Raw genomic sequence first — 139,351 nt, 5'->3', positions numbered from 1 at the left:
CTCTAACCTGGATAAGAGAGTAGAGGAGAAAAAATCAAGAGAAGGCTTCACTGAGAAAGTATTGCTTAAGCTGAATATTAAGGCATAGTTGATTGAAGGATGGCAGCGCTGGAACAATCCAGACAAAGTAGTGTGTGCAAAAGCCCTAAGCTAGAAATGTTGTATGTCAACACAAACTAAATCAGTATGGCCGAAGGTTAGTTAAGAGAAAGGGGGGCTGGAGAGGTGGCCCAGCGGTTAAGAGCACTGGCTGCTCTTCCAGAGGACCCGGGTTCAATTCCCAGCACCCACATAGCAATTCACAACTGACTGTAATTCCTGATACCTTCACACCAATGCACATAAAGTTTAAAAAAAAAAAAATTCTTTAAAAAAAAAAAAAAGAGATACAGAAAAGACAAAGGAAGAGGTCAGAAGATGAAGCTAACGAAGTAGGCAAGAACCAGGTTATGGAGAATCTCCCCCACCACCGCCCCCCCACCCAGCCTAGGCTGGTGTCTCTGAGGAGGACCTTGAGTTCCTGATTCTCCTGTCTCTGCCAGTTTTATATGATGCTGGAGCTCAAACCCAGGAAGTCATCATCCTAGGCAAGCATTTCAGCAACTGAACCATATCCCCAGAACAGGATTTTAAATTTTATCTTAAAGTAATAAGCACCTTAGCAATGGGAAAGTCACAGAAGGATTTCAAGCAAAGAAATTATATGTTATTTTTGAATGAATGGAGAAGCATAGAAAACAAGAGAAAAAACACAAACAACAAAAACAAACAAAAAAACCAGGAAGATCAGATAGGAAAGTAGTGATGTTTAACTCATAATTACAATATCAATTAATTCTTACTTGTAAGTTTTTGTGTGTCAATGCTTTACCAAGTTTATAGCACTCATAACATTTCACTAAGGTGAGAACTCTTATTACTATTTTACAGGTGAGAATAGGAACCAGAGAGATCAAGTCCACATGAAAAAGAACTGTGGTTTGAACTAGAAAAGTAAAAGTGAAGATGGTCAGAAAGAGATGCAAGACATATACAGGAAGTAAAACAGGACTTGGAGAGGATATGAACACACAGGATGAAGAAATCAAAAATGCCTCTGAAGCTTCTACCCAGTGTAACTGAACAAACAGACATGTCACATGAAAGTGGACATGCCACTTATGGAAACAGACATGGAAAGGTGAGAATTTGAGTACAGAGAAAAAGATCGAGACTCTGGTTTTAGCCCACGCCTTTAATCCCAGCACTCGGGAGGCAGAGTCAGGAGGATCTCTGTGAGTTTGAGGCTGGCCTGGTCTACAGTGCTAGTTCCAGGACAGCTAGGGCGACACAGAGAAACTGTCTCCAAAAACAAAACAAACAAACAAACAAACAAACAAACCAAAAACCCTCTAGTTTTAGAGGTGTTATATTTGAAATTCCTAAGGGGGGGCGGAAATCAAGTTGAGATGTTATGCAGACAGCCGTCTATTTGAATATGGAGCTGAAATTAAAAATTCACACGTTATCATCATATAGTGGAATTTAAACCTTAGAGAGGAATGGAAGGGCAACTGAAGAGAACCCCAGCCCGAAACCAAATCATTACACCCTGCCAAAATTTCTCACCAAGACAACTGATTCTGTCTGTCACTGAGTTTTTCAGTGCCTCAGTTACCTTTGTCAGAACGCAACGCCATTTTTTCATCTCTTTAGCCCCTTCGTCCGCCATTAAACGTGAAGCATCTCAATGCCACCGACGCACCCTTTTCTAGCACTGTACTTTAGGCAATGTCATGCATTTGCATGGTTCCAAATTTTAACAATGCAAATGACACACATAACATACAAACACACATGCATCTATAGGTCTGGCCCAGGATCCTCCTCTAATTTCTAACCCATTAAACCCAAATGCCTCCTCAACATTCTCTTAGATTATCTCTTTCAGCTAGAGACTCATCAGGTACTGTGACTCGCCAAAAGAATACCCCCAAACCACTACAGTACAACTCTCCAAAGACATGGAACTTTATTACCAGTTGCCGGTTTTTTTTCACCAGATCTCGATTTAAAATTGGTAAACTGGACATCGTCGGTGTGACGAGATACGGGAAGCAATCAAATGCACGGCAAGAATTACACTCCCTGACTTCTGGTGAGCACTCTTTAAGAGGAGGAGGAAAGTAAAGAATGGCCAAGAGGGCCAATGACCATGGCATCCAAAGTCTGAAGGGTATGTGGCAACGGAAGTCACCTGGAAAGACAGCAGGCCTTGCTAGGAGGCAAGCCGAGACCACCACAACCCTAGTGCACAGGGGCCAGGTTGAGGATGCGGAAAGCGAGTGACAATACGGACCGCGTCGAAGGAGAGGGAAAGTGGAGGGCAAACACTCGAACGGGGGCACCTGTAAAGCTCAGGAAGCGTCCAGGGACCCGGGGCAGGCTGAGTAGCAGCCGGGCGAACTCCGGAGTGGCCGCCGAGTGGGCGGACCGCACCGAGGGGGGGGGTGAAGCTGGGGAAAACGGCTCATTTCAGAAGCTGTCCCGGCCCGCCTTACCTGTGCCGGAGGGTCCCAGCCCCGGACGAGCCTGCCGGAAGCACAGAGTTGCCGCGGAGGGGGAGGAGCCGAGGGGCTCCGCAGGAAGGGGCTCCCCTGGCCCTACACAGCGAGGCCGTGCTCTCTCCTACACACCTAAACCCGCTGATGGCGGGAACTGTGACTACACGCAAACACGTACGCACGCACGCACTCTCGACGCAGCCAGTCCGGGAGCGTGCGCGTCAGCGCTCAAGCCCCGCCCCCCAGGCATTCGACCCGCCCCTCACCAAGCCCGGCCCCTAACCCGGGCGGTCCGGCCCCTGCCGTGACGGGACTGTAGTACACATGCGCACTCTCCATTTTACCGACTTTGGCCCTCCCACCATTTTCCGCTCGCTCAGCCTGGTGGAGCATGCGCAGTTCGTGTCCTTCCAACACCGCCGGCCTTTTCCCGCCCTTCTCTGGCCTTAGGAGGAAAAGTCAGAGTTCACGCTCCTCTGGGGATATACCTGCGATGCCAGGGGAATACGAGGACCAGTAGGCTGCAGACGTCATTTTGATCCTGAATCGGAAGTGTCAAAGAATATACTCTGGGACTTCTAGCTAGGCCGAGGGCCAGGAGGCGGGAAAGGGCTGTGTGGGTGGAGGGTCAGAGGTGAGAGGTCAGAGGGCTAGCGAAGGGGGAGGAGCGAGCCGGAGGCGGATGGCGGCTCTTCATCGCGGGCTGCACAGCCGCTGAAGCTGGGACGCGGGTCCGGCGCGTCCGGCGGAAGGAGGAGAGCGGCGGCCGCTCCCAACATGCACAGCCTGGCGACGGCAGCGGTGAGTGGTTGCGCCCGGATGCCAAGTCTCAGCCTGCGGCCGAGCTCCCAGAGCCGGGCCCCGAGTCCGGCTGCTTCTGCCCCGAGCCGCGAGGTCCGGGAGGCTCCTCCACGCCGCGCTGTGACCGTGGCGGAGTCGGGACCCCCAGCTATCCCCGCCGTCTCCCGTCTCCCCTCCCGGCCTCGCGCGCGGCCTCTCGCGTTCTCTTCCGGAGCCGAGGCCTGGTCCCGTGGCCCCGCGCGGCCCCAGCGGGCCATTCATTTGATTCGTTGGAGCTCAGCGTCAGTTTCTGGACGCCGGTTGTGTGCTGGGCGTCGGCGGGGAGGAGGATAATAATTCCACGGCCACTCGCTCTGGTCCCGTGCTCCTGGAACTCCTTGCCTAGGCACAGCTCAGTGGGAAGGAAATGGCTTCTAGCTCAGTCCACTTGCTTTGCATGTAGAAGGCCAGAGACCCGAAGTTCAGGATGATTGCATCTGATTTTAGAGTTCTCTGCGTTTAAAGCCTTCCTCGCACATCTCGTTTTATCTCTTAACAAGCAAAGCTGATTATTATTATTATAATACGTTTTATACCTCCCTGAAGTCATATTATGGCTTTCGGTTACGTTTAGAGAAAGTAGACTCCGTGGCCTGTAAGCCTTGTATGATGTGGTCCATAGTCACGTTTATGGGCTTGGTTTCCGTCACTTGCTCCTTAAGCTCCGGCCAAAAGTACATGCCCTTTTCCGCTGCAAGACGCAGTCTCTATTTTCTTAACCTGTTGTTGTCCTTAGGACTGCCTCCATACATATACACAAATCTGCCTTAGAGTATCTTTTTCTGACCATGTTCACAGTAGCTTGTATCTATCTGGTGAATCCCGTTTACTTGGTTTCCCCCCTACTAGGACATTACTACTGTAAGATAAGCACTTGACTAATGCTGACTGAATGGCCCATTTGCAACCATATATGGGAAGCAGGATAGTTTAAAAACAGTTCGGACAGCGGTGGTGGCGCACGCCTTTAATCTCAGCACTCAGAGGCAGAGGCAGGCGGATCTCTGTGAGTTCAAGGCCAGCCTGGTCTACAGAGTGAGATCCAGGACAGGCGCAAAGCTACACAGAGAACCCTGTCTCAAAAAACCAAACAAAAAAAAGAACACTTTCAAGCTGGGCGGTGGTAGTACACGCCTTTAATCCCAGCACTTGGGAAGCAGGCGAATCTGAGTTTGAGGCCAGCCTGGTCTACATAGCAAATTCAGGACAGCCATAGCTACACAGAGAAACCCTCTCTCGAAAAACCAAAAAGAAAAGAAAAGTTCTCAATATGTATTTCTTCAGTTTACAGTGCTGTACATAAATTTAAAAACTTGAACATTTGTTATGCTATTTGACCCAAATGGCAGCTCGGACAAGTTTTGTACCACTCATCCTTTAGGATGTTTGGTTAGTGACGAGACTGAAGCATAAAACTTTGAGCCAATTCCTTCACAATCCCTTATTCCCATAATCCAACCTGCTTGTGTTATTTTGATCTGTGGAAAAAAAAAATTTACTAGAAATTGAAAGGAAGAGTACATGCAGCAATACCCACAATAACTTAAGTCTTTTGAAGAGACACTTGGTTTTTTTTCTTAATAATGAAATCTTATGTGTATGTGTTCGTATTGTGGGTGTGCATGTGTGGAGACCAGAGTCAGCTTTGGAAGTTCCTCTGGGGGAGATAGGGTCTATCTCTTTTTTAATATATAGCAAGGAAACCATCCCTTTGGTTAGGGAGATAGGAAGTACTATTAAAGGACAATGAATGCCGCTGTTATTTGCTAGAGAGACAGTAACAAAAGATACTGAGGTAGTTGAAATATAGTGTGCTCTTGTCATTATGGAATATATTCTTATGTCTTCATTCTCAAAACAAAATTTGTTTTTTCTATTTATTGTGGACAGAAACAGTGAAGGGTTATTTGCAAAATTAGTAAATGTAAAGGGATAAAGGGAGATGGATGGCTGAGCGGGTAAGAGCACTTCCTGCTCAAGAGTGAGACCCTGAGGTCAAATCCCCAGCACTCACATAAAAAGCCAGCTATGACTTCATGTCTGCAATCCCAGAACTCTGGGTCCCCCAGAGACAGAAGACTCACTAGGGGTTGCTGACTACCAGCCTAGCACCAGGTTCAGTAAAAGACCCTGCCTAAAAGGAATATGGCCAAGAATGACTTAAGGAGGTCTCTGTGCACACCTCTGCCATACATGTGTATATATAACACACACACACACACACAAAAAAAAAAAATGTAAAAAGTAGAACACTAATGATGTGAGAAAAATAGCTAGTAAGATCGGTTGGTGGGTGAGAAGATAAAGATGCTTTGCCTCCAAGCCTAATTACCTGAGTTTGTCTCCAGAACCCCTGTGGTTGGAAAAGAGGAAAACTCCCACACATTGTTCTCTCCCTTTCACGCATGCACCATGGCACATACACACACTAAATAAGTGAATGGAAAAAACTAAGTAGTTGGTCATTGGCTGGGTTCATATACTAGCTAAATGACTTCTTTCTGTTTTAATAAAGTAATGTTACTTTTCTATAGACCCCAGGGGTTACTTAGATTAGTGGAAGTATGACATTAAGTCTTCTGTAATTGCTATTTGGTCATGAAACAGCCAAAGTAAACTTTGGGAGAGGCATTAGATACACCTTTAATATAAGGTCGTCACTGATTTCTACTGACAATTTTAGCATCTCGGAACACTTGAATTACTGTGTGTGTGTGTGTGTGTGTGTTCATATGCACATGAGTTGCCTATTGATGCATGTGCGGTGGCCAGAGTTCAGTGTCAGATGTCTTTCTCTGTGATTCTCCACTTTTTCAATTTTAATTATTGTCTTTTATGTATCATCTGTTCAAGGTGTGTGGGTACAAGTGCAGGTGTCTGTCTAGGCCTGAAATTGACATCAGATATTTTCTTGGTCACTCTACACTTTGGCCTCTCTCTTGAACCTTGTGACTCCATTTGGACTGGTTTCCCCCTGGGATTCTTTGTCTCTGCTTCCTGGGTGCTAGGATTTTGGGCAACCACACTTGCAGGGCTTTTTATGTGGGTCTTGGAGACAAGTGCTGTACTGACTGAGCCATTTTCCCTGACACCACCTTGTGTCTCTTTTTCTTTTCCTTTTTTTAGATTTTATTTTAAGTGTGTGAATGTTTTGACTGCGTGTATGTAACTGGAATTACAAATGATTGTGAGTTACCATGTAGGTTCTTGAACCCAGGTCCTCTATAAGAGCAACAAGTGCTCTTAACTGCTGAGCCATCTTTCCAGCCCCCTTGTTTCTTTTTGAGAGAGGGTCTCTCACTGAACCTGAAGCTTCCCATTTCAGTTAGACTAGCTGACCGACAAACCTTTCACCTGTGAGTTCTGGGGTTCTAAGGTGGTGTCTTCATGTCTACCTAGCTTTTGTATGGATGCTGGGGATCCAAACTCGGGTCCTCATGACGAGCTGTAGACACATACTGAGCCATTTTCCCAGCCCATTTTATTATCTTTGTGTTTACACTGGTTGACTTTCAGATGCCCTACTCTTTGGCAGGAATGTACTCAATAAAATTGGTTCACTGCTGCCAAACCTCCTATTTAAACTTAGGGCAAAGAATCTAGCTTCTCTTTACTGGTTCACTTTCGTTTATTTGTTTAGTTGTGAGAGAAAGACAGACAGATAGGCAGAGAGAGAGAGAGAGAGAGAGAGAGAGAGAGAGAGAGAGAGACTGAGACTTGTAGAAGTCAGTTCTATCCTACCATGTTGAGTCTCAGGCTTGATGGCAAGCACCCTTAACCAGCTGAGTTACCTCACTGGGCCTACTTTGAATTTTTTTAAAGTCACTTTGAAGCTGACACAAACCTGTAACCCCAAGACTTGGGAGACAGATCAAGAAAGATCACCACAAATTCCAGGCCAATCTGGTCTATATAATGAAACCCTAACTTACAAACAAAAATTTTAAAAATGGAGTCCTCATAAGGACAGTTACTACTTTCAGTGTGATTTTAAAGTTTTTTAAATCATATTTCTTTATGTTAATACTCAAAGGTACATGTTGTCAAGTGTAGTCAGCCTATAATCCTAGCATACAAGAGGATGAGGCAGAAGGATTGCTGTGAGTTCAAGGCAAGCGTGGCCTGCACAGGCAGTTAAATGAAAGCCCCATGTTGAGCCACCTCAGTTTGAGAGGTAATCTGTTCAGTCTAACCCCATTCTTTCCTTCACTCACTGTCGTATCAGGAAGACAGTGAGCTGTGCTGGCCCTTAAACATGAAGCTGTTTTCTCTTAAAGAAACTCAACACCACATTTTCAGTTCACCAGAAGAGGAAAATGACTTTTACAGTTTACACATAAATGTTTATTTAAAATAATTTATAAGCCCAGCAGTAGTGGCGCGTGCCTTTAATCCCAGCACTCGGGAAGCAGAGCCAGGCGGATCTCTGAGTTCGAGGCCAGCCTGGTCTACAGAGTGAGTTCCAAGACATGCATCAAAACTACACAGTCTCGGGGGGGGGGGGGGGGGGATGTTTATTAAGTGCTATGTAATTTCATAACTAGGGAATTTTTCCTAACATCAATGACATTCTTGATACTAAGTTTTCTTTGGGATCTGTTGAACTAAGCATAATAATGTTTGTTTGAAACTTTTACATATTAATTATATGTCTAAATCCATGCTTTATTAAAAGTCATCTTCAGGCTGTGTGCTGATGGCATACACCTGTAACTCTAAAAAAGAAAGAACATTGTTTTTAATCAGATCTGACTTTCAGGCAGGTAAGAAGCAGCATTAGCAAAGAAGTCTGAGCAGCTCTGTTGCCAGGCTACTTGTGTTACAGTTGTTTTGAGATAGTCTCTTTACATAATTCTAGGTAGCCTGGAACCTGCTGCATAGACCAGGCACCTCAAATTCACAGAGATCTATCTACCTGTTTCTGCCTCCAGAGTGTTGAAATTATAGGCATGAGCCTATTGCCATCTGAATTTAAATAACTTCTCTATGCCTTAGCTGTCTTGTCTGTGAAATGAAGTTGAGAAGTCTAAAGAAATGCTTCAGCAACTGCAAATTTGTACTGTTCTTACAGAGGACTGGAGTTTGATTCCCATCATTCACATTGGGTGGCTCAAACTGCCTGTAATCCCAGCTCTGAAGGATGCCCTTTCCGGCCTCTGGACACCTACATACACATAAGTAAAATAAGATAAAATTTTTAAATGATAAGAATAGATAGTATAAAGTAGTGCCTAACAATAAGACTGTGGGGACTAGGGAGATGGCTCAGCAGTTAAGAGCATTTTCTGCTCTTCCAGGGACCCAGGTTCAGTTCCCAACACTAGCATGGCAGCTCACAACCATTTGTAACTCCAGTTCCAGGGGATCTTGCTGCCCTCTGTGTTGCTTAGACACACATACCCTTCTGTTGCTAGAATGGCTGTGGAACTGAAGCTCGTGCCTGGGAGGGTCTCATTTCCACCCATTTGAAGAGGTTCTGGAGCAGAGTTACGTGGAAACTGCAACCTCCACCGCTGACTGTGGAGGTGTTGCTAGAGGAGGTGGCCGAGTCTTTTGAGGCATTGGTCTTAAGGGTGCCTAGGGCACTGGCCGAGGCACTCTCTGCTGGCACCACATCAACTCTGGGAAGGGGATATATGAGGGCAGGACTTGGTACACAAGTGTGATAACATGCTATATGGTGACTTCCAGGCAGGTTGAGGTACAGTGGTGCTGAATACAAGGCTTGTATTCTTAGTGCAAGAGGAGGAGCAGGTCCTGGAGTTTACTGTGGTGACGAATGTATGACAAGATTTGGGAGAAAGCTGACTGGAAGGAGTATTAACCAGGATAGATACTATATTGCTGATCTAGTTCTTATGAGTCTTTTAGTTATTGTTATAGGACTTTTTCTATGAGAACTAGGCAAAGAATTTAAAGCTAAAATGTACCCTGTGTTTCCACCATTATTAGTTTTTTTTTTTTTTTAAGGTGATCTAATGACCTAAACATGTATCCTTTCTTTTTGCAGCAATGTGGTTTGCATACTTTTATTTTTTATGTAATATGGTCCGTATCGAGCTATGTCTTTTTATAAAGGGCTACATAATATTCCAATATAAAGATGCACCAAGATATATTTAAGTCATCTCTTATTGATAGCTGTTAGTTTTCTGCCTTAAAACATCATGATAGTAAGCATACTGATATATTTTCAGTACAGCCCAAATACACCTATAACAAAAACTCCTAAACATGGGCTCATTAACTGTCAAACAGGTTGAGTTACTTTGCATCAAATATTGTGTTTAGTAAAGCTCCTATTATTTAAATACATTTTTCTAAAGCACTACTGCAGGATAAGCCTTGGTTTAATTGTAATAAGTTGACACATGTTTTCTTGTTCTCCCCTGAAGCCTGTGCCTACTGCACTGGCACAAGTGGACAGAGAGAAGATCTATCAGTGGATCAATGAACTGTCCAGTCCTGAGACGAGGGAAAATGCTTTGCTAGAGCTAAGCAAGAAGCGAGAGTCTGTCCCTGACCTTGCACCCATGCTGTGGCATTCATTTGGTACTATTGCAGCACTTTTACAGGTGGGTGTGTGTCCGCAAGTAGGAATTTACTCATGTTTGTCACACTTGCGTGGTTTTCTCTTCTTGGCTCAAACGAGTTTTGAAGACTTTAGAAGAATGATTGTTTAAATATCTGTTTTGTTTTTATTTGTTTGTTTGTTGAGACAGAGTTTCTCTTTGTAGCCCTGGCTGTCCTGGAACTTGCTCTGTAGACCAGGCTGGCCTCAAACTCACAGAGCTCTGCCAGCCTCTGCCTCCTGAGTACTAGGATTAAAGGCATGCACTATCACTGCCTGGCAAGAATCAGTTTTTTAAAAGTTGGAGGTATTTGTTAAAATGTATTATTTTGAGCTCTGCCAGCCTCTGCCTCCTGAGTACTAGGATTAAAGGCATGCACTATCACTGCCTGGCAAGAATCAGTTTTTTAAAAGTTGGAGGTATTTGTTAAAATGTATTATTTTGGAGGTTGAATTTAGTTGGTCTGAGAGGTAGGCTTTAAAATCTGTGTTTAACAGGTGAATCTAAGAACTGTGTTGAGAAACAGCCTTTAGAAGTACAACAGGATAGATCTGTATAGCAGGGAAGAACTTAGAGATAGTATAAGGACCATAGATATGGTCTAAGGAAAGAAAATGTTGAGATAAAGGTGTAGCAGCTATCGAATTAAAGGTGGGTATCTGTGTTTTTAAAAATAAACAGATGCATCTGGTAAGGTGACTTATTGGGTAAAGGCAATCGGATGCTGCCAAGCCTGACAACCTGAGTTTGATCCCTGGGACCAACACGGGACAAGGAAGATCTGGATCCTGCAGGTTGTCCTCTGACTTCCACACATGTGCTATGATGTGCACACACACCACACAAACAAATGAGTAAGACCAAGAATAAATAACTAAAATTTGCCGGGCGGTAGTGGCGCACGCCTTTAATCCCAGCACTCAGGAGGCAGAGCCAGGCGGATCTCTGTGAGTTCAAGGCCAGCCTGGGCTACCAAGTGAGTTCCAGGAAAAGGCGCAAAGCTACACAGAGAAACCCTGTCTCGAAAAACCAAAAAAAAAAACAAAAACAAACAAACAAACAAAAAAAACTAAAATTTGAGTCAGGCCAGAGTGATAGGTGGAACACAAATTTAAAGGGAACAATCCCAAAGTACCAAGGTAGTAGAATAATCATCCTATAAAGTTCCTCCCCAAATTACTAATAATCTTTCAAATTTATTCAGTAAATTCATATGCCGTTCCTGACACATATAGCCGAGAATCTGTGTTATGGAAGGATTTGCAGCTAAAGTAAACAGAATTGTAGTCCACATAGGTCTCATCATTATAGAGTAGAATACAACTCTAAAAGTTATGTAAGGGTCCCTCAATTGAAAGACTGCTACAGGGACTGGAGAGATGGCTCAGTGGTAAAGAACACTGGCTGCTCTTCCAAAGGTCCTGGATTTGATCCCTAGCACCTGCATTTTGACTTGGAACCAGCTATAACTCCAGTTCTAGGGGATCTGACACCCTCTTTCTGATCTCTGTGGGCACTGTATACACATGAGGCACAGACATACATGCAGACAAAACACCAACACACATAAAATACAATAAAATAAGGATTAGCTGCAAAATCTAGGAGGAAGTGTAGGAGACCCAGTTGTTTTCATAGCAGTATTCCCAGGGTCATATGGGGAAAGGTCTTGCCTAGTTAGTCCAGTATGCTTGTGATGAAAGGATAATTCCATTTCTGCAGGAATTAAAGTGGTCTTTTAAACTTACTGTGCTGTGACATTGTGGTAATAATTGTGTGGTTAATTGCTCTCTGGGATTCTTGGAATTTTTCAGGAAATTGTAAATATTTATCCATCTATCAACCCTCCAACTTTGACAGCACACCAGTCCAACAGAGTTTGCAATGCTTTAGCATTGCTGCAATGTGTGGCCTCCCACCCAGAGACCAGGTAAGTGTTGTGCGCGTGTTGATAAGTTAATGGGGGTGGATGAGTGTTTCATAGGAGCTTAGATACCCTTGCTGAGTGATCAGAGAAAGGCATGCAGGGTGGTGTGTGGATAGGAGTCTTCAGAACTCTTTCTCTTTTTTAAATTTATCAGTTGGTTTTGGAGTTCCATGTGGGTATTTGTGGTTAGGGTTGTTTGTTTTTGCTTTTGTTTTTATGTCTGAGACTGGCCTCCAACTCCTAATCCTACTGTCTCTGTCTGTCAAGTGCTGGGATTGTGGTTGTATACCACCATACCCACCGTTCTCTTGTTTTTCTTTGACAGTTGACATACATATTTCTATGCCGTTAAGTTTGGTAACTATTTTTAGTTTCTGGTTTAATTACAGATTTGAAGGAAGTGTAATGTTTTAAAATAAAGTAGAATACAATTCCATACTTTCAGCATCATAGAAACAGTTTTCAAAATAGCAAGAAACATAAGCAAATCAACTAATTTAGTGACTTGCTGTGACCTAAGAGGAAAGATTTTGCTTAGTTACCTTAAAAATATTTTCTGACAGTGATTCAATCCCAAATATGAATCCAGAGCTTTAAGCTTGACGTGATGATTCATAGCTGTAATCCAGCACCCAGGAGGCTAAGACAAGAGGCTTGCTACAGAGTGAGGCCCTGTTCCAAAAAACCAAAATTAAGTAATTATTTTATGTTCATTTAAATCAGAATCTTACATCAGTGAAGTTTTATCTAAAAGGATCTCTCTTTTTTTCTTTTTTTGAAACAGTTTCTCTGTATAACAGTCCTGGCTGTCCTTGAACTCAAAGAGATCCCACCTGTCTCTACCTCTCAAGTTCTAGAATTAAAGATATGTACCACCACACCTGGCATCAGCATGCTGTGTGTGCGCGCATGCTAGAGGGCAAACACGTACCTGCCTACCACTCTTGTTTGGGTGCTTACAGAGACTAAAAAACATCAGATCCCCCTGCAACTGTAGTTACCAGAAGCAGTTGTAAAATAACCAAAATAGATGTTGGAAACTGAACTCAGGTCCCAACAAATACTCTTCACCACCGAGAGCCATCTTTCCAGGCTCCTGAAAGAATCTCTTCACTGCCTCTTCTCTCTTCTCTCTTCTCTTCTCTTCTCTTCTCTTCTCTTCTCTTCTCTTCTTTCTCTTCTCTTCTCTTCTCTTCTCTTCTCTTCTCTTCTCTTCTCTTCTCTTCTCTTCTGGAGACAGTATCTCCAGGCTGGCCCCAAACTCATGACTCTCCTAATTTAGGCAGGCCCCTGAGTGCTAGGATTCTATCTCTATGTGCAACGGCACATTGGCTTTATTATTTATGACGTGCTCTTTTAAACTATCGTATTTTGGGGTTAATGAGTTTTTAAGGTATTTAGTGGGGACTGGAGGTGTTGTGTTGCTTTAATCACCCTAGCCTGAATGGATGTTACACATTGACACCCAGAGCTGAGTATGTCTGATGCGTGGATGAGGGCAAGAGGGTACTCTTCTAAACAGTAGACATCTCTGGCCTCTGTGACTGTATGCTAAGTAGCCCTCAACATTTCTTTTTTTTGTTTTGTTTTGTTTTTGTTTTTCGAGACAGGATTTCTATGTGTAGTTTTGGCGCCTGTCCTGGATCTCACTCTGTAGACCAGGCTGACCTCAAACTCATAGAGATCCCTCTGCCTCTGCCTCCTGAGTGCTTGGATTAAAGGCATGCGCCACCACTGCCCGGCCCCTCAACATTTATTATTTCTGACAAATATATCTCTAAACATTGACACATGTCTCCTAGGGTACAAAATTACACATTTCAGAACGCTGATCAAGACTAAAAGCCAATAAAATTCTTTTCTAAAGCTTGCCTTACTCTGTCATAGGTATTGTTTCAGGCTTAGAAATTTGATGTTTAGAAATCCACTCTGCTCCAAAGTGTTGAGTTCAGTTCAGGGCAGCTTCCCTGTTCTGTTAATTAAACTTTGGGACATTGAAATTGACTTGGGGGAATGACTGAATAGAGAGTATTACTCTATTCATATACTCTTAGTCTACACAAATAAAATTTTTAAAAAGTAAAAAAAAGAAATCCACTCTGGGTTCTAAATGTGGTTGTTTTTTCTTTCAGGTCAGCTTTTCTTGCAGCACACATCCCACTTTTTTTGTACCCCTTTTTGCACACAGTCAGCAAAACTCGTCCCTTTGAATATCTTCGGCTCACCAGCCTCGGAGTTATTGGTAAGGTTTTTGGGTTTTTTGTTTGTTTGTTTGTTTTTGTGACGGTCTCATGTACCATAGGCTAGCTTAAGGCTCACTATCTAGCTGAAGATACTCTAGAATTTTTTAATTTTTGATCCTCTAATCTCCACCTCCAAATGCTGGGATTATAGGCGTACGTCACCATTCTTAGTGCGCTGCTGGGGACTGAACCCAGGTTTTTGTGCATGTTAGGCAGGCACTCTACCAACTGAAGTGCACCGACAGCCTAGGTAAGTGACTAGGGACATTTTGTAAGCCTGAAATTCTTACAGGCAGTAGTGGTCTAAGTTGTGTGCTTTGTTCAGCTTCTTACAGCTTACTCATTTTTTGTCTTTTACATCATCTGATTTACTATAAGTGCATGCAGACTTACCAAGCACCGTTCTCAGTGTTGCTAGTAACAACTGTGAAGATCAATAATCAAGGTCTGATTTTAGCATCAAATTATAGAGGGAGTAAAGAATAACTTGATTTTAACTAAGTTGAATGATCTTAGTTAAATAAATCAGAGCCTTGTACTGGGCTAGTGTTTTTAACACTGAGCACTTTCCCCACTTGCTTTATTTTTATTTTTTAAATTTTGACACAACATCTCAGGCTGGCCTTGAACTCAACATCTTCCTGCCTTAGCCTTCCTAATATTGGGATTACACGGGTGACTCTCTGCAGCTGACTGTTGTTTTTTGTTCAGATTGATATAGAACTGATTGCCTAACACAGAAACTACCGTCTGTGTATCGAATTACTTCAATTCTTTAACTTGTTTTGATGAACAGTGTAGAGTAAATGTGATTAGAATTTGTTCCTCTAAAATAATTTTGTTTGTCCATATTTTCTTTAGGGGCCTTGGTTAAAACAGACGAACAAGAAGTAATCAACTTTTTATTGACAACAGAAATCATCCCTTTGTGTTTGCGCATTATGGAATCTGGAAGTGAACTTTCTAAAACGGTACATGATTTTAAGTGAGAGTCAACATTGTTTTGGCTCTGGAGCTGCTGCTTTGTGGCTCAAGACTCATTTTCTGCCTCCCCAGATTTTTTACCTTCAAAAATGTCTTTTCTCTTAAAATGTATTTATTTGTGTGAGTGTGAGTGACTGTGCCATGGCACACGTGGAGATAAAGGACAACTTTGGGGAGTTGGTTCTCACTTTCTACCTTGTTGGGCAAGGGCCTCTCTTGTTTCTACTGCTGTGAGCTGGTCCACCAGCTTCTGGACAGTTCTCCTGTCTCTGTTTCCCATCTCAATATAAGAGTGCCGGGATTATGGATGCTTGCCACCAAATCTGGCTTTTTACGTGGGTTCTGGGAGTCAAACTTGGGTCATCAGGCTTACATGGTATCTTAGTTAAAGTTTCTATTGCTGTGATGATATACTATGACAGAAAGCAGCTTGGGGGTAAAAGGGTTTATTTCATTTTACAGCTTGTAGTCCAGTATCCAGGGAAGTTAGAGCGGAAAGTCAAGCAAGCACTGATGCAGAAGTCATGGAGGGGTGCTGCTTATGGGCTTGCTCCATGTAGCTTGTTCAACTTGCTCTCTTAAAGCACCCAAGACCACCAGTCCTCTTATGGCCTCAAAAGACACGTGTACACATAGAGTGCACATAAATTCATACACACACACACTCTTTCTTCCCTTATCCCCTCCACTCCAACCCCAGAAAAGAAAGGAAAATGATTGTAAGCATAAGAAAAAAAGATGGATATGGTGATATGGGCCCTCCCACATCAATCACTAATTAAGAAAATGTTCTACAGGTTTACCAACCCAATCTTATGGAAGCACTTTTTCAGTTAAGTTTCCCTCCTCTCAGATGACTCTAGCTTGTGTCAAGTTGACATAAAACTAGTCAGTACACACACTACTGCTTTTGTTGGCTGAGCAGTCTCTGGGGTCCCTGTATTTTTTCCTCTTTCATATAAAAATTATTATTAGATCATCATTAAAAACCACAAACCATGGAAGCTGAGGCAGAAAGATTACAAGTTCAAGACCAGACTGAGCTGATAACAAGACACTGTCTCAAAAGACAGACATAAAAGCTCCAGACCTTTCAGAGAATATCTGATTGATAGTTAATTCCTTTGTATGTGTGCTTGCCTGAAGATCTCCATGTGGAGGCTAATGATCACGGTCAGATGTCTTCATTACTTTCTCCACCAGTCTTTGAGACAGAAACATAGAGCTCATTGTTTCTGCTAGACGGGCTACCAGCCAGTCTAGGGTTGCAGATACGATGTCACATCAGCTTTTACTTGGGTGATGGGGAACCAAACTTGGGTCTTTTGTTTGTTATTTGTTCATTTTGTTTTGGTTTTTGAGACAGGATTTCTCTGGGTAACAGCCCTACCTGTCCTGGAACTCAGTCTGTAGCCCAGGCTGGCCTTGAACTCAGTTGCCTGCCTCTGCCTCCTGAGTGCTGGGATTAAAGGCATGTGCCACCACCACCCGGCCAGACTTGGGTCCTTATAAGCTGATACAGCAAAATTTGGCCCACTGAGGCATCTTCATGCCAAATCTATGCCTCTGGTTTTCTGTCATATGAAGTGAGGGGCGTGTACTTGAACTTCAGCAAGAGCACGACTGTATAAAATTCTTACCTCGTTTTTCCTTCTGAAAATTCTGTTGCCAAAACCCTTTTGTATTTTGACATTGAATGTTGTAGTAAAGTTAAAGTCTCTTTCCTTTTGTAGGTGGCTTGCTTTTTATATTGTTCTTTTTATTGTTCTAGCCTCTTGTTTCACCAACTTCAGTTATACTATATTATCTATCTTTTTATGTCTATTTTTTCTTATAATCATTTTCTGAGTTTTTTTAGGGATGAGAGTTGAGATAGTGTGTGTGTGTGTGTCTTTGTGTCCCTGCATACATCTTTCTGTGTGTACTGCATGTGTGCAGATGCCCTTGGAGGTCAGAACTGAGTAGTAGGTGCACACTGAAATAAAGGTTCTTGGTCAAGCCTATTATGAATGATATAATAACCTGGGAAGTATTTTTAAAATACAGAGGTGGGGCTGGAGAGATGGGTCAATGGTTAAGAGCACTGGCTATTTTTGCAGAGGACTCAGGTTCAATACCCATTACCCATAGTAGCTCACACAACCACCTTTAACTTCGGTCCCAGTGGGTCTGATGCCCTCTTCTGTCCTCTGTGAGCACTGCATGCACATGTTGTAAGACATAGATGAAGGCAAAATACCCATACATATAAAATAGACAAATCTTTTTTTTAATATGGGGCTGGAGAAATAGCTTAGTAGTTGAGAGCACTTGCTGCACAATCATGTTCAAATTCCAATGCCCATATATCAAGCTGGACATCCTGTGCACACTTATACCCCAGCTCTGAGCAAATAGAGATAGGAGAATCATGAGGGCTTGCTGGCTTCCAGCCTAGAGGAAAACACAAGCCCCAGGTTCAGGTAGAGACCCTGCCTGGAAAGAATAAGCCAAGAGTGACAGAGAGCATATGACACTCTCTTTGGCTTCTGCACAGACTTGCACCCGTACAGGGACATATACAGACAAATATACACATAAATAAAAAAGTAATGCCTATAGATGTGCAGGCTTAATTCTAGACCTATTACTGAGTGCTTTTCCAGGGTGGTAAAATTTAGTCAAGTAGATGGGTTAGTTGATTAGTTGGTTCGTTAATGTTTTTATTTGTGTGTATGTGCGCATGCCACAGCACACATGTGAAGGTTAGAGAACAACTTGTGGGAATTGCTTCTCCTTCCAACATGTTGATTTTGGGTTTTAAACTCAGGCGCTTGGGCTTGGTGGCAAGTGTCCTTACCCACAGGGTCATCTCACTGGCCCCTGGTTGTTTGGTTGGTTGTTTTAAATACTGCTAGGTAAATATATAACGAAACTATTTAGGAACTAGGCATTATGCACTAAACTAGACATAAGCTGCTTTATAACTATTGGTGCCTTGGAGTACTGGTTTACTGACTACCTCTAAAGGACGGATATTACCTGGGAAAGATAGAAGGCAATGCTAAAATTCTGAGTTGCTGGAAATGTTCTGTGTTTTAAGCTGTTGTGGTTTGCAGATATGGTATACAGGCTAAAAACTCACCAAGTGACACTCTGTTAGTGAATTTGCTCTTTGCTATGTGTGTTTGTGTTAGTTTCCTATTGCTGCCATGACAAATTAGCAAAATGAAATGGTGGCTTAATTCATAAATTTATTCTTAGTTCTAGAAGCCACAAATTAGTTTCAATAAGCTGAAATCAAGCCATGTAGTGCAGAGCCTTGATTCCTCTAGAGACTGTAGAGGAAAGTCCCTTTACATGCCCCCCCCCTTTTTTTTTTGTTTGTTTGTTTCTAGAATTGCATTCCTTGTGTTTCATTACACATGGTTCTCTTCTCTATACAGAGCAAGCAGTGGAACTTGTTCACATCTCATTGTCTTGTATTTCCTTCTCCTTTGTGGTTAAATCTTTCTATCTCTTAGAATGATGCTAGTGATTCTTAGGACCTGTGTGGGTATATCTCTAGCTCAAGATCTCTAATTATGCCAGGCGGCCATGGTGCATGCCTTTAATCCCAGCACTGGGGATGCAGAGCCAGGTGGATCTCTGAGTTCGAGGCCAGTCTGGTCTATAGAGCGAGATCCAGGACAGGTACCAAAACTACACAGAGAAACCCTGTCTTGAAAACAAACAAACAAAAAGATCCCTAATTATATCTGCAAAGACCATTTTTTACATACGAGACAAAACTCTCTGGGTGTGACAATTAAGACTTGGCTACCTTTGAGGCATATTATTTGGCCCATCACAGGGATATACCTCAGTAAAACAATAATACTTCTAATGGCACCAAAGAAAGATAGTCATCATCTTAATTATCTGTAAGCAAACATTGTGCTCTTGCCTAAGGCAAGGGCATTGCTATGAGTTTGAAGCTAGGTAGCCATGGCTACAGAGTAAGACCTTGTCTCAAACCTGTTCCCCAAAATGATTATCTTGTTTAAATTAGGAGGTTTAGGGAGGAATCATTGGTTTTTGTGGGTTTTTTGTTTTAAGATCGTTTCAAGCTGGTTTGTGGTACTCACTAAGTACCCCAGGCTGTCCTCAAATTTTATGCAGTCCTCTTGATAATTATCTAGGGTTTTCCCTTTTACGTAAAATGAGAATAATGGTATATACTTAATGAGTTCAATAAGAAAAATAAGGCCTTTAAATACCCTTTAGAAAAAAAATCCTGACGTACAGTAATTGTTCAGTTCGGTAGTATTTGCTCTTTTTACTCCAGGTTGCCACATTTATCCTCCAGAAGATCCTCTTGGATGACACTGGTTTGGCCTATATTTGTCAGACATATGAACGTTTTTCCCATGTTGCCATGATCTTGGTAAGTTCTTTACTTTACTGTCTCTGCAACTTACTTCTGATCACATAACGTAGTCTCTTTGTAAGTGGCTGAAAACAGCCTTCTAACTAGAAATAACTGTTGTGGCCATGGTGGTACATGTGTCATCCCAGGATTTATAAGGCAGAGAGAGGTAAGAGGATCACTGCAGGCTTGAGGCCAGCATGAGTTCCACACCAGCCAGGTGAAGAAGTAATGCCCTGTCTCAAAAATGTTAGCTGGCATAATAGTGAGTGAGTACCTTTAATCCCAGACTCCAGAGGCAGAGGTAGGCGGACCTCTGTGAGTTTGAGTCCATCCTCATCTATATAGTGAGTGCTAGGTTAGCCAAGGCCACATAGACCCTGTCTCAAAAAGGAAAAAAAATAATACAAATATTGGAAAATTCTATAATGGTTCTTAGATGATCTGATCTTTGGTGTTAATTAGAATTATTTTGTGTTTTCTCCCCCACTCTTGTTTTGGGTAAAACAGGGTAAAATGGTCCTGCAGCTATCCAAAGAACCGTCTGCCCGTCTACTGAAGCATGTAGTAAGATGTTACCTTCGACTCTCAGATAATCCCAGGTAAAGATTTACAGGACTTAGGAATTTAGGAAAATAGTCTTATAAGTGGATTCCAGTCTCGTGACTTGGGTCCTGTGTCTTGAGGATTAGAAAGGATGTAACTCTAGTTCATCTAAGACAATCCTAAGTTCCTATTAAAATCTAAAGTTCTAACTTTAAATACCCACTAGTTAGATCTTCCCATTGTAACTCTGTCCTACCCTGAAATTCCAGAAAGCCCAGACAGTTTCAAGGGAGGCCATATCATGGCTTTCTATGACTGCTCCAAATAATCAGAAAGATAAGTAACTTCCAGAGATCTCTTGGAAAGTTCCGTAGCCCAGAGGCTCTTTACTTAGGCTTGTAGTTCTCTGCTTCCTGTAAGGCATTGAGCTTATTACTTTTTCTTGTTGTGTTCAAGATCTCTGCCAGAATCATGCACTTTGTAGATGTAATGCACTTCAGAAATGTTTGACCTTTTGTCCTGTTAATCCATAATTTATGCTGAAAGCTACATGCTCAGATTCTGCCAAGCCACATAATGGAATACTTTGAGTTCCTAGGGATCAGGGAGCTTGATTAATGTGAACTCAGTCTCCAGCCACTGGGGTTATTCAAGCACTAGCTAGTCTTTGATCATTTTGTCCTAGTTTTTAGTGATTCCTGTTTTCCCCCAAGTTTACAATATACTTAATAGAAATTCTACCTGTGTGAGTATAAGAGCTGTAACTGTTCAGAACAGCCTTCTGTGCAGTTGGCATTTGCCTTTTTCAGGTTTCTAGATATTAATGCTACCATAGTTTTTATTATTCATCTCTTTGTAAGGTTTTCAAATACAAAGCTGAAGCATTTCTCTTAAAGATATAACTGATGTTAGTATAGATTTAAAATCTATTGATTTACCATACAAATGAGGCCATGTCTGCTGTCAGTGTAGAGATTTTAAAATAATTTCATTTACCATAAGCTATGTCTAATGGCATTTTGATAGTACTTATTATAATAAATCTGAACAAAATTTGGACTGAAGTAAACTTGCACCATTTCATTCCGTTTTCCTTTTGCATGAAATTCTCCATTGGAATATGCTGGAAATATTTGTAGACTACACATTCTAGGTGTTTCTGAACCTATGCATAACACCTGCTTTAAGGAATTCTAGTAGATTCTTGATTAACTTGACAAAGCATAGATTCCTACCTAGAGAGTTGTGTATTTATATCTAAGAAAGGGGCTCTTCTAAGCCCCAAAATGTGGGTTTATTTGTTGTCTCCCTGGTTGGTTTGTTTGTTTCTGATGTAGGGCACGTGAAGCACTCAGACAATGCCTCCCTGACCAGCTGAAGGACACAACCTTTGCCCAGGTGCTAAAAGATGACACCACCACGAAACGCTGGCTTGCACAGCTGGTGAAGAACCTGCAAGAGGGCCAGGTCACCGATCCCCGGGGAATCCCCCTGCCTCCTCAGTGATCCTCCCTTTCCCTCCCACTGCTCCCCTAAGTTGGGGAGCAGGGGTGGAACCTGTGAGGAAAACAGCTCAGGTTTTATTGCCGACTGGGAATAGACAACCTCAATGCTGAACTGCACTGGAGAAAAGGGGCAAGGTACCCCGCTGAGGTGTGTGGGCTGACTGGAGGTCCTGGATCCCCCTGCTGCTCCCAGGAATTGTGCTCCTGACACAGCAGTCTGCCGCCACAGCCCCAGGAGGGTGTCAACACCAGCAAATGCTGTATTTGCAGCATGCCCAAGATGACCCTGCTCCTGAACCTCTACCTAGCCACTGGTGGAGGTGACATGGTCATAGGAGTAACGCTCTAGGCATGGTGAGCGCCTGGGACCAAGCCTTGTGGCTTTTTTTTACTTTGCCTTCCTGGAAGACTCAAGATGTGTCTCTTAATTCTCTCTCTCTCAGTATTTGTTTACTTTGGGTTTTTGTTTTTAATCTCAAGAGAGAGGTGTGTTTAATGGACACAAGCTGTAGTTTTCAGCAAAACTTTGTCAATTGGCACTGTTTACAAGTCTGTTAGCTGCATAAGCTCAATAAAAAGTTGGTCTGGGCATTGTATCCCCTCTGGCAGACAGATAGCTGCATCAGGCTGTTGGGCGGAATGGGAGGCAGGGGAAGAGGAAAGCCAAGGATAAGCAGGAGCTCTCCGCCTGTTGCCCTCTGCTCCCGTCCTTTCACTTCCAAGCCTGGCTGCCGTGAGGACCTTAACCTTGGTTTTGGCTCTAGCTGCTAGCTTTCCAAACTCAGTGTTTCTTTCCCTTTCTTTTAACCACTTAAACTTAAAGCGGATGTCTTAATTTACCCAGCTTTCCTGGAAGAGTATCGTACTGGGGCAGGAGGGATGGCAGTCTTCAGATCAGGTCTTCAGAGATGATTTCCGGGTGTCTTCTCAAGGGAGGCAAGCACCTGGATCCCGGTCGTAGGCTCTGTGATCTCATTCTCCCGGTGTGAGTTTCAACAGCGCCATCTCTCCTTGTGATTATACTTGAAACAGTATTAGCTGAATGAGTTTCTTCAGATTTAAGATGAATGGCTGGACTCTGCTGGCTCAGTCTCCTCTCCCCCTTTAACAGATTTTCTTTGGGCTATGGAAACTACAGGGTTGCCACTAACTGTTGTTTACTTGTTGATAATGTGTCGGAGTTCCCTTCCGTCTCCATGGGCTTGAATCTGTAATCGATTGTCAACTGCCTTTCTTTCTGTGATCATTCCCATGTCAGCGCTTGCTCTTGCTCTCTCCTCCTCATCTCCAAAGATGGGATATTGATCCAACTCGAGAGAGAGATGAAGTCTTCAGCCATGTCTCACACACTTGAAGATGTCTGTAACAAGTTTGAGGAAGTTCTATAAAGGGATGGATGCTCAAAGAAACCTTTGTAGAGGCAGTTGAGCCAACCCAAGGGCTCTTCAAGCCGACTTTCACTAAGGGAGCCGGCCTTGTTAGTTGGCTTCTGTCTCTAGAGCCAAGAAAGTAGGAATTAAGTTGCCTAGACTTAGGAAGGATAGAATAAGCACTTATTCTCCTGCCTTCCCAATTGAAGAGGAGAACCTGGCCTCAGGCCTGAAGAGGAAAGACACTTTAGAGAAAGCAGAAACAACATCAACTTAATAGATGTTTTGACTCACTCCAGTTTGTGATCTGAAAAGTTTCACTAGGGTACCCTGATTTTTGAAATCTGCCTTCCTGCTGAGCCAAAGTTTTGCATTCCTCTCCACTGGGGGGAGCAGCTGAGGCCTGGGGCCTTGCTCCCTGGGACATTCTCTCCATCTTTTGGTGCATTGGCCATGTTACTGTGCCAATTGTGTCTTAATTCACATCCCATCTGTCCTCAGCTGGCCTTGGAACCTGCATAGGAGTTGGATGGGGAGGGGTGTAATGGGTCTCATTCCCTGTGGTTGGTCCTGATGTTGTATGTATTATATAGACACCCCTCCCCTTATTATGTGTTTTCCATCTCTCTCCCTCAACAGGATTAAAATAAAACATACTCTGTTTTTTTAAATTTTTTTTCTTTTAATTGGGGGATTTATTCTGTCAGCATAGAGATATCTAAGCACTTTAATCTGATGATTGTTGTTGGACCTACCTCTACCCTGTCTGCTTACACACACAGACTGCCCTGCTAAGAGAGGACAATGGTGGTTCCTTTGTAGTCAGATTTTTAGGTGGCCAGAAGGCAACAGCTGATCATAAAAGCTGTTTGGAGGTCTAGGATGGTAGCCCTAGTGTCTCTTGCACAGGCAGAACCTCATTCCTGGCTTCCATGCCTGAGTAGGAAAGATTTCTATAAGTAAAGAGGTAGTGCTTACATTTACTATGGGCTTTAAATGTCATCTATGGAGTTCGGGGCTTAGAGGACATCTTTAGAGTTGATCTTGCACCTGGTTTAGTAGAACACAACCCATTTCCAACTTCTTTTTTCAAGGGTTTTAGAGAGCTGTATCGTTCTAGTGGGACAGGGTGGAGAGGTATCTGCAAGCTTCAGAGAAGGACTTTCTGTGTATATAGAATTTCCCTACTTGCTATTGCTGCTGCTCAAAAGGCAGGAAAAAGAGGACAAAGCTGTTACCAGAAACCCATGGAGGGGAGATGCTCGTTGGTTAAAGTGCTTGCCTTGCAAGCATGGGCACCTGAAGATGAAGCCAGGCATGGTAGTGCACTTAGGAGGCAGAGGCAGGTAAATCTGTTGTTTAGTACAGATAGTCACATAAAGAGTTCTAGGCCAGCCACAATACATAGCAACCCTATCTTTAAAAAAAAAAGCGGAAAGAAATAGAAGATACCCAGTGTTGCTGATAGTAGTGGCGGACATCTTTAATCCCAGCATTTGGGAGGCAGGCCAAGGGGATCTCTTGATTTTTATGCCAGCCTAATCTACATAGTTCCAGGACAGTCAGAGCTACATAGTGAGACCCTGTCTTGGGAAAAACAAAAAAAAACAAAAAACCCAAAAACATAATGGGCAAGTAAAAAGCTCACTGGAGGAAGCTTGTCACCAAGCCTAATGGCTTCAATCCCTAGGACCCACATAATGGGAGAGAACTGACTCCAGCAAGTAATGCTTTGACCTCAACTGAAGTACTGGTCTGTACCTGCCCACACATGCAGACAGACAGATAATGTAATGAAATTAATATATAACCTCAGTTCACATGTCACAGGTGAAAATCTGAAAATCACTGACTTTGGGGCTGGAGAGATGGCTCAGAGGTTAAGAGCACTGGCTGCTCTTCCAGAGGTCCTGAGTTCAATTCCCAGCAACCACATGGTGGCTCATAACCATCTGTAGTGAAATCTGGTGCCCTCTTCTGGCTTGTAGACATACATGCAGACAGAATACTGTATACATGATAAATTAATCTGGGCTGGAGAGATGGCTCAGAGGTTAAGAACACTGGCTGCTCTTTCGGAGGTTCTGAGTTCAATTCCCAGCACCCATATGGTGGCTCACAACCATCTGTAATGAGATCTGATGCCCTCTTATAAATAAATATATAAATTTTTTTTTTTTTAAATCAATGACTTCAGCTGGGCAGTGGTGTCTCAGGCCTTTAATCCCAGCACTCTTGAGGCAGAGACAGGTGGATCTCTCTGAGTTCAAGGCCAGCCTGGCCTACAGAGTGAATTCCAAGCCGGCCAAGACTGCACAAAGAGACTGTCTTGAAAACAAAAAATGAAAATCACTGACTTCATGTTAATACAGAGACCGGCAAACTATAAGAATAAAAGCAAAAGTCAGTTAAAGATGGGGGTGGGGGCCGCTACAAACTAAAATCTACTTTGGAAACATCAGTGAACTTAACCTCTAACAAACTGATGAGAATTTTTCAATATATGATTTTAGGTATGGGATGAAAGTTTGCACTGGGGGCTGGGAGATGGCTCAGTAGATAAAGTGCTTTCTCTGTCTTGTTTGGTTTCTATTATGATAAGACCATGACCAAAAGCAACTTGGGAAGAAAGGGCTTTATTTCCCCTTGCAGATCATAGTCTGTCATCAAGGTAAGGAACCTGGAGTCAGGAACTGAAGCAGAAGCTGTGGAAGAACATTAACTGGCTTGCCCAACCTTTTTTTTTTTTTTTTTTTATACCATCCAATACCATGTACTCAGCCAAAACACTACACAAACCTAGTGACCCAAACCTAGACACACATGAAAGCCCTTGTCAGTGTGTGTGTGTAACTCCAGCACTAGGGAGTCAGAGACAGGTGGATTCTGGGGGCTTCCTGCTTAGCTAGTTTAGCCAAAATACTGAACTCCAGGTTCAGTGACAGAATCTTAAAGAGTAAGCTGGAGCTGGTGAGATGGCCCTAGTTTGATCCCCAGAATCCATGTAAAGATAGAAGAAAAGAACACAGTTTTGTCTTGTGGGCTTCACACATGGATCATGGCATATGTACCCACACAAACAACGCAGTATTTTTAAAAGGAGAGCACAAACACCCAACGTCGGCCTACACGTGTTCACAAGGGCAAGTGCAGGTGTACACACAAGCAGCTACCACACACTGCACTGTTCATATCTTAAAAATCACCAATGGGGTAAATTTTATGAACAGAACAAAGGAATAGATTTCAATTCATTTTGAAGTAGCAGCACCAAAATCTCAAGAACATTCCAAGGAATACTAGGGACCAACTTCTGCCATGAATGTAGACATAAAATTCAAAGGATCATGTGTAGCTCAGTCTAGTCCTCATTTGTGGTTCTCCTGCCCCAGCTTCCCAAATTCTGGAATGATAGGCATGTGCTACTGTACCCAGTCATGAGGGCCAATGTCTTAGAATGCCAATTGAGAGCTGAGGCGATGAATGCTGTGAGTTCAAGGTCAGCCATGTCTTCATAGCTTCTAGATTGTTTTGGCTACAGACTAAGACCCTGTCTCAAAAACTGAATAAGGCTGGAGAGATGGCTCGGTGGTTAAGAGCACTGGTTGCTTTTTCATGGACATGGATTTGATTCCCAACACACACATAGCAGCTCTGAACTGTTCGTATGTAGTTCCATTTCCAGGGGGTCTGACACCCACTTCTGGCCTCTGCGGGCAGTCATGCAACTCGTGCACAGACATACATGCAAGCAAATCACCCGTATACATAACAATAAATGTGGTTTTTTAACTGAAAAATACGGAAGCAGGGGGTAGATCTCAGTGGTAAAGCACATACTTGAGACCTTAAATTTCAAATATGGCACCACAGGGAAGAAATTGCCCTACAAATAATCAAATCTTGCATAAAAATAATGTATCAGATTAACCAGTTCATTGAAAAATATCAGGTTGATTCAATCTGTGAGAGCTGGTCAGTGTAGTTCACAACAGGAGAAAAACAATCATCTAGATGAAAAAACATCTAACACCTATCCATGCTTTTTTTTTTAATTATATGGTAGGTAGTACATGCCTTTAATCTCAGCACTCAGGAGGCAGAGGCAGCCAGATCCTTGAGTTCAAAGCCAGCCTGAGCTATATAATGACACCCTATCTCAAAAATAATGTATTTTAAAGTAACAGAGTGGCACACATCTATAATCTTAACATTCAGACAATGGTGGCCAGAGGTTCAGAAGTTGAGGGTCATCCTTAGTACAGAGTTTGAGGTTAGCTAGGGCTATAGCTCAGTAGTAGAGCACGTGCTCTCGTAAGGGTTTGAGTTCTGTCCCCACCCAGCACAAAGAAGAGGAGTCGAAGAAAGAAGAACTAATTTAGAAAACCTGGATTCTAAAGGCCAATCCTTAATCTAATTAAAAAGTATCAACAAAAATCCTATATCAGGCCAGGCGGTGGTGGCGCACGCCTTTAATCCCAGCACTCGGGAGGCAGAGCCAGACGGATCTCTGTGAGTTCGAGGCCAGCCTGGGCTACCAAGTGAGTTCCAGGAAAGACACCAAAGCTACACTGAGAAACCCTGTCTCGAAAAACAAAACAAGGGGTTGGGGATTTAGCTCAGTGGTAGAGCGCTTGCCTAGCAAGCGCAAGGCCCTGGGTTCGGTCCTCAGCTCTGGAAAAAAAAAAAAAAAATCCTATATCAAACCTCTCAAGAAAATATTGAAAGCATTTTCCATAAACCAAGCACACACCTATGATCCCAACCCAATCCTCTGTTACATGAGACCGTGTCTAAAAAGAAAGAAAGTCATTTCCCCGGAGATGAAGAAGCAAGGATGTCCAGTTCCTAGCCAATATGGTTTTTAAAAAAAGTGTGTGTGTGTGGGGGGGGTGTGCAAAGGAGAAGAACCTCTATATATGTTGACAAAACAATGATGGATATTAATAAACGAAAAGGAACTCTACAAGTGCTCACAATCATGTGAATTTAGCAGGTCATTGAAAGCAAGGTCAATAAAAACAAGTTGTGTTTTCTCATAATATAGACAAAATGAAACTTTAAAAATATGTGTTTAGGGCTGGAGAGATGGCTCAGCGGTTAAGAGCATCTGGCTGCTCTTCCAGAGGTCCTAAGTTCAATTCCCGGCAACTACATGGTGGCTCACAACCATCTGTAATGAGATCTGGCACCCTCTTCTGGTCTGCAGGCGTTATGCAGACAGAACACTGTATACATAATAAATAAATTAAATCTTTAAAAACAAAACAAAACATTTAACGCCGGGCAGTGGTGGCGCACACCTTTAATCCCAGCACTCTGGGAGGCAGAGCCAGGTGAATCTCTGTGAGTTCCAGGCCAGCCTGGTCTACAGAGTGAGTTCCAGGACAACTAGAGCTGTTAACAGAGAAATTGTCTGGAAAAATCAAAACATTATATTATGGCTTTGGAGAGATGACTCAGTAGTTAAGAGCCCCGACTACTCTTCCAGAGGACTTGGGTTCAGTTCCTAGCAATGAACATGGTCACTCACAACTGCTCATAACTCCATTCCAGGATATATGATGCCCTCTTCTGACCTCCTAGGACACAGGCATGCACATGTTGGAACTACATACATGCAGACAGAACATTCACATGCATGAAATGAAATTTTTTGTTTAGAAAAGGAATTGTGGCTACAAAAATTATACGTCCAATAAGCTGGACGTGGTAGCACATGCCTGTAATCTAAGTATACAAGGAGTAGCGGCAGGAGAATCAGAAGTTCCAAGTCATTCTTGGCTACATAAGTAGTTTGAGGCCACCCTCAAATATGAGCTACCATATCTCCAAAGTAAATAAATGATGCTAGAAAGACGGCTCAGCAGTTAAAAGCACGTGTTGCAGGATGGAGAGATGGCTCGGAAGTTAAGAGCACCGGTTGATCTTCCGAAGGACCTGGATTTGGTTCCCAGCACTCATGAATGTGGTGTCCCACAACCATCTGTAACTCCAGTGCCAGGAGAACTGACATCCTGGGGCACCAAGCACACACATGGTACACAGACATACATGCAGGCAACTCATACCCATAAAATTAAAATCAGAGAGAGACAGAGACAGAGAGAGGTTTTCCGAGACAGGGTTTCTCTGTGTATCCCTGGATGTCCTAGAACTTGATTTGTAGACCAGGCTGGCCTCAATTTCAGAGACATATACATACAAGCAGTTGACCTGCTTGCTGGTTCAACTCAATTCTAAGAAAAATCACACCAGGGTTATTGTGAAAACTGATAAGCTGATGCTAAAAATTTTTCCAAACAGCCAAGGTAATCTTGACTAAAAATGAAATTAGCCTTTTTTACTTCTAGGTTTCTTTAACCTTTTTTGTAGACAGGACTCTCATAAAAATAGCATGCACATATCTTATTTTAATGGCCTTTTCTGAAGTTTTGAATCAGTTTGGAATATTATATCACATACTGCGTATTTTACCAACTATCATCTGGTTCTCTGGGATTTTTTTATTTTTTATACCTCCTGTCAGCTTCCCACCCTCCACTTAATAAAATCATGGTACTGAGATATAATTTTGCTGGAATAGAGGAGTAGTTATAGGTTCTCTTGTCTTCTGAAGTTGTGTATACTGGCTTTTACAGGTAGTCTTTACAGTGATTTCTCAGATGGAATCTCAATCTCCACCCCCCCAGTGTGTGTGTGTGTGTGTGTGTGTGTGTCTGTGTGTGTGTGTGTGTGTGTGAATACACCCACTTGTATATTAGACATGCATGCTCATATTTGCTTGTGTCTGTGGGAGCCAGAGGTCAATATTAGATGTCTTCCTCAAGCACTGTCTACTGTATTTTTAGAGAATTATACATGTGTGTCTGTGTGAGAATGTTCATGGGCACATGTGACCATGGTGGACATTGATTCTCTCCTTCTACTGTGTGGGTTCCTAGGTACCGAACTCACCATCAGTCTTGGCAGCAAATGCCATCTTGCGAGTTGTACCCTGTCTTTGGAGACAGACTTTCACTAAATCTGTAGCTCATCCTTTCAGCTAGATTAGTTGAACAGTGAGTTACTAGAATCTTCCCTGCCTCTGCTTTGACAGCTGTAGGATGACAAATGTGAGCTAGCATGCCTGCCTTTTCCATGGGTGCTAGAGAATCTGGATGAAGGTCCTCATGGATGCCTGCAGGTCAAGCGCTTTACTGATGGTACCACTTCCCAACCCAAACCCTTTGTGTGTGTGTGTGTGTGTGTGTGTGTGTGTGTGTGTGTGTGTGTGTGCGCGCGCGCGCGCGCGCGCGCGCGCACGGATGCATATTCATGTGTGTGAGTATAAGCACAGGTGTGAAGGTGAGAGAACCTCTCGTGTCCATTCTCACTATCCACCTTGTTTAAGAGACCTTTGGTGTTTGCTCCTGTGTACACCAGGCTAGCTGGCCCATGAGCTTCTTCGGAGTCTCTCTCCACCTCCCATCTCACCGTTGAAGCGCTAGAATTCAATCCTGAGCACCTTCCCAAATTATACATGAGTTCTGGGGGTTCAAACTCAGGTCACCAGGCTTTTGAGGCAAGTGCTTTACCTTAGGGCCATCTCCCAGAACCCACCTTCTTTTTTAGGATAAGCTATCTCTCTCTCTCTCTCTCAGGCTGGAGAGATGGCTCAGAGGTTAAGAGCACTGGTTGCTCTTCCAGGGGTCCTGAGTTCAATTCCCAGCAACCACGTGGTGGCTCACAGCCATCTGTAGTGAGATCTGGTGCCCTCTTCTGGTACACAGGCAGAATACTGTATACATAATAAATAAATCTTTAAAAAAAAAAAAAAAAAAAGATATCTCTCTCTCGCTCACTGATACTAGAGCTCATTGATTGGGATAAACTAGCTCTCCAGCAAGCCCCAGAGATCACCCTGTCTCCGCCTCCCCAGCACTGGGATTGCAGGTCTGTTCCTCAGGACCGGGCTTTTTTGGTAAATTCTGAGGATCTGAAGTCAGGTCCTCGCACTTGCTCAGCAAGTGTCTTGCTGACTGAGCCATCTCCCCAGCCCTGCAGTCTAAAATCTTGAGTTACCTTTGGAGTGCAAGAAGATGCTTTATTTTAGAAATGTGAGTTCAGTTGAGCAGGTTGGGGAAGGGCACTCAAATTCCCCAGCCTGAATGTCCCAAACAGTAGAAGTGTTTAGGTATGGAAGTCTTGGCCCCGAGTGCCAAGAGGGGAGTCCAGGCAGACATGGGTGGAAGACTAAGAGTATGTATGGTGTTTGGGTCTCCCGCTGCCAGCTGCTTCATTTCAATTTAGGCCTTTCCTGGGCATGGTTCCCAGAAAGTCCCTCTGCAGCTGCCCTGATCAGGTTTCTGGATCTGTTAATAATAGACAAGTGTGGGGGAAGGGCCAGCATCTTTGCCGACATAGGAATTACCAAAGTAGATGGACAGTTCCTGTGCCAAAGCCCCGTCTGCTACCTCTCTGGATGTGTTCGAAGTCCTACGTTCTCTCCAAGAGCTACCATCCAAGAACTCTTTTTATTTATTTATTTTACATTTGTCCAGTGTGTGTGTGTGTGTGTGTGTGTGTGTGTGTGTGTGTGTCTGAAGTCAACTTTAGAAGTTAATTCTCACCTACCACCATGTGGGTCTTGGGTATCAAACCCAGGTGGTCAGGCTTGGCGGCAGCGAGTCAGTTTCTCCACTGAGCCATCTCTCACCAAGCCCCTTCCCAAGCATTCTTGGGAGGTAACCTAATCTTGTGAAATCTCTCACCTACTCATCCCCCAAATCAGAACACGGAGGCTGAGGAGTAGTGGTGTGTTGATGAGAACCCAGAAGCAGAATGTTTGAAACCCTCTGTCTCCCAGAAACTCTGGATGTGATAGCACCCTCTTTCCTACATCACCCAGGAGCTTGGATAACACTGAGCTGACGAGAAAGTGGCCAAAGGTGTTTATATAGACCTGGGCTAACGAGAGGAATTATGAGGAAGAGGGGGATTGTAAAGGAGAAGATTCTAATGGCAGGCAAGTGGGATGGGCGAGCAGGACAAGTGTGTGACACTGAGCTGGCACCTCTGCTAAGTCAAATGTCAACTCTGAAATCAGTGGTTTATATATTTTGTTGCCGATACTCTTCCTACTCCCCAGGAACAGCTTCCCTTTTAATGTCTACCTTCCCTTTAGACTAGGCTTTCTGCTACCAAAGCCTGTTCTCAAACGAGGAGAGTGGTGCGTGCCAGTCGTCCAAGCACTTGGGGGTGGAAGCAGGAGGTTCTGGAGTTCAAAGTCATCCCCAGCTACATATTAAGTTCAAGGACAGCCTTGACTACACTGCAATCAGTCCTATCTTTAAAAAAGAAAAGAAGAGAGAGAGAGAGAGAGAAAAGAAAGAAAGAAAGAAAGAAAGAAAGAAAGAAAGAAAGAAAGAAAGAAAGAAAGAAAGAAAGAAAGAAAGAAAGGTCAGGCTGGTGGTGGTGCACACCTTTAATCCCAGCATTCAGGAGGCAGAGGCAGGTGGATCTCTGTGAGTTCAAGGCCAGCCTGGTCTACAAAGTGAGTTCCAGAATAGCCAGGGCTACACAGAGAAACCCTGTCTCAAAAAAGAAAAAGAAAAGAAAAAATGGCAACAAACAAGTCTTCCTGCTGTCAGTAAAATAAATAGATAATAGTCAATTCATTATCTGGATAAATCAAGTAAAACTACTAAAGCTTCAGAAATTGCAAGCAGGCATAGTGATTCACATGTTCTTAGTCCTAGCTTTCGTGAAGGGTGAGATGAGAGGTGAGGGAGGCCTACTTGAGGCCACAAGTTCAAGGCCAGCCCGAGCAACATAAGGAGATTCCCATCTCACAAAAAAGAAATTAATTGCAGAAGTTTAAATCTCTTTCATTGTAAAATATAACAGAAGCAATAGAGAACTACAAAAAGAAAATATATGACTTAGTGAATTATTTTAAAATGAAGACCCCTGCTAGTAGCACTTGGAACTAAAAATAGACCTTGCCCAGCTACGCACCCTTTCTACCACAACTCATCCTAAAGTAATCGACATCCTGGCTTTTGTAGTCATCGCTTCGAAGGATTTTATTTTAATGGAACTTAAAATTTAGCTATAAATAACCACTAATGGCAGACTATTAGGCAGTTGAGAGGTATTTGAGGGAAGTCTGAGAGGCAGCCAGAACCCCACACAATAAAAATCACGTCATCTCACAAAGCTAGTTCCCTCTGTGCCTGTGACTAAAAGACACCGCTGGAAAGAACCTCATAGGAGTTCCATATATGTGTCCTGTGCCCATAACTGCCTTAACTGTCACCCACTGGTTCAGAAAACCACATCTCACCGTCTTCCCAAGGCAAAGCAAAAGCTGTGGTGTTTGGCAATGTGCGAGGGCGGGGGGTTGTCTTTAGCGTGTCAACACGTAGTCTAGAAACTTCCAGGACCTGAGTTTCTATTTGTGGAGTAGGGGGGCATAATACCACCCTTTCCTGTTCCTTCTTCCTCACCTAATTTGGCTCCCTGTTCTCCATCTTGATTTCTGTGCCGGCTAGCTATTTATTTATCTTTGGAAGGAGCTTCCTCCTTTAGGAGTGGCCTTCCAGCTGCACTTGGCTGTTTTTTGTTTTGTTTAGCAACATTGGAATTTATTAAGAGATGTTTTTAACATTGATTTTTAAGTACAAGACAGAAAGGTTTTCAGGAAGATAGATAGATACATAGGAACATGGATGTAGGCTTCCCTACAAGAGTCTCCTGATCTGAATGCCTTGCTTCATCTTGGTACCTTTGTTATGTGTGGCTGGGCCTGGTGGTACTCGCCTGTGATCCCGTCACTCAGGACAATGAGACAGAGAGTTGTGAGTTCAAGGCAACCTGGGCTATATAGCAAGACTCGAATCTCAAAAATAAATAAATATCCTGGCATTGAATAAATGATTACGAGAGGAAAGGAGGCCGCTGAGGTGGGGATCTGAGAAGTGCTCGCACATTACACGTGAAAACCTGGCTTTCATCCTTGTTACCACCTAAACTGGACATAGTGGTACATACCTGAATCTCAGCACTCAAGAGGTGAGGACAGAAGGATCTGGAGCCCCAGGTCATCCCCAGCTACATATCAAGTTCAAGGTTAGTTTGGGCCATAAGAGACCCTGTCTCAAAAAAAAAAAAAAAAAAAAAAGCCTACACAAAGGAAACAAATAACTAACTATCCATCATACATATGAGCTGTTTAACAAGTGCGTAGCTACTGTCCCCTCAGTCTGTCCCCTCAGTCTCTGATCTCTTCCCTTCTCTTGCTCTTTTCCTGTATTTTTACACACTTAGATTGATTGCCCTGCAAGGCAGGATGCAGAAACACAGGAGCAAGCTGGTGGAAAGAGACACCCTGGAAAGCGGCCAGCTTAAATGAGGGCAAAAACAGTGGTATTCCACACAGACACTGACCAGAATGAAAAGCAGTGATTCACAAAGCTGCAATACACAGGCCTTGGGTTTCACTTTGAGAGCAATTGCAGGATTGGGGTCAGGAAGGGGTAAGGGTAGGGAGGCATCAAGATAAAAGGCAGCCAGGCTCCTTCTCCCTGGAGATGTGTGGCCTGTCAACCTCAATCCGTTCCCTTAATCCTTTCCTGCCACCCCACCCCCACAACTCCTCATGATGACCGGTGTCCTGGGCCTTTAAGAGTTAGCGAGGCTGGACTGAGGAGAGCGCTCCCACCTCTCCCCACCCTGCTCCTTCTCCCTGGCTGTAACTCTGCCAGCTGCAGCAGTAAACTGCAGTCCTGGAAGACGGTGGAAGCAGTCAAGTGCAAAGGAGAAAAAGGAGCCAGGCTGAGTCTTCTCGGTGGAGAGCTTTGCAGAGCTCCGGAGGCGTCGCTCACAGACGGGATTCCTATCTTACCCACCACGGTAAGGGTCCTGGAGCTCTAACCAACCTCTACCCAAGCCTGCCTGAGTCCTAACTCAACCCTACAGATTGTTTCCTATCCTGAATAGGTTAAACTAGGCTCCTTTTTCCACCCTGTGGCTCCACTGGACTCCCTCCCTCCTCCTGGTTCTCTTCAGTTTATCCTCTGACTCAGTTTTGTTTATTTGTTTGTTTGTTTTGGTTTTTCGAGACAGGGTTTCTCTGAGCAGCCCTGGCTGTCCTAGAACTTGTTCTGTAGAGCAGGCTGGCCTCGAACTCAGAGATCCGCCTCCCTCTGTCTCCTGAGTGCTGGGGTTAAAGGCTTGTGCTGCCACCACCGCCAGGCTTAACCACCTTTCTTTCTGGCTGTGTCAATCACCCTTTTATAGAGAAAACTCTTAGCTGTCCAGGACCATGAGTGCTGACCCTAACCCCTTCTCAGAGGTTACCACCCTAATAGGAGAAGAGGTAGAATTAGAGCAGATACTCATCAATGAAGATGCATTAATGGACTGTTGGAGTTAACAAATGAGAGTTGTCCAAAACCCATGCGGTATCGGAACTCCTTAGAGAGATTATTTGAAGACATTCTTGGAAAGAGTCAGGGTTTGAGTTTTGTTCCTTGCCTGTTTAATAAGCCAGGGCAAGGTCTTGGTATGCCAGCATGCTGTATGCCATGGGATTTTAGACTGCTGATAGCCTCTTCATCTGTAATAGGGGAATTTAGGGCTTCCCAGACTTGCCTTTGTACCAGGAGTGCTTGTTAGGATGCCCACAAATATTCTCATCCTTCATCCTTAGAAATTTTGATCTGGGGGGCTGGAGAGATGGCTCAGCGGTTAAGAGCACTGCCTGTTCTTCCAGAGGTCCTGAGTTCAATTCCCAGCAACCACATGGTGGCTCACTACCATCCGTAATGAAATCTGGTGCCCTCTTCTGGCCTGCAGGTGTATATGCAGACAGAACACTGTATACATAATAAATAAAAATAAATCTTTAAAAAAAAAAAAAAAAAAAAAAAAAAAAAAAAAAAAAAAAGAAATTTTGATCTGGCAAATTCTATGACACTCTTCTGGAGATATTGATCTAGCCTCAAGTCTGTAGAACCCCATCTGTAGGTGATATAAGCCACCTGGAGGTAGAGGACCAAACCTTGCTTGCTCTGTAATACTGGGCCACTAGTCCTTGGAAAGTTTGTGTCTATATTACAGAGGTTACTATCGAATCCTCAAAGATTCCAAACAGATGTATATGTGTTAATCTCTCTCTCCCTCTTTCTCTCTGAACCCTCAAACTTCTTACATAGTCAAGGATGACCTTGAACACCTGATCCTTCTGCTTCTCCCTCCCAAGTGCTAAGATTCCCCTTGTGCCTGGCTGACCCAGTCTCTCTTACTTTGAGATTTACTCCTCTGTGTACACTCTTGCCAGTGCCCCTCTCCCAGACCCTTTGTTTCTTCTCCCCCCACTGCACCTGCATCCGTCGTAACCAGCCTTCCTTTTGGACACCAGCAGAAACACCGAGCCCTAGAACATGTAGGTTCTAACACATTCTTTGGGCACTTTGTTTCGTCAGTCTCCTAGGATACAGGGAAAAGTGAGGCTGAGAGGAGGGGCATGTTCCCGAGCGTTCAAACCAAAGTGCCCTCTCTCCTGGACTATAGCCTCAAAATCCATAAAGGGGCTGAGACTCAGAGCTACTGGGGATTAGTGGAGATAAGGGAGGGGAATGGCAGGAAAAGGTGATGGGGAAAAAGGATGAGGAGAAGGATAAGAAGAGATCATAAAAAGCATGACGAGTGAACAGAGAGGATTGTGAGAGAGAAAAGAGTGAGCTAGGAAGAAAGGAAATGAAAGAGGTTAGGCATGGGATGGGGAAGGCAAGACGATGGGAAGAAAAGAAACTTGTTTGGTGGGATATAGGGGGCTCAGAAGATGATGGAGAGGAGAGAGAGAGCATCAGTGTCCCTCACTGATTCCTGGCCTTCCTTCAACCTGCCTGCTGGAGGAGGCCCTTTCTAAGGGAAGAGCTGGTGAGCTCAGCCCCGGTTGTAGATAGACCTGCGTTCTATTGCAGTCCTGTCACTAAACGACTCTGGCAGGACAGCCGGGCTTCCTGCTCCTCAGTCTCCTCCGTGAAGCTCAGTTCTCGGATGCTGTGGCTTCCTGGGGTGCTGCTGGCATTCTCTTGACCATACATCACATAGCTACAAGTTAAAACCATTGCTCTGGAATGGGGACAGGTTAGATGGGGGGTGGGGAGGGCGGGATGGCAAAGTGGTTTTCCAAGGCTGGTTTGGGAAATTGTTCTGGCTCCTGGGCTCTGTTCTCAGGCTTCCCATGTTCCAGGACATGTAAGGCTCCTGGACACAGGAACAGAGAAGGTAATTCTGTCTTCTTCCAAGCCCAAGTCCCACTAGAGAGTCCTGTGCCCACAAGGTGGAAGCTGAAATTTAGAGGGGACTGAAGGCGAGATTTTGGCCTGGGATAGGCTTCAAGCTCAGGTCACCCTCACCCTACTGTGCTCTGAGTACCTGTGGAATTTCAGAGTGACACATTACTGTCTTCTCCAGTCTTCATACAGCAGTTTGAAGCTGTGTGACGATTCCAAAGAGTGCATCCACACCTAGGAAAGGAGGTGCTTTCTGCCTCTGAAGGCACACGTTCAGTCCCTCCTTCCATTTAGAGGGGTCTTCTCGTCTCAGCCAGGAGCACATACTCAGCCTCGGCCAATAAAACTTTCTTCCTGAACCTGCCACAGCTGTTTCTCTCCCAAAAGACTGTTCCCCTTCTTTCGCCCCTCACTCCTCTACCCCTTTAGAGAGCCCTCTCCAGGTCTTTAAGTCAGGGAAGTCATATTTTCAGTGACTCTTACACTCTCCTTAGAGTCACTTAAGCCGGGCGGTGGTGGCGCACATCTTTAATCCCAGCACTCGGGAGGCAGAGGCAGGCGGATCTCTGTGAGTTCGAGGCCAGCCTGGTCTACAGAGTGAATTCTGGAATAGCCAGGGCTACACAAAGAAACGCTTGTCTTGAAAAACAACAACAACAACAAAATGTTGAATGTGATGCTGGCTGTAGTGGCTCACATCTGTGACCCTAGCACTCCGTAGGTGGGAACAAGAGGATCAGGAGTTCAAGGCCAGTCTTGGCTACATGAGACTGCTCAAAGAAAGAAAGAAAAAAGATTCTGCCCCAGCTCTTTAGGAATTGGACAAAGTGTACATGACAGTCTAGACAGGGCTCCAGGAAGAAAAAGGCTGGAATGATCCTACCTGGAGGAGAGACAGCTAGGGTGTAGACAGAGTCTAGGCCCTGATAAGTATTGGCTGCAAGATGGTAGACCCTAATAATGAGGACATGGGGAATGAGCAAGGTGTGGAGCAATGTTACCTCCTGAGTGTAGGTAGCAAGAGAGTGTTTGGAACATACCCTGCTTTAGCCATCCCTGGAGAGAGCCATGGAAACTAGCTAACAAAGATACATCTATGTATCTTAGTTTAAATTCTAATCTGTGCATGAATTGAGACAGTTAAGGCTCAGAGTCAGCAAACTCAGAAGTGCCCGAAGCTACAGACTAGATGAAGTACCTGATGCATGCCACTCAGGAAACCCTGCGTTTCCTTCTCTTGTTCTCCTAAACTCACCCAAAGCCCTCTGCTCCCCCTCATTCCTTTAGGGGACTCTGGCACCAGCTGGTGGAGCAGTGGGTGATGGCATCTCAGATTCAAGACCGTGAGTACCCCTGCAGGGGAAGAGGTCTGGGGGGAAAGCCCGGGGAGTAAAGGAGGTTAGACCCTGGTTACGGAGCTCCTCTGGGCCCTCCAGCCTCCCCACAACAAGTCCCTGCTCTTCCTGGCTCAGGACTGACCACTGATCAGGACCTGCTGCTGATGCAAGAAGGCACCATGATGCGCAAGGTGAGGACCAAAACCTGGAAGAAGCTAAGGTTCTTCAGACTTCAGAATGACGGCATGACAGTCTGGCATGCACGGCAGGCCGACGGCATAGCCAAGCCCACTTGTGAGTGACCGTGACACCTATGGGTGGGTATATGGGCGGACAGGTCTCTGAGGGATCCAGAAGTTGGAGGGCAGGGGAGGAACCATGATCCTGTAAGAGTGGTCTCTTGAGCAGGCCCACTTATGTGGCCCTATACAAGACGACAAGCCAGCCTTTGCCTTTGTAAGACTGTAATGAGGATTAATTTAGTCATTACACATAGGAAGTTTAGAAAAGCCTTGGCACAGGATGAGTCTCCATAAATAAGAGGTTATTTATTATGGTTACTATGACTGTGATCTGTCCCGATTAAAACTGGCTCTGCCACTTTCTGGGTGAGTAGCTTTGGACAAACTACTTAACTGAACTGAGGTTTCTCATCTGCAAAATGGGGTTAACCTGCACCTACCTGTAAATTGTAGAGACTGGTGAGTTAATGTGTGAAACACCTAGCATGAGATCTGAAACCTGGACAGATTTCCCAAATGTTAGACATTACAATACTTCAGAGCATAAAATGCATCCCCAATAATGTTCATCCTGTTGGTCAAACTCTTTACAATACATTTAAACACTTGACCACAGAATAGACAGAGTCTGCTTTAGAGACATAAGCCATACTCATGAACCACACTACCCCGAGCTGAGGTAGGGAATGGAAGAATTTCTCTGGCTCTCTTCCCTGTAACTTGAAAGCAGAGACCTGCAAGCCTGAAACACAGGCATACACTATACTCTTTTGGTGTGTCTATTCTACAGATGTATTTATCATCCCCACTAGTTCTCCTATGAGAACCACTGGGACCTTCCATGAATGGGGACCATCCACTCCTTAAGATGTGAACACTGAGGGGTTAAGCTGGGGTCTCCACACTGCCAGCTGGTGGCTGGGAGTCAGGTCTTGCCAGATCTAGGGGAACCTCCTTGCCATGCGGGCTCCTGTGAACTCCTGAACCACTGGGACTCTTATCACCCTGCCCAGTGTCCTGTGGGATCCAGCCTGCAGAAGCTCAGGTTCCTTCTCTCTGTGTCTTCCTGGAGACAGGAGTTCTGGCCACCGTCCCCTGTCCTCGGCGCTCTCACCTGTCTCTTGTCTGGCAGTTTCCATCTCTGATGTGGAGACAATCCGGAAGGGCCATGATTCTGAGCTGCTGCGCTATCTGGTAGAAGAGTTCCCCCTGGAGCAAGGCTTCACCATTGTCTTCCACGGTCGCCGCCCTAACCTGGACCTAGTGGCCAACAGTGTTGAAGAGGCCCAGATGTGGATGCGAGGGCTCCAGCTGTTGGTGGATCTTGTGGCCAGCATGAACTACCAGGAGCAACTGGACCAGTATCAACCAGATGGAGTTAGGGTGTGGATGGGTTACTGAAGGGGCCGGATGCTACAGAACCAGGGAAGGTGGGGAGCGTGCAGAAATAGAAAAGCCAAATGATCCAGGTGGTGTGGAGAGACACGGAGGCTAGAACAGAGCTGAGGAGTCTGAAGGAGAAATGGAGGTTTGCCAGTTAGAGTCTGGGAATGAGAATCGGAACCCAGGCTAGGAGGAAGGGCCAGAGAGAGGAGGAAGAAGAGCAAGCACGGGGCTGCTCCTGAGAACCAAACAGGCATCCCAGTAGCGTTCACTACCCAGGTGTGGGAAGCAGCTCCTAGAGGGTGCAGTGGCGTAGACTCACTTAACGATTCCTCGACTGGAGTCAGCGAGATGATCCCAGCAGGGAAGGTGCTTGCCACCAAGTGCTGACAACCTGAATCCAATCCCTGGAGCCCATATGGTGGGAGAACTGACTCCCCCCAACACACAGTAGCTTGCAGACCCTCCAGTAAGTGTAAAAGAAGTTCCTAGATTGTATATTACTTCGTGCATGTTCACATTCATTCAGCACCGATCAGCCAGACTCTCCACCATTATGCTTAGCTTTAGGGACATCAAGATTAACGAGGCCACATATAATACTTTACTTAGTGGAGAGAACCAATTTGTGTAAATAATTTAAGTGCCAAATTAGAGGAATACTTGATTCTACCTAAGAGTGTTCTGATGCTGGGCGGTGGTGATGCACGCCTTTAATCCCTGCACCCAGGAGGCAGAGCCAGGCGGATCTCTGTGAGTTCGAGGCCAGCCTGGTCTACAGAGTGAGATTCGGGACAGGCACCAAAACCACACAGAGTCTTGAAAAACAAAGACAAAAACAAACAAACAAACAAAAAAATTGGTGCTCTGAGAAAGTGCCAGAGAAGAAATAGCATGTGAGTTGGGTCCTTAAATTTTGGACTAGAGTAGGCTGGGCGGTGGTGGTGCACACCTTTAATCCCAGTACTTGGGAGGCAAAGGCATGCAGATCTCAGTGAGTTCGAGGCCAGCCTGGTCTACAAAGTGAGTTCCAGGACAACCAGGACTGTTATACAGAGAAACCCTGTCTTGAAACCCTGCCCCCCCCACCTTTTTTTTTGGACTGGAAATGTTGCTCTGTTGGTAGGATGCTTGCCTAGCATGCAAGAAGCCCTGGGTTCGATCCCAACACTGCATAAACCGGCCATGGTAATGCATGCCTGAAATCCCAGTACCCCAGCGGCAGAAGCTGGAGGATCAGAAGGTCAAAGTCATCCTTGGCTACATGGCAAGTTTGAGGCTAGCCTTGACTATATGTAACCTTATCAAAGAAAGAAAGAAAAGTAGTATAGATTAACCTGAAGAAAGAGGATGGCAAAGGCACTCCTGTCTGGGAGGATAGCATGATTAAGGTCTGGGGAGAGGAGACTGAAGGCAGCAGGTCGGGGATGGTGTTCAGAGGGGCTGCTGAGACTGGCGGAGGTGCAAAGACAGACACATTGAGAAGGCTGGGCTGGGCCTGGTGATCTGCAGGGTAAGGGCATCTTAACGACTATGTCAGAATTTAGGTTGCTTTCTGTAGACAGTAGGGAGGTGGCTCCCTTCAGGCACCTGAGCCATACAATGACAAGAAAGGTTTATGTTCGGGAGAGAATATTCTAGAAGCTATGTAGAGGATGGGTTGGCTCGGGAGAGAGACTGGCAACAGAGACAGGAGCGGTGTCAGTGGATGAACACACGCCACTGCACACATGGTGCTTTTGCCTTGACTCAGAGCCGGATGGGTGAGGGAATGGTTCCAACGAGGAGACAGAAACCAGGACGGCAGGATGAGTTTCCAAGAAGCGCGACGGCTGCTGCTTCTGATGAATGTGGAAATGGATCAAGAATATGCCCTCAGTCTCTTTCAGGTAGGTTCGCCGGGGAGGGTTTGCAGGAGCCAGCCAGACCATGTCTTCACTCGGCCGGAAGGCCTCTGACCCCACTCGGCAGCATCCATTTGTTGAATCCTTACTGTGTACTCCAGTACCACTCCAGTAGGGCTGGTGTAGGGAATGATTCTGGCCCCTCAGTCTTGTTGGGAGGATGACTCATAATCCCTACAAAAAGAAAATAACAACATGTTATTATATTGGAGCCGAGCGGTGACACACGCCTTCAATCCCAGCACTTGGGAGGCAGAGGCATTTGGATCTCTGTAAATTCAAGGGCAGCCTGGTCCACATAGTGAGTTCCAGGACAGCCAGGGCTACACAGAGACCCTATCTCAAAAAAAAAAAAATAAAACAAAAGACCCAATATGTCATTATGTTGGACCTTCCTGTTCACAGCCAGAGTGTCATAGGTGCCCATTACAAAATTCCATCTGCAATGTGACTAAAGAGAAGGGGGCAGATTCTGGCTAGTTGGTTGTTTGTTTTGAGCTGGGATCAAATGTAGCCCAAACTGACCTCAAACTCACTATGTAGCTGAGGATGACCTTGAACTCCTGACCCTAAATTGGGATTAAAGGCATGTACTATTGCTTCCATTTCCCTTCTAACCATTTACAGACTTCTGAGAGATATAATCTTTTGTGTTAAAACATTTCCCTCTAGCAAGCGATAGGGCTAAAACTTTGCCTTTTATTTCCTGGAGTGACTTCTATGCCTATGAAATGTCAGGAGTTCTGTGAGAGTTTTATACACATGTGCTAAGATGCCCCTTACAGGGCCTGGGAGGATGACTGTTAGTAAAGTACTTGCCAAGTAAGAACAGGACTCAAGTTCTACCCTGGCATCTGTGTAAAAGGGGTGTGTGTGTGTGTGTGTGTGTGTGTGTGTGTGTGTGTGTGTTTCAGGGGGTACCCCCAGTACTAGGGGAGAGAGAGAGATTCCTGAAGCTTGATGGCCATACAACCCCACAGGACAAAAGATCATACCCTTTCCCACTGTTCGTCCATTCCCTGCTAACTCTTCTCTTGCAGGAAGCAGATGTGTCCCATTCTGATACTCTGGAAGGAGAAGAATTTGTCCAGTTCTATAAGGCACTGATTAAGCGTACTGAGGTTGAGGAACTATTCGAGCACTTTTCGTCAGATGGACAGAAGCTGACCCTGCTAGAGTTTGTGGATTTCCTTAGAGAGGAACAGAAAGAAAAAGACCACGCCCCCGACCTTGCTCTGGAATTCATTGACCGCTATGAGCCTTCAGAGAGTGGTAAGGACAACTGGGTGTAATAGATGCTAGACATAAGGGATGGGGAGGGACTAAAAAAACAAAGACCCAGAGATAAGAGTCTTCTCCTAATGTAGGGAAGTCTGAGTCCTCCCCTCCCCTGGCCTCCTTTCCAATCATCTCACTGAACCATGTCAGCGGTCAGATAAGACAGAAATAGATTTTCATCTCTTAGGAGGAGGAGGAGAGTCGGAGGTCCCTTTCCTTCCCTGTGCTCACATTTCACATCGTTTACCTCCGGGGAATCCTTCGCCATACCAACTTTGGAAGAAGAAAACACTCGCTCTCTCTCACGCTTGCCTCCTCCCATGATGATTCTTCTGCCCCAAGTTCCACGGTCACTGTTCGTTTCGATGGTGGTTAGATTCCTGATCATTCCTGGACATTCTCTAAGGTCATCTGAGTCCTTAAGCCCCTGAATCAGGAATCCAGTCAGCATAGGCCTGAGGCAGTGATGAGGCCATGTGTCTGGCATTTGACAAGTATAGCTAAAATATGCCCTCTTTATCATTAAACTCTCCTCTACTTTGCCCTTTAATGGACTCACTTCCACCCCTCCGTCCCCTTCAGAGTGTGAGGAGTTTATATCAATAGTGAATTATTTACAAAGCACGTCCACATTCTTCACTTAATTTAGTCCTCACTGCAACTTTGTAAAACGGAAAATAATCAATCCATTGGGATTTCACTGAGTAACGTTCCCACACTGTGCTAACATCTCTACACTCTTTTCTTGTCTTAGCCTTCCTGATAAAATGGGCTCTATTATTAAGACCGTTTTAGAAATAGGAAAACAGGGGTTTTTAAATCTTCAAATACCAAATGGGGAGCTGGAGAGGTAGTTCAAGAGGTAAGCGTGCTTACTGCGCAAGCGACCTGAGTTCAGATCCCAGCCCCCATGTAAAAGGCCAGACATGGTTAGAGGTGTGCCTGCACCCTCAGTGCTGTGGATGGAGGCCAGAGATGGGGGTTACCTGGGTTTGCTAGCTGTCAGCCCAGTTTCAGGTTCAGTGAGAGACCTATCTCAATGGTAGAGGGGCACTAGACTTCCTTCTCTGGCTTCTACACACACACTTATATACATATGCACTTACACCACACTCATACACAAACACAATAAAATAAAAATAAGAGAGATTAAACAACTGTCTGGAAGCCAGGAGCGAATGAGAATGGAACTGGAATCCAAACCTAGGTCATCCCTCAAGTAGTGTCTCTCATGAAATAAAGTAGGATGATTGGGATGGACAAATGATCCAGATTTGCTGGGTCTCAACTTTCACCCCCATTCATTCATTCATTCACCCCTTCAGCAAGTTCCTTTTTTGTTTGTTTTTTGAGACAGGGTTTTTCTGTATAGCCCTGGCTGTCCTGGGACTTGCTCTGTAGACCAGGCTGGCCTTGAACTCAGAGATCTGCCTGCCTCTGCTTCCCTGAGTACTGGGATTAAAAGCATATGCCACCACCACCTAGAGAGGAATTCTTTTTTTTTTTTTTTTGGAGCTGAGGATGAACCCAGGGCCTTGAGCTTGCTAGGCAAGCGCTCTACCGCTAAGCTAAATCCCCAACCCCCAGAGAGGAATTCTTATTGAGTATAATGTGTCAGGACCTACGCCAAGCACCACAGAGACAATGATGCCTAAGCCAGACAAGAACACTGCCCTCCTAGAACTCAGAGTCAAACAATGTGTTAGAGTTATCAGTGATTCCTGATTTGTGGATGTACTCAGAGAAGAATAAGAACTCTAAAGCAATAATTTTGGAAAACAACATCTTTTCTTAAATTTGAAATAAGATCTCAAGCTGAGTATGAAGGCACATGTCTTTTTTAATCTCAGCACTTGGGAGGCACTGGCAGGCAGATCTCTGAGTTCAAAGCTAGTCTGATCAACAGAGTAAGTTCCAGGACAGCCAGGGTTACAAAGTGAAACCCTGTCTCAAAAAAACAAAACAAAAACAAGCATGTACAGCCATGCTAGTCAGAAAACAATAGTAAAGAAGTCTGAAGTAAAAAATGGGATCCTCTGTTCCAGAGAAGGATCAAATCCATCAATCCCGTCTGTCATGGCTTGAATGTGCCCCCTAATGTACACATGTTAGGAACTGAATCCCAGTGCATCGTGTTGAGAAGTGAGGCCTTCAACTGAAACCTCCTACCCAAATTCCTGCCATTCTTCACTCCATGATGTATCAAACCTAGATCTAGGAAGCTGGTCATGAGCATCACCTTGTCCTACCTTCCAAACCAAGCCTCTCTGTAGCTAAATCACCCTCAATGAGACTTCACAGCCCAGCAGTGCAAGGCATGGCCCTGACATCTGACTGCTTGGGTTCAAATCCCAGCTCCTTCACGTAAAATAGCCGTGTGACTTAGGGTAAGCTATCTAAACTTGTCATAGGAGCTGTATTACAATACTGACCTCACTGTGCTAGTGAGCTGCAGTACATACTGTCCTTGTATGGAGTAAGTGCCCAATAACTGCTAGTCACTGTTGTTACTGTATGAAGTCCATACTGAGAACAGTGAGGACTGTAGAAGGAATCAAAGGGCCATTTCCTCAGCAAGAGTATAGTCTAAGGAGATACTGACAAATGTCCCCCCAAACACCACATGTCACAGCATAGGTCATATAGCTGCACAGCCCAGAGAAGAAATCACAGGCACTTTGGCCAGGTTACTGATAACTTTTTTAGCTATATCCTTAGGCCTCAGATCTGGATTCTGTGCTGTCTTTTATAATAACTGTGAGCTCCAAGAACTATGTACATTTAAAGGGACCCAAATCAACTAAAATTACAAAATGACTTCCTCAGGCACACAAGCCCTATTTCAAGGTTCATAGATACATGTATCTAGGGGTTGCTGTGTCCTACAATGCAGAATAGAGCATTCTCATGGTTGTGTACCATTCTGTTGGATAACACTGGAATAGAATGTTCGGTCTGTTAGTTTTTTAAGATAGGACCTCATGATGTGGCCAAAGCTAGCATTGAACCCAAAGTCAAGATCCCATGACCTCCGCCTCACAAGTGATTATAGGTGTGTACCACGATCCTGCCAAAATGATTTTTTAAAATTTATTTTTATTTTTTATGTGCATTGGTATTTTGTCTACGTTCATGTCTGTGTGAGGGTGTTGGGTCCCCTGGAACTGGGGTTACAGACAGTTGGAAGCTGCCTTGTGTGTGTGCCGGGAATTGAACCCAGGTCCTCTGGAAGTGCAGCCAGTGCTCTTAACCACTGAGCCATCTCTCCAGCCCCTGATTTTTTTACTAATAGAAATAGAGATAATTTATTTTAAAAAGATAAGCACTCAGAAGAATTAAGATGGGAACTGGCAATGTGACTCAGTGGGCAAGGTGCTTGCTGCCAAGCCTTATGACTTGAGTTTAAGCCTGTGGACCCACATGGTGGAAGAAGAGAACTGATTCTTGCCAGTTGTCCCCTGACCTTCACAAATGTGCCATAACAATGCACCCCCTGCACACACATACACAAACACAAAGTGAATAACAAATATGAGAGAGAGAGAGAGAGAGAGAGAGAGAGAGAGAGAGAGAGAGAGAGAGAAGAGAGAGAGGAGAGAGAGAGAGAGAGAGAGAGAGAGAGAGAGAGAGAGAGAGAGAGAGAGAGAGCGAGAGCATGAGAGCATGAGAGCATGCAAGTGAGGACAAGAGAGCATATACCAGGAATTGTGGCACATTCATTTAATTCAAGCACACAGGATGCAGAAGAACCTCTGTGTGATTGGTTTTTGTTTTGTTTTGTTTCCAAGACAGTATGTAACTCTTGACTATCCTGAAACTCACTATGTAGACCAGGCTAGCCTAAAACTCAGAGATCCTCCTGCCTCTGTCTCCTAAGTGCTGAAATTAAAGGTGTGTGCCATCACCCCTGCATCTCTGTGCATTTGAGGCAAGCCTAGACCACATAGAGAGTACCAGGCCAGCTAGGGCTACATAGTGAGATCGTGTTTTTACAAAAAGAAAGAAAGAAAGGAAGGAAGGAAGGAAGGAAGAGAGAAAGAGAAAGGAAGAAGGAAGGAAAGAAAGAAAAAAGAAAGAGAGAGAGAAAGGAAAAAGGGCTAGACAGGTGGGAAAGGTCTGTTCTCAGTGGCAAGTACAACACGTGGCAAACTGGGGACCTGCAGACTGGGTAGGTGTCTACGGGGAGAGGACTAGAGAAGAGGCTTATGGGTGTGCCGGGTCTCTCACTCAGAGCTTCTCACTTTTGTGGTTCCCCACTCCACACTCTAGGCAGATTGCTGCATGTGCTGAGCAAGGATGGCTTCCTCAGCTACCTCTGCTCGAAGGATGGAAACATCTTCAACCAAAACTGCCTCCCTGTCTACCAGGATATGACTCAGCCTCTGAATCATTACTACATCAACTCCTCTCATAACACTTACCTGCTGAGGGACCAGCTCTGCGGCCAGAGCAGCGTGGAGGGATACATACGGTACAGTGCTGGTTCGAGGGGGGCCAGCTCATGAGATGGACTATCTGTGGGAAACTAAGGGGCAGATAACAGGGCCTGAAACAGAGAGCTTAGGAACCTCAGATTCCTGCGTACCTGAGAGTCTTGGAGAACATCTTAGCTATTAGCAGAACGGTAATCTCAACCTTCCTAATGCTGTGACACTTTAATACAGTTCCTCATGTTGGGGGTGACCCCCAACCATACCATTACTTTCGCTACTTTATAACTGTAATTTTGCTACTGCCATGAATACTAGTATAAACATTTTTGGAGATAGAGGTTTGCCAAAGGGGTCAAGGCCCACAAGTTGAGAACCACTGCTTTAAATGAAAGGCAATGGGATGTAGAGTTAAAAAACAAACAAACAAACAAAAAACATAGGCTCCAGAGTCAGTCCACTTTGGGTCAAATTCTAGTTCTCTTGGTGTTCTGGGGGCTAATTAACCTCTCTCTCTCTCTGTGAAATAGAGATAATCACACTGCCCATTCTGTCAGGTTCTTGTGAAGACCACACGTTATGAGTCAGTAGCTGAGAAGTGGTGGTTGCCATTGTCGTGATTGATCAAGACAAGATTGAATAGTCAGGACAGCATTGTAGCATTGGCAAATGACCGACAGGGTAGCCTGAAGGAAACAAGGAATTGTAGCTCAGTGGTAAAGCATATGTATGAGTTGAATCCTATTGGAAAGAGAGGCACATGCCTGCAATTCCAGCATAAACAAAAGTTCTAAGTTCCAGGCTGTCTGACAAAAGACCCTGTTTCAAACATCAATGGGGGTGGGGGTGGATTTACCAGACATTCGAATGACCCAGGTGCTGTATTGGGGTATACATCCAGAATAGTGGAAATATTGTGAGGCAATGTGTGTCACGGCTTGCTAGGGAGGATGATGAGCTAGCTGGGGCTAGGTGAAGATAGATGTGAGTTGCAGTCATGGCCCAGTGGACGGAGATGCCTCCATGGAGATTTTTTTACTTGAAGTGGTCTGGATAGGCAAGTGCTGGCGAGCACTGTTCTTTCCAGAGCAGGGAGAGGTTATCTCCTCAGGTCGATCACACCTTGACCTCTCCTGCCTCTGGGGGTTTGGGGTTCTTGCAGGGCCTTGAAGCGGGGGTGCCGCTGTGTGGAGGTGGATGTATGGGATGGACCTGGCGGGGAGCCCATTGTTTACCACGGACATACCCTGACCTCCCGTATCCTGTTCAAGGATGTCGTGGCGACACTAGCACAATACGCCTTCCAGGTAGTAGCCCCAGGTTGGGAACAGCACTGAAAAAGGCAAGAAGGTCTGAAGGAGACTAGACTGGCTTGTCTGCTGAGGGTGGAAGGGCAAGTGATGTGTACAGACAAAAGAAGGTTTTATTGTTTTGTTTCACTTTTTTAAATTATTTTATTTTTCAAGACAGTATTTTACTGGGTAGCCCCAACTGTCCCGGAACTCACTTTGTAGACCAGGCTGGCCTCAAACTCATAGAGATCTGCTTGCCTCTGCCTCCAGAGGCTGGGATTAAAGGCGTGTGCCACCACTGCCCAGCCAATAAAAGAAGTTGTTTTTTTTTTTTTTTAACTCTAAAGCATCAGACAAATATTAGAGAATTACTATGATTAAGTGTTGGACATGTTACTAGTAAATAGTATTCATGCAGGTAACCACTAGTTCCTAGTAACTACTTCTAAAAATTTCTGTTACCTGTATTGGAGAGGTTGGGTAGGGGAACAGACAGTGGTGAGCTGGGCTGGGGACAATAGGAATCTAGATATGAGAGTGTCATGTGAGCTCATAACTAGGGGAATAGCCTGTCATCTACACTGAGACTGAAAACTCACAAGGCCTCAGAAGGACTTGGATCAGATTTGGTATTGATACAAGATTTGAGGTCTCAAGAGTGACCCTTAGATGTGGATATGTCCCAAGGAGTGGGCCTGAGATCTATCAAGTTCTCACAGAGCCTTATGATGGGGTTAGGGGAGTTTAGCAATCAGTATTCATTAGAGTTCATAAATGGGGCCTAGGAACACAGGATTTTAGAATTCTGAATGCATCACCCTCTCCCCTCTGCCAGTCAACAGACTACCCACTCATCTTGTCTCTGGAGAATCACTGTACCTGGGAGCAGCAGCGGACCATGGCACAACACCTGACTGAGATCTTGGGAGAGCAGCTGCTGAGCACCACCATAGACGGACTGCTGATGGATACGCTGCCCTCGCCAGAGGTAGGGACCCCATGGCCCAGCCAGGCCTTACTGTGGCTTTCACAGTCCCTCACTATGGCTCCCTCTTCTACAGTCCTGTTCTGTCTTCAGAAGAACCATCTTGCTTTTTAATATACCTAGAGATGAGTTTTTGTTTTGTTTCGAAACAAGACCTCGTGAAGCCAAGGCTGGCTTTGAACTCCTAACCCTCCTTTCTTCAACTCCCAAGTACTGTGATTATAGGCACGGACTACCGTGCCTGGTTTCTGTGGTTCGAGGGATCAAGCCCAGGGCATTGTGCATGATAGGAAAACATTGTACTAAGCTCCATCCCTAGCCCTTAATAGTTCTTGATAGTTCATAATTCATACAGACTTTACAAGCAATATAGAGAAAGAGGAATTCTCCCCCATCATGATCCCAAACACTTTCATAGCGGGATATAATGAATAGATTTTTAAACATATTTCATTTATTCATTTGTTTGTTTTGAGCAGAAGGGGGCGGTGGTGCATGTGCCATGGCAAACACGAGTGTGGAGGCCAATAGGAGTTGGTTCTCTCCGTCTCCCATGTAGGTCCTGGAGATCAAACTCACATTACCAGGCTTTCGGCAAGTGCCTCTCCTCGCTGAGCCATCTTGCTGGCCCCAGTGGATTTATTTTCACCATTCCCTGAACTTCACTCCTGCTAAGCACATGCTGTCCTACCAGCTACTTTCAGCTGCCACCACCACCACGTCCTCCTCTTCCTCCTCTTCCTCTTCCTCCTCCTCCTTGAGACAGGTTCTCATGAAGCCCCGGCTGGTCTCAGAATTGTGATATGTAGCCAAGCATGACCTTTCCTTGAACCGCTGTTCCTCCTGCCTCCACTTCCCAAGTACCAGTATTACAGGCATGTGCCATGACAGTCCACTTATGATATGGTGGAGCTCAAACCCAGAGCTTCGTACATGCTGAGGGAGCACTCTGCCACATTTTCAGCACCATCAATAGATTTTTAAGCTTAAACATATATATATACATATACATATTAGAAAAACTATGAGTGGGGTTACTGTCCATATTTTCTTATTTCATATCATAAGTATATTTTCATGAATATCTTTTCCTCTTTTTTATTTGTTTGTTTGTTTGTTTGTTTGTTTTTGGTTTTTTGAGACAGGGTTTCTCTGTAGCTTTGGAGCCTGTCCTGGACTAGCTCTGTAGACCAGGCTGGCCTCGAACTCACAGAGATCCACCTGCCTCTGCCTCCTGAATGCTGGGATTACAGGCGTGTGCCACCACCGCCTGGCTCTTTTTTGTTTTTTTGAGGCAGGGTTTCTTAGCATAGTCTGGCTGTCCTGGACCTCGACTCCGTAGATCAGACTCGCCTCAAACTCAGAGATCTGCCTGATTCTGCCTCCCAAGTACTGGGATTAAAAGTGTGAGAGACTACCACTCAGCTTTTTCTGTCTCTCTCTCTTCTCTTTCTTTTTTTGAGACAGGGTCCCATGTAGCCCAGGCTGCCTTTGAACCCGTGATCCTCCTTGCCTCTACCTCCTGAGTGCTGGGATGATGACTGGTGTGTACCACCACACCAGGTTTAGGTAGTACCCACTAAATTACATCCCCAGCCACATATCTTTTCCTATTTTCCTTTTTTTTTTTTTTTGAGACAGGGTTTCTCTGTGTAGCCTTGATGGTCCTGGAACCAATTGTGTAGACCAGGCTGGCCTCAAGCTCAGAGACATGCCTGCCTCTGCCTCTCGAGGGCTGGGATTAAAGGTGTGTGCCACCATTACCCAGCAGGTATAAGAACTTTTTTCTTTACTTTTCCTCTTTTTTTTTTTTTTTTTTTTTTTTTTTTTTTTGGAGCTGAGGACCAAACCCAGGGCCTTGCGCTTGCTAGGCAAGCGCTCTACCACTGAGCTAAATCCCCAACCCCATCGTTTCCTTTTTTTTTTTTGGTTTTTCGAGACAGGGTTTCTCTGTGTAGCTTTGTGCCTGTCCTGGAACTCACTTGGTAGTCCAGGCTGGCCTCGAACTCACAGAGATCCGCCTGGCTCTGCCTCCCGAGTGCTGGGATTAAAGGCATGCGCCACCACTGCCCGGCCGTTTCCTCTTAATAGCTCTTCAGTGTGCTGTTTTATGCCAGTGCCGTGTAGGGCTCTAATTTATTCAGTTACACATTTAGGAGACAGTTAGGTTGTTCATTTTCATCCTGTCCATGCACTTTGTCTATTTATTCTTTCTTTGAATTTCTGAGTTAAAGCATTTGTATTCTAGGTACACTGGTGGTGGTATTGTGGTGTACACAACTGCCAGCCAAAGAGTTTACATTCTAGCCAGAGGTGGTGATTCCCAAACTCAGGAGTGGAAGCAGCAGGGTCAGGAGTTCAAGGCCAGTCTCTAGTACATTGTGAGCTGGGAGTCAGCCTATGCTACATGAGACCCTTTCTCAAAACACACACACACACACACACACACACACACACACACACACACACAGAGAGAGAGAGAGAGAGAGAGAGAGAGAGAGAGAGAGAGAGAGATTGCATTTTGACAATTTTGATTATTTTTGCCGAGTTGCTCTCCAGAAAAAAATACCAAATTATACTCCGACCAACAGAACAGAATAACCGCAAGCAACTCCATAGTAAGATGATTCATAATGGCAAACATTGGAAAGAAGGGCTTGTTTTTGTTGTTGCTCTGAGGTTTTTTTTTTTCCCAGAGACGGGCGTTTCTCTGTGTAGCTTTGTGCCTTTCCTCAAACTTGCTTTGGAGACCAGGCTGGCCTCGAACTCACAGAGATCCGCCTGCCTCTGCCTCCCGAATGCTGGGATTAAAGGCGTGAGCCACCACCACCCGGCACTCTGAGTTTTTTGAGTGCTGGGATTACAGCATGCACTACATGCTTGACGCATCTTAGCATCTAGTCCTGCCTGCCTCCTTTCAGAGTGCTGGAACTACAGGCTTGAGCCACCCTACTCCCAGTTCAAATCCTTTCTAAAGGCTCTTCCATGATAAGACTTCAAAAACATTCTCTCTCTTCATACTCCTATGTGCTTTATATATGCCAGCCTTTAACCGAAGGGAGTTTTCAGTGTGTAAAATGTGAGTGAGGACCTATTGATTGTTTTTTCATATGGATAGAAACATTGTAAGTTTGTTTGAGAATAAGTGACTCGCTACCATATGTACTGAGGAATCAAACCCTCTGGGAATCTTCTGGTGGCCCACTCTCTTCTGCCTGTGAGATGGTGAGACGTCTGCTATCTTCAGGAGGGGCTTGAGCAGACAAGTAGACAGGTCTCTTTATTTTTGTTCCCTAGCAGCTTCGAGGGAAGATCTTGGTGAAAGGAAGGAAGTTAAGAACAATTGAGGAGGTCGAGGTTGAGGAAGAAGAGGAAGAACTAGACAAAGATGACAGGTCAGAGCTGGATCCAGACCCCTACCCTGTGTTGGACACTGAGGTTCAGCCCGAGTCCCAGGAGCTGGCCTCTGGAAACAAGGACAGTAAGGTGAGTCAGGACTCATTGTTTTGTAATGACATTTGGTCAGCATGCATCACAAGGTGAGGGCCAGTTTCTGAAGAGTCTAGATCCAGCCAGGGTGGCGAGCCAAGGAGAAAAATGGTCTTTCCTCTCAATGAAAGAGGCCTAAGAGTGCATCTCCAGCATCACCATGCATTATCCCATCTCCAGCATCACCATGCATTATCCTGTCTCCAGCATCACTATGCATTATCCCATCATCTACAGCATCACCATGCATTATCCCATCTCCAGCATCACTATGCATTATCCCATCTCCAGCATCACTATGCATTATCCCATCTCCAGCATCACTATGCATTATCCCATCATCTCCAGCATCACTATGCATTATCCCATCTCCAGCATCACTATGCATTATCCCATCATCTACAGCATCACTATGCATTATCCCATCTCCAGCATCACCATGCATTATCCTGTCTCCAGCATCACTATGCATTATCCTGTCTCCAGCATCACTATGCATTACCCCATCTACAGCATCACTATGCATTATCCCGTCTCCAGCATCACTATGCATTATCCCGTCTCCAGCATCACTATGCATTATCCCATCATCTACAGCATCACTATGCATTATCCCATCTCCAGCATCACTATGCATTATCCCATCATCTACAGCATCACTATGCATTACACATGGCCATCTACACATCTATTGCAATGGGTTTCCAACTTGTTGGATCATGAAATCTTGGACAAAGCTTCTTATTCAGAATGGATAAATATCGAACCATTCTAGCTGAAGCCCTCACCTGACTCTTTCCTGGGTCTAAGTGACATGGGGTGGGTGGTTCAGGCCTGATGGGTACGTAGTAAGTTCAAGAAAGAAGACAAGGAAGGCAGGAGACAAAGGAGCTAAGTGACTCTGGGCACAACTTTGTCCTTCACAAAGTCCTTAAAGGCAAATCTGAAGGCTGCTGGTCTCTCCCTCTGTCTCTGTCTCTCTGTCTCTCTCTGTCTCTGTCTGTCTCTCTCTGTCTCTCTCTGTCTCTCTCTGTCTGTCTCTGTGTGTGTGTATGTGTGTGTAGCTATGTTATTGGCTGAATAAGAAGTTACTGGACCACTGATAGCTGTGACCTCAGTCTCAGCTATAATGGGATAAGTTAGAGAAAGTGTTTTGGAAAGGATGCAGTTTGAGGAGGAGCCAGAAGTATCCAGATATAGGGAGGCCAAGTGAGAAAACGTACCATTGGTGGGACCACAGAGATCCAGGTGTGAAGTCTGCATTTCTGTCTCTTGGGTGCTTACATGGCTTACTCAGCTGATTTATTATTATCCTGTGCTGAAGCCATGGTGTTTAAACCTGTTGTCATTTTTAGGGATGGAAATCAGGAGATAAATCCAAAGAAAATGCTCTGGGGTCCTCACATCCTTACAGGTGTGGATTTGGGGACCACCTGCATACTTTGACATAATCTGACTGCATTCATGTACTTTTTGTTTGGTTGTTTTTTGAGACAGTCTTGATATGTATCCCTGGGTGACCTGAAACTCATTATCTAGACCAACCTAGGCTCAAACTCATAGAGATCCACCTGCTTCTGTCTCTTGAGTGCTGGGATTAAAGGTGTGTACCATCATGCAAGGATCATGTATACATTTTGACCAAAGGTTACTGTTCATTTGTTTTTAAGAGAGGTAGGGTGGCTGATGCCTCTCTGTTTAAAAATAATAAAGACTGGTTACCCAAGATGTAGCATAGAGAGGGCCTTCCAAACCCAGACCTGAAACTGATCTGAGCAGTACAGGCAGACTGCCTTTATTCCCATCCTCACCCCCAGGTTTTGACGTGTCCGATGGCTTGTCTGCTTATCTGTGGTCACATTTTGGTCCATGCTCCTAGTTCCATTCCTGTGTCCTTTTTCTTGTCCAACCAGGTGAGGCAGGAGGGAGAGTACAGTGGGGAGGCTCTGGGCAGAGGCTTCGGTTGGACGGCCTCGAGCTGCTTCTCTCCAGATCACTCCAAACTCAGTCCCCTCTTGCTGTCCACTTTCTCCTCCAGGACTGCACGACCATCTTATGCCCAGACCTGTCTGCCCTGGTTGTCTACTTGAGGGCTGTCCCTTTCTGCAGCTTCACTCATTCCAAAGAAAATTACCACATCTGCGACATTTCATCCTTCTCTGAGACCAAGGCCAAGAGCCTTATCAAGGAGGCAGGTCAGGAGGGAAGAGGGCTGGGTAGCTTCAGGCCTGGCAGGCAGGCAGGTGAGTCCCAAGAAACAGAACAAGGGAGCACTGGAGAGATGAGGGAGTTGAGAAACTTCTTAGAGCAGGCAAGGAGAAAAGTGGTTTTGTTTTCAAGATAAACGCCCAGAGCCCAGTCTGACCTCAAACTTGCTCTGTAATTGAGGATCGCCTTGAACTTCTGATCCTCTTGGCTCTGCCTCCTAAGTTCTGGGATCGCCCCATACACCACCATTTCCAGTTTGTGCAGTGCTGGGGTGCAAATCCGGGGCTTTATACCTGCTAGGCAAGCGCTTGACTAAGTTACATTCCCAACCCATGAGGGAAAAGATTTGTGAATAGTGGGCACAAGGCTCTAGGGAGAAGAAAACTGGGGGGAGGTGGTCACCTTTCTGGACCTCAGATTTCAAGAGTGAAGTAAGTAGAAAGGGTCCTTGGACCCGGGGAATCGGGAGGACCTACCTCAGGGACAGAACTTCCATCTCCTTCCATGTCCCTTTTTACAGGCAACGAGTTTGTACAGCACAATGCCAGGCAGTTATGCCGTGTGTACCCCAGTCGTCTGAGGACAGACTCATCCAACTTCCACCCCCAGGAACTCTGGAATGCAGGCTGCCAGATGGGTGAGGAGGGCAGCAGAGACAGGGAGGAAGGGAGTGGAGGATCAGCTGATGGGAGGTAAATTCCCTAGTGGAAATAGGGCCGGGGAATGTTTTAAAAGAGTGCTAGGGTAAGAAAAGTTGAGAAATGGTGCTCTCTATTGGAATGCTTCCAGCAGGCACTGAGTGAGGATCATGCTCTGTTCTCTGGCCTAAGCTGGTTTCCAGCTGTCTTCCTTCCTCAGTCTTCCAAGTGTGTTACCCAGCTCCAGCAGGCGTCCTTCCCCGTAATGCTGTCTTCTAATTCCCCACAAAGAGGGGCTAGAAGGCCAAGGAGGATGTATGTGCATACATGTAATACACACACGCCTAGGTGTTTATGTATGTATAAGAGAGAATTGTGTGTGTGTGTGTGTGTGTGTGTGTGTGTGTGTGTGTAAGAGAGAAAGAGTGGAGAGGGGAAGAGAGGGAGAAAGGAGGAGCAGGGGAAGGGGAAGGGAGAAATAGGGTATATAGCCCTGGTTGGCCTAGAACTTGCTGTGGAGACTAGGATGGTGTTGAAGTTATAGGAGTCCTCCTGCCTCTGCCTCCTGAGTGCTGACTTTACATGTACCATCACACCCAGTTCCCAAGGTGACCTTTTCTTTCTTTCCTGGGATTCTCAGTGGCGATGAATATGCAGACTGCAGGGAGTGCCATGGACATCTGTGATGGGTTCTTCCGCCAGAATGGTGGCTCTGGCTATGTGCTGAAGCCAGAATTCCTGTGTGACATCCAGAGTACCTTCAATCCTGAGAAGCCCATCAGTCCTTATAAGGCCAAGACCCTCTTAGTCCAGGTATGACAGAAACTGTTGGGAAGAACCCGGAATAGCTGGAATAGAAGTGTGCCTGAGAGACACAGAGAGAGAGGGAGGGAGGGAGGGAGAGACACATAGACAGACGGCGGGTGGTGCTGTCTCAACCTGACAGGACTGTAATTGGTTGAAAATTCTCTGCCAGGAGTGGTAGCTCACACCGTTAATCCCAGGCTAGAGCTACACAGTGAGCCAGTCTCAAATCAATGAATAAATAACTGTATAAAATAATTTCTTTCAGAAGAGGGAGGACAGCCTGATTCAGTTGCAGACTTTGGAGCCAACTGCCTAGTTTCAAATCACTTTTTAGTTGTGAATCATTAGTCAAACTGTCACCCCAGGAAACTCACCTGCAAGACAGGGGTAATGCTACATAACCTGCTTCACAGGCTTGTGAGGACCATCTGTTAAAAGTGCTTACCACCCCTGGGGCCCAGTAGGTACTATAGAAAAGGCTGTCGTTATTGGTGTGCCTACTTCCAAGCCTTTGGATTCGTTTAAACTTTCAGGTTGGAAACTAGAATACGCCATCTCACCTGCAGGATTAGTTCTGCAGTCTATGGAGCTACAGTGCAAGCCCCGTTTTCTCCAGGGTGTGAGGCTGGCTGAGGGAGGGCTGGGCTGAGCAGGGACTCATGAAGTTCTAGTACCCTGGTTGCAGGTGATCAGTGGTCAACGGCTCCCCAAAGTGGACGACACCAAAGAGAGGTCCGTTGTGGACCCACTGGTGAAAGTGGAGCTCTTTGGTGTTCCTGAAGACACCAGGCAGCAAGAGACCGACTATGTGGACAACAATGGTGAGAGACTGGCCATCGCTTCCTATGCTGTCCTCCAGTTGGTGCGGTCCATGTTTCTGTGCACCCCCATGGGAGGCAAAGTGACACAGTCCAGGAAATCCTGGACCTCCTTTATAGACTTGTGAACTGGGAAACTTCCTTATGCTTTTTATTTTGAAAGTTGTTTTTTTTGTTTTGTTTTTTGTTTTTTAATCTTAGTGTGCGTACCACCTTTATGTGCCCACAGAGGCCAAGTGGCATCAGATCCCTGCACTGGGTTATAGGCAGCTGTGATCCATCAGATGTGGGTTCTTGGAACTGAACTCAGGTCCTCTGGGAAAGGAGCAAGTGCTATTAGCTTCTGGGCCATTTCTCTAGCCCCTGCCTCTGCACGTTACAGCAGTCCTCACTTGTAAAATGCTGACTGGCAATCTAGATTAAATGAGAATTCTGGGAAAGCAACTGAGTATGGCCTAATGAAGATGGTCAGTGTGTTCCTTTATTCCCCTCTCCACTTCAGGTATTAATCCCTACTGGGGGCAGACATTCTGTTTCCGGGTCCGGGTGCCTGAACTTGCTATACTGCGTTTTGTGGTAAAGGATTATAACTGGAAATCCCGGAATAGCTTTATTGGTCAATACACCCTGCCCTGGACCTGCGTGAAACAAGGTAAGGTAGTCCTTGGACTCCTGGCCAATATCCCAACTCTGGCTCCTGTCCTAATAAAGATCTTCTGCCCATTTCCAGGTTACCGACACATATCCTTGCTCTCCAGAGATGGTACTAGCCTCCACCCAGCTTCCATCTTTGTGTATATCTGCATGCGGGAAGACTTGGAGATGGATGAATCCTGAGGTGGGTATTCCATAGCAAGAGTAGATTCATAGGCAGGCTTTAGATATCAAGGCACAAAATTGCCTCCCCCCTCCTTTCCCCTAAGATAGGGTCTCACTATGTAGCTCTGGCTGACCTGGAACTCCCTATTGTAGCAGACTGGCCTCCAGTGCTGAGATTAAAGGCATGAGCTACTAAGCCCAGTGTACCTTGCCCCGCCCCCCTTTTTTTTTTTTTTTAAGATTTTATTATTTATTGTGTATAGTGTTCTGCCTGCCAGAAGAGGGAGCCAGATCTCATCACAAATGGTTGTGAGTCACCATGTGGTTGCTGGGAATTGAACTCAGGACCTCTGGAAGAACAGCCAGTGCTCTTAACCGCTGAGCCATCTCTCCAGCCCTACCTTGCCCTTCTTAAACAAATCTATGACTTGATCTTTTTATGTGCATTGGTGGTTTTTGCCATAGGCGTTTGGTCTACTGGAACTGGAGTCACAGTTGTAAGCTGCCATGTGGGTGCTGGGATTTGAACCCATGTCCTCTGGAAGAGCAGTCAGTGTTCTTAGCTGCAGAGCTCTCTCCAGCCCCCTGGGAGCTGATCTTTCATCTAGTCTTTCCTACCCTTTCCTGTTGTGCGCCCTGTGCTGGAGTTCCCTCCTTATTCTTGCCCTAAACTTAGTCCCATCCTCAGATCTTCTGTTAATCTCTCCCATCATCTCTGACTAGAAACACAGGAAGGGACTCGAAGCAGAGAAATCTACAGAAGCATTATCCCCTCCAACCTACAAGTCCCTCAAAATCCAGAGCCAACGAAAGGATCAATCAAGGATCAAGGCTCCCAGGCAAAGGTTGGGGAAGGATGCCTGACCCCAGAACTACAACTGTCTAAGAGAACAATGAACAGCCCTGAGTCCCCACTGGACTGCTGCTCCTTAGCTGGTCTAAATAGAGCTTCTCTGTCCAATTTGGCTCCCGTATGGTCTGTCATTATGAGGCAAGAAGGAGATGTATGGGGCGGTGGGGGGCAGCATTTGAGTAGTCAGGTGGATGTATGGGCTGTCACTGTTGGGCAAGAAGGGGAAATATGTGTGTGGGGAAGCATGCAGAGAAACAAGGTTTCCAAGGGCTCTCCTCCATGTGCTGCACAGAAAGGGCACAGGAGAGAGGCTCATAGGGATGGGGCAAAGGGACAGGGTGTGTGGCCTTCCCAGTTGGGCCTTTACACTGCCTAGATGCTTGTACTCCTTGATGCAGCTGCTGGACCAGTCTTCTGACTGATTAAAGCTGCTTCTGGGAGGAAGCGGAATGGGTGGCAATCCTCTTCTGACAAAAAGAGCTTGAAACAGGGAGCAAGGGAAGAGCCACAACAGGTAATCTGGTCTGTTTCAGAACCTCTTTGAGGTAGAAGAGACCAAGGACAGAGGCCTGGGAGGAGACAGGGCAAACCCAGACGACAACCTAGGAATGATAGGACAGGGATCCAGACACATCCGTTAACTGGTAATCTTCTCTTTCACATGCTTACAGAGCACTAGGCACAGGAACACATGCAATTAGATATAACTGTTTAGAAAATGGTGAAAAAAAAAAAAACCCCAGGACTTGAAGCAGTAAGAAGGAAGAGGTAATGGAGTGAATAAAACAAAACCCTTACAGCCAGGGACAACGATGCAATAATGGTAAACACAGGCGATTCAGTCACAAGTTAAAACCACAGTGCTACTCAAGAAGAAATCAAGGTGTTAGTCCAAGCCTATCTTTTACATAGCTGTTCATTTCAAAGGCCAGAGTCCCAAGGGTGGGGAGTGTGTTCCAGCCACACAGACATCCCAAAGCCAGCCTTCCTTCATAAGCTCCTCAGGCTAGCTACAGTCCCAGTTTGCATATCTTGGACTATATGTTCTTCCTAAGCCAGAGGTGGGGTAGGGGCTCAGCCTTCAGGTCCAGTCGGGGGAGCAGGAGGAGCAGGAGGGCTGGGATCTTCCAGCTTCACATCATGTAGGTGCACTGTGGGAGTGGTGGGGTCTTTGCCCACACCCTGGTTGGGGTCGGCCTGGTCAGGGTGGTGCCTGCGCACATGCTTGACCACCTGGAACTTCTGCTTGGCTTTGTAGCTGCAGAGGCGGCAGAAGAATGGGTGGCGGTCGGTATGGGTGAGGGCATGATGTCGCAGGCCAGCAGCCCAGCGGAAAGCACGGTGGCAAACATTGCACACGTAGGGCTTGGCCTCACTGTGCTTGCGCAGGTGGGTGCGCAACAGGAAGCGTGTCTTGAATGCCTTGCCACACTGCTCACACATGAAAGCCCGTGCCTCTCGGTGTCGTGTCTCCCGGTGTACACGCAGCGCATCAGCCCGGTTGGTACAGTACTCACACTCGGGACATTGGTATGGCTTCAGTCCTACAGGACAAGCACAAACCACCACGGAAGAGGGAAGAACAAGGGTCAGTGAGTCATAAAAAGTCAGCATGATCCTCGGATATAAAGAACACAGCACAAGCTAAGGACCATACTTTTCTGTCCCAGTCACACCTGACATTCTGGTGCCTTTCTCCACTCAGTCCTTGTATACACACAGGTCCCAGTGGATGCTGATGACTAACTGGAATTCTAACCTACTAGTCTACCTGAGAGTAAAGAATACTCAACTATGACAAGGTTATTAAATGGGAAACTCCAACACTTCTTTGGTCATGTGATACTATAGAACTTAAAGACTCCATTTAGACACACTTTCTTTCTTTCTTTTTTTAGAGACAGGGTTTCTCTGTGTAGTTTTGGTGCCTGTCCTGGATCTCGCTCTGTAGACCAGGCTGGCCTCGAACTCACAGACCTCCACCTGCCTCTGCCTCCTAAGTGCTGGGGTTAAAGGTGTGCAGCACTATCACCCGGCTTTAGACACACTTTCTTATCAAACTAAAAAAAATAAGAGAAACTGCTGCAGGCCGCAGGAACATATCATAAGAACTCAGCTGGTTATGGCAAAGTCACTACCTGGAGGGATCAGGGAATTCCTCCAGAGGAAGCCAAATTCCAAGGAGTTCTTGGTGTTATTTGGCTTGTTATATATCAGCTGTCTTCTGTTATGAAAATCATGTGTGCCTTCATAGTTTTCCCAATTGACTTTTCCCTAAGAAGGGCTAACAGTGTGGACTGATCACTCTCTGGACATACACATTCCAGGTATTTGGAGAACAGCCTCAGGAAAGGCTTTCTCTGGAATCAGATATCTCCCTTGGCCACTTTCAAGGACTAGCAGTAGTAACAGTCCACATGCAAGTCTCCTGATATAAGAAATTCCACAAGGAGACACCGCCTAGGTCAGGTGGATGTTAAGTAATAGCTTTACACAATTTAGCTCGGACCCTCCTTTCTTATAGCCTTACTAACTTTATAGACCTCTAACTCCTTACCTAACCACTTCTAGGAATATTTAGATAACCTTCTGCGCTGACAGCTATGCTCAGGCAGAACCCCAGTTCAAGCCTCCTTGTAATTATCATCATTGGCAGCATCCGGCCAGGTCCATCCCCAGATGGAGGAAAGTACTTTATCAGAGATACCTCTGTATTCTCTAAGAACAGACTTAACCATCCAGGCTACCTGTTTGAGAAGGCCTGGCGGATGTGCCAATTAAGCCTTACTTCCTCCTTTCCCAAACCTTACCTCCAGTTCCAGATCTCCCTTTAACTATCACCAGAGGCATCTAGCTGTACACAGGTTGACTAGCGACTGAGCACACTTTCCCCACCCTGCAGAAAAATGGCAGATAGCTTGGACAGATATGAGCCACAGGAAAAAAGAGGACAGTTTTATTTTCTCCCATTGACCTAGCAACTTATAGATTCTTAACATTTTCTACCAATCACGTTTAAGATTATAGTTGAGCACATAAGAGCCCTCTTCTTAGATATTACCCGAATTTAGCCTTTAGTTAATTCATTCCCCAATTGGTCACTTCCCTTTGGGGTTGCAAATGATAATTAACGGTTATTGCCTCCCTATGTGATTCTTATCACCCCTCCGTTTGACTCTGGAAGCCTGGCTTTGCACTGCTAAGGGAATACTGCTTGTAAGTGTATATATACCAGGACTCCCAGGATACGGGAGGATGGAAAAGAGAAAAGAGAATGGATGAACTAGATGGGTAAGAACTTGAGAGGAACAAACTGAGATGGGAGAGGAGAAGGAGATGGGAGAGGGGATGATATGGGAAAGAACAAGATGGATGAGAACCTAGAAGGGGCAGAACTAAGATGAAGGAATTAAGATAGAACCTATAGGGGACCACAGACAAGTGTAGAGAGAAATCAGGCAAGAAAGGAGCTAAATATGAGAGCAGAATATAATAAGCTTGTGCCGGGCGGTGGTGGCGCACGCCTTTAATCTCAGCACTCGGGAGGCAGAGCCAGGCGGATCTCTGTGAGTTCGAGGCCAGCCTGGGCTACCAAGTGAGTTCCAGGAAAGGTGCAAAGCTACACAGAGAAACCCTGTCTCGACAAATCAAAAAAAAAAAAAAAAAAAAAGAATATAAGCTTGTAACTGACACAGAATAATAAAGTATATGGACTAAGGAGTTTCGTGTACATAGATTTATTTCTTTATATCAAGGATTAATTATCAGCTGGTTGTAGATTCTTCCCGGACCCTGGGAGGGAACTATCGAGGGGCTGGACCCCCATAGTCCACGATAAGACACTAACTAGGCGGTGGTGGCACATAATCCCAGCACTTGGGAGGCAGAGGCAGGCTGATATGTGAGTTCGAGGACAGGCAGGGCCACACAGAGAAAGCCTGTCTTGAAAAACAAAACACAACAAAAACAAAAACAAAAAAAGAGAAAATGTTAAAAAAAAAAAAGATAAAGATATTCCTCCACATATGGGGGAAATCACATGCCATAATCAAAGGTACCCCATCATTAACCCTTTACAGAGAACCCATGGTTTGTGGATTCCATACCCTAGAGAAGAAGAAAAAAATAGGGAACTCAGGGCTAGAAAGATGGCTCAGCAGTTAAGAGCACTGGCTGCTCTTCCAGAGGACCTGAGTTCAATTCCCAGCACCCACATGCAGCTCACAACTAACTATCTGTAACTCCTGTTCCAGAGGATCTGGCATCCTCACGGAGAAATACATACAGGCAAAACACCAATGCACATTAGAAAAAAAGAGCGGGGGTGGGGGTGGTGGGGGTGGTGGGGGTGGTGGGGGTGGTGGGGGGTGGGTGGGTAGGGGTGGGTAGGGGTGGATATTTTCACTTTTCTCCTCACTTACAATCATTCTACCACATTTACACGGAAACCACGTATCTCTCAGTGGTTACTCAAAATTGATCTGGAGGGTCTGTGTGTGTGTGTGTGTGTGTGTGTGTGTGTGTGTGTGTGTGTGTGTGTGTGAGAGAGAGAGAGAGAGAGAGAGAGAGAGAGAGAGAGAGAGAGAGAGAGAGGGAGTGAGAGTGTGTGTGTGTGTGGTCTTGGATCATAATAATACACTTGCCCAGCTTTCAGGTTTATCCACTCTTTGATGTCTAACACATTTCAATGGACTGGCAAACCATTTCTGGTGTGTTCTTCCTGTGTAGCCCCTATTCCCAGGGTGAAAACTGATGTAGTCTCTGAGTCTGAGTGAGGATATCCAACATCTCAGGGAGGTCAAGTTTGCTAGAGAACAGGGAAACCCTTTGAGCAAGACAGTCAATTCCCACCCTTCCTTACCTGTGTGCTTGGTCATGTGGTATTTGAGTTGGTTGACCCACTTGCACTTGTATCCACACTCAGGGCACAGGTACTTCCGTTCCTCCTTATGGATCCGCATGTGGTACTAGAAGGAAGATCCAATGCAGAATGTTTACTCCCCGTGCAGCAGGGGCTCCCTCGGGTCTCAGCTGTTTCTTACTAGTTATGTTGTAGGATAAGCTAACTCCTAATTCTGGTTAATAATCTGTAACACAGTGTCTATCTCTGTGTGCATGTGGTGATGTGGGGACTAAACTCAAGGTCTTGTGTATATTAGGCAAGCAAGCATTACCATCACTAAGTCCCTACCCACTGACCCACCTCGTATTTTCAAATGATTAAAATTGAGTACTAAAATTGGGCGGTGGTGGTGCATGCCTTTAATCCCAGCACTCAGGAGGCAGAGCCAGGCAGATCTCTGTGAGTTCCAGGCCAGCCTGGTCTACAAAGAGAGATCCAGGATAGACACCAAAACTACACAGAGAAACTTTGTCTCGAAAAACCAAAAGAAAAAAAAAAATTGAGTACTAGGCATTAATAAAGTAAGTGCTCAATAAATGTTAGCTGTTACTACCCAGATTACTCTTAAGGTATTAAATGCTTTTATCACATAGCAAACAGTTATGGAATTTATCTTTACAAAGCTCATGAAATTGTATCATCCCATTTACAGATGAGGAATCTCTCTCTTTTTTTTTTTTTTATTTTCTGGAGCTGAGGACCAAACCCAGGGCCTTGTGCTTGCTAGGCAAGTGCTCTACCACTGAGCTAAATCCCCAACCTGAGGAATCTCTTAAGTTTTGAGAAGTTAAGGAATCTATCCAGAGTCACAAGCGAATATGTGTAATTGTTAAGGTTATAGAATCCAGGAGACTGGAGAGATGACTCAGCAATTAAGAGCACTGGCTGCTCTTCCAGAGGACCAGGGTTTAGTTTCTAGCCCCCACATGGGCAGCTCACAACTGTCCGTAACTCCAGTTCTAGAGGATCCAACACCTCTTCTGGCTCTGCAGGCACCAGGCTCACATGTAATACACAAACATACACACCAAAAAAAAAAAAAAAAAAAGAAGTTAGAGAATTCAGAGCCTACATTCTTTGCATTTCTTACCTTGAGGCGAGAAGGGTCAGCACAGGCATAGGAGCAGAGGTGACATCGGTAAGGCTTTTCCCCAGTGTGAATTCGGCTGTGCCAGGTGATCTTCTGCCGATTTTTAGTGGTATAGGCACAGTCCGTACACTTGTAGAGCCGGGTGCCTCCATGTCCCTTTACATGGTGATCCAGTACCAACTGATGGCGACATGCGAAGTCACAGAAAGGGCAGCAAAGGGAGGGCTGGCCAGCACCGCCGTCCCCTCCTGAGGGGGCTGTGGACGTCTCCTCGTGCTGCTCCAGGTAGTGCTTCACCAGGCCTACCCGCTCCCGGGCAGCAAAGCTGCAGAGCTGGCAGCGGTGGCTGAAATGGTGTTGCCTCCGATGCTCATCCAGTGCTGGCCGGCTAGGGAAGGCCTCCTGGCAGGCCCCGCACTCCAGCCTCGGGTGCTGTTTACGAGTGTGTCCTCGGAGGCTGGCAGGACTGGGGCAGAGCAGGCCACAGTGGGAACAGTGCAAGGGGCCCTCCGTGGCCTCTCCAGGGCAGCCAGGGGATGGGGGTGTAGGTTCTGGGTGTCGGCGCAGAGCATGCTGCTTCAGTGCCGTTTCTGAGCTAAACTGGGCCTCACACTGGGAGCAGGAAAAGGACGGGGTGCCTTGGTGGCAGCTGTTGACGTGGCGAGTGATGTCATGACGAAGATAACCACTATAGTCACAGAGTGGACAGAAATGGGTGGGTGTTTTGTCATGTACTCGTAGTCGGTGCAAGCGCAGTTTTGAGTTGGTACCAAAGGTCTGCGGGCAGGAGCTGCAAGGGATGCGGCCAACACCTGTGTGTCGAGACTGGTGGGCCTCCAACCGGTACCGTCTAGTAGTAGAAAAATCACAGAAAGGGCACTGATGCGGCTTCACGCCCTCGTGTTTGAGTCGCCGGTGCTGCTGGAGGCATCGGCTTTGCTTGCAGGTGAAGCCACAGTCCCCACACTGCAGAAGGGGCCGGGGGCCAGAGGCTGGGGCTCCAGTGGGGTGCCTCCGCTTCTGATGGAGCCTCAGAGCAGCGGCAGCAGGAGCAACGAATGGGCACAGAGCACAGTGCAGGTCTCCGGACTCCAGGGGGCAGCCCTGGGTCTGGTGAGTCCTCAGGGTCCGTTCCTGCTGACAGCTAAAGGGACATGTGGGGCAGGAGAAGAGGGCACCCTTCTGTTTCTGAGCCACAGCAGGGTCCCTATCACCAGGGCTGGACTCTGTACTCCCACTATTCAAGAGAGCAGAGTCCCCATTGTTTAGGGGAAGAACAACAGGATGAGTCTGGGGGCGCCCACGCTTTCTTCCCCGGCTACGCTCCCCCCGGCAGCCTTCGGTCACATGAGAGGTGATAGAGGAGAGCCGAGAACAAAGGAATGTGCACGAGCTGCAGTGAAACTTGCCTTGCTCAAAGTGGAACTTCTCAGAGGTCCCTGTGGGGAAGGACTTCCCTGCAAGAGAGGCTGAGAGGTCAGAGGGTATGGGAAGAGCTTCCTCTACTCCTGGCTCCCCAGGGAGCTCAGAAGGAACATCTTTTGGAAGCAAGAGCTCCACCTTTGATGGTAAAAGTGGGGGCTTCCCACGTTCAGCATCCTGTGAGGCTTGGCTACCTGGAAGCTGAGGATGTAGAGTGGGAGAGACAGGTCTGGGCAAAGCCTTGTTCTTTCTGAGAAGAACAGGGCACTTCTTCATCATATGGGTGCTGAGGCCACGTTGTTGCTTAAAGCTAGCTCCACACTCGGGGCATAGCAGGGGCTCTCGGCGGCTGTGGCACCCCGATTTGGAGTGCAGAGTCAGGGCTTTCTCCCGGCGGGTGATAAAAGGACAGTGTGGGCAGCGGAAGGCTCTTCCTTCTCCCTGGATCACTACCATCTGTACCCGGCCCTCCAGCACCAATGCTTCTGCTTGTTCCTTGTCCTGTCTCCTCAGGGCCTTAAGCAGTGACTCTGACTCAGGAAACGGTGGCAACGGTGCAGTCTCAGCAGACACAGTCGCCTTGAATGTGTTAGGGGTCTCCTCAGAGATTAGAGGATTTCTGGGGGGCTCAGAGACTAGCTTCTCCAGAATGGGCTCTTCAGCAACCAAGCCAGGAGTCCCAACACTTTCAAAGCTGGACAGTTCCGGCTCTTCCAGTCCAGCTGGTCTTTCCATTCCCAGTGGCCCTGGGGGATCAAGAGGCCTGAACTCCACAGGGGCTGTTTCCGTGAGCTCCTCAAGGGGTGGTGGCTCTGCCACAGGTTCTAGGTCTACCCTCAGGGCCTCCAAGTGTAGTGTGCAGCCACCCTCCTCCACCTCCCCTGGGCTGGGGCTGCCAACCAGGTTATCCCCTTGGGGAGCCTCAATACCATCCTGTCTTTTGGTGCTGACCTCATCACTTGTATCTGGCAGGGCCTGGTCCACACTGGAGTCCGCCACAATCCCATCTTCATGGTCTTGTCTCTCAGGCTGGGCTGACAGCTGGCTTGAAGGTCCTAAGTCTGATGGAGGTGCCAGGCACTGCCTGGCCCCCTCCAACTCCTGGCTGGCACTGCAGAACTGCCAAACCTGGTCCCCTGGCATGTAGCCATGGACCTTCCGCTTGTGGAAGAAGAGTGTGGTGTTGCTGAAGGTACGGTAGTCACAGAGGGCACAGTGAAACTCCCGGAGATGGGTGTGCTTGCAGTTCTCATGGCTCAGCAGGGCCTGCTTGTGGCGGCTCTGGTAGCTGCAGTAGCGGCAGGGGTAGAGTGGGGCAGGTGTGCCAGGGTGGTGCTGGGAAGCCATGTGCTTCTGAAGCTCATACTTCCGCTTGCATGCAAAGGCACACACCTCACACATGAGGGACTTTCCCTGGTGGCGCAGTTTGTGGCTGCTCAGCTGATCAGCCCGATGGCAGCGGTAAGAGCACTGGTTGCATTGGTATCTGGGAAGAAGGACAAAGAGGGGTCAATCACAATACATCGTAACAGTTGACAGTCACTGACTAAATACTATAGGCCTGGGTCTGCGCTCTGTGCTGCACGTGAACCATCTGATTTAACTTGCCTTCTACCATCCTGTGAGGTAGGTATTTCTACTTTATAGATGAGGCCAAGGCACTGAAGTTAGGTGTCTGCCCAAAGGAAGTGATGGGCAGACAGCCTAGCTTCAGAGCTGGAACTCTTATTCTCTACTGCATATGCATGTGGCGTGTTGTGTGCCGGCCCCGTCCCCCCACCTCCTGGTCTTGAGATGCTGAGGACTGAACTCAGGCAGGGTTTTATGCATGCTAGAAAAGTGTTCTGCCAGAGTCCCTAACTACTTCCTATAGGAAAGTAATCATGAGTAAAGTGGGGCAGGTATGCCAGGGTGGCAGTACCCACCTGACTTCTAAGGAACTGGAACCCCACGGAGCAGGTTTCTGTGTGCTGTTCTATTCCCCAGTGGAGGTATAAAGGCTACAGACCAAGCCCCTAGGCAGATGTGCCCACAGGTTAGAGAATTTGTCCAGATGTTACTGGATCTTAAAGTGGCCATTTGGTGCCAGTAAGTGTAGATCCATTTTCCTGAGACCAAATTCTGGGAACTAACTACCACTTTAAATGTGGGCTCTAAGGACTGAACTCCTCAGACCTCCATGACTGCAGCAAGCACTTTACTGACTGGGCCACCTCCTCCTCAGCCCCTCAGGTGACACTTTAACCTCTCTTTTCCTTCGCCTGGCCCAGAATGCTCTCACCATGCAGAACGGGCCTCAGACACAGGCTCAACTGTAGGTGCCGGAGCTAAGAGAGCAGGAGCGGAGACCAGTGTTACAAACGAGAAAGAAAGCAATGGGCCCAAGATGGAAGCGTGTGTGCTCCTACCTGAGATCCCCTGCATGTTTCCGCATGTGCACACTCAGGTAGTGCTTCCACTTGGTGACGTAGCCACATTCAGTACACATGTAATCCTTGGTATTAGAGTGGGTCAGCATGTGCTTGGATAGGTAGCTCACATCCCGGCACGTGAAGTCACACAGCTCACACTTGTGAGGTTTCTCTCCTTATAGTGTGTTAGGAGAAAAAAACACAGGTCAGATATAGATTTGAGTGAGTGGCCATATCATCTCTTCCAGCAAGTCTGCTATGATGCCAGGCAGGAGCAAAAGCTTTATGTGCTACCAGGTATGTGGCACACTTCACAAGAAAGAAGGGAACATTACAGCTGTCTCTGACATTTCCTCCAACTCCTATACCAATGAAGAGGGGGAAATTAAAAGTCTACCTTTGATTTTTTTGCTTGTTTTTTTTTTTGAGACAGGGTTTCTCTGTGTACCCCTGGCTGTCCTAGAACTCACTCTGTAGACTAGACTGGCCTCGAACTCAGAGATCCACCTGCCTATGCCTCCCCAGTGCTGGTGTGCACCAAGCTTACCTTTGATTTTTAGAAAAAGGTAGTTGGTACCTGTAACTCAATTCTTTCTCATTTCCTAAGTAGAGATTAGAACAGGAGAAGAAATAGAACTGAAACTCTAGATTCCATCAGAGCAATGCATATGAACAGCGAGCATTTATACAATGCTCACTATGTGCCTGAGCTCTGCATAAAGTGCCTCCTCTCAATGAGTCTTCGTAGCAACACTATAAGGTGCTATTATTATCTCTGTTTTAGAGGTGCGAAAATCAAGGCACAGAGAAATCACAAAGCCATTTTATTAAACGGTGGACCACATGGCCTTGGGCAGCCTGTTTTCCTTGTTTCCAGAAAGGGAACAACAAAATAGAGACCTCACCTGGTTGGTGTGAGTATTAAATGAAACATACCAAAGCTGTCAGTGGTGCACAGTAAGAACTCAAGGATGAGCTGTCCCAGCACTTGCTCAATTCCTGGCACTAAGAGGCTGGTGGCTATGTTCCTCCCTTCCTCCCCATCCAGCCACCTCTGTGTGGTAAAGGGCACACAATATAGCTCTCTGTGATCCTACTGTACATCTAAGTTGAACTTCTCAATTCATTTTTTGTCTCTGATCTTTACCTGCCTTGCTTACAAGACTGTCGAGGATGAAACAGGATAATACATATAAAAGAATGTTTTAAACTATTAACTCTACACAGACACAGATTTTAGGAAAAGGCCTTGGAAACTACAGTCTGTGACTAAACTGTGTACAGAAAAGAACTGTTATATGGGAATAGCAATAGCTTTGACCAAACTGTCTAAAAATTATTTTTCTAACCAGTTTTCTGTGGAATTGGCTTAATGGTTCACCAGTGCATAGATGTTTGCAGAGAATCAAAAAATCAGAGAAGATACCATCGTAGGAAGCCTGATTTAGTTGCCATCTATGGCTTCAGTAATGCAAACAACCTAAGGAATCCAATATAAAACAAGTCAGTTTTCAAGTCACCAGAGGCGATCTTGTTCAGTTCTAAGGAAAGCCACAATATATGGATGGCTGACTACTTTTCCTTCTCCTGTTCCTACAGACTCCCCACACTTGAATTATAAAGGAAGCTCTCTGCCCTGGTCTGCAAGTCTGCACTATAAAAGGCTGAACATTACCCATCTGCACTTGACTAGGGGTGGGTGGAACTGGATCAGTGCTGACGGGTAAGGAATGAGAGTCCAGTGTTAGAACACGGGTTCTGAAATCAAAGTGCAAGGATTCAGACATGACTTGACTACTTTATTTGTTGAATGACATCAACTTATGCCTTATATCCTTGTAAACTTGGGATACTAGAGTTTTATGCCCATAAACTTGAGGTCAAGTGAAACAATGTATGCAATGCCCTTTGTGTGATGCTTGGTACACAGCCAAAGCTCGTGCCAGCCATCACCTTCACCAATGTTATTACATCACCAGAAGGATGGAAGCCATCTCACCAGTATGCAGCAGCATGTGTCGGATAAGCACCCTCTTGTGGGCAGTGGCAAAGTTGCACTCAGAGCACTGGTGGATCTTCTCATGAGCGTGCATCTTGCCAACGTGGTCCTGGTAGGCGACTGGGTTGAAGGTGGCAAAGGGGCAGAAGGTGCACCGTAGCTCTTCACTGCCTGGGTGGCCTTGTTTCTTATGTTTGCGGAACAGGTGCTTATTGGAGCAGGCAAAGTCACAGTGGGGACAGTGGAAAGCGTAATGGCTCTTGTGGTGGGCTTCCATGGCTTCAGCTGTGGCAAAGAGCATGGGACATGAGTGATGGCGGCACTCCACAGCGCGTACTCCATGGGTCTCCTTTAGGTGCTTTACAAAGGCCTTCCGGTCGGGGGCTACGTAAGTGCAGCCCTCCTGAAAGCAGTGCAGGGGTAAGGGCTCGGCGGCAGCTGCTGCCGTGTGGCTCTTGAGGTGCTCTTTGAGCGCCTGGCTGAGGCGGAACTCCTCTCGGCAGACAGGACAGGCATAGGTGTCCGAGTAGAAGTTGGAAATGTCCTCGTGCATGCTGGCCATGTGGCGGTTAAGTGCGTTCCTCTCCACGGCACTGTAGTGGCACAGAGGACATCGGTGGGCCTTCTCACCCAGCTCCCGTAGCAGATGGGTCTTGAGTTTGCTCTTGCTGGTGAAGAACTTCTGGCAGTTAGGACACTGGAGGCTCGGGTCTGGAAAGTGGAGATGTAGGTGCTCTACCAGATGGGTCCGCTTCTTAAAGCACCGTTTGCATTCTGGGCACATGTGTGTCTTGAAGAGGGACTCAGTGCTGGAAGCCACATGCCCTGTGAAAGAGAATGCAGAGGGTTAAGAGCCAGGTTCTCTAGTAGTTCAGTGGCTAGCTAGACAACAGAAGCTACAGCTTGTACAGACACAAATACCACAAGCATCTCTTTTCATAAAAACCAAAAACACCAGAGTCTCAAATGTTGTCTCAAAGAAGAGGTGAGAAACTCCACTATTAAGAGAAAAAGAACTACAAGGACTACTCATACTACTCCCCCCTTTTTTTTTGTTAACTTGCCTTTTTAAAATTATTAATTTTTAATTTTCAATTTATCTATTTTATATCCTGACTGCACTTTCCCTTCCCTCCCAGTCTTTCCTGCCACCACTCCGCTGCCCACTCCACTTCTCCGTTTCTATTCAGAAAAGGGCAGTCCTCCTATGGATATCAACAAAACATGGCATATCAAGTTGCAGTAAGACTGAGCACCACCCTTTGTATTAAGGCTGGGCAAGGCAATCCAGAATAAGGAGTAGGGTCCCAAAAGCCAGCAAAGGTGTTAGAGACAGTTCCTGCTCCCAGTGTTAGGAGTCCCACAAGAAGACCAAACTACACAACTATCCCATATATGCAGAGGGCCGAGGTCAGTCCCGTGCAGGCTCCCTGGTTGTTGGTTCAGTCTCTATGAGCTCTATGAGCCCAGGTTAGTTGATTCTATGGGTATTCTTGTGACGTTCCTGACCCCTCTGGCTCCTACAATCCTTCCTCCCTCTCTTCAGCAGGATTCCTGGCTTGGCCTAATGCTTGCCTGTGGGTCTCTTCATGTTTCCATCAGCTACTGGATGAAGCCTCTCTGATGACAATTGGGCTAGGCACCAATCTATACTAAGACCTTCTTGTGGCCTGTTTCAAGTGTTTTCCCAAGTCACCCACTATTCCTAACCTCTGTTTGGAGCTGTCCAAGAAAATATGGATGGAGCCTTTTTATTCTTGTTGCCCCTGCTTTACACTGACATGCAGAAAGATCAGCAGGGCAGATGCAAAAGAGTCTCAAAATGAGTGAACAGAAAGAAAGGTATAGTACCCTCAACTTCCAAATACTGGTTCACTGAGCTTTAAATAATTGAGAGCTGGTAATAAATACAATCAGATTCTTTTAAATATTCTCCCTGTGGGATGAATCTCAAGTGTTTCTATTGAGTTTGAAACTGGAAACAAAGATTCAGAAAAAAAATCTTAGGTAGCTAGACAAAACAGGTTGATCATCAATAACCTGTGATAACTATACTATGAACAGAATCCCTTTTCCCTGCTAAAGAGGGCTACGGCTGTACTGGATAGTTTTATGTCAACTTGACACAAGCTAAAGTCATCAGAGAGGAGAGAACCACAACTGGAAAATACTTCCATAAGACTGAGCTGTGGGCAAGCCTGTAAGGCATTTTCTTAATTAGAGATTGATGGGTGAAGGCCCAGCCCATTGTGGGTGGTACCATCCCTAGGCTGGTGGTCCCACGTTCTTTAAGAAAGGAGGCTGAACAAGCCATGGGGAAGAAGCCAGTAAAGAACACCCCTCCATGGCCTCTGCATCAGTTGCTGCCTCCCGGTGCCCTGTTTCAGTTCCTGTCCTGACTTCCTCCAATGATGAACAGTGATATGGAAGTATAAGCCCAATAAATCCTTTCCTCCCCAACTTGCTTTATTATGGTCACGGTGTTTCATTGCACAACAGAAACCCTAAGACACTGGCTGAAGAAACCCTGCCTAGGAGAACAAATTGTATTGTACCACTGCCCCGTGTTACCAGATTATTTGACCTATTTGTCACTGCGTACTAGACTCTGCTGTTGGTTTTAAGTCCTTGAGATTAAGCCTAAGGACTGACAAAGGCTAAGGGAATACTCTATTGTTGAGTTATTTCCCTAGCCTAGATCTTGACTTCTGAGTTAAGTAGAACATGGATCTGAACTAAAGCCCAGAAAACCAAAACCTAAGGCCTAAACGTCAGGCTCCCCACTCTCCACTCCTGTCTACCATGAAGAGCTTCAACCTCAGTGATGTTTTTACCTTCCAACTGCTGAGCTCCTTGGCTTTTATCCAAGACTTTCTGGGAGTCCTTTTGGGGGCCACTCTCCTCTTCCTCTACATCCTCTTCGGCTGACTCCTGCCCAGGCAATGGTGCACCTGCTTCCTCAGAAGGTACTCTCTCTCCTGGAGGCAGTTTGGGAGCTGGGGGCACATAAAACTTCAAGTCCACAAGGGCCAATGACAGTACCGAATGCTGGTACTATACTTACTGGCAGGCAGAATTATCCTTCTCTCCTTTTAGCAGAAAAGGATCTTGGATTCTAAGTAAATTTATATATTCTTATTCAAGACAGGGATCTGAAGACCAAGAGTAAAAACCTAGTCTAAAAACCTATGATAATAACAGACAAACCCCTTGAAGCTCAGAACTTTGAAGTCACTGGAAAGGGGGCAGGAGCTAAGAGGTAGGTAAGTGTAGAATGTACTTCCTTGGCCTAGGTCTCCAGAGCCAAAGGGTGGATGTTCAAGGCAGAGACAATACTCTGACTGTTCACTGTTCTACTGAGGAGTCTAATTGGTACTTCAGGCTCATACCTTGCCTCCAAAAGTTTCACTTTAGACGTAAGAACAAGAAAGAGGCTCGGCAAGTCAAGTTCTCAGTCTGTCCTCTCCTGGACTATTTTTCTCTACTTCCTGCTCCTCCACTTACCTCACGCTGCTTTTGTTAGTTTTGAGACTAAAGGGAGAAATTGATAAAGTACCTCCCTTCCTGAGATTTCTTTCTTTTTTTTGTTTTTTTTCAAGACAGAGTTTCTCTGTGTAGTTCTGACTATCCTAGAACTTACTATGTACACCAGGCTGGCTTTGAACTCACAGAGGTCTGGCTGCCTCTGCCTCCTGACTGCTGGGATTAAAGGTGTGAGCCACCACTGCCCAGCAAGATTTCTTTTTTTTTTTTTTTTTAACAACCCTATTCCTCTCTGCCCACTCTTACAATTTATTTGTTTATGTTTTTGGAGACATGACCTCATATAGTCCAAGTTGGCCTGGAACTTGCTATATAGCTAAAGATGACCCTGAATTTCTAACCCTCTCAAGTGCTCAGATTACAGGCATGCACTATTTCATCCAGCTCCAATCTCATTCATTCTAAAGGCAATCAATAAACATTCTACTAGTAGCAACAGTCACCGACAGGCACTTTCGCCCTGAGATAGCATGGTCTGAAACAGATCAACAGAGGATACTGTTAAAATATCTTCAGATTACATGTTGCATAAATCAATTTTACTCACAGACAAAGGCTTCCTTTGGTCCCATGTATTCTGATTGGTTCAAGTTTTCTAGAGCCTTTCCCATATCACCCAGCATTTTTTTTTTCCCTGCGTGGCCCTGGCCAGCCTGGAACTTGCTCTGTAGACCAGGCTGGTCTCTAATTCACAGAAATCACCTGCCTCTGCCTCCCAAGTGCTGGGATTAAAGGCCTGTGCCACCATAGCCTGGCTGAAATCTCATCCTCTTGAGCCATGGTCTACATTCTGTCATACTCATGGAACAGTCATACTGGAAACAAATGTCACAGGAGACCAACTGGAGATACACTCTACGCAGGAGACTAGTTGGTCCCTGGCCCCTACCTGGCAGCAGCTCCTGGGATGGAAGGCCCTGAACAGCAGAAAGTTCTCCCCGTGAGCTGGCTCCATGGCTCCGCTGATGCTGCCGGAAGAGTTTGACGTTGGAGCCCATGAAGCTGCAATGGCTGCAGTGGAAAGGGTAATGGGCCTGCCGATGCAGCTCCATTCCCTGCTGGCTCCCGAAAAGCAGGGAGCAGCCCCGGAATGAACAGGGCACAGGAACTGCCTTGTGGGTCTGTCTCAGGTGATGCTGCAGACCCTTGCGATCTTCAGCAGAGAACACACAGCCAGACTCTGGGCAGGAGAATGTGTTGGGAGTGACCCGGTGAATCTTGAAGTGGCTCTTCAAGGCCTGGGGTTGGACAAACTCTTGTCTACATACAGGGCATGGCAGGGGGCTATCTGGCAGGCTGGGGTCCTGCAGTGGGCCATTGAGGGTGAGGTTGCTGGGGGGCAGCTCTACAGAGCACGGGGGGCTAGAGAGGTCCTGCACAGCCTGAATATGGGTCCCAGTGCACTGGTGCAGGGAGAGCAGAGTAGGCTCTGCAAAGCTCTGTTCACAGCGCTCACAGAAGTATACCTCCACCACCTTTACCAGGACACCTGCAGGCAGAGGACCGACAGAGAAAGGCACAGAATCAGACGGAACAAGACTTGAAAGAGTTAGTCACTAGTAGAAATGTAAGTGAATCTTTTTATAGTCATGGAGTGCAGACAGACTTCAAGTTAGGCTTTGCACCTGAACTATAAGCCCATAGGTCAGGGTAGCCTGTCTGGAATGTGTGTTTGGATTTCTAGTGTCTAGTAAAATACTTGGCAAAGATGCGTGCTTAGTGTATTATGAATCAACAAACAATAAAATCCAGAAAGCATTAAGAAAAAGCAAATTTGGGCTAAGCAAAGTGCCTGCCATGTAAGCATCAGGACTTGAATTCAGATCCCCAGCACTGACAAGTCAAAGACAGGCAGATTTCTGGAGCTTATTGGCTGGCTAGCATAGCCAAACCAAGCTCGTGAGCTCCAGGTTCAGTAAGAGACCCTTTCTGAAAAGGCTCTGTGGGTAAAGGCCTTTGCCACCAAACTTGATGACCTGAGTTTAATCCCCAGAACCCACATGGTAGGAGAGAACTGAAGCCCACAAATTGTTTGCACAGGCACCCATATCCACACACACCACAGATAAAATAAGATGTAAAAGAAAGAAATAAAATGTAGGAAGCAATTGAGGAAGATCCCTGACTCTGACATCTACACGAGCATAGATGTGCACACACACATGCTGCTACATACTGGTGAGATGGCTTCCATCCTTATGATGATGTAATAATGGTGGTGAAAGTGAAGGCTGGCACGAGCTTTTGCTGTGTACCAAGCATCACACAAAGGGCACTGCCTACACTGTTTCACTTGACCTCGAGTTTATGGACTGATTCTCCTGTCTGCACCTCCCATCTCACAAAGGAGTGTTGGCTTAGAGACCCAAGCTACCTCATCTGTATGAGCTTTTCAACATGGTTCTAAGGATGAAAGTCAGGTTGTCAGGGTTGCATGGCAAGCACTTTTATCTACTGAGCATCTCATGAACCCATGAGAGAGGGTCTTGACATGTAACCCAGGCTGGCTTATGCAGTTTAGTCTAGTCTGCCTCAGTTTCCTGAGTACTAAGATTAAAGGAATGCTGGGATTACTGACACATACCAGCACACTCACCTATCAATGTTATTTTTGTGTGTGACTACATATTCAATCTACCTTATCTTTTTAGCAGTTCATGGTATGAAATCAAAATGAAATTATGCCCTGATGGACCACAGAGATGTTCCTAACAACAACCAAGTTGCCTTACACACCTCATCCTTGCATGCATGTATGTCTTCCTTTAAGAAAGGTTCCTAGAGTGGAATTACTATGTCAGAGTGTGCATTATTGTAAAATTTGCAATGTAGCTAAACTGACCTTCAAAAGCTTAATTTACATTGCAGATGCAGCTGGGTGATAGTATAACAATTAGCTACCATGTACAAGAACCTGGGTTCTATGCCCCAGCACTAAAAAATATATATATTTTATATCTTCCCAAAGTTGCAAGATAGTAGTAGCTAGGCATAGTGGCATATGCCTTTAATTCCAAAACCTAGGAGGCAGAGGCAGACAGATCTCTGTGAGTTCTAGGCCAGCCTAGTCTATATAGTAAATTCCAGGACAGCCACAGCTACATAGTAAGATCATATCAAAAACAAATAAACAATTAAAAAAAAAAAACCCCAAAGTTGCAAGATACTATATATCCTTATACAGCATCTTCTCAACTCTCGCAGTTTGTGTGTGTGTGTGTGTGTGTGTGTGTGTGTGTGTGTGTGTGTGGTGGAAACAGGGTTTCAGCCTCGTATAGCCCAGGCTGTCCTGGAGCTTGCTCTGTAGAACAGGTTGGCCTCAAACTCGCCTGCTTTTGCCTCCTGAGTGCTGGAATGAAAGGTGTGCATCACCAACACCCGGCCAATTCTAGAAATTTAAAATACTTAGTTATGGCCAAAATTGAGAGACCAAAATAGCATTTCTATGAAATTAAGCATTTTCCCATAGGGCTATTGTTTATATTATTTCTTCTTTGTGAACTGCATGTAGAGTCATTCATATCCATTCATTTACTCTCTCTCTCCCCTCAAGATAACATCCTGCTGTGTAGGCCTGGCTGGCCTGGGATTCACTATGTAGACCTCTGGCTCAGAACATTCAGCAATCCTCCTCAGCCCTGGAATTAAAGGTGTGTACCACCATATCTAGCTTTCTTTAAAAAACAAAAAACAATGAACTCTAAAATTTAAAGATATTGTTTTTAGTTTTTACTTTTTAAAAACACTCATTCATATGAAATGTGTCCATATGTGCAGGCACATGCTTGTAGGTCAGAGGACAACTTGTAGGAGTTGGTTTTCTCCTTTCACCATGTGGATCCTGGGGGTTGAATTCAGGTCATCAAGCTTAGTGGTAAATGCCTTTACACACTGAGCATCTTGCCAGACCCCTTAACCAGAGACAGGGTCTCACTATGTAGCAATGGCTGGTCTTGAACTCACACAGATCAACCACCCTCTGTCTCTCAAGTATTGAGATTAAAAGTGTGCACCAACACACAGTCCATTCATGCTCTCTCTTTTCTTTGTTCCCCCAGAGAAAAGCTTATGATTTTGTTTGTTTGTTTGTTTTGTTTTTCGAGACAGGGTTTCTCTGTGTTGCCCTGCCTGTCCTGGAACTCTCTCTGTAGACTAGGCTGGCCTTGAACTCACAGAGACCTTCCTGCTTCTGTGTCCAGAGTGCTTGGATTAAAGGCATGCACCACCAATGACTGGCTCAGTTTAGAATTCTTACATGGTCAAATTACCTAATATTTCCCAGAATCCTTTGCTATTATCCTACACTGTCAGAAGACAAAGTTTACAATTGTAACTGAAAGGTAACAGTGAAAGAATAGGAAGTTTCTTAAAAATGAATGTTTTACACGTAGAAAGAATAAAGAGAAACTTCCCTCTGAGATAAACAGCATGCCCTGGGTAAGTACAGCATGTTACACACAGGAAACTAGGGTAAGGAAATACCAGTTACTTCTGGAAAGCCCTGCCAAACTCAGGCTGGTTGATCAGGCTGGGCCTCTGGCCTAATGACTGGCTGATTTAGGGTCAGTATGGAAGAAAGGCTCCCCAAGGACTGTCAGAGTAAGGACAAGCCAGAATGGGCAGAAGTGTCAGAACTGTTTTCTGTTCTTGATTACTGCCTAGCAGACATGAAGCTCTCAGAGGGAAAACTTTGCCAAAAGTTTGTTACAAGGCTGTATGCTACCCTGCCAGCCTTCCATCAACATGCATCAACTGCAAACCAAATGATAACATCTCTAGGTATAAAAATAGCATGCTGCCTTGTGTTCTCATCACATTCAAGAGAAAGACCAACAACAGCCCAGACAAAACACTCAAGGCTATGTCCCACAGGCCTGGCAGCAACTATGCTTGTACCTGACGTCTCTCCAGATGCTCCTGGGGTCAGGGCTCCAGCTACCGCTTCCACAATAATCTCCATGTTCCCTGGACCCTCTTCAGTAGCTGTGGCCTCTACCAGGAGGCAGCCTGGGTCAGCAGGCAAAGGGGCAGGCTCCCCGGAAGCACATGTGTTCTGGACAGGGCCCAGGATTCCATGGTTTGAGAGAGGTGGGGGAATCAACAACAGCTCAGAGCAGAGTCCATCCATCTCTCCAGTGCCGTTAGCCAGCTGGGATGCCAACACGGGGTCTGTCATTATCATTGACTGATGTGCTGTGGCCTCCTAAATGCTGACAAATAACCAGAAAAAAACCAACATATAAATACATACACACACATACAGTTAGAACTCTTAATTTCTCTGAAGCTGGCCCACCCATTTAGGCATTTCCTTTCATGACAACATGCCATACATTATTATCCTAAATATTTTCAAAGCAACATTCAGCACAAAGAGTATAAAATGAGAATGATGTCAGTATTAGCAGAGAACAAGTTGCGGCCAACGTTAAAGAGTGCAGGTTATGTTTCTCGCCAGCTAAGTGACCACTGCCACTAAGTGGGGCCAGAGGCTCTGTCTCTTACTACCTGACGATCTCATTATTCTCAGTGCAGATATAAAACCATCCCTTCACTTATGGTCCTCCCTGACCTGCCTCTCCAGACAACCTTCCCTCCCCGCCCTCCTAAGCAGAGGACTTGCCATTTTCTGACTGTTACATTCTTTTTTTGCTTGTAGACCTTTCCACTTTCTTGCCACTCCCATCCAATCCATCTCAGTCTCTCGTCTAGCTAATCCAATATACAGACTCCTTAAGAAAATAAGTATCATCTCTGCTGTGAATGCTTCCTGACATTCTTAATTTTCTCTCTCTTGGGTCCTGAGTCCAGGTGTACACAACACCAGCTGTTTTTAAGACTTTATTTTTTAATTATGTGTGTTGATATGTATATATGAGTGCAGGTGCCTACAGAGTCCAGAAGAGGGGGTTGGATCCCCTGAAGCTGCAGTGGTTGTCAGACATCTGAAATGGATGCTCAGGTCCTCAGAAAGAGCAGCATTCACTCTTAACCAGTGAACCAATTCTCTAACTCACATCTCCCCCCCAAAAAAATGTGGTGCTGGGGATCATACCCAGAGCTTTGTGCATGCCAAGCAAGTACTCTACAAATGAGTTATTATATATTCCCAACACTGGATGTGGAGCTTTGAGTAGTATATTGACATTTTTCACTTCAATGAACACAAAGCACCAACAAGCTACACAAGTCAGACATGAAAATTCTAGTGACCAGCTAACTTGACGTAAACCCAGGTATCTTACACCTAGGTGTCAAACCAGTGGTTCCTCAAACACAAGGTGGCTTTGGAACTCACCAACTTCCCAAGGCCTCCAGAACCTAACACAACCGAGAAACGAATTAAACTACACGCCCTGTTAAGATACGGCTGAAATAAGGGAGATAATTTAAATTTATGGTACTCAAGAGGCAGAGGCAGGTGGAACTCTGTGAGTTCGAGGCCTGCCTGAGTTCCAGGACAGCCAAGGCTCTTAACACAGAGAAAACCCTGTTTCAAAACACCAAAAACACAAAAACCAAAACCCCAAAATGACAATAATTACTTGATGAAATCGGGTCACCGAGGTTGAAGAAGGGCCAGGTGAGAGCCGCTATTCCTCATTCTGCAGAATCCCTCCACTCAAAACCAGCAAGAGCAGACAGAAATTCACAAGGTGGCATGGAAGAGCACTTCCGTGGTCAGAGAGGCTCTTTGGAAACTACAGCTTCCCCCGACTACTTATAATTGCTGCTCTGGCCAATCTTCCAGCTCCATCACGCGCGGCCTCAGGAAGATGCGGAGCTCGAGGCAGGAGTGCGCCAGAGAGAAGTACCGTGCTTTCTTGGAGACTGGAGAACCAAGGGACACGAAAGCCTGGGGAGCAAGGCGCCCCGGACTACCTCGGTTCCCACGCGCCTCTGGGCTTTGACTCACCCTGAACTAGAAGCGCCCGCCTCGCTTCTCCGGGACTCAGCTTTCCGATCTGTAAAGTGGAGGCGGCGACAGCGTCTACACTCTCCGGGCGACAGCCAAGTCACGAGATCCAGCGAAGGAGAAAGGCGTTTCGGAACCTGCAAGGCGTCGAATGATGCATCGTCACGATTATGGTCCTGAGGAGAGGCAGCGGATACCCGGGCGGGGCCCAGAGCAGTGACGCGAAGATGCGCCCGGGTCCCTGGGGTCGGCTTGCTGCCCTCAGCACCTCCCCTCCTACGGGGTCCCACCTCCCCAGGCCCACTCATGCTGGGGCTAGGAAAAACTTTTACCTCCGGCTCGCAGCACCCGCACTTCCCCCACGTTCCTGCCGCCAGCCGCTCTCTCACCTTCTACCCCAGGGCGGCTGGGAGCAGCATCTCTATGGTCTGACAGAGACCGGAGCGACTGGAGCCTTTGCTGCGGCCGCGCCCGGCCCACGCGCCTCTGGGAATCCGACGTGTAGCGGTCACTCTGTCTCTCTCCGCGGCCGGTGCTACTCTATGGTTTCCCACCCCCCGCCCCCGCCTCTATGTCCTTGAGTACCCTAGCTCTGAAGCCCCAAGCGGAACCATCGAGAGTTGCAGGGCAGAGTGACACGGACTTTGTGGTGGGTGTGGCGGGAAGTAGATGTAGCGCTCGGGGGGGGCGTGGCCTAGCGGCGCTACCTCCGATTGCGGCCTGGTTTTACCATCGAGTCTGAGGGCCAGAGAGTCAATGGCGGTAAGGGGGCGGAGTGACAGGTTTATCCCGACCACGTTCCTGCAAGCGCGAGCTGTGTTGTGTAGGGTGTCCCGGAGTCAGCTGCGGCGTGTCAGGCTCGGGAACCGGGAGCCGGAAGAGCTTCGTCAGTGGCTTTCTATGCAAAGTTGTTCTGGAATCCCCGATCCCAGCTCCAAGCCTTAGTGGAGGTCACCGCTGTCAATTCACCAGTGGCCCGGCGTGCCAGGCGGAGGACTAAGTGGCGGTGTTGGAGTGTCACAGGAGAGGTGTGCTGGAAATAATTCGTCCTTTTCCCCTTGGGAATTGTCTACAGTTAGGCCTAGTCACATCTTATTGGGTTGAATTTGGAAAAGGCTCCGTGGAGGAAATAGCCTGTGAGATCTCAATAACAATGCCGGGAATAAAGAAGGGGGTATTCGGAACCAACAGAACTGAGTGGGCCAGAGGTAGGTAGTGATTTGCATATTTGTTGAACAGCTAGTAAAGGTAGATGTCCTAATGTGGGCGTCCCTGCGTATCCGGTTGTGTTTGAACTCAATGGAAAAAAGTCACCGAGGGTGCTGGAGTAAAAAGTGACAGAATTGGATAGGGTCCGGGTGTGGTGGCTGGATGATGCAAGCGCCGGAGGGCCATTCAAATGCCACTTCAAGAAATAATATTTAACTTGCATAAAATAGTTTAAGTGGGAAGAAATGACGGTCTGAACAGGCCATTAGGAACTGGGTGTCAGGCTGGGCGGTGGTGGCGCACGCCTTCAATCCCAGTATTTGGGAGGCAGAGGCAGGCGGATCTCTGTGAGTTTGAGGCCAGCCTGGGCTACATACAGAGTGAGTTCCAAGCTACACAGAGAAACCCTGTCTCGAAAAAAACCAAAACCAAAACCAAAAAAGAAAGAAAGAAAGAAAGAAAGAAAGAAAGAAAGAAAGAAAGAAAGAAAGAAAGAAAGAAAGAAAGAAAGAAAGAAAGAAAAGGAAAGGAGCTGGGTGAAAGAGAAAGGATATTGAAGGGCATGTCTAATGGTAAGGCATGTGGTTACTGATAGATCAATGGAAAAATCACCTTTGGTGACTCCGCCCAATGGGGACCCTTTTTGTCTCAGCTCTTGCCAGGGACCAAAGTCTTGCCTTTCTCTTCTCCTGATGTGAAGCTAGTTACATTGCTTTTTGAAGTTGAGAAAATCTCCAAACATGGTCTTCTGGCCAAAGGTTTTCTGTTTGAAGATCAAAATGGATTGGAGAACCTGGAGTGCTCTGGCATTCCAACACCATACCTACTCCACCAAAGGATACTGAAGTGCTGACCTTACCTCTTGCCTCTGTGGGGGGAAAGTGGGGCAAATTTGATGAGTCTGGTTTCTAAACTCGTCTTATGCTTTCTCCCAGCTCTGCTGCTCTCCACCCCTAGGTTTTGACATTGCCTCGGGGCCTGTAAGCATCTGTGGTTTTTTTTTCCCCCTTTCAAGATGCCATTTACAGACTTCATTCTGGCCCTGAAAGACAATCCCTACTTTGGGGCTGGATTTGGGCTGGTAGGTGTGGGCACAGCTCTGGCTGTAGCCCGGAAAGGAGCCCAACTGGGTCTAGTTGCATTCCGGCGCCATTACATGATCACACTGGAAGTCCCTGCTAGAGACAGAAGCTATGCCTGGTTGCTTAGCTGGCTTACCCGACACAGTACCCGCACTCAGCACCTCAGTGTTGAAACCTCATACCTTCAGCATGAAAGTGGCCGAATCTCCACCAAGTTCGAATTTATCCCCAGCCCTGGAAACCACTTCATTTGGTAAGATTGGAAGCTAGGAAGGGCTCTGAGGATAGGACCGATTGATGGAGGAAATTGGGTCACTTTGACAATTTTATTCAGGTATCAGGGGAAATGGATCCGGGTAGAACGAAATCGAGAAATGCAGATGGTAGACTTACAGACGGGGACTCCTTGGGAATCTGTCACCTTCACGGCCCTGGGCACTGACCGGAAGGTTTTCTTCAACATCCTGGAAGAAGGTATGAGATGGAACAGGCAGGCTTCTGGTGGGGCTTTTAGGAATGGGGAGGTTGGGCATCAGCTGCTTGGAGAGGAGGACTAAGGACCCAAGTACTTGGGAGGAGGGTACCAGGTCAGAGCTCTACTTAACTGCAGAATCAGCTGTGATCCAGAGACTTACTGCCTCATTGCCTTGCTCTCAGCTCGGGCACTAGCCCTGCAGCAGGAGGAGGGAAAGACGGTGATGTACACAGCAGTGGGTTCTGAATGGCGTACCTTTGGTTATCCACGTCGCCGCAGGCCACTGGATTCTGTAGTCCTACAGCAGGGCCTGGCTGACCGAATTGTCAAAGATATCCGGGAATTCATTGATAACCCCAAGTGGTACATTGACAGAGGTAAGAAGCAGCTGGTATCTAGGCTAGTCTATAGCCAGATGACGGGACAGAAAATTCTAGCTCAGGAGATGGGAAAAGAAAACTTGTCTTTGAGGATATCTTTTTCTGATACTAAGACCACCAGACTAAAAGGGAACAAACAGAGCTGATGGGGAATGTGGACACCTGGGCCAGAGTACAGGATTCACTTTAGGTCTTGTTTATCTTGGTTATGTCCTTAGGCATTCCCTACAGACGTGGCTACCTTCTTTATGGGCCCCCTGGTTGTGGAAAGAGCAGTTTTATGTGAGTAGTCAAATTCTCTTGACTCTGAAAAACAGCCTTTGTGGGAAAACTGGACTGGGAGGGTAGGAAAAGAGACATGGATCTGGGAACTAAGAACCAGGGTAAACATGAGCCATACAGAACATCAAGTGGGTGGTATAGGAGGAGACTTGGGCCTGTGAAGCATACCTCCTAGGAATCCCCAAGAGTCTTCAGGTTGCCTAGGACCTCCTTCCATGTCTCTGTCCACAGAACAGCTCTGGCTGGAGAACTGGAGCACAGCATCTGCCTGCTCAGCCTCACAGACTCCAGCCTCTCTGATGACCGGCTCAACCATCTGCTGAGTGTAGCCCCCCAGCAGAGCCTGGTACTCCTGGAGGATGTGGATGCTGCTTTCCTCAGCCGAGACTTGGCTGTGGAGAGTAAGTGGGGATGCTGGGGATGGGGAGTCTTTTGTTTGGCTGATTTAGTGCACTTACGTGCAGGCACGTGCGTGCGGAGGCGGGAGAACAGCTTTTTGGAGTCAGTTCTCACCTTGTACCTTGTTGAAGCAGCTTCTCTTGTTGGTCCTTCCGTACTCCTGTCTCTGCCCTCAACGTGCCGCCGTCGTAAGATTTAGATACGTGCCACTGCATCCGGCCTTTTCCTTGGAGTCGGGGATCAAACTAGGGTCTTCAGGCTTGTGTAGCTAGCTAGCACTTTTGACCACAGAGCCATCCCCCTGACCCAGGGAAATTCTTACTTAAGATACTGAGGGTCAGAAGTAAATGTGGAAGAGTAGAAGCCGGAATTGTTGGAGGCCTGAGCCAGCAACCAGAGGTGCTGATAAGGAGGGAGCTGCAGTGGGGACAGGGGCTCAATTTTAACTAAGACATGACCATTCACGTTCCTGTCACCCTCTAGACCCTGTGAAGTACCAAGGTCTAGGTCGTCTCACCTTCAGCGGACTGCTCAATGCTTTGGATGGTGTAGCCTCCACTGAGGCACGCATCGTGTTCATGACCACCAACCACATCGACAGGTGACAAGAAAGGGAGGCAAAAACCTCTAGTCCTATACCTTGGATGGGTTGGGGGTTGAGGAGATTGTCTGTTTCGGGTGCTAGCAGGACTGTTGGCTATGATTCTGCTTTTCCCCTTAGGCTGGATCCTGCCCTGATACGTCCTGGGCGAGTAGATCTGAAGGAGTATGTGGGCTACTGCTCACACTGGCAGCTGACCCAGATGTTCCAGAGGTTCTATCCAGGGCAAGCGCCTTCCTTGGCTGAGAACTTTGCAGAACATGTCCTTAAAACTACATACCAGATTAGTCCTGCCCAGGTGCAAGGCTACTTCATGCTGTACAAGAATGACCCCGTGGGGGCTCTTGAAAATGTTGAATCTCTGAGGTGATCCACCAGACCACTATCTGCTCTCAAAAAAATCCATAAACAACTGTCAAACTAATCTGCTCTGTGACTTTCCTCCCTTGCTGTATTTGTACTTGAGAATGAAACAGGAAGCCTGGTGGTGGTGGTGGTGCACGCGTTTAACCCCAGCACTCCAGAGGTGTGGATCTCTGTGAGTTTGAGGCCAGCCTGGGCTACAGAGTGAGATCCAGGACAGCCAGGGCTACACAGAGAAACCCTATCTTGAAAGATCAAAGAGAGAGACAGAGAGAGAGAGAGAGAGAGAGAGAGAGAGAGAGAGAGAGAGAGAGAGAGAGAGAGAATAAAACAGGAGTTGCAACAGCAGGTACCTACAAGATACACATATACAAATGTTGGGCCATGGCCTAGGAGAGGCAAAGAAGAGACTGAGTGTTAATGGAAAAATATATGCCTTCATGAAAGACCACCCAAGGAAGAGACATTATTGCATGACATTATAGCACACGGTATTTTTTTGTTGTTTTGTTTTGTTTTTTGAGATAGGGTTTCCCTGTGTAGTCCTGGCTGTCCTGGAACTCACTCTGTAGACCAGGCTGGCCTTGAACTCACAGAGATCCACCTGCCTCTGACCCCCAAATGCTGTTGTTATTAAAGGTGTGCCATGTGGCACACACTTTTAATTCCAGAGCTACGGTAGCTAAGATTGCTAAAAGCTCAAGACCAACCTGAACTACACAGTGAGACTTTTTTTCCTCTCCAAACAACAAGGGGGCTTGGGATGTAGCTCGGGTGGTAGAATGCTTGCCTAGCATTTGCAGACTGGCCTTGATGGAAATGGCCTGTAATCAGAGCACTCAGGAGGTAGAGACAGGAAGATCAGGGATTCTTCAGCTGTATAAAGCTTGAAGCTAGTCTCGGATACAGTGGGACCTTATCTCAAAACAACCAACAGGTCAACAGGGCATGCCTGTAAATGGACAGGAAGTTATATGTTATGGTACTTTAAGGACTCTGCCCAAATGTCAACCTCCTCAAAACTGACCACTGGCAGGGAACTGAGACCCTTTCCATCTTAGCACTTTTGGAGAACAGACTTAGAGCAAAGGTGAGAGCCCCCTGCCACACCCAAATCTTATGGCAATTTAGAAAGAGCCATACCCACTTCGAACCTGTCAGTAACTCCAGCTCCAGGGGATCCAACACCCTCACACAGACAGACATGCAGGCAAAACACCAATGCACATAAAAGATAAATAAAAAGAGCCATACCACACAAGCTAGATGCTGTTAAGCAAAGAAGGCCAAATCTCTTTATTGCCTCCCTCCCACCCCCAATTCCCTGTCCCCCCCACAGTACTGCTAGGAACCTTCCTCGGGTTCCAAGCCCAGTGGCTCCCTGCGAGAACCAGACCGGTATGCCCCCTGGCCCCGAGGTAGGTGGGAGTAGGAAGAACCTGGTGTACGGCTTTTGGAACGTTCCCAGCTAGCACAGTCACGAGTCCTGCGAGATGTGGGGCCCTGCCAGCTACCAGGCCCCTTCTGAGGGAGACTGGCGAGCCCTTTGTTACGGGGTTCTGGCTTTAAGTCCACAGGCTCCTTGAGAGGCTTCTCAGGAGGTGGCAGTTCTTGGATGTCACTGGTACCTTTTGGGGCACAGCACTCCCCTCCTTTTGGGTACCTCCGATCATACTGTCGCCAGGAGCCACGACCAGATCGTGGAGGATCTAGCATGGATTTCTGGGTCTCACCCAGCCTCTGCTGATTTGGCCCAGCCCCTGGAATCTTCTCATACACATACTGGGTAGCCATGGGTAGAGGAGTTGGCACAGTTGACTGGGCAGCTAGGGAAGTAGATTGTTCTGCAGAAAGGGCATTAGGTGGTTGGGGTCCTCTGGAGACATCCACAACTGACTCAGGTTCCAGAGCAGCAGGAGGCTAGGAAGAAGAGAGGCAATGCATGAAGCGAGACCCCTCTCCACTGCCAGCCAGCCATTATCGATCTGTAACCTCAGGCAGAGTGAAGCACACCCTGGGGCCACGGTGTTCATAAGAACACCGGAGGTACTGAAGCCAAGAGGGGACCCCTTCCGTTCCCTCACCTGCTGAAGGCTAATGAAGTACCGGTTCCGTTCAGCCTCAAGGTCGATGATGCCACCCTTCTCCTGCTGCCTCTGATACAGCCGCTTGAGCTCTTCCTGTTGGCGCAGGCTCTCTGCACTGGGTTGGTACAGCTCCTGGGAGGAAAGGAAGCAGAATGGCAGGAGGAGAAACCCAAATGAGAAAGCAGACGACTTGAACCCGAACTCTTCCAGGATTGTCCAAGGAGAGATGCACAAGGTTCTCATTTTCTTGTTTTGTTTAGACAAGAGTTTCATAGAGCCCAGACTGGCCTCAAACTCACCATATGGCCAGGCATGACCTTGAACTGCTTATCCTCCTGCCTCTACTTTCTGAGTGCGGGGATTACATGAGTGTACCACTGTACCAGTACCAGGTTTTTTAATGCAGTGCTGGGGATCAAACCTAGGGCTCTGTGTGTGCTAGGCTAGTGTACTCCCAAATGAGCCACATTCCCAATCCGAGTTCTTGGTTTTGTTCCTCAGAGTTGGGCTTCTGAAGTCTTAGGCTCCTGGTGGGGGCTGTGGCTTTGCAGAGTAGTCTTATGTAAGTCAAACCCAACTCCAGAGAATTCAGCAGAGACAAGATGCCATTTCTCTCTTTAGAGAATGCCACTATTCCTGGCTTAGACCAGAAGGAAATCCCTTACCATGGGTTGTTGGGGTTCAGGGGCTGCTTTCAGCGAGGCAAGATCATACACAAGGGGCTCCCTGCACACAGGACACTGCACACCGACTGCCTTCTAAAACAAGAGGAGAAATCACATCCTGCTCCTTGTCAGCCAGCCAGCCCAGTCTTTGGAGGGCTAGGATTGAAGGGCACAAGCGTTAGGTGCTCAGCAATGAGGTGGGACCGAGGAGGAAAGGGCTGCCTAAGGAAAGGTCTGGAAATGTTGCAAAGCTGCATGCAATATGTCAGTGTACACAGGATGCCTTTCTCTCTGGATAGGGGTGAGACTTCATCTCAGAGGTATCTAGAACTAAATGATGAAAAGCCACAAGAATGGAGGGATGGCGATGGATGTGAAAGTCTAAGGGTCGCAGGCGAGAGAGTGGGTCTGGCCGGCCGTGTCTACCTGTTTGGTGACAGCATGCTGTCGCTCCTGTTCCTGTCCCTGTGTCTTCAGTTCTTGTTCCATGTGCTGGATGTATCGAGCAAGGCAGTGGCAGTGGAAGTAGTGGTAACACGGTGTTTTGGTAAAGGCCTCCTTTTCCTGCAGGGAGACATGCAGAGTCCTGTATCAGTGACTCGCCAGCCCTTACCCGTCTGCCCGAGCTCAGCCCGGGTCCCGGCTGGAAAACCCACCTGAAAACCATAGAGGCAGATGACACACTGACCATGGGGGATGTTGTTGTCTGTGAGAATTTCCTTCCCTTTCTGAAAGGAGAGAAGATGCTACTCAACTGTGGAGGCAGGAGACTGGGAACACATCCCATGTACTTCTTCCAGAAGTGACTGGCTGGGTGTGATATCCACCAAGCCAGCTTGTTACCTACGTAGTGTTTATGCATTCTTTTTTTTTTTTTTTAATTAAGAAATTTTTTGCCGGGGGGTGGTGGCGCACGCCTTGAATCCCAGCCCTCGGGAGGCAGAGCCAGGTGGATCTCTGTGAGTTCGAGGCCAGCCTGGGCTACCAAGTGAGTTCCAGGAAAGGCACAAAGCTACACAGAGAAACCTTGTCTCAAAAAACCAAAAAAAAAAAGAAAAAAAAAAAAAGAAATTTTTTTCATTCATTTTACACACCAAAGATTCCCCTCTTTCCTCCTCCCACCCCCTCAGCCTTCCCCTCCCAACCCACCCACCCCCCACTCCCCTGCACAAGAAGGCAAGGTGTAGGAATGCATGCCTTCAATCCCAGCACTTGGGAGGTAGGGGCAGACGGATCTCTAAATTTCAGGACAGCCAGAGCTACACAGTGACCCATCATGGTTAACTAGAATCACCTAAGACAGAACCACAACTGAGAAAATACCCCATAAGCCAGGGCTGTAGGCAAGCCTGTGAGCATTTTCTTAATTAGTGATTGATGGAGAGGGTTCAGCCCATTGTAGGGGTGCCTGTGCTGTTGGTCCTGGGTGCTATAAAAAAGCTGGCCAAGCAAGTCAGGAGGAACAAGCCAATAAGCAGCCACTCTTCATGGCTCCTTCCTGCCTCCAGGTTCCTGCTCTGACTTCCCTTAGTCATGGACTGTTCCTCCCCAAGCTACTCTTGGTCACCATGTTTTATCACAGTAATAGAAACCCTAACTAAGACCAACAATAAATAGTAAGTAAACAAACAAAAATAGAAAGAAAAGAAAGAACGGAACAGTACAGAACAGAAAAATAAATGTAAGCTGAAGAGGAAAAGTTGCTACACGGTGGCACACGCCTAGAATTCCAGTATATAGGAGTCCAAAGCAGGAGAATGGCCCAGAGCAAGACCCTGACTCAAAACAAAGCAAATGGATGACCAAAGCCACAATAAAATAAAAGAGGAGAAGTACTTTTTCATCAAGACGCTGGAACTGACAATTTGAGGAAGCTACTCAACTACATTTTGGAGTTTTTTTGAAGCATGCAAGTGATCTTTCTAACCTAACTGAGCCCTTAGGCAAACAGGACTAAATGTACTGACTTACAGGATGCTCTAGCCTGAAAGGAAGGACATTTTCCCGGGCCATCACACTTTACCTCAATGAGTTCATAGAGCATGGCTGTGCCTAGCCCCTCCTTGGCCACATGGCCCAGGGTCTGTGAGATCCTGGGGGAAAAAAATGAAACCAACATTAAAATTTACTTCCTTCAGCAGGCAGAGCTGAATTCTGAGTTTTCCCTGCTCCAACTAGCCCAACTTACTTGTGGATCTGCTCATCTGAAAGCCCTCGGGGGTTACGGATGGAGATCTGTGGCACCTCATGGGGATACTGGTGCAGAAAAAGCAACAAATGGCCATGAAAGCGATCCACTCTGGGGACTCTCCCCTTCCTCCCTTTATATTCGAGCAGAGGCCTCACCTTTCCCGGGACCCGAAGCACCAGAGTAAAGCAGACAAACTGCGAATCTTGGACCTCTGCGGTGGCAGGGTGCAAAGTGATAAAGATCTCCCATGGTGAAGATCTGCAGGTGGATGAAGTGAAGACGCAGGATGTGACTGGGCAGGGGCTGGAAAGCTAGGGAGGAGGGGGGTGAGAGAGTAAAGCAGGCAGAGGAATGCATGTGGGACTTGTGTCTCTTCAGGGGGAGGATGAAAGGAACAGTGTTTCTATGACAAATATCACCTCTGAGCCAAGGCTCCTAACACCCTAAGCCCAGGTCCTGTGCAGAATCATCTCATTACTAAGACTCCTGCCCACCCCTGACTGAATACGTACCGGCCATTTCCTTTCATCACCTGTAGCTCATCCAGATAGATAGACTCTAACACTTCAACTTCAGAGGGAAGGACCCTGGAGAGGAAGGGGGAGACTGAGTCACCACTACAGCTCTCCCTGCCGAAGCCCGCCAAGGCTGATGAAGACTGACTTAAAAAAAGCAATCTGCCTCAATATATTCTCTTGCCAATTTAGTCTGTAAAATAGGGAAATGTTTAGGTTGTCAACTGGCCAGGTAGAAAGAATGGGAACTAGGATTTTAGAGTTCACCTCTGCCAACCTGAGAAAACAGATTCCCAGAGAGATGAAACAACTAACCAAGGCTTAACACAGGAGAAATGGGCCCAGTCAGAGGCAGGCCCTGACTCCCTGCTCAAGTTCCTATAACTGGTTATCCTTTAATGGCTCCTCTCTGACCTACATATATGGTATCTATTCATTACTAACATGGTTACCAATATTACTCCTGTCTACCTATCTACCGTTCAGCACAGTTCCCTGTACCCTGGGCACTGCCAATAACCTTGCCAGCACTAGTCGGTCTAAGCATCCTTAGAGGAGATACCAAGATGAACAAACAGGTTTAGGTAATCTAAAAGCTATACCGCATGAGAAGAGCCATACGCCTTGTAGCTAATAGTAGGCAGAAACTACTTACCAGCTATGTGGTCAGGTCACTTAGTTTGGGAAGCCTGAGTTACATTGTCTACCACCTAGAGATAATACAACATACTCACTAGGGCTACTGTGAGACTTAAAAATGGGTTGTTTCTATAAACTGCCCCCAAGTGTCTGAGACATAGTATCTAGTCTAAGTGATCTTCCCCCCCTTAAAAGGAAAAAGAGAAGGGCCTAATCTGAGTGCTGCCAAGTGCACACATGATGTTGGATGTCTAGTTACATCATCATGTCTAGAACGGGCTTCATGGTCCTTTTATAAATCAGAGGGCACACAATGGAACACAGAAACAACCGTTCTAATGACACTGAAGGTGGGTGATTGAGTCTGCAGCTCTACCCAGGTGACATAGAAACCTGTGCCAAGAGGGAGCACACCCAGTATGGCCTTTATCAGCGGTGGTTATTATTACTATTTTTAGCATTCTTTTGAAGCCTTATGCAGAACCTCAAAATATAAAGCTGATTACCTCACAAATAAAAAGGACATTCTGGCTGACATAGATTATTGCAACCGCTGATACTCTGTCATTGCTCAGGTGTCCTTTATAATCTTAGACATTCCTCCTAATAGCAAAGAGCACTAGTCTACATGGCTTTATAAAGGAAGCTACTGGCTGGCCTCCCTGAACCAATGTAACACTGTGTACAGCCTCAGTTAAGACATCCTTCAGTATTTTGCCCACCTTAGGTGACCTGGGTCTTGGATGTAAGGTACAGACTGAGAGAGTGAGTGGTAAGGTCATAAGTGACAGAAGGGGGTGGGCAGTAGGCTATTCTAGTACTAAGAATATAAGGCCTTAAATCAGACAGACGTCCATTGGGTTATTTTGTCTCTTGACAACTTATACTTCAGCAATGAATGAAAAGCAGGCTTTTAAGTATGTTACAAATCCACAGTGATCCTCCCAACTACTCTATGAGGTAATGCCACGCCCACTTTTTTTTTTTTTTTAATTTAAATTACGGCTGGCAACGACTCACAGGAGCTAGCTGGTCTGGTCAGCATCACATCCAGCTAATTAAATACGAAGTGAGCACATTTTTATCTTCAAAACCCAAAGTCCTTAAAGGCCTTTGGTCTCTTCTTAAGAATGCTGGAGAGAGTAGGAGGGCTTCTGTGGGGAGTAAGGCTCTTCTGACAGTAGTTACTAGCGCTGTCGGGGATTCGGAAGGTTGAGTAAAGCATAGGCAGAAATGGACTGGACCAAAGGGCAGGATCCTAGGGGCACGAGGGATACGAGGAGGGATACGTCCGTTCCGAGAGGCGGGAGTTGTGATGAGCAGCCACCTTCCAGGCTCCAGAAAGTCACATCAGGGAGAAGTGGGAGGGATAGGGCCGTAGGAGGGGACAATTGGAAAGATAAGGCGTGGGCCCAACTGGCCAGGCCGGCGCAGACCCAGTCCCTTCTCCGATCAGCGTCCCTCCACCCTCCGTTCCCGGTCCAGTAGCTCGCCTAGGAAAGGATGCCAGGGTTTCTGCCAGCTCTCGCCCCTTGATCCACCCCTCAAGCCCGCGGCTCGGACGATATGAAGCTGTTACTAGTTCCCAGCACCAGATCCAGGCAGCCAGCCAAAACCTATGACCCAAAGTTACCAGTCCTCTTCAGCAGCAGCTGTCGACGCAGACGCCGCCATGTCTTCTCCGGCTCTTAGCCGGAACCGGAAATGCCTTTTGGGAAGTTAGAGACGGAAAAGTAGGGCGGGGCGGGGTAAAGAAAGCTGGTGCCGTTTCTAGGCAACTGAAGACTCTGGGTCCTTTGTGGGGCCTGATAGCCAAGCGACAGAAGTGCCCTAGAAAGTGCCAATGGGCAGTTCGTGTCGGTCACACATCTCTGAGAGCTTTGTCCTTTAAACTTCTGACCAGTTCCAGGCAGTAAAACTGGTAAGAGTGGGAAACGAACGAGAGCGGCAACGAAGAATGGTGGAGAAAAGTAAGCTAGAGGCCCGGGCCACCAGCCCTCGGCCTGAGAAGCTTGGAGCATCTAGGTTGGGGGAGAGTTGGGGGGACCTCGGCTCACGACGGGAGTCAAGAGCAGGGGTGCTGGGCGAGCCGAGGGTGTCAGGAACTTGGGAGCTATAGGAGGAACATGTGAGCATCGCTGGTGGAGAGGAAAGGGGACACTGTGTGCTGTGGGCACCTAGCCTGAGTGGGAGGGAGGCTTGAGACGGTCTGTTTCCAAGATCTGATCATCTTTCCATCGTGAACATGTTTTTGAGGTCTATGTTATTGTGGAAAGTTGGAAAAGGCATGGCTGATAACGTATATCTTTCTCCCATGTTCCAAGCTAAGCCTCCCAGATGTGTGGAGCTGTTCCTGGATCTACAGCTCGTTGCCACCTTCTTCTTCCTACCTTCTGAGAGACCCTGAAACCCTTGCCATGGAAAAGTACCACGTTTTGGAGATGATTGGAGAAGGCTCTTTTGGCAGAGTGTATAAGGGCCGAAAAAAATACAGTGCTCAGGTAGCGAACAAAGATACCCTTTGGGTGGGATCCAGTGCCTCTACTCCAGCAGAAACTTGGGACAGAAAGGTTGCACAGTGTGTATTCTAGGCCCCGACTCCAGCATACTTCCTAGGATATATAGGCTCTGAAATTTGGTTATTTGGAGTCCAATCCCAGCCTTAGAACTAGGGACAAACTACCTAACCATTCCATGCTTCGGTTTCCCCAAACTGTACAGTGGAGGATGATTGATGGGGTTTGAGGATTAAATGTGTTTCACATTTAATTACTTAGTCCAATATCTAACGACAAAAGCTGTCAGTGTTCTTTGTAGTACTTAAGAAAAGATAAACCCCTTGAAATCTGTTCTTCCAACTTCACACTTCCTACTCCATTAGCTAAATCTCACCTTGAGTCCTCTGCTTAGGTCAGAAGACCTCTCCCAGAATCCATCAGAGGGATCTATTTGGCAGTAACTATTTCCCCCGATGATGGGTTGACAAAGCCAGAGTAAATCCATAGTACCCTGGGGGAAAGTTGAGGTGGGTGGTTAGCATGTGTTAGTATGCATACTAAGAGTTGGTCAAGCACTATAAAATCTTGAACTGTAGAGCTCTAAGGTAAAGCTTGGAATATTTGCACTGTGTTGTGTGTGTATGAGAGAGAGGGGGGGGAAGGGAGGAGAACTAGCAAGTTTTACTGGGGTTACTTAAAGGAGTGTAAGTGAGGGTTACTTACAGGAGCAGAAATGACTCAAAGACAGCTGAATCCCCAAAGCCTACCCCAGCATGTGAGAGCTCAGGAAAGCTGGAGCACACTGCACTGCTTACAGGGAGCACACTGCACTACTTACAGGGAACACCCTGCACTACTTACAAGGAGCACACTGCACTGCTTACAGGGAGCACACTACACTGCTTACAGGGAGCACACTGCACTACTTACAGGGAGCACACAGCACTGCTTACAGGGAGCACACAGCACTGCTTACAGGGAGCACACTGCTCTGCTTACAGGGAGCACACGGCACTACTTACAGGGAGAACACTGCACTGCTTACAGGGAGCACACTGCACTGCTTACAGGGAGCACACTGCACTACTTACAGGGAGCACACAGCACTGCTTACAGGGAGCACATTGCACTGCTTACAAGGAGCACGCTGTACTACTTACAGGGAGCACACTGCACTGCTTACAAGCAGCTCGACAGAATGGAGGAGGTCTCTTTCAGGCAGCTCACCGAGTCCGAGCCTCTCCCAAGCTGCTGAGCTGGTCTGAGAGTTTCTGTGCACTTCTCCATGGTGTGGTTAGGCCTTGATTCTTTACTGTACTCCTGACAGGTGGTGGCCTTGAAGTTCATCCCCAAACTGGGGCGCTCAGAGAAAGAGCTGAGGAATCTGCAACGCGAGATTGAAATCATGCGGGGTCTGTGGCACCCCAACATTGTGCATATGCTTGACAGCTTTGAGACTGACAAAGAGGTGTGTTTGGATGGTGTTGGGTTGCCTCTTTCCAAGCCCCGAGGGCCCCAGACATTTCCCAACCACAGAGTGCCTGGCTGTCCCATCCATGCCGTACTGCCTTCTCCTCACAGGTGGTGGTGGTGACAGACTATGCTGAGGGAGAACTCTTTCAGATTCTGGAAGATGATGGAAAACTTCCCGAAGACCAGGTATGCTTCCTGACTCAAATGTTCCTGTACTTTGAATCTCTTTCTAGGTGAAGAGCTAGGACTGCAAGCTGAGGGTGTCAAGAGTTCATTTGTGTGTATGTGTGTGTGTGTGTGTGTGTGTGTGTGTGTAATATATATATATATATATATATATATATATATATATATATATATATATATATGAGGGCATATTTGTGTATGTGCAGGCATGTGTAGATTCATGTGCTCATACATGTGCATGCGTGTAGAGGCCAGAGGTTAAGTTCAGTCTCTTCTTCGATTTTTCTCCACCTTTACATTTTGATGCTGGATGTCTCATTGAGCCGTCAGACTACGGATTGGCTGGACTGGCATGTCCGACAAGCTCTAGGGATCTGCCTGTCTTTACTGCCTCCCCAAACACCAGGGCTACAGATGTGGGACGCCATACCCAGCTTCTAACAGAGATGCTGAGAATCCAAACTCCCAAGCTCTGATGCTTACGCAGTGGGTACTTCACTGTCTGAGCTGTCCCCTCAGCCCTGACAGTTCTTTAAAAAATGTATCATGCCAGGTGGTGGTGGCACACACCTTTAATCCCAGCACTCGGGAGGCAGAGCCAGGCGGATCTCTGTGAGTTTGAGGCCAGCCTGGGCTACAGAGTGAGTTCCAGGAAAGGCGCCAAAGCTACACAGAGAAACTCTGTCTCAAAAAACCAAAATAATAATAATAATAATAATAATAATAATAATAGTTAATAATAATGTCTACCTTGTAAGGCTATTTGAAGATTAATGATTGAATTCAACAAGATGATCAAGAGCTATTAATGCTATGGATATTGGTCATTGTTATTATCCTTTTAAGGAAGAAAGGCCTGTATTAGAGAGAGCAGTAAGAGAAGCATTGTGGTTGTATAGGATTCATCATCAGGACAAAGAGGCTGCCAATGGGATTTGGTTGAGGAGTGTCCAACTACATTCGTTCTAAGCATTTCTTTATACTCTCAACAAGTAGGCCCCCTCCAACCCATCACTGTTTGTAAGTAGTCACCTTTAACTGGGGCCATATAGCTCAGTTGGTAGAGTACTTGTCTAGAATGTATGAAACGCTGGGTTGGCTTTCCAGTACTACATCAAACTAGACTTGGTGGCACATATATGTAATCTCAGCACTGGTGAGGTAGAGGCAGGAGGATCAGAAGTGCAAGGTCATCCGCAGCTATAGAGTTCAGGGCCAGCCTGGGGATACAACAGACTGTTGTTTCAAAAAACAAACAAAAAGTAGTCATCTTACTGTTTTGTCTGCCTTGTTTAAGTGACTGTGTATCTTTTTGTTTGTTTGTTTGTTTGTTTTTCGAGACAGGGTTTCTCTGTGTAGCTTTGCGCCTTTCCTGGAACTCACTTGGTAGCCCAGGCTGGCCTCGAACTCACAGAGATCCGCCTGGCTTTGCCTCCCGAGTGCTGGGATTAAAGGCGTGCGCCACCACCACCCGGCCGTGACTGTGTATCTTAAGAAAAGGGATTTTACCTTATTTAAAACAGCTGATATGCACAAACTTATTTCCTTCATGCCAAGTACCATTCTTAACATTGCTTTACATGCTTTAACTCCATTAATCTGTGCAATAGCCTTGGGAGGTAGGTGCTATATTATTGTCACCTTACAGATGATGACTCTGGGAAACAGATGGTGATGAGGCCAATAAGAGAGATACAATAGGTTTTTTCCTTGAACAAATAAAAGGGTGAATTAAGGGAACAAGAACTAAGGAGGGTGTAGTATAATGTGAGGGTCTGGAAGAGAAGGAAAGAACAGAAAGTCAAGTTAGCTCAGTACTGAAGTCTGTCTCGTCAGCTGGCTCCGTCCTCTGACCTTTCACTGCACTTGTCTGACCCTAGGTTCAGGCCATTGCGGCCCAGCTGGTGTCAGCCCTGTACTACCTGCATTCCCACCGCATCCTCCACCGAGACATGAAACCCCAGAACATTCTTCTCGCCAAGGGCGGCGGCATCAAACTCTGTGACTTTGGGTAGGGTTTCTGAGCTCCCATCCATGCTCTTCCTCCCGCTTCAGGGAGTCCTAGACTGCCCAAAGCCTCACATTAGAGCCAGAGCTCGAGATGGGCCTCTGGCTGGGCCTTTGGAACTGGTCAAAGGTACTGTGTCTGCTTTGGTTCAGGTTATCCCATATGCTAACAGGTAGTGAACGGCCAGGTTTAATTTTCTTTTTAAAAATATTTTTATGATGTTTATTTATTGTGCATGTAGAGATGTGGGCACACATATGTCATGGCATGCTTGTAGAGGTCAGAGGACAACTTACAGGAGTCAGTTCCCTCCTTCCACCGTGTGAGTCCCGGGGTTAGAACTGAGGTCATTAGGCATGACAGCAGTTGCCTTTACCACTGAGCCATGACATCAGCCCCTCTCCTTGGATGTCATTTTCTAGTTGTGACTAGGTCAAGAAGATCTTTGTCATGGCTCTCCTGTCACCTCTACAGATTTGCCCGAGCTATGAGCACTAATACCATGGTGCTGACGTCCATCAAAGGCACACCACTCTATATGTCTCCAGAGCTGGTGGAGGAGCGACCATACGACCACACAGCAGACCTCTGGTCTGTAGGCTGCATCCTGTATGAGCTGGCTGTAGGCACGCCTCCTTTCTACACGACCAGCATCTTTCAACTGGTCAACCTCATTCTCAAGGACCCTGTGCGCTGGCCCTCCAGCATCAGCTCCTGCTTCAAGGTAATAGGAGGTAAAGGGGGATAACTTTTATGTCGGAAACCTGCCTTCCTCTGTTTCTGCCCCCTTTTCAAATCTATGCAGGCAGGCTATGCTTTATCGCAGTAGGAAGTCATTTCGAGGCAACAGGAGGAAAGAGTACTGGGCTTTTACGAGCCCCTAGTTCCTCTGGTCGCCATCAGAGACAGTGTTGGATGGGATTTAGCTGCTCCCCACACTGTTTTCAGTGCTCTTCAGTTATTAGAGTGGCTGGTGATTAAGGGTGGGTGATAGGAAGTGGTACCTACTCATTTTAGCTATGTCCCATCAGGTTGGTGGAGGAGAAGAGGAGTTTGTTGTACACATTTCTTATTTAGGCCAAGGTTGTTGGCCTCAATGGAATTCAAATACAGTCTTCTCCCAGAATCAATCTCATTAGAGGTTTCCTTTGGCTTACCGAAGATGGAAGGGGACACCTTTTTCCCTAACTTACAGAGTTGGGGGTACTCCAATAATTCTCAAAAAAGTTAAATAAAGGAGCTTTAAATGAGCTTTTAATATACCTAGAATATTCCTTCTTCCTTAGGTTGATGTGCAGAAGTCTTCAGCAACAGCTATATTTGTACAAGTCACCAGATTTTAGAACAGTGTTCATAGCCTATTAGTAACTTCTATATGGGTTTATTTATTTAGATTTTTAAAAATATTCTTTCTTAAAAGATTTATTTTTATTTAAGTGTGTATGTGTTAGCATAAGTTCCCTTGGAGGCTAGAGGCATCAGATCTCCTGGAGCTAGAGTTCCAGGCAGTTGTGAGCTGCTTGATATGGATGCTGAGAACCAAACTCACGTCCTTTGGAAGTGCCTTGACCCCTGAGCTCTCTCTTTAGTGCCTACCTTCTGTTCTTGTTTCAGGCCTAACTAAGGATTTCTTCTTAACAGATACGCCCTTTCTGTCCCTCTCCTATCTGAAAATTCACTGAAATTTTTTTGTTTTTGAGTGTTCCCAAACACATCCTTGAACCATTGCTTGTGTGTGCGTTTAATCATGGATGCATCAGTCCACACCCATCCACCACCCGTGACTGTTTGCTTTGGGAAGATGACTGTGAAAGTGACATCCCTCTTCCAGATTTTTCTCCCTACTCCTCCAAGTTGGTGACACGGAGCTTTGTTTTTCCTTCTGGGCTATGGAATGTCTGTGACTGGCAGCCATGGCGCCTTAGGAGAGGAAGGCAGTGGTCTGCCTGGAATCCCAAGGGAAGATTAGTAAGAACAGATGCAGGAGTTGGCTTGCCTGTACTGTTGAGAGCTGTGGGGAGAGCCCACAGGGACGGGCAGGAAGGGCTGATGAAGTTTTCTTTCTCTTCACAGAACTTCCTGCAGGGGCTGCTCACCAAGGACCCGCGGCAGCGTCTGTCCTGGCCAGACCTCCTGCATCACCCCTTCATTGCTGGCCGTGTCACCAGTGAGTCGCCGCCAGGGTTCCCAGGGCTCTGGCCATTCATCTCCAGTCCTTCTCCTTCCTCCCTGTCTGGATGCCACACACCCCCTTCCTCCCCAGCTTGGACTTCTTCCTCCTGTAGCTCCTACCACTCCTGCTTTTCTATTGTCAGAATGGCCGCTTTCCACAGGGGCCTAGAGACAACTGAAGTTGTCCCTGGCCAAGTGGACATGGTGGCTACAGCCCCAGAATAATCATGTCCTCTCCTCTTCCCTCTCTGCAGTAATAACTGAACCAGCAGGCTCAGATTTGGGCGCCCCGTTTACTAGTCGTCTACCTCCAGAACTTCAGGTCCTAAAGGATGAACAGGCCCATCGGCTGGCACCCAAGGGTAACCAGTCTCGCATCCTGCACCAGGCCTGTAAACGCATGGCTGAAGAAGCCAAGCAGAAGGTGTGTGGGTCAGAGGAAAACACATGGGCATAAACAGGCTAGTGACTTGGGGGAGCTGGAGAAACAGGTGACCTTTAAAAGTAAAAGGATATGAATAAGATCCATACTGCCCAAATAGTTCTCTTGTCTCCTACCCACCTCTCATAGAAAGACCAGAATGCAGGACCTGGCCTTGAACAAGAAGAAAAGTCCGGCAAGGTGACACCTAGCGCAGCCCCTGTGCCTAGACTAAAGGCTGCTCCTCAGGAACCAAGCCTCTTGGCTAGTGTATTGGACTCAGAAATGCAGAGCAACTGGGAAGACTGGGCAGCTGGAGAACTGCCCCCTACACCTGGGTGAGAAGGGTAAAGCGGTGTGTGTGTGTGTGTGTGTGTGTGTGTGTGTGTGTGTGTGTGTCAGGGAGGGGCAGTTATCAGCAGAACTCTGGCCACAATCACACCTCGGTGAGAAGGGTAAAGCGGGGTGTGTGTGTGTGTGTGTGTGTGTGTGTGTGTGTGTGTGTCAGGGAGGGGCAGTTATCAGCAGAACTCTGCACCTTGGTGAGAAGGGTAAAGCAGGGGTGTGTGTGTGTGTGTGTGTGTGTGTGTGTGTGTGTGTCGGGGAGGGGCGATTATCAGCAGAACTCTGGCTACAATCAAAGTAAACATGAACCAGCTGTCACTAGCCATTGCCTAAACAATGCCTAAAGGGGCTTTAGGAGTTTGAGTCTTAGGTTCTTGGGTTCTAATTCTCTCTGGTTTACTTTTTTTCTTTATTTTTATTTTATATGTATGGGTGTTTTGCCTACATGTTTGTCTGTGTATCATGTGTGTACAGTGCCTTCAGAGGCCAAAAGACGGCATTGGATTCCCTGGGGCTGCGGTTACAGACAACTGTGAGCTCTGTGTGGGTGCTGAAACTCAAACCTGGACCCTCTGGAAGAGCAGCCAGTGCTCATAACCACTGAACCATCTCTCCAGGCCCTCCAATTATTTCTTGATTCATCGGGAAACTTGAGGATTTTTCTTTTCCTGTCTCAGTTGTACTTTGAAATCACAAGGACCATTTCTGTTCTAAAGGGAAGATTATTTGAATGGAAAGTCATGGGTGAAAAATCAAGTCTACTTGAGAGTATGATCAAGCTGGGAGAGCAGTCAAGAATCCGTGTGTGGATGTTAACACATAATGAACTGATCACATCCCACAGGCCCCCAAAAGAAATGCCCTCTAGGGGAGCTGGAGAGATGGCTCAGTGGTTAAGCACTGGCTGTTCTTCAGAGGTCCTGAGTTCAATTCCCAGCAACCACATGGTGGCTCACAACATCGGTAGTGAGATCTGGTGCCCTCTTCTGGCTTGTGTACATAATAAATAAAATAAGCCTTTAAAAAAAAAAAAAGGCACCAAAACTACACAGAGAAACCCTGTCTCAAAAAAAAAAAAACAACCCCAAAACAAAAAACAAACAAACAAACAAACAAAGCCCTTGTAGCCCTTGTATGACTGGTTCTCCTAGGCCTTTCCCTGAGCCTGGAGGGAGATACAAGGCAATGAACCTTAAGCCTCACAGGTCCAGAAGTCATTTATCTTACTCCCAGCTTTGCTTATCAGGGAAAACCACATCACCTTGGAGTGTGAACAAGTGTTCCCAGAGCTGAGGCCAGAGACGATGGGCCAGCAGAGCAGCGATGCAATGGATCTAGAAAACGAGGTGGGTCATTAGGTCTAGATGAGGTAAGTGCTCTTCTAGAACAGACGATCTATATTAAAGACGGCTTTGTGGTAGGTTTATAGATTTTAATTACATATTATATGAACATGTCATTCTCAAAGATTAGAATTGGGGATTCTAAGTGGATGTTAGCACATTCCCTATAGTTACAGTTTTTTGGGAGGTTGAGGGGAGAGAATCTCCTGAGCCCAGGAGTATCTAGCTAGTCTGGGCTGCATGATGGACCCTTATCTAAACAAATAAACAAACACTAAATCAACAAAAAACATAAATAAAAATGAAGGTCTTTGTTGAACCTTACCTCACTTCCAGAGATGGATACCATTACTAATCTGTCTCTTTTAGACTTTCTTAACTTCATATATTTATGTGTTTGTGTACAGTTTGGCTGTTTCTGCATTATTGGATTTATCTTGTTTATTGCCTTGCATTGTGCTTCTTTTACCATATGATCTATTTTAGGACTTGTTTCTACATCAGAGCATGTACTTCTTCCTCGACCTTTTGTGTCTCTTTTAGAGTTTTAATTTTGAAAATTTGAAATAATTTCAACTTGAATAATCATGGGACTAGAGAGGTGAGCTCGGTAGTTATGAGCACTTGTTTTGGGAGGCAGAGGCAGGCAGATCCCTGAGTTTGAGGCCAGCCTAGTCTACAAAGCAAGTTCCAAGACAGCCAAGACTGTTACACAGAGAAATCCTGTCTCAAACACACACACACACACACACACACATACACACACACACACACACCAAAACAAAACAAACTTCCCATTAGGCTCCACCTCCTAAAACTGTTGCTTTGAAAATTAAGTGACCAACACAAAATAGTCTAGAGAGGACCAAAACATTCAAACTGTAGTCCTCCCTGCACCCAGATTCAGTCACAGTTTTGTTACATTTGCTGTATGAGTCTCCATGAACAGATGGACAGACTGTCTTTTTCAATCAGTTTGAGGCAATTTGCAGACACGTCCTCCTACCTCAAAATACTTGGAGCATATTTCCTAAAACTGAAGTCATTCCCTTGCACTATCATAGAAATTTCACGTTGAACCAGTTGTGGCACATGCCCAGTACTTGGGTAGCAGAGGCAGGAGGATCTCTGTGAGTTCCAGGACAGCCAGAACTATGTAGAGAAACCCTGTATCAAAAACAAAAATATTAAAAAATTGAAAAAGAAAGAACTTTCACATCGATACTCTACTGTTATTGTAACAACAGTAAGTAGATGAGTAATAAGTCCCCTCCCCCCTCCTGGGGTGGGGTGGAGCGGGGAGACTAGGGAGATGACTCAACAATTAAGAGCAGGGCCTGATCTTGCAAGGGAACTGGGATTTGGTTCCCAGCACCCACATGTTGACTTAGAACCATCTGTAATTCCAGTTTCAGGGAATCTTATACCTTCTTCTGGCTCCTGCTGGCATGAGGAATTTACAAAGGTGTACACATATACACCTATAGAGTAAAACAAATATTAAAACGTATTTTCCCTAGACTAAGAGGCTCACAGTTTTAGAGATAAAAGAGCAAGGTTCAGCTCTGGTGAGGCCATCATTGCTGATAATCTCCCCACAGCAGGGGGCCATGGGAAGAAGGATTGCATCTCAACACAGGAAGTCAGAGAGACTGGGGAGGCCAGCTCCAAGGTTTTATAATAATCTTTTTGAAGCCGAGCACAGTGGTGCATGACTTTAATCCCAGCATTTGGGAGGCAGAGGCAGGTATATATATTTGTGAGTTCAAGGCCAGCTCGGTCTACAGAGTGAGTTCCAGGACAACCAGAGCTACATAGTGAGACCCTGTCTCAAAAAAAAAAAAAGAAAGAAAAAAGAAAAAAAGAAAGAAAGAAAGAAAAAGAAAAAAGGGTTTTGAAACCTAACCAGGGTCCCAGGAAAAATACTTTGTTTCTGCCTGGGTATGTGGCTCAGTGGAAGAGTGCATGCTGCTTGCCTCTTGCCGTGGATATACACGGCCTTCCAGTCAGTCCCTACTACCCAGCAGAGGGTGCAGAGGAAGGGAGATCTTAATGCCTCCTGCAGGGTGGTATCCAGTTTCCCACTAGGCTTCATCTCTTTTTTTGTTTGTTTGTTTGTTTGTTTTTTTGTTTTTTTGAGACAGGGTTTCTCTGTGTAGCTTTGGAGCCTTTCCTAGAACTCACTCTGTAGGCCAGGCTGGCCTTGAACTCACAGAGATCCACCTGCCTCTGAGTGCTGAGATTACAGGCGTGCGCCACCACCGCCTGGTCAGGCTTCATCTCTTAAAGGTCTCAGCTCTGCGGATGCTGCCATGCTGGGACTAGGTCTTTAAATATGAACCTTTGGGAGAAAACACTTGAAGTATGCCCAGCCAGAACCACATACAAGCAAATTAGTTGGCAGTGTTCCTCCAATTGTTCTTTCAGGGTTAGATTCGGCCAGTGCATTTTGGGTAGAAGTCCTGTACAAGATACATCCTCAGTTCTGTGATCTACTTAATGACTTCCTAGTAGTTCCTAGTAATAGTTCCTAATAGGGACAGATCATGGTTTATCATCCCCTTACCAACTGGCTTTATGACATTTCCATGTTTTGTCGTTATCAGCCATGCTGTGCTGAAAACTTTTCTTGGTACCTCTTTACACACACACACCCCAGTGCTCACACCCCAGTGCTCCACAAGGACTTTTCAAGACCCCTTATACACCACCCCTTGTGTTTTTCTTGACAGTGTCTGACAATACACCCCTGTGCTGAAGGAGCCACTGGCTGCTTGTTGTTACTTCGTAAAGCACTCAGTTGCTAATCTGGGGGTGAAGGTGTGCCCAGCACCTCTTGACCTCTTTCACTCCAAATTCCCAGGAGGCAGACAGTGATGACGAGTGGCAGCGCCTCCTAGAGACCGCCGAGCCTGTGCCGGTGCAGCTGAAGGCCCCCCTCACTCTGCTGTGTAACCCTGACTTCTGCCAGCGCATCCAGAGTCAGCTGCGTGGGACTGGCGAGCAGGTAACAAGCAGAAGGTAGAAGAGGTTGGGACCGTCTTCCGAGATGGTGTCACCACCATAAGGAGACAGAGAGGCTGTCCTTTTCCGGTTATTTCAAGGAAAAGGTTAGAAGACCACAGAGCAGGCCTCAGATTTCTCTTTCTGAAGGGAAAAAAATACCTGTCTAGAACAGGAAATCAGTGAACTTTTTCGTAGCAAATACGGTGGGCATCATGGGACAGGAGGGAAAAAATGGAGGATCTTGTGTACTTATAAAGTGAGAGTAAACACAATTCCACAAAATTTTATGATAGAGCACATAGCAGCATTTCATTCTTATTTATTTAGTTAGTTATTTTTTGATGCTGAGATGACCTCAGGGGCCTGCATATGCTAGGCAAGCCCTATTCCACTGAGCTTTACCCAAAGCCTCTTTAATTTCTTTTAAAAATTCTTTGTGACATTTGCTTTTTTGTGAATACTTAGGGCCACTTGTACCTTGGCACAGGTATGGAGGTCAGGTGACAGTTTTCTGGAGTTGGAGCTCTCCTCCTACCGTGTGCACACCAGGATTGAACTCAAGTCACCAGGCTTGGCTGCAAGCACCTTTACTCACTGAGCCATCTCACTGGTCCCAACCTTTTCCTTTATACTGCTGATGACAAATCACATTTTAGTCATTCATTTACTGCCTGATGGCCATTGATTTATTTCCACACATTTTTCTTATTGAGGCTGGGTCTCACTGTGTAGCCCTGGCTGACCTAGAACTCAGAGAGATGTACCTGCCTTCTGAGGATTGGGATTAAAGGCATGTGATACCATGGCTAGTTATTTTTTTGTTTCACAAGCAAATGTATGTATAGATGTGTTAATTTCTCTTGGCTAGGTACTTTGTAGTGGAACTGCTGGATCATATGATAACTACTGAATTATCTTCCAAAGTAACTGTACGGTCTTATATTCCTACTGACAGCATGTGAGTTATGCTGTCTCCACCCCCTTGCTGACATTTATTATTGCCTGACTCCTGACTATAGCCATTCTAGTAAGTGTGAGTAGTAGTTTATCATTATTTTAATTTGAACCCTGGGGCTGGAGAGAGGGCTCAGTGGTTAACAGCACTGGCTCTTCTTCCAGAGAACCGGGGTTCAATTCCCAGCATCCACGTGGCAGCTCACAACCATCTTTAATTCCAGTACCAGGGAGTCTGACACCCTCTTCTGACCTCCGAGGGTGGCAGGCATGCAAGGGATGTAGAGATTCATATGCAGGCAAACACTCACACACACACTCACACACAATACAATTGAAATCAGCGCCTCAGTGTGTAATTTGAATCCCACTGTGAATGTTGAACACTTTTTTATCTGCTTTATTGTCCATTTGTGCATTTTTAGTTTTGTTGTTGTTGTTGTTGTTTTGTTTTTGTTTTTTGAGACAGGGTCTCTGTGTAGCACTGGCTAGCCTCGAACTCATTGTGTAGGCCAAGCTGGAATTCACAGAAATCCACCTGCCTTTGCCTCCTGGGTGCTGGAATTAAAGGTATTCACCATCATTCTTTGCTCTATTTTTAAATTTTAATTTCTATTTTGTGTGTGTGTGTTTGTTTTTGTTTTTGTTTTGAGACAAGGTTTCTCTGTATAGCCCTAGCTGTCCTGGAACTCACTCTGTAGACAAGGCTATCCTTGAACTCAGAGACCTGCCTGCCTCTGCCTCCAGGGTACTGGGATTAAAGGCATAGGCCATGGTGTGGCCATAAAGATTTTCTAAATGTTCCATAGTTTTAGCTTTTACATTAAGGTCTCTCACCCATTTTGAGTTAGTTTATATAGATCATGAAGTAAGTTCATCTCTTGGTGTGTTTTTGAAAAAAGTTCTTCTTTTCCCACTGAATTATATTGGTACCTTGCTCTTATTTTTTGGATCTAACAATTTTCCTGCTTTTGGAGCATTTCTTTCCAAGACAGGGTTTCTCTGTGTAGCCCTGGCTGTCCTGGACTTGCTTTGTAGACCAGACTGGCCTTGAACTCACAGAGATCCACCTGCCTCTGCCTCCTGAGTGCTGGGATTAAATGCATTTGCCTCCACGCCCTGCTATTGGAGCATTTCTAATGTGTGCTAAAGTCTCTTTCTCTAACCAGGGAGGCTAGGCAGATGGTTTCTTTTCTTTTTTCCTCACCCCGCCCCGCACCCCCTTTTTTGAGACAGGGTCTCTCTACCAGGCTAGCCTCAAATTCACAAGAGATCCCTCTGCCTCTGCCCCCGCCCCTGCCCCCATCCACTCTCGCCCCTGCATCTATCCCTGCCTTGATTAAACGTGTGCGTGACCACACCTGGGGCAGGTGGTTTCCTAAACCCAGGAGATTGAAACCAGCCTGGGCAACATAATAGGACCTTCGTTTAAAAACAATCAAGTAGTTGTTAAGAATGAATTTGGGGGCACATGCTATGGTGCATGAGTAAAGGTCAGAGGGAACTTTGTGGAGTTGGTTCTCTATTCCACCTTTAAGTGGATTCTGATCAAACTTAGCTCATCAGGTTTATGCAGCAAACACTGTACCTGCCGAGCCATCTCACCAGCCCAGCCTCTGTCTCTCAGAAAACAAAGTCTTTGGCTTCTGAGATAAGAATCCCTGATCAGAATTCACAAAGACCTAGCTACTGACAGTGCCCCTCACCTCCACCCCTCCAGCTGAGGACCGAACCCAGGGCCTTGTGCTTGCACTCTACCACTGAGCTAAATCCCCAGCCCCTAGCTGTTTATCATTGATAGGCCCTTTTCCACACAGGTGCATCAGTTCCCTGTCTTTAAAATGAGTGGTTCTTCACTGCACACGGTGAAATGGGAGAATAAATGCCAAAATTGAGAACAGGGAACCGTGAGACATTTGGTGTCTATGGTATTCTTTTGAAGAATACCCATTTAAAAATATGACACTATCCTTAGTGTGCAGGCACATACAGATAAATACATGTTTGGCTAAATTTGGCATGTGAAATGTTGGCAGTCCTTGACCTAGAGCTGAATGATGTCTTGTTTCTCTGGAGTTAAATGATATTGTTTCATATCTGTTGTTTTTATTTTTATTTTGTTTTATTTTATTTTTTAAAGATTTATTTTATTTATCATGTACACAGTGTTCTGTCTGCATGTATTCCTGTAGGCCAGAAGAGGGCACCAGATCTCATTACAGATGGTTATGAGCCACCATGTGGTTGCTGGGAATTGAACTTAGGACCTCTGGAAGAACAGCCAGTGGTCTTAACCACTGAGCCATCTCTCCAGCCCCTGTTGTTTTTATTTTTCAGAACACTGTGTGTGTGTGTGTGTGTGTGTGTGTGTGTGTGTGTGTGTGTGTGTGTTGATGCTGTTGTTGTCTTTAAGGTGAAAGGCTATTGAAGGGAGGGAACAGACAACAATGATACTGGGCCTAGTGGACAGCAGATCTTGAGGTCCCCTGCCCCTTGGTCACTGGTGTTCTATGTCAGGTGACCTTCCAGAGTCATCTCTGATGCAGTTCTCCTGTTCTTCCTCCCTGGCTTTTCAACTCCTCCAGGTAGAAATGCAGACATTTGGTTTGCTCTGCTAACTCCTTGGAGCCATTCAGTATTGGGTTTTGTTTTGTTTTGTTTTATTTCCGAGACAGGGTTTCTCTGTGTAGCTTTGCGCCTTTCCTGGATCTTGCTCTGTAGACCAGGCTGAACTCAAACTCACAGAGATCCGCCTGCCTCTGCCTCCCGAGTGCTGGGATTAAAGGCGTGCGCCACCGCCGCTGGGCGCCATTCAGTGTTTGTGACTCTTCTTCCTTTACCTATAGTTATACCAACTGCCGTCTCTTTCTCTCGTCCCCCAGATCCTGAAAGGCGTCCTGGAGGGTGCTTCCCACCTCCTTCCTGCACTCCGCGTCCTGAGCAGTCTCCTGTCCAGCTGCAGTGACTCTGTGCTCCTGTACACCTTCTGCCAGGAGGCAGGACTGCCCCGGCTGCCTCTGAGCCTCCTCAGACACAGCCAGGAGAGCGGCAGTGTCCAGCAGGTACCCAGCAGCCCGGCAGCCTCTGAAGACAAGAGGTGGTCCTTTTCCTTGCCTTCTCTAGGCGGAGGAGCTGCCGTCTGTTGGACCTGACTACCTCTTCTTTTCGATCCTTCTCTTCTGATTAATTTCTAATTACTAACCACTTGCAAATTCCGATGCCTTCTGGGCCTAAACAAGTAGTATCAGTCAGTGAAGAAGGCGAGGTAGGCATACAGCTGTCTGAGTGGTAGGGAGTATGTTAGACATCCCCACCCTAAGTGGGGCATCTTCTCAGCTCCAGCCTATCATTGGCATGGGGAAGTTTGAGCCAGTGTACCTGTATAATGTGGTTTTCTAAGAGAAGATAAAAATCAGACTTTCAAAAAATAGGCCCTTTCCCAATATTGAGAAGAGTTCTGCTCTGTCACCTGGTTTTCAAGCAGCACACTGAAGTAAGGAGATTGGCCCCTGCAGTCTCTGCATATGGCCATATTATAAGTGGGAGAGCTAGGATCAAGACTCAGTGTGGCGGGTTGGGGATTTAGCTCGGTGGTAGAGCGCTTGCCTAGCAAGCGCAAGGCCCTGGGTTCGATCCTCAGCTCCAAAAAAAAAAAAAAAACAGAGTTAAAGACTCAGTGTGGCTGGGGCCAAACTGTTACTTCCCTGCTCTGGATCCTGACATGGCTGAGCCCAGAGAACAGCTCCCCTCCCCCGCATCCGTACCCCCCACCCACCCACCCCCGCCCCCAGTTGATGAGGGTGTGGTAAGGCAGATTAAAGCAGCCCTCAGGATGCTGCCCTCTGCTGCTAAGTATCAAACTCAGGTAAATATAAGAAACTGAAAAGGATACTTCTCCGCCAACACGCTGCTCAAGTCAGATGTCGTCTCCAGATGGTCTGCGACCCTTTGACTGACACTCTTGACTTTCTCCTTCCCTGCCCCTTTCCACCTGGCACGCTGCACGCCTTTGTTGCTTCTTTTTCTGCCTCTGGTCTCCATTCCTCATGCTGCCCTTTCTGTCCCTTTTCACAGCAACCTTGGTATGGGGCCTTCTTGCGGGACCTGTTGGCCGTGGTTCAGGCCTACTTTTCCTGTGCCTTCAATCTGGAGAGGAACCAGACAGGTGACAGGTGGGGGAAAAGACGCTTCTGGCCTGCTGGCCAGTGTGGCTTCAGTTTCTGCTTCGTTAGTCCCCCTCCTCATTAGGAGGAGCAAGTGAGGAGTGGTGATGTGTGACGGGGTTAGAGATGAGCTGACCAGCCTTCAGAGTTTAGTTGATCCCCATAAGGACCTTGAGACACTTCCAGCTTTGCCACGTGACAGTCAGATTCTAAGAGTCAGTACACCCGGCACAGATGGGCTTCAGTGGAAGGACCAAACTGTGAAAACAGCTGAGAAGGGGCTCGAACGGTATATGTGAGCTCTCTCCTCCTCTCCACCACCCCACCACCCACGCCCCCCCCCCCCTCGTGTGTCTGTTAGCAGAGTCGAAAGGAAAAACATTCTGATGTGTTCCTTGGCAAAGATCTACCTTGCCAGAACTGACCCATTTGCCATACCCATATCCAGGGTGGGAGGATGGGAAGATGCCATGGGTTCATTCTTCTCCAGCCTACAGGTGTTTCAGGAGGCTGCCAACCTCTTTTTGGACTTGTTGGGAAAGCTGTTGGCCCAATCAGATGACTCCGAGCAGACATTTCGCAGGGACAGCCTTATGGTAATCTCCTCCGGCTTCCGGGTTTTTGTCTTTCCTATTTTTTCCTGTGTTTCTCCCAGTGCCTTTCTTATGATTATGTTACTACAACAGATGTTATTGACATCTCACCATGTGCCATATGCCACATAAGTAACAGAGGCTTCATCTTGAAGAGACTAAAGGTACTCAAGTAGGGCCGGTTGTAGTGGCGCATGCTTTTACTTAGTCCCAGCACTCAGGAGCCAGAGCCAGGCAGATCTCTGAGTCTGAGACTAGCCTGGTCTACATAGTGAGTTCCAGGACAGCCAGGACTACATAGAGAAACCCTGTCTTGAAAAAAAAAAAAATGAGCCAAGTAGAGAAAGTGAGAACTTCATTTGAACTTTGTACATGGTGCAGAGGCACCACTAAAGAAGATGCCGTTAGCTCTGCATGGAGAGTCCTCAAAGAAATTGTGCACACCTTTAATCCCAGTACTTGAGGGGCAGAGGCAGGTGGATCTCTGTGAGTTTGAGGCCAGCCTGGTCTACAGAGTGAGATCCAGGACAGCCAGGGCTGCATAACACAATGAAACCCTGTCTCGAAAAACCAAATAGATAGATAGATAGATAGATAGATAGATAGATAGATAGATAGATAGATAAATGCATAGCCGCTTGCCAGCTTGGTGGGGTCAGGGAAGGAGACAGACCACTCTAGATAGAAAGAACACCATATGTAAAATGCAGAGGCATTGAGTAGTTTGGCATATATCAGGGACCATAAATATAAGTATCTTAAAATAAATAAATATATTTTTAAAAAGCCAGGCATAGTGGCACATGCCCTTAATCCCAGCACTGGGGAGGCAGAGGCAGATGGATCTCTGAGTTCCGGGCCAGCCTGGTCTACATATAGTTGAGACATCTAGGGCTACATAGTGAGACCCTGTCTTGAACACAGAACAAACAAAAAGCAACAGAAAACGATGAAGCATCCTGCAGATCAGCTAATATTCTCCAGTCTTATTTACACTAAAGCCTCATGAACTCAAATCCCCTTTCTTGGACCCTAAGCTAAGGGCAGGAGAGTGGAGGATTGAATGAGAAAACAGCTGAGTTGTCACTGGTCAGAGAGGACACAGACACTCATGTCCCAGGAAAATGATTGTATAGTTGTTGAAACTAGCGATTGGGATAATTTCCTGCCTCCAGGTAATGGTCCGTTCACATTTTCATCATTTGAGATTCCATTTTTGTATTCATTCTTTCAAGTCAGAATGCTTTGAATGTCTAGACTAAATTTCGACCAGTAGTCAGTCACTGGTGTTATTGGCCAACATCTGTCACGTCACTGAGGACTGAGCACAATGAGGAGTTTGGAATAATTGTCTCTCCTCCTCAATTTCTGAATTATTATATACCCTTGTTCCACATTTTCAGAAACATCATCTAGGGAGATGCTGATGAGAAAATAGAAGGGTTGGTTGGACAGATGTAAGAGTGTGTGTAAGGGGTTGAATCCCAGTACACACACACACACACAGAGGGAGGGAGAGAGAGAGAGAGAGGGAGAGAGAGAGAGAGAGAGAGAGAGAGAGAGAGAGAGAGAGAGAGAGAGAGAGGAGAGAGAGGGAGGGAAGAGAGGTGGTGGGAGGGAAAAGGAGAAAGGGAAAGATTCATCCCCAAATCCTCCTCTGTCATCCAGGAAGACTGTGGGTGCATTTTCCCCGGGAAGAATTCTTAGGTTAGACCACTGTCTCCTGGGCTCTTGACCCCTTTCCTGGGTTCCTGGGGTATTCCTGGCCCTCACTAGGGCCCAGTCCATTTTCTGATGCCCCCTACCCTTCTCCCTTCAGTGCTTTGCTGTGCTGTGTGAAGCTGTGGATGGGAACAGCCGGGCCATCTCCAATGCCTTTTACTCCAGCCTGTTGACCACACAGCGCGCTGTGCTAGACGGACTCCTTCACGGCCTAACAGTCCCGCAGCTTGCTTTCCACACGCCCCCAGGTGAGCCGAACTTCTTCTTCCAAGGGTCTGCCTATGTCCTTCCTACTTCCATCATCTAGAATGGTGCCTGGAACTTGGCAGGTGCTCAAAAAGTGTAAATTGGGCTTGGGGAATGTAGCTTATGTGGTAGAGTGCTTGCCTAGCATGGATGAAGCCCTGGGCTTGATGGCACATGCATGTAATCCCAGCACTCCGGAGGCAGAGGCAGGGGGATCAAGTTCAAAGTGATCTTCAGCTTCATAGTTTAAGGCTTGCCTGGGACATAATGAGACCCTGTTTCAAAAAGCCAAAAAGCAAAGCAAGACAAAACAACAACAACAAAAAATCCTAAAAGAGGGCTGGAGAGATGGCTCAGAGGTTAAGAGCACTGACTGCTCTTACAGAGGTCCTGAGTTCAATTCCCAGCACCCACATGGTGGCTCACAACCATCTGTAATGAGATCTGGCACCCTCTTCTGTATACATAATAAATAAATAAATCTTTTAAAAAAAAAAAAAAAATCCTAAAAGACCAACGGGGGGGGGGGGAATCTGAGGAACAACCAGACCTTACCAGTATGCTTTCCCTTTCTCCGCAGGAGCCCCGCAAGTGACGCAGCCACTGCGGGAGCAGTGTGAAGATATCCCTGGAGCCATCTCTTCCGCCCTGGCAGCCATGTGTACCGCTCCCGTGGGGCTGCCGAGCTGCTGGGACGCCAAGGAACAGGTCTGAGACACGCGGGCTTGCTCCTTTCTTCCCGGCAACTTGGGAACCAGGGAGGCTGGTCATAGTTGCTGTCGAGAGACAGAAAAATTAGTTTTGGGCTTCTCCTTGCTCAGGATTTCCAGAAACAGACACTCCCACGCTGGTCTGGGTCACTTGTTCACCATAGGATGGCTAGAATTCCAGAGTGTTGGCAACCTGGCTCAGCAGTACCTGCCCAGGAGATAGGGCAGCGAACTGGTAGCCATTGTGTCTCTCCAGGGTCAGGGGGCACTCAGATTGAGCGTCCCTACTTTGTTGCTTACTAACACTTTCCTTTATACCTGCCTACATTAAGACCAAACTCAGGCAGGATCAGTTCTCCACTGGCCATGGAGACCGGGAAGAGAATGGGGTCTGAGATTTCCAGTGAACCTAAGAGGGGCTAGCAAGAGTCTGCGTTCTGGCCAATTGAAGATGTGTGAGGAATGACGTGGAATAAGGGAGATGGGATAGAGTCGAGTATGTCTCCGTAGGTCTCTTGGCATTTGGCCAATCAGCTGACTGAGGACAATAGCCAACTGAGGCCATCCCTTGTCTCTGGTCTGCGGCATCACATCCTATGCCTCCACCTTCTCAAGGTACTTCCTTCCCACAGTTCCCAATACTTCAGGTTTCTTTTAACTCCCAGGAAAGGGAGGGAGGGGAGGAGGGAGAGAGAAATAAAAGGAATTATCCATAGCTGGGCATGGTGATGCTTGCTTTAATTCCAGCACTCAGGAGGCAGAGGGAGGCTGATCTCTGTGAGTTTGAGGCCAGCCTGCCAGCCTGGTCTACGTAGTGAGTTCTGAGTCAGGCAGAACTCATAGAGGAGAAAAGTTTCATGGGGGGAGGGAGGCGTGGCTGAGAAGAGCAGGGCGGTCCACATGGTGGCATCCAGGAAGCAGAGAGAAAGAATACGTGCGATGCAGGAGTGTCTGGATTTTTCTTTCCCCCTTTCATTCCATCCAGGCCCCAGCCTGTGGGATGGTGCCATGCACATTCAGGACGGGTTCCCCCCGCTTTGGAAAGGCCCTCACAGAAACACTCAGAGGTGTGCTTTACTTAGGCTCTTCTCACTCCAGTCGTAGTGACAGTCAAAATGGTCACAGCCCCCATGTGTGGACAGCAGCTCTACTGAGAGGCTTGCCTGCTTTTCAGCGGAGCCTTCCACTGTAGGAGCCCAGGGCTGCTCTGTGCACTGACAGGCTCTTTCCGACTTGCCTAGGTTCTCTATTCTTGCTGTTATATCAGTGAACGCCTGTGCCAGATTCTGGGGCAAGAGCCCCTGGCCTTGGAGTCACTGTTGATGTTGGTCCAGGGCAAGGTAAGCCGGGGATACCAGCATGCTTGGGTACCTCACGGTGGTCCATCTCACCCAGAAGTTGTTCTCATAGCTCAGGCTTCCTTTGTAGGTAAAAGTAGCCGATTGGGAAGAGTCCACTGAGGTGGCACTCTACCTCCTGTCCCTTCTTGTCTTTCGGCTCCAAGATCTGCCTGCTGGGTGAGTCATAAAGTCAGGTCTGCGCTAAAGTCTCCTTCCCACAGAGCTCTCCCTGACACATAGGGAATAGCACCCCTTTCTTAGCTTTTTCCTAGAAGGGGCTGAGACAGAGTGACATTTCTCTACAAAGAACAGGCCTGGATTCTCATCACCTCTGGGCCTTGGAAGTAGACACGCAGGGAGAGGGAGAGGGAAGGACCCTTAACAGCCATTGGACCCCCCCGCTGTATCTCTCTCTTCCAGATTGGAGAAGCTGGGCAGTGAGGTTGCTACTCTTTTTACCCGCTCACACGTCGTCTCTCTTGTGGTGAGTCTTCAGCCTTCTCCTTTCACCCCTGCATCTGACCCTCTTGGGAGCAGGCAGCCATTGCTCTGTTTGCTGCTATTTCTGTGAGCACCTTGTCAGGTCCTGAATACCACTCAGATTCAGTGGTCCTTCTCTTCCTCTACCTTTCTCACAGAATGCAGCAGCCTGTCTCTTAGGCCAACTTGGTCAGCAAGGGGTGACCTTTGACCTCCAGCCCCAGGAATGGATTGCTGCAGCTGCTCATGCCTTGTCGGCCCCTGCAGAGGTGAGGTGCTGGGGAAGGTCCAGACATGCTTCCTCTGAGTCCAGCACCGGGACTGAGTCCTCTCCTGGGGAAGCTCAAACCCAGTGAGCCTGCAGGAAACTGCAGAATGGAAAAGGAGTCAAGAAGACCCTCTTAATCTCCTTTGCCACCAGACAGTGGACTGCCCTAAGCCGGGGCTGAGCAGGGCCTCTTTTCTGATTTAGAGCTTTCAAAGATGGAGGTAGGGAGGGAAAGAAAGGAAGCTGCCCAGTTATGAGGAAAGAGATTCCCCTTGTCCAGTTATCTGAGGCGAGAGGTTCCCCTTGTCCAGTTATCTGGGGTGAGAGGTTCCCCTTGTCCAGTTATCTGAGGTGAGAGGTTCCCCCTTGTCCAGTTATCTGGGGTGAGAGGTTCCCCCTTGTCCAGTTATCTGAGGTGAGAGGTTCCCCTTGTCCAGTTATCTGAGGTGAGAGGTTCCCCTTGTCCAGTTATCTGAGGTGAGAGGTTCCCCTTGTCCAGTTATCTGAGGTGAGAGGTTCCCCCTTGTCCAGTTATCTGAGGTGAGAGGTTCCCCCTTGTCCAGTTATCTGAGGTGAGAGGTTCCCCTTGTCCAGTTATCTGAGGCAAGAGGTTCCCCTTGTCCAGTTATCTGGGGTAAGAGGTTCCCCTTGTCCAGTTATCTGGGGTAAGAGGTTCCCCTTGTCCAGTTATCTGAGATGAGAGGTTCCCCTTGTCCAGTTGTCTGAGGTGAGATGTAGCTAGAGTTTTCCTGCCTGGCCCACAGTCAGGACAAGTCTCTCTCACCTGCCAGTCCCACAGCCACTCAGACCCGACCAAGTAAACACAGAGACTTATATTGGTTGCAAACTGTATGGCCGTGGCAGGCTTCTTGCTAACTGTTCTTACAGCTTAAATTAATCCATTTCTATAAATCTATACCTTGCCATGTGGCTCGTGGCTTACTGGCATCTTCATATGCTGTTTGTCATCGTGGCAGCTGGCAGTGTCTCTCTGATTCAGCCTTCCACTTCTCAGCTTTATTCTCCTCCTTGTCCCGCCTACACTTCCTGCCTAGCCAATGGCCAATCAGTGTTTTATTTATTGACTAATTAGCAACACATTTGCCATACAGAGCATCCCACAGCACTTCCCCCCCTTTTTTTTTCAAAATGGAAGGTTTTAACCTTAACAAAGTAAAATTACATATAATTTGGGAATTTGGGCATAGCTTCTCTTACTACTTCCTGCTGGAGGGGGGCGCTGTATCTTATGGGGACACAAAGAAAATTTTAGAATTATGGAGTAGTCCATGAAGGTGTATCATCTGAGCCAGTTGCCTTCAAACCATTCTGGATGTTGGATCATCTGGGCCATGGTGTCATCGGAGACTTTTCAGGGGGTCTTGGCTGGTCAAACCTGATGTATCTTAATCTGGAACAAATCCATAGCCTCTGGCTTTCTGTGGGAACAAAAGCAGTCTCCTTTCCAAAGCAACATATCCTTATATCCAAATTTTGAAGTCAAGATATCTTTAAAATATGCATATTGGTTTAACTCAGCTTCCTTTACAATCAAATATCTCTCTGCAGTTAAGAATCCCAAAGACGGGGCTGGAGAGATGGCTCAGAGGTTAAGAACACTGTTTGCTCTTCCAAAGGTCCTGAGTTCAATTCCCAGCAACCACATGGTGGCTCACAACCATCTGTAATGAGATCTGGTGCCCTCTTCTGGCCTGCAGGGATTCGTGCAGACAGAACACTGTATATGTAATAAATAAATAAATTTAAAAAAAAAAAAAAAAAGAATCTCAAAGACAACACAATCCAGATTCTCTGTGTAATATTCATCTTTACGTGGCTTATTTTTTATACTACCTTTACTGTCTCTTTAAAGACTTTATTTTTTAAAACTATGTATTTGTTTCTATAACTCTATATATATCTCACCTTTTTTGTCTCTTTCAAGCCTACGTATCTTTTTTTTTTTTTTTTTTTTTTTTGGTTTTTCGAGACAAGGTTTCTCTGTGTAGCTTTGCGCCTTTCCTGGGACTCACTTGGTAGTCCAGTCTGGCCTCGAACTCACAGAGATCCGCCTGGCTCTGCCTCCCGAGTGCTGGGATTAAAGGCGTGCGCCACCACCGCCCGGCTTCCTACGTATCTTTTACACACATTGTAAACTATTACATCTGAATCTGTCTTATTGTGAATCTATTGCCTTAAATTGCAGCAGCTGTGGCTGCTGGCTCCGCCCACCTCAGCTTCCCAACATGGCCGTGGCACTTCACCACCGGCTCTGGGAGCCATCGTGGGTCTATGCCTCTATCCAAGCAGCGTGTAGTCCAGAAACCTCTTTTTTTGTTTTGTACCTGCAAGGCTAAATCCACCATGCAGCTTAATGTGCCACTTGCAGAGGCCTCATTCCCGCCATACGGCAGGTTGAGCGTGTACACTAGGAACCCATAAGTAGCTCAAACCAGCAGCTGCTGCTCATTTGAGAGAGACAATTAGGAAGCTGTTTTTAGCTCCGTTTTAGAATCTTTTTTCTCAGTTTTTAGGTGGAAACTCTTGCCCCACGTTGGACGCCATTTGTAGCTAGAGTTTTCGTGCCTGGCCCACAGTCAGGACAAGTCTCTCTCACCTGCCAGTCCCACAGCCACTCAGACCCGACCAAGTGAACACAGAGACTTATATTGGTTGCAAACTGTATGGCTGTGGCAGGCTTCTTGCTAACTGTTCTTACAGCTTAAATTAATCCATTTCTATAAATCTATACCTTGCCATGTGGCTCGTGGCTTACCGACATCTTCATATGCTGTTTGTCATCGTGGCAGCTGGCAGTGTCTCTCTGATTCAGCCTTCCACTTCCCAATTCTCCTCCTTGTCCCGCCTACACTTCCTGCCTAGCCAATGGCCAATCAGTGTTTTATTTATTGACTAATCAGCAACACATTTGCCATACAGAGCATCCCACAGCAGTGAGAGATTCTCCTTGTCCAGTTATCTGAGGTGAGAGGTTCCCTCCCTGCTTCAGTCCCCTCCAGGAGCACACGCTCTTATGGCTGAAGTCTTCCTGATACTTTACCTCATCCCTTCTCCTGCCATGTCCATTCTACCTTTCATGCTTTTCCTCCTTAATGAACATGGAGAAGTGGCTGATACTCTGTGTGTTCTTCAGGAACCCAGGCCATTATGTGGCCTCCTGGTTTGCTTTTCAGGCCCTTTGGGACTCTCTCTCTTTCCTGTTTTGTCAAGGCAGGGTTTCTCTGTGTAGTCCTAGCTGTTTGAAACTCAATGTATAGACCAGGCTGTCCTTGAACTCATAGAGATCCACCTGCCTCTGCCTCCTGAGTGCTGGGACTAAAGGCATGTGCCACCACTGCCTGGCAAAAGTAACCCTACCACATACATTTGGAACTCTTATCTCCCTCATTTTGGAAAAAGGATAGACTTCATATTCATATAATTGTCATCCTTTATATATATAAATATATATATATCCTTTATATATATATATATATACATATAAAATATGACCATCCATTCAATCAATGGTTTTTTTTTTTTTTTTTTTTTTTTTTTTTTGGTTTTTTTCGAGACAGGGTTTCTCTGTGTAACTTCGTGCCTTTCCTGGGACTCACTTGGTAGTCCAGGCTGGCCTCGAACTCACAGAGATCCGCCTGGCTCTGCCTCCCGAGTGCTGGGATTAAAGGCGTGCGCCACCACCGCCCGGCTCAATCAATGTTTTTTAAACATAGAATTATATGTTGAGTGTTTTGCAATATTTTAAATTCTGAGAATAAAGCAGTAATTTACAAAACATTGCGGTATTTTACAAAACATTGCTAATGTGGAGATAAGTCATACCGTGTAACTCTTTATTGGCTTCCCACTGCTTATAGGAAACAGTTCAGGCTGTAGACCAGCCGTTCTCAACCTGTGGATCGCGACCCCTTTGTTTACATTATGATTCATAACAGTAACAAAATTGCAGTTATGAAGTAGCAACAAAATAATTTTATGATTGGGGGTCACCACATCATGAGGAACTGTATTAAAGGGTCACAGCATCAGGAAGGTTGAGAACCACTGCTCTAGACTGTCACGGCCTGTCTGATGCCGATGGGCTCTAGAGTTGTCACTCATTTCCAGAATTCACTCTGAACTCTTACGCCTGCCAGCTCTTCTGTATGCTGTGCTCTGCACTTAGGACGCCCTGCCTTTCTACCGCCGTTCCCCTTTTCTGTCTTTTAATTTTTATATGCTTATTTTGGAGTGCTAGAGATTGAACTCGTGGCCTGGCACAATCTTGGCAAATGTCCTGCCATTGAGCTACATTCCAGCCCTGCCTTTAAAATGTTGCCTATGTCTTCTGCCTCTAGGAGGTGCTGTTAGGCACGTTCAACTGTGTTCCCGACTTCTTGTTTAACAAACATTTTCCTAAGCTGGAATTGCTCTTGGACCCAAGCTTATCTACTAGACCATGTGTCTTTAGGAACATGATGAAAGAACAGGCAAGAACCAAAACTCCTAAATCCAAAACTTGTCTCACTCTGCCAGGCCAGCGAAGAGAGTTTTCTCCCCGCTAGGTGCTGGGAGCCTGGTCTAGGTAGCTGCCTCATCCCTCTTGAGTATCTGTGTTCCTCATGCCTCTCTCCAACAGGTCCGGCTGACTCCACCGTGTAGCTGTGGCTTCTATGATGGTCTCCTCATCCTTTTGCTCCAGCTCCTTATTCAGGTACAGGTGTGCCGTGAGATAGGTGAGAAGCAGAGAGGGGAACTGGGCATATTTCGGAGCCACTGGATGATAGAAATGAAGAAGCAGCCCGTGCTTGCCTATCCCCTCACACTGTGTTAACTATACTAGCCTGATCCCCACGCCGACCCCCCCCCCCTCAACGGGACACTGAAGTGAGCTGTTCAGCTGTGTTGTCCCAGGGATCTGGGGAGAAAAACAGCTTCTCTGGGGTCTGGATTTGGGGTTTGGGTTTATGGATTTTTATTATTGTTGTTTAGATGAAATTTTTCTTCACTCAGAGGTAGGAGTTCCAGGCCAGCCTTGGCCACATAGTGAGTTTGAAACTAGCCTGAAGAACATAAGATCCTGTCTCAACATACCAAAAAAAAAAGTCTTTTTAGAAGCCTTGTACACAACTTGGCCTTGACATGAGCTGATCTGAAAAGGACAGTTTCCTGGCTTTCAGTGGGCACATTCGTAGGTTGAGAGATTGGGTTAAATCATGATAGGAGGGGAACATAAGCTGGGTGTGGTCGACTTACAGTCCTAGGGTTTGAGAGGCTGAGGCAGGAGGATCATAAATTTGAGGGTAGCCTGAATACATAATAAGATACCATTTTCTACAAAGAAGAAGGGAAGGAGAGAGGGAGGAAAGGAGGAACGATAAGGGGAAATGGGCAAGGAACGGGAGAAAAATACAGAAATATCATGTAGGAAGACAGCAGGAATGATTTCAGTGACTCTGTTTCCCTGTATGGTTAGGGACAGAGATGACCAAAGGAGTTTGGACCCCTGACTTCTGCATATCCTCCTCTCCAACAGGGGAAGCCTGGCCTGACCAGAGAAGTGGCTGCTTCCGAGGTGTGGACCATTCTGTGGCACCGCTTTTCCATGGCCCTGAGGCTACCTGAGGAGGTGACTGTACAGGAAGACGATCTGTCACTCTCAAGTCCGCCCAGCCTAGAGCCAGACTGGACACTGATTTCACCGCAAGGTGTCTCTCTCTTAGCATAGCTCTGTTTGTAGAGGTCCCTTTTCAAAAGGAGGCAGCTTAGAACTGGGTTAGCCCATAGATAAGTACCCCTACTATGTGCAGAGAAGGTGTCCGAGACTATAATGGACCTGCCCCTCCTATAGTCGGAGACTATCATGGGGGACAGAAAGGACCAGACAGGTTATGGGATCCTTGGGTGATCAGGGGCAGCTGGGCATCTTGCTTGCTTCACTAGGCCTGCATTCTCTGTTGTCTTCAGGCATGGCAGCCTTGCTGAGCCTGGCCATGGCCGTCTTCACCCAGGAGCCCCAGTTATGCCTGAGCCATCTGTCCCAGCATGGAAGCATCCTCATGTCGACCCTCAAGCACCTGCTTTCCCCCAGCTTCTTGCATCACCTGAGCCAAGCGTGAGTCTGAGCTAGAAAAACAAAAGACTCAGAGTCAGAGCCAACCAGGGGAAGTAGAGGTGGGGGCAGGAGAGAAGGAGCTGACAGCTTGAGTTGTAAGGCTAGAAGTGGGGTAAGAATCAGGCTGGGGCCGGGCAGTGGTGGCACACGCCTTTAATCCCAGCACTCGGGAGGCAGAGGCAGGCGGATCTCTGTGAGTTCGAGGCCAGCCTCGTCTCCAAAGTGTGGCGCAAAGCTACACAGAGAAACCCTGTCTCAAAAAAAACCAAAAAAAAAAAAAAAAAAAAAAAAAAAGAATCAGGCTGGGAACCTGAGGAGTTGTGGAGATTGGGAGAGTGGAGCTGGGAGAGTGGACGTGAGGGAGGAAGAGTCATAAAGGGTCCCCTGGTTTGCTCCCTTCCTAGGCCTCAGGGGCCCGAGTTCCTCCCTGCCGTGGTCCTCTCCGTGTGCCAGCTGCTTTGCTTCCCTTTTGCCCTGGATGTGGATGCTGACCTCCTCGTAGGCATCTTGGCCGACCTCAGGGACTCAGAAGTTGCAATCTACCTGCTGCAGGTACTTGGCGGAGTTATTCAGGTGCCATGGTGGGAAAGGGAGATGGCCAATGTTGTATCTTCTGACTCACCTCCCAATAGCTCTAGGGCTCTCCTAGGCCCTCAAAGAGTAGGGCATCCAGCTTGACCAAAGTGTTAGAGTGGAGGCAGCACTCAGACCCAGACAGAGACATGCAGCTGAAGCTGGGCTAAGGTCTTCCCTGTCCACTGGTCTCTTGTCTGGTTCTATTGGAACTCAGTTGGGAGGCCAGGCACTGTAGCTGAGCTCCTTGGTCAGGAACTACTGCCCTGGCATTCTTTGGCAGTATTCCTTAGATCTCTGGAGGCAGAAAATTGTGCCCTTGCAGAGCCAGGTGTGAGTGTAGAAAGGCCCTGCTCTCGAGCCCCACATGGGTTTCCTGGGTTGTGCTGTGGGGTGAGGCTCTGCTGTCCGGGACAGTTCTCTCCTTGGCTCGATATTTCTCTCGCCCACTCCCCATTGCAATGTTCCTCTCCCTCTCCTGGACTCCTTTACCTGAACTCAGATTTCTCACAGGTCTGCTGCCACCACCTCCCGTTGTTACAAGCAGCGCTGCCCATTGGTCTCCTTACACGCCTGGCCCTCATGGATCCCACCTCTCTCAAGCAGTTTGTGGACACAGTGGCTACCTCTTCTAGGACCATCATCTCATTCCTCTCTATTGTCCTACTGAGTGACCAGCCTTTCATGATTTCTGACCTTCTGTCCCTGCTGACCCACACAGCCCGGGTACTGTCCCCCAGCCACTTGTCCTTTGTCCAGGAGCTCCTGGCTGGCTCTGATGAATCCTATCGGCCATTGCGTAGCCTCCTGGGCCACTCAGAGAACACCGTGAGGGTCCGTACTTACGGGCTTCTGGGACATTTATTACAACACAGCATGGCCCTACGTGGGGCACTGCAGAGCCAGACAGGACTGCTCAGCCTTCTGCTGCTAGGACTTGGAGACAAGGACCCTGCCGTGCGACGCGGTGCCAGCTTTGCTGTGGGCAATGCGGCCTACCAGGCTGGTCCCTTGGGACCTGCCCTGGCAGCTGCTGTGCCCAGTTTGACCCAGCTGCTTGGAGATCCTCAGGATGGTATCCGGCGCAATGTTGCATCAGCTCTGGGCAATCTGGGACCTGAAGGATTGGGCAAGGAGCTATTACAGTGCCAAGTACCCCAGCGGCTCCTAGAAATGGCATGTGGAGACCCTCAGCCAACTGTCAAGGAGGCTGCCCTCATTGCTCTTCGGAGCCTCCGACAAGAGTCCTGTATTCATCAGGTAAAGCCACGGGACTCAGGAGCCGTGATGGCCAAAGGCCCTGCAGGTCACAGCATTTCTCTGATGTAGTTTGTGAGGACCTACAACACCTAGAAAAGCCAAATATGGCCCTGTCTGGGTGTAAGAAACTCAAATACAGTACGTTGGAGATGGGTTTCTCTTTTTCCCTCTCCCACCCTAGAGAAGGGAAGGGATCTGGAAGGCTCCACTGGGCTAGGACATGCCTGAGATCCCAAGAATCATAGCTTATCTCTTCCAGACACAAAACAGAAGGGAGCCGGGCGGTGGTGGCCCACGCCTTTAATCCCAGCACTCGGGAGGCAGAGCCAGGCGGATCTCTGTGAGTTCGAGGCCAGCCTGGGCTACCAAGTGAGTTCCAGGAGAGGCACAAAGCTATACAGAGAAACCCTGTCTCGAAAAACCAAAAAAAAAAAAAAAAAAAAAAACCAGAAGGAAGATGGGGGAAACCAGAAGATACTGAGGCCATGAAGCTGCCAACTGCTTTTGTTTTTAGTGCCGTGCTAAGCATTTCACCTTGATTATCTAGTTTAAGCTGTTACTACACTCATTTTGTAGGCGAGGAAACGGAAGCATAAATAATTTAGTGACTTGTCCAAGTTACAGTGCTGCCGGGTGACACTGGACTTTTGAACTCACCAATCTGGGTCTAGAGCCTATACTCATCCAATACTCTCTTAGTTTGCTTCTTCTGCTTAATGTTGAGTCTCTAAAGAACTCAGGGGGAGTCACACATCTGAGAGATCACAGAGCAGAATCAGTTAGTGTGGTGACATTAGAACCACAGGCATTTGACAGGGTGGTGCAGGCACTAAAAGAGTTTCCCACAATCCATGTGGGGAAACAACAAAAGAGATGCTTGGTTGGAGATGCGGGACCCACTGGGAAGCAGATGTTCAGGCTTCCTGTCAGTTACTGCTGTTTTCCGTAACCTCTTACCAGGGACAAGTAACTGGGTCACCTGGTGCATTGATTTTATGGCCAGTACCAAAGAGAGTGCAAATAGATACTTGGGTCTTATTGATTCATAGCTCTTGAGATTCTTGTCTTGATCAGTCTATCCCAAGTCCCCAAAAGGCCATTTCTCTTTCCTTGGTTAAAGGGGAATCCCTTGCATGGGCCAATACCACCATTTCTCACCCTTACATCATATTCTGCCATTTGCTTCCTATCCCACAGGTGCTGGTGTCCCTGGGTGCCAGTGAGAAATTAGCCTTGCTCTCGTTGGGGAACCAGTTACTGCCGAATAGCAGCACCAGACCTGCCTCTGCCAGACATTGCAGGAAACTCATCCACCTCCTGAGGCCAACCCACAGCACGTGACCCCGACTCCTGGGGCTCTTCTTCCAGCCTTCACTACCCTTCTGTTGCCAAGTCTTCCTTATTCTCCTACCCAAGCTACTGACTCAGCCGAGAGCTGGAGAGACTGAAAAAGAGTGATAAGCTGCCAACTCCCCTGTGAGCAAGAAACTAGAAGAGATTTTCATATTAAAGCTCCTTCCTTTCCCTAGATTCATGATGATTTGAATCAGTAAACTTCATCATCACTGTTGGTGCCAGAGAAAATTCCTTCCTTCCTACGTGCGGGGGTCTTGCTCCAGGAATGTGCCTTCAACCCCAGGACCATGCCACCCACCCAGGCCTTAGGAAAACATGTCTGACTTGCTGGGTCTCTTCCCTTCTGGATCTCCTGTGTCTGTCTAGCTATTTTTGCTTTATGTACACTGGTCTCTGTCTCAGCTCTAGCCTGTGGGGATAAATGTCATCACCTCGATTGTTGGGGTTCCTCAGCCTTCTATGAATGGGAAGTACGCGTGTGTGTGTGTGTGTGTGTGTGTGTGTGTGTGTGTGTGTGTGTGTGTTCTGTTTGTAAGCACTTACTGAAAAATGTGCCTCACCCTATGTGAAACTCCCAAGGTAAGGGGTCAGGCAGCTCAGTCCTTCTAGTATCTCTGTGACATTGGACACCCTGTGACCCTGTTGACACAAGATCCTGGTTTGGAGAATTGTTTATACCTTTCAAGGCAAGGCCAGTGGAGCTGATACAGAGAAGAATGGGACTAAAGAGGTAAATCGGGGTGCTTTGAGATGATAATACGGTCGTTTTCATATTTAGCACCGTGTCAATGTATATGGAATCCTAGCTGCTTTGGAAGAGTGGTTGTTTATGGAGACTGTGGGATTTGCCAGAAAAGAGTGTTTGACAGTCCCATCAGTTAAAATCGAACGTACCTAGACATTCCAATTTACCAGAAAGGGTGTTTGGCAGCACATTAGTTAGAATCTTAACCGAGACAAGCTTCCAGGGCCCTGCTTTCTCCATCCAGTAATGGGGAGAGTCCTCTTCGTGTGGCTCAGTGGTGAGTGCGCCTGCCTATACATGAGGTTCTGGGTTCAGTCCCCAGCAGAAAAGGGAGGAGGAAAGAAAGGTGTCTTTCTGTCCTTCCTTGATTAAAGGTTGTAAGAAATGAAAGATGAGTGTGATTGTCGTATTTTATAAGGAGTTTTCTCATTATCCACTGTATTTAGTTACACTTGAGCAAAAGTAAGATTTCTCGAAGACCCTCCTTAATTTCCTGCTCTCCATATTATTTTAATTCAGAACACACACACACACACACACACACACACACACACACACCCCTTCCTATGTACTAGATACTGTGCCTGTCACAGTTTCTATTTTGGTCGGAAAAACCAGGGAACTTATTGAAATAAGTGAACTGAAGGTGGGTGGGTCGGCAACTACCAAAGAGGCTGAAGCAGGAGGATTACATTCTCAGGAGTCTAAGACCAGCCTGAACACAGCCAGTCTCACAAAGTGAGTAAATTAGATAAACTACATAGAAAGATGATTCTAAAAATGCTCTGGAGCTGGGTGGTAGTAGCATACTCAGGAGGCAGAGACAGGTGGATCTCTGTGAGTTCAAGGTCAGCCTGGTCTACAGAGTGGGTTCCAGGATAGGCTCCAAAGCTACAGAGAGAAACCCTGTCTCAAAAAAACAAAACAAAACAAAACAAAACAAAAACAAACAAACAAAAACAAAAAAACAAAAAAAAACCCTATAGAATTTAAAAAGAAAGCAGAGAAAAGGGTTTAAGAAGTGTTAAGCTGGGGGCTGGAGAGATGGCTCAGAGGTTAAGAGCACTGACTGCTCTCCCAGAGGTCCTGAGTTCAATTCCCAGAACCCACATGGTGGCTCACAACTATCTGTAATGAGATCTGGCGCCCTCTTCTGTGTACATGATAAATAAATAATTAAAAAAAAAAAGTATTAAGCTGATCACTCATGTTCCCATCCCCATCCGTCCTCAGTCCATTCATGAAATCTCTTCTGTTTCCGTTCCTACGGAGATCTGGGTGTCCTCTCCATGAACCATCCTTGTTACCTAGCCTCTCTGGTCTGGGGCTGTGCGTTGTAGCATCGTTATCCTTTATTTTATAGCTAATATTCATTTATGAGTGAGTACATGCCATGTTTGTCTTTCTCGGTCTGGGTTACCTCACTCAGGATGATTTTTTTTCTAGTTCCATCCATTTGCCTTCAAATTTCCTGGTGTCCTTGTTTTTAACAACTGAGTAATACTCCATTGTGTAAAAGTACCACATTTGCTTTATCCATTTCTCGGTTGAGGAACATCTAGGTTGGTTCCAGGTTCTGGCTATTATAAATAAAGCTGCTATGAACATAGTCAAGCAAGTATCCTTGTGGTATGGTTGAGCCTCCTGTATATGTCCAAGAGTATAGCTGGGTCTTGTGGTAGGTTGATTCCTGGTTTTCTGAGAAACTGCCACACTGACTTCCAAAGTGGCTGTCCAAGTTGAACATGATCAGGTTGGGGTGGGGGGAGTACTGAAAGAGACTACTGGAAAGAGGGATGCATTTTGGGGTCAGGTAAAAACCTGGTGCAAGGGAATCTCCCAGTGCTGCAAGCCAAAAAAATATATGAAGTGGGATTTCAGCTATGATAAGCTAATACCTGGTAGAAGCCAAGGCCCTTCCAGAGGGCAAGCTGAGGCTCAAGGAGTCTTGGTGATATTGGCTTTTGATTATTAGCTGTTTCCTGCTATGAATTTCTTGTGTGCTGTTGTAGCTTTTCCATCATTCATTGGGCACCATTTCCCCTCTACTAAAGGAATATTTAGATAACCTTCTGTGCAGTAACGCAGCCAGGATCCCTAATTTCAGGCCTTTCTGTAATTATCGTCATTAGCAGCATCTGGCCAGGACCATCCCCAGAGTACCTCTGTACTCTCTAAGAACAGACTTAAGCATCCAGACTATCTGTTTGAGAAGGCCTGGAGGATGTATGTGCTAATTAAGCTTAACTTTCTCCTTTCCAAAGTCTTATCTCTAGTTTTAGATCCACCCTTAACAATTAACTTAGAACTAAAGGGTTCCAACTTACAGGTACATCTAGCTGTCGGCTAGCAAAGTTGCCTAGCGACCGAGCACACTTCCCCCACCCTGCCAGAACTGTCAGGAGCAGAGATAGCTTGGAGAGATAAGGACCAAAGGGATAAAAGGCAGTTTTATTTTCAGAGGAAGGACAGAGAAGAAAAGAGAGAATGGAAGAACTAGATGGGTAAGAACTGGAGAGGAACAAACTGAGATGGGGAAGAACTAGATTAGATAAGAACTTGGTTGGAGGGCTAGAAGAGATTACTAGAGGAAAGAGATGGAAGATGAGGAAGAGCCAGATGGGGAAGAACTAGGTGGGTAAGAATAAGATGGGAAGAACTAAGGAGATGGGAAAGAACTGGATGGCAAAGAATGAGAGAGAACTTAGAAGATGATAGAGAGGAACTAAGGATGAAGAGGAGCTAAGATGGGAAAGAACTAGATGGTTGAGAACCTAGATGGGCCAGAATTAGATGAAGGAATTAAGATAGCGCATAGGGGGAACGGCATATAAATGTAGAGAGAAATCAGGCAAGAAAGGAGCTAAGAGAGCAAAATAGAAGACATAGAGAGAACTGACTCAGAAGAGTAAAGTGTATGGACTAAAGAATAACGTGTATGCTGGGCGGCAGTGGTGCACGCCTTTAATCCCAGCACTCGGGAGGCAGAGCCAGGCGGATCTCTGAGTTTGAGGCCAGCCTGGGCTACAGAGCAAGATCCAGGAAAGGCACCAAAACTACACAGAGAAACCCTATCTCGAAAAACAAACAAAACCAACAACAAAAAAAGAATATCCTGTACATTGATTTATTAGTGAACCTCTCAGATTAATCTGATGCGCCAGTATCGTCTCTTCTGGAACTCTGGGTGAAGGCTATTGAGGGGCTGGACCCCAATAGTCTGCAGTATCCTAGGAATCTACAAGGAAGACCCTAGTTTAGACTCCTAGTAATAGCAGATACATTGGTAGCCTGAACTGGCCATCTCCTTTGACCAGATTGGTACCTAGCCTAATTGTCATCAGAGAGACATCATTCAGCAACTGATGGAAACAGATGCAGCAGACCCACAGCCAAACATTAGGTGGAGTTCAGGGAATATTGCAGAAGAGGAGGAGAAAGGATTGTAGGAGCCAGACGGATCAAGGACATCACAAGAAAATTCACAGAATCAGCTAACCTGGGCTCACAGGGACTCACAGAGACTGACCAACAACCAGGGAGCCTGTATGAGACTGACCTAGGCACTCTGCCTATATGTTACAGTTGTATAGCTTGGTCCTCTTGTGGGACTTCTAACAATGGGAACAGGGGCTGTCTCTGACTCTTTTACTGGCTTTTGGGACCCTACTCATACTGGGTTGCCTTGCCCAGTCTTTTTTTTATTATTATTATTTTTATTTCTATTTTAGATGCATTGTTGTTTTGCCATGGGTGTCAGGTCCCCTGGAACTGGAGTTACAGACAGTTGTGAGATGCCATGTGGGTGCTGGGAATTGAACCTCGGTCCTCTGGAAGAGCAGTCAGTGCTCTTAACCCCTGGGCCATCTCTCTAGCCCTTGCCCAGTCTTCTTAATACATGGGGAGGTGCTTAGTCTTACTGCAACTTGATGCGCCGTGTTTTTTGTTGATACTCATGAGACCTGCCCCTTCTTCTTCTTCTTCTTCTTCTTCTTCTTCTTCTTCTTCTTCTTCTTCTTCTTCTTCTTCTTCTTCTTCTCCTCCTCCTCCTCCTCCTCCTCCTCCTCCTCCTCCTCCTCCTTTTGTTTTTTGTTTTGTTTGTTTTTTTTCAAGACAGGGTTTCTCTGTGTAGCTTTGGAGCCTGTCTTGGAACTCACTCTGTAGTCCAGGCTGGCCTTGAACTCACAGAGATCTGCTTGCCTCTGCCTCCCAAGTACTGGGATTAAAGGTGTGGGCCATGACCGCCTGGCTACTTGCCCTTTCTTTCTTTCTTTCTTTCTTTCTTTCTTTCTTTCTTTTTTTTTTTTTTTGTTTGTTTTTTTGTTTTTCCAGACAGAGTTTCTCTGTGTGGTTTTGGTTTGGTGCCTGTCCTGGATCTTGCTCTGTAGACCAGGCTGGCCTTGAACTCACAGGGCTCCGCCTGGCTCTGCCTTCCCGGTGCTGGGATTAAAGGCGTGTGCCACCACTGCCCAGCTACCTGCCCTTTCTTAAACAGAAACAAAGGCAGAGTGGATTAGGGGTTGGGAACAGACGGACGATGGGGGGAGGGACTGGAAGGAGAGGGGAAACTTCGGCCAGGGTGTAAAATAAATAAATTTATTGAAAAAAAAAGTACTCGGCTGACTGGTCAGGTGGGCTCTTACCTGGAAGGTGCACCGGAGCTCGCCCTTGAAGGCAGTGGAGTGCAGAGTGCACCGAGGGAAGGATCTAGGCAGCGAGGGCATCTCACAGGCCTGGATCCTGAACCGTGGCTGCCAGGCTGCAGAGGTGTCAGGAAGCCAGTTTACCAAAAAAGCAAAGATGGAGAGGCAGCCAGGCACGGCGACTCGTGCCTTTCATTCCATCACTAGGTAGGCAGAAGCAGGACTGTGAATTTGAAGCCAGCTTAGACTATATAGTGAGGCCCTGTCTCAGAAAGAAAAGAGAGTAGGGAAAGGTGTTGAGGGCAGGAAGGGAGCGATGGGGCAGGTGCAGGTTTTGGAGACCTTCCCGGGCTGAGAGTTTTTATAAATGCTGTCGGGATCCACGGGAGGGTTTAGCACAAAGGAGCAATGTGCTTTACCTTATGCTCTAGGAAGGATTACTCCGAGGGCTAGGGAAATGGTTTGGTGTGTACAGTGCTTGCTTCACAAACATGATTCCAGGATCCATGTAAAAGCTGGGCTTAGTGGTGTGCTGCTGTAATCTGAGCACTGTAGGGATAGAGACAGGCAAATCCTCTGGCTTTGCTGGCCTGCCCATCTAGCCAAAACAGCTCCAGGTTCAGTGAGACCCTGCCTAAAAAAATAAGGTGGGCCGGGTGGTGGTGGCGGCGGCGGCGGCACGCCTTTAATCCCAGCACTCGGGAGGCAGAGCCAGGCGGATCTCTGTGAGTTCAAGGCCAGCCTGGGCTACCAAGTGAGTTCCAGGAAAGGTGCAAAGCTACACAGGGAAACCCTGTCTCGAAAAACCAAAAATAATAATAATAATAATAATAATAATAATAATAATAATATAGAGAGTCTCTCTCTCTCTCTCTCTCTCTCTCACACACACACACACACAAAACATACACACACACACACACCATATACACACAATAGTAGATTAATGAATATTATCACCACTTGAACAGATACCATGTTTTTTTGTTGTTTAGGCATTTTAAATAAATTTACTTCTAAGTACTTAGTGTGTGTATTAACATTAGGACTGTTTGCTTTTAACAAAATTACAGTATTGTACCAAATGACAAAAATAATAGTAATAGTTTAATATTAACTACTTCATCTTACATCAGTATTCTTTACTCACAGTTTGTTCAAACGGAGATCTAAAGAGAACATTCGATGGACATGTTGGGCGGTGGTGGTGCACACCTTTAGTCCCAGCACTTGGGAGGCAGAGGCAGATCTTTGTGAGTTTGAGGTCAGCCTGGTCTACAGAGCGAGATCCAGGACAGGCTCCAAAACTACACAGAGAAACCCTGTCTTGTAAAAACAAAACGAAACAAAACAAAAAAAAAAAAAAAAAAGAGAGAGAGAGCATTTGATGGACTGTCTTACAAGACTAAATATAGAAGCTGGAGAAACCTTGGTGTGAAAAGTACTTACTGTGTAAGCATAAGGTTTTGAGTTTGTCAGAGCCATGTAAACACCGGGCACTGTGATGCATGAACATCAACACACTTATATGCACACACACACTCAATATAAAATAGTTTCTGATACATCTTATTAAAGAAAACAGTTGACCAGCAGAATTTCCCACAATTAGACTTGTTGATATGTATTAGAATGTCAGATATATATACATATATATATATACTGGAAATATATACTATAATATATATTACTGGAAGAGAATAAATATATATTATAATATATATATATATATTTATATTACTGGAAATACACACACTCATATATGTGACACATACACATTCATGCCCCCATCTCTTTGGAAGACAGGATCTCATATTACCTCAATATATAGCCACAGCTGGACTTGGACTCCATGTCTTCCTGGTTCTACCTCCCTAGAACTGGGAATATGAGCACTAACACACTTGTCCATATTTTCTTTTTTCTTTTTTCTTTTTTTTTGTTTGTTTTGTTTTGTTTTTCGAGACAGGGTTTCTCTGTGTAGCTTTGCGCCTTTTCTAGAACTCACTTGGTAGTCCAGGCTGGCCTCGAACTTTCAGAGATCTGCCTGGCTCTGCCTCCCGAGTGCTGGGATTAAAGGCATGCGCCACCACCGCCCGGCCCGTGTTTTCTTATTTGTATGTGTTGTGTATATGTGTGTGCATGTATGTGGCTACACTTACCCAAATTAATTTGTAGAGATGTTAGATAGAAGTTGACATTGGGATATCTCCCTCAATTGCTTCTTTACCTTTTTTGAGACTCTCTCTCTCTCTCTCTCTCTCTCTCTCTCTCTCTCTCTCTCTCTCTCTCTCTCTGAGTCTAGAGCTTTCCGTTTCTGCTAGACCAGCTGGCCAGCAAGCTCCTGGATCTGTCGATCTCCATCTTGGGAGTTCTGGGATTACAGACGTGCAGCATCACGCCTAGTTTATATGCCGGATGTGCGGATCCGAGCTCAGGTCCGTCCTCATTCTTGCACAGCGAACACTTTACTCATGGAGCCATCTCCCCAGCCCTATATTTTCTTTTTTTCTTTTCCATAAAGAGTCTGTAGGACTGGTGCACACACACCTGAATCATCAACCCATGAATCCCACAGTGTGGCAGGAGAGAACCGACTCCTGAGACTTGTCTTCTAACCTTCTACAGGCCTTCCAGACTCAAGATCCAGATCCTCAGTATGCCTTCCATTTCTGGCTTGTGACTGTATCATTTCAGATATAGTCAAATTGACAACCAAGACTAGGCATAGCAGTCACCTGTAATCTCAGGACATAGGAGGCTGAACCAGGAGAATCAGAAGTTCATAGCCAGCCTAGGTTACACCTAAACTCATCTCAAATACCCCCGCCATTGACAAGATAATGTGCAAATTTCCTAAGAGCAAGAATATTCCTTGTGTAACTATGGTGTATTTAATTAGGGAAATGAACATCTCTAAGATATTGTAATCTATGTCTTACAATTAAACATTGCCTCAGTCCACAGGCATCATGTGTTACCTTTGGCTGTCACATCTCTTCAACCCCAGAAACCACCTCATAGCCTTGGCTTGTCTATTATGACATTGGTTGATACTTTCAAAGAGAACAGGTCAAATTTCTCTGAGGTTTGTTTTCTGTTAGTCATTTTTGGCAGGGACACTATGTAGGTAATGTGTTTTCCTAGTGTACCATATCATGTTGCTTTTTGCCATTTTTAAATTAGTATTTATGTTCAGTTGGAAGCTCCAGCTTGTCCCTGCATGATCCAGAAAGCCCCATTCCTATCTCTCTCTCTCTCTCCAAACCCTGCCCACTCAGAGAATCTCCAAACAAAGGGAAGGCACCAAAAAAAAACCTCTCAAATGTTATTAATGGACTAGGGGCCCAGAAGAGAAACCATGAATGGTGAGAATTCAGGGAAAGAATCTAAGTACACCACGCTCTTTGTCTGTTTATTTTATTCCTCTATGACAAAATTCTATCTATATAGCTTCAGCTCTGTCCTCACACACAGAGCTCCTCTCTGTGTCCACTTTTCCTGTCCTCATAGTTTTAGTAAGCTCCTATGCTTCTGACCTCATCTTCATCCTCTGTTCCTTCATCCTGCACCTTTCTTTCCTTGCTCCTTACTCCTGGCTCTGAGAAAACTCTACAAGAGATCTGCCTTACCATCTACACTCTGCCTTTTTCTCTTCTTTCCAGCCATGCGGCTCTGTGGAGCATCTACAGAAACTGCCTTGTTCTTCCTCTCCTCACCACAGGACTCTCTGCCCCCAGGAATTCTGCCTCACTCTTCACTCCACCTGGATATGCGAAAACCTCCTTTGTTCTGAGTCAATTGCTCTGGGAATGCCTTTAGGCCTGAAGGCAAGGGATGGTCTGAGCTTCACTTGCATAAGAAGCAAAGCTATGCATCTACAGCCTGCTTGTCTCCTAGGCTCTGTGGGGGAGTTAGTTACCTAGAGAGTTAGTTACCTAGAGAGACGATCAGCATCTGAGAAGCTTACACTGTTTGCCAATATGGTCTAATAGTATATGGGCACACAAGAATTTCATAGCAGAAGACAGCTGAAATATTAAAAACTGAATAACACCAAATATTCCATGGTAAATGGCTTTCTCTAGAAAAATGCCTTGAAATGTCTAGGTATAGCTTTAATATCCAGCTGAATCTCTATAATATATTCTTGCAGCCCGCAAGCAAAGCCCAGTTCCACATTCTTAGTGGCTATGGCAGTACCTCCCCTGAAGTTGCCAGCAGCCAAGTCCCTGCCTAAAGCATTCAGCTTTTGACCATACATGGGCATAAACCAATCTTGTGGCAGACACATCATCAGCCATTGCCTACAACCTATATAAACTCCCTACTTTAGTTCTAGTGTGTGATTTCCTGGCCTCAATCTCGGACTGAAGGTCTCACCTGGGAGTTGCTTTGCTCAAATAAACCTGTTCTTCTACTTTTTCAGTGCTGCTTGATCTGGCTTACTGTGTCATCGCAGAAACCTATTATTGGGCTACAGAAAACCTATTAATTTATTCTTTGCAAACTTCATGCATGTATGCAATGTATTTTGATCATACCCACTCCTGTCCCAAACTCCCTTTGCCCGCTCCTACATTGTAGGGCCCTGGTCTCCTCCCATATTGAGTAAAGCCGTTGCCTGCTTGCTGACCTTGACCAGATGTCCTCCCTATTCTAATTCCCTGCCGGTATCCACCCTCCTGAATGCTTTAGGGAAGTTCCTTGTTTGTGTATCCTGCATATTGGGCGTTAACAGCTTAGATGCAAGAATGTAGAACATTCAGTAGCAAACTTCTGCCCTCCGGGGATCCGCCATTGTGCTGTAAGCCTGTATTTAAGGTTTCCTCCCTCTTTCAATAAACGGCATTCGGCTGGCACCCGGCTTACAGCCGTGGCGAATGACTCGCTGTTTCTTGTCTCTATTTTTTATCCGCAGCCCCTCGCTCGGACATGGTGAACGGGTGACAGTAACGCGGGCGTTACCGTTACACTACATATCTCCTTCCAAGCTTCATGTTTTTCTTATTCTACTTTTAAGTAACCTACTGAGCCCAATTAATGCTGTTCACATGCTATCCACTGGAACATGGGTAACATCAGTAACCACACCCCCAAAGAAAAATGACTCTTCCTCAGCAGCCATCCACTACCAAGAGTTCCTCAGATGGGGGTGGGGCCTCAGGATCCCCTACAGTCATCATGCTGGAATTTTGACTGGCTTGATCATGTTCAGGTTGCCACATCTGTTGTGAGTTCACATGCCATACCCAACTCTCTTCCCCAGTCTCAGGCTCTCCTTTTCTCTGTCTGTCTGTCTGTCTGTCTGTCTTTCTATCTTTTTTTTTTTTTTTTTTCTTTTCTCGAGACAGAGTTTCTCTGTGTAGTTTTGGTGCCTGTCCTGGATCTCACTCTGTAGACCAGGCTGGCCTCGAACTCATGGAGATCTGCCTGGCTCTGCCTCCCGAGTGCTGGGACTAAAGGCAGGTGCCACTACCACAGGCTCTCTCTCTCTCTCTTTCTCTCTCTCTCTTTCCCTCTTGTTTCCCCCACCCTGACTCACTCTGAGACAGAGACTCACTAAGCATCCCTGGCAGGCCTGGAATTTCACACTGTAGACCAGGCTGGCTTTAAACTCACAGAGCTCTCATCTGCCCCTGCCTCTGCCTCCCAGGTCCTGGTATTAAAGGCACACACCACTTAGCACAGCTGGTGCATGCTTCCTGCCCTATCTTTTGCAAAGTTCCCTGCACCTGGGATAGGGATGGAGTCAATACGGATATCCCGTCCATGGCTTTGTATTCGGCAGTTACCATTCTCAGCATATCGACAAGTTATGAGTGTCTGCGTGAACCAATACCCGCTGCACAAAGAAACTTAACTGAGGGGGACTGAAAACACTACAAGTCATGGATCAGCTCCAGCTGCTTGCTTGTGATGAGATTTTTGTATCCTGATCAGGCTCCCCGCCAACGCAGCAATCCAAATCAGACTAAATCAGACCGAATTAGAAAAAGCCCCTGTTTAATAGGTAATGTGTTCCCGGGCAGTTCTCCAGCCCTCCCCCAGAGAGGAGACGTGGAAGAGAGACCAGAAAACCACGTGTCTGTTTTCTAGGATGCAGCTTATATACCCTGTGGGGTGTGGTCTTGAGCCTCTCTAGGGAGGAGCTGTGTTTGGCGGGCTTTGAAGGGGTGGGTTTGGGGAAAGAGATGGGGAGGGGAGTTGAGGTGGAGCTTCCACCAGAACATTCCAGACTCTTTGGGTATAGGATGCCAGGGTGCTAGGGGCTGAGGTGGAGCTCCCACCCAAACAGCTTGCTTTTTGCCATTATTGATGAAGTTGCTTCTAATCACTCGGTTAATATAGTCTAGGCAGATTTCAGTTGATATATTTTTCAATATGTATACTTTATTTTTAGAATAGATTTCAATTTGTGGAAAAATAGGGTGGACAGTACATTTATACCCTGTCCCTATTTCCTCTATTATTTAGAATATTGCACATTACATATTATGATATCTTGTTAATACTTAACAAAGTGTTATACAATACTGGCATATTATTAGCTTTTTTTTTTTTTTTTTTTTTTTTTTTGGCTTCTCAGAGCAGAGTTTCTCTGTTTAACAGCCCTGTAACTCATTTTGTAGACCAGGCATGTCTCAAACTCACAGAGACCTACATGCCTCTACCTCTCGAGTGCCGGGATTAAAGTCATGCTCCACCACATCTGGCTTATTATTATTATTATTTTTTTTAAAATAAAGGTTGCCGGGCAGTGGTGGCGCACGTCTTTAACCCCAGCACTCGGGAGGCAGAGCCAGGCGGATCTCTGTGAGTTCGAGGCCAGCCTGGGCTACCAAGTGAGTTCCAGGAAAGGCGCAAAGCTACACAGGAAAACCCTGTCTCGAAAAAACCAAACAATAAAAAATAAATAAAATAAAGGTATCTTCTTAAGATTTGTTCTTTTTTTTTTCGTTTATTTTACATCCTGCAGTTTCCCCTCCTTCTTTCCTGTTCCCTCCCCCTTATTTATTTTACATAAGTGTTCTAAATGCATGTATGCCTTTATGCCAGAAGAGGGCACCAGATCTCACTACAGATGGTTTTGAGCCACCATGTGGGTGCTGGGAATTGAACTCAGGACCTCTGGAAGAGCAGCCAGTGCTCTTAACCGCTGAGCCATCTCTCCAGCCCTATTTTATCTGATGTCCTTTCCTTGTTGTTCTAGGATCCAATACATGTTACATTTAGCTGTCACCTTAGGCTCCTCTTGGATGAAACAATTTCTCAGACTTTCCTTGTTTTTAGTGTTTCTGGGGTATACTGGTCATGTTATTTTTCAGAACACCCTTCTATGTAGTTTATCTCACATTTTTTTTTTTTCAATGGGTAGACTATGGTTTTAGAATTTGGGGAGGAAGATTACCAAAGTTAGGAAAGTAAAGTGTTAGCTGGACATGGTGTGCTCGCCTTTAATCTCAACACTTGGAGGCTGAGGCAGGTGGATCTCTGAGTTTGAGGCCAGCCTGGTCTACAGAGGGAGTTCTAGGACAGCCAGAGCTACACAGAGAAACCCTATCTCAAATCATAGCAACAGAGGAAAATAAAGTGTTATTTTTTTTTTTAAAGGAAACAAAAGTGTTCTTTTAACAAGATTTTACTATTTGTAATTATTCATGTGTCTGTATGTGGGTATGTTCATGTGAGTGCCTGAGGAGACCGGAGATGGGCATCTGGGCTGTAACTCTGGGCTGGAGTTACGGGCAGTTGCGAGCTATCTGATGTGAGTCCAGTCCAAAGAGACTTTCATGACCCATGAGCCCTTTCTCCAGCCTGAGTGAGTGGTTTTTTTTTTTTTTAATATCAGGGCTCAAACACCTGGACTCAAG

At 46.4% G+C, this 139,351-nt stretch overlaps 6 protein-coding genes and 1 non-coding gene across 26 annotated transcripts; 5 read left to right on the top strand and 2 right to left on the bottom strand.

The window, feature by feature from the left end:
* The first annotated feature begins 2,792 nt into the window (after positions 1 to 2,792).
* Positions 2,793 to 22,143, top strand: Cnot9 (CCR4-NOT transcription complex subunit 9). Of its 2 annotated transcripts, none has more exons than XM_059278701.1 (8): positions 2,793 to 3,344; positions 9,779 to 9,958; positions 11,770 to 11,885; positions 14,015 to 14,124; positions 14,987 to 15,096; positions 19,416 to 19,514; positions 20,007 to 20,098; positions 21,380 to 22,143. In XM_059278701.1, exons 1-8 carry the CDS (start codon positions 3,321 to 3,323, stop codon positions 21,546 to 21,548), a joined length of 900 nt encoding a protein of 299 aa, XP_059134684.1. In that variant the 5' UTR covers positions 2,793 to 3,320; the 3' UTR covers positions 21,549 to 22,143. The 2 variants fall into 2 exon arrangements, with proteins under 2 accessions (XP_059134684.1, XP_059134685.1); XM_059278702.1 differs by lacking the exon at positions 2,793 to 3,344 and adding an exon at positions 8,435 to 8,561.
* On the top strand, positions 13,815 to 13,945 carry LOC131923772 (small nucleolar RNA SNORA36 family). The gene has a single exon (XR_009382702.1). It is a non-coding gene; the product is annotated as a small nucleolar RNA SNORA36 family (small nucleolar RNA).
* An 11,055-nt stretch (positions 22,144 to 33,198) lies between the features above and the next one.
* Plcd4 (phospholipase C delta 4) lies at positions 33,199 to 59,793 on the top strand. 14 transcript variants are annotated; one of them, XM_059278689.1, is made up of 19 exons: positions 33,199 to 34,029; positions 34,665 to 34,812; positions 38,490 to 38,545; positions 38,675 to 38,833; positions 39,914 to 40,142; positions 41,924 to 42,053; positions 43,109 to 43,340; positions 47,616 to 47,817; positions 48,939 to 49,083; positions 49,904 to 50,056; positions 53,351 to 53,539; positions 55,360 to 55,455; positions 55,581 to 55,785; positions 56,271 to 56,387; positions 57,029 to 57,201; positions 57,881 to 58,016; positions 58,516 to 58,665; positions 58,744 to 58,851; positions 59,556 to 59,793. In XM_059278689.1, exons 3-18 carry the CDS (start codon positions 38,524 to 38,526, stop codon positions 58,848 to 58,850), a joined length of 2,445 nt encoding a protein of 814 aa, XP_059134672.1. In that variant the 5' UTR covers positions 33,199 to 34,029; positions 34,665 to 34,812; positions 38,490 to 38,523; the 3' UTR covers position 58,851; positions 59,556 to 59,793. The 14 variants fall into 14 exon arrangements, with proteins under 14 accessions (XP_059134672.1, XP_059134683.1, XP_059134671.1 ...); XM_059278700.1 differs by having other exon boundaries at positions 34,228 to 34,812; positions 53,354 to 53,539; positions 55,581 to 55,737; XM_059278688.1 differs by having other exon boundaries at positions 34,228 to 34,812.
* An 891-nt stretch (positions 59,794 to 60,684) lies between these two features.
* Positions 60,685 to 80,261, bottom strand: Znf142 (zinc finger protein 142). Of its 2 annotated transcripts, XM_059278685.1 has the most exons (8): positions 79,950 to 80,261; positions 75,943 to 76,542; positions 74,345 to 74,506; positions 71,511 to 72,335; positions 69,509 to 69,686; positions 65,679 to 68,586; positions 64,547 to 64,652; positions 60,685 to 61,229 (listed from the first exon to the last, which is right to left on the bottom strand). In XM_059278685.1, exons 1-8 carry the CDS (start codon positions 80,233 to 80,235, stop codon positions 60,760 to 60,762), a joined length of 5,535 nt encoding a protein of 1,844 aa, XP_059134668.1. In that variant the 5' UTR covers positions 80,236 to 80,261; the 3' UTR covers positions 60,685 to 60,759. The 2 variants fall into 2 exon arrangements, with proteins under 2 accessions (XP_059134668.1, XP_059134667.1); XM_059278684.1 differs by lacking the exon at positions 79,950 to 80,261 and having other exon boundaries at positions 75,943 to 76,575.
* A 2,256-nt stretch (positions 80,262 to 82,517) lies between these two features.
* On the top strand, positions 82,518 to 86,821 carry LOC131923164 (mitochondrial chaperone BCS1). 2 transcript variants are annotated; one of them, XM_059278106.1, is made up of 8 exons: positions 82,523 to 83,177; positions 84,114 to 84,513; positions 84,595 to 84,734; positions 84,918 to 85,112; positions 85,334 to 85,397; positions 85,629 to 85,798; positions 86,280 to 86,397; positions 86,518 to 86,821. In XM_059278106.1, the coding sequence occupies exons 2-8, from the start codon at positions 84,194 to 84,196 to the stop codon at positions 86,765 to 86,767; spliced, it is 1,257 nt and encodes a 418-aa protein (XP_059134089.1). In that variant the 5' UTR covers positions 82,523 to 83,177; positions 84,114 to 84,193; the 3' UTR covers positions 86,768 to 86,821. The 2 variants fall into 2 exon arrangements, with proteins under 2 accessions (XP_059134091.1, XP_059134089.1); XM_059278108.1 differs by lacking the exon at positions 84,114 to 84,513 and having other exon boundaries at positions 82,518 to 82,997.
* Positions 86,822 to 88,080: 1,259 nt separating this feature from the next.
* Positions 88,081 to 94,873, bottom strand: Rnf25 (ring finger protein 25). 4 transcript variants are annotated; one of them, XM_059278641.1, is made up of 11 exons: positions 94,491 to 94,572; positions 92,874 to 92,928; positions 92,216 to 92,290; positions 91,859 to 91,961; positions 91,701 to 91,768; positions 91,536 to 91,605; positions 90,169 to 90,240; positions 89,939 to 90,076; positions 89,513 to 89,605; positions 88,845 to 88,979; positions 88,081 to 88,680 (listed from the first exon to the last, which is right to left on the bottom strand). In XM_059278641.1, the coding sequence occupies exons 3-11, from the start codon at positions 92,230 to 92,232 to the stop codon at positions 88,105 to 88,107; spliced, it is 1,272 nt and encodes a 423-aa protein (XP_059134624.1). In that variant the 5' UTR covers positions 92,233 to 92,290; positions 92,874 to 92,928; positions 94,491 to 94,572; the 3' UTR covers positions 88,081 to 88,104. The 4 variants fall into 4 exon arrangements, with proteins under 4 accessions (XP_059134624.1, XP_059134622.1, XP_059134621.1 ...); XM_059278639.1 differs by lacking the exon at positions 92,874 to 92,928 and having other exon boundaries at positions 89,513 to 89,602; positions 94,491 to 94,871; XM_059278638.1 differs by lacking the exon at positions 92,874 to 92,928 and having other exon boundaries at positions 94,491 to 94,869.
* Stk36 (serine/threonine kinase 36) lies at positions 94,557 to 126,303 on the top strand. The gene is made up of 27 exons (XM_059278642.1): positions 94,557 to 94,778; positions 95,182 to 95,358; positions 96,683 to 96,823; positions 96,937 to 97,014; positions 98,895 to 99,025; positions 99,497 to 99,746; positions 101,096 to 101,189; positions 101,449 to 101,618; positions 101,766 to 101,953; positions 103,207 to 103,306; positions 106,167 to 106,310; positions 110,146 to 110,325; positions 111,338 to 111,435; positions 111,917 to 112,022; positions 113,839 to 113,989; positions 114,568 to 114,695; positions 115,208 to 115,312; positions 115,939 to 116,037; positions 116,126 to 116,214; positions 116,458 to 116,521; positions 116,676 to 116,786; positions 121,425 to 121,499; positions 122,322 to 122,493; positions 122,753 to 122,900; positions 123,305 to 123,452; positions 123,987 to 124,733; positions 125,931 to 126,303. Exons 2-27 carry the CDS (start codon positions 95,275 to 95,277, stop codon positions 126,072 to 126,074), a joined length of 3,945 nt encoding a protein of 1,314 aa, XP_059134625.1. The 5' UTR covers positions 94,557 to 94,778; positions 95,182 to 95,274; the 3' UTR covers positions 126,075 to 126,303.
* The last annotated feature ends 13,048 nt before the right edge of the window (positions 126,304 to 139,351 follow it).

Source organism: Peromyscus eremicus, chromosome 13 (assembly GCF_949786415.1).
Source record: "Peromyscus eremicus chromosome 13, PerEre_H2_v1, whole genome shotgun sequence".
Classification (NCBI taxonomy): Eukaryota; Metazoa; Chordata; class Mammalia; order Rodentia; family Cricetidae; genus Peromyscus; species Peromyscus eremicus.
The sequence above is the reverse complement of the archived record's forward strand: the minus strand, read 5'-3'. Positions and strand labels throughout refer to the sequence as shown.

What these genes read in the sequence shown, in the direction of transcription:
- Znf142 (XM_059278685.1), bottom strand. Translation starts at nt 80,235, where the DNA reads ATGATAATGACAGACCCCGTGTTGGCATCCCAGCTGGCTAACGGCACT. An exon ending in AGCATCTGGAGAGACGTCAG is followed by an intron (nt 76,543 to 79,949) that starts GTACAAGCATAG and finishes CTCTGCCTGCAG; the next exon opens with GTGTCCTGGTAAAGGTGGTG. An exon ending in AGGAGCTCAGCAGTTGGAAG is followed by an intron (nt 72,336 to 74,344) that starts GTAAAAACATCA and finishes TCTCTTTCACAG; the next exon opens with GGCATGTGGCTTCCAGCACT.
- Cnot9 (XM_059278701.1), top strand. Translation starts at nt 3,321, where the DNA reads ATGCACAGCCTGGCGACGGCAGCG. An exon ending in ACAGCCTGGCGACGGCAGCG is followed by an intron (nt 3,345 to 9,778) that starts GTGAGTGGTTGC and finishes TCTCCCCTGAAG; the next exon opens with CCTGTGCCTACTGCACTGGC. An exon ending in GCCTCCCACCCAGAGACCAG is followed by an intron (nt 11,886 to 14,014) that starts GTAAGTGTTGTG and finishes TTTTTCTTTCAG; the next exon opens with GTCAGCTTTTCTTGCAGCAC.
- Plcd4 (XM_059278689.1), top strand. Translation starts at nt 38,524, where the DNA reads ATGGCATCTCAGATTCAAGACC. An exon ending in CGGCATAGCCAAGCCCACTT is followed by an intron (nt 38,834 to 39,913) that starts GTGAGTGACCGT and finishes CTTGTCTGGCAG; the next exon opens with TTTCCATCTCTGATGTGGAG. An exon ending in TACCAGGAGCAACTGGACCA is followed by an intron (nt 40,143 to 41,923) that starts GTATCAACCAGA and finishes ACTCAGAGCCGG; the next exon opens with ATGGGTGAGGGAATGGTTCC.
- Rnf25 (XM_059278638.1), bottom strand. Translation starts at nt 94,531, where the DNA reads ATGGCGGCGTCTGCGTCGACAGCTGCTGCTGAAGAGGACTG. An exon ending in GCTGCTGCTGAAGAGGACTG is followed by an intron (nt 92,291 to 94,490) that starts GTAACTTTGGGT and finishes CTTCCTCTCCAG; the next exon opens with GGTCCTTCCCTCTGAAGTTG. An exon ending in CTGAACCCCAACAACCCATG is followed by an intron (nt 88,980 to 89,512) that starts GTAAGGGATTTC and finishes CTTTCCTCCCAG; the next exon opens with GAGCTGTACCAACCCAGTGC.
- LOC131923164 (XM_059278106.1), top strand. Translation starts at nt 84,194, where the DNA reads ATGCCATTTACAGACTTCATTCTGGCCCTGAAAGACAATCCCTACTTT. An exon ending in CCTGGAAACCACTTCATTTG is followed by an intron (nt 84,514 to 84,594) that starts GTAAGATTGGAA and finishes AATTTTATTCAG; the next exon opens with GTATCAGGGGAAATGGATCC. An exon ending in TGTGGAAAGAGCAGTTTTAT is followed by an intron (nt 85,398 to 85,628) that starts GTGAGTAGTCAA and finishes CTCTGTCCACAG; the next exon opens with AACAGCTCTGGCTGGAGAAC.
- Stk36 (XM_059278642.1), top strand. Translation starts at nt 95,275, where the DNA reads ATGGAAAAGTACCACGTTTTGGAGATGATTGGAGAAGGCTCTTTTGGC. An exon ending in AGAGCGGCAGTGTCCAGCAG is followed by an intron (nt 110,326 to 111,337) that starts GTACCCAGCAGC and finishes CCCTTTTCACAG; the next exon opens with CAACCTTGGTATGGGGCCTT. An exon ending in TGCTCCAGCTCCTTATTCAG is followed by an intron (nt 121,500 to 122,321) that starts GTACAGGTGTGC and finishes CCTCTCCAACAG; the next exon opens with GGGAAGCCTGGCCTGACCAG.